General features: G+C 43.6%; 2 protein-coding genes across 3 annotated transcripts; one reads left to right on the top strand and one right to left on the bottom strand.

The window, feature by feature from the left end:
- Positions 1-75,710: 75,710 nt before the first annotated feature.
- Positions 75,711-105,246, top strand: klf5l (Kruppel like factor 5 like). Its single transcript, XM_080508619.1, has 4 exons — positions 75,711-75,949; positions 88,627-89,566; positions 90,955-91,014; positions 102,239-105,246. The coding sequence occupies exons 1-4, from the start codon at positions 75,806-75,808 to the stop codon at positions 102,415-102,417; spliced, it is 1,323 nt and encodes a 440-aa protein (XP_080364745.1). The 5' UTR covers positions 75,711-75,805; the 3' UTR covers positions 102,418-105,246.
- An 18,857-nt stretch (positions 105,247-124,103) lies between these two features.
- Positions 124,104-141,033, bottom strand: klf8 (Kruppel like factor 8). Of its 2 annotated transcripts, XR_013936911.1 has the most exons (6): positions 140,787-141,033; positions 140,469-140,703; positions 134,276-134,387; positions 131,025-131,164; positions 127,609-129,214; positions 124,104-127,548 (listed from the first exon to the last, which is right to left on the bottom strand). XR_013936911.1 is itself a non-coding variant. In XM_080508807.1 (5 exons), exons 1-5 carry the CDS (start codon positions 140,997-140,999, stop codon positions 129,033-129,035), a joined length of 882 nt encoding a protein of 293 aa, XP_080364933.1. In that variant the 5' UTR covers positions 141,000-141,033; the 3' UTR covers positions 124,104-129,032. The 2 variants fall into 2 exon arrangements, 1 of the variants encoding a protein (XP_080364933.1); XM_080508807.1 differs by having other exon boundaries at positions 124,104-129,214.
- Between the last annotated feature and the right edge of the window lie 3,146 nt (positions 141,034-144,179).

The following is a 144,179-nucleotide window of genomic DNA, read 5'->3' as shown; positions in this document are numbered from 1 at the left end:
AAGGCTGGACATTTTGCTGCCCTTCCAAAACTTCCCACAGCAAAAGGAACTGCAGACCTGCTGATGGCTGAGGTACTCCGGGTGCATGGGATATCCTCCAATATGGTGTCTGACTGTGGATCTCAGCTCACCTCCCAGGTTTGGCAAACTTGTTTCTTCTGCGCTGGGAGCCAAGGGGAGCTTGTCGTCTGGTTTTCACCCCCAGTCTAAAGGTCAAACAGAGAGGCTAAACCAGGAGATTGAGACCTTCCTCCACTGCGCAAACTCTGAGAACCCCTCTGCCTGGAGTGATCATCTACCCTGGGTTGAGTATGCCCACAATTCTCACACTAACTCATCTTCTGGCCTCTCCCCCTTTCAGTGTTCCATGGAGGATCAATTCCATGAACTTGAACATGCAGTCCCCTCCATTCAGGCATCTATGAAGAAGTGTGAAAAGGTCTTGAAGTGGGCCTGGTCAGCGCTACTCCAGCCATACAAAAGGATGGAGATCCAGGCCAACCGAAGATGGGTCGCGGCATCCATGTTGTCTCCTGGACAAAAGGTGTGGCTTAAAGCCAAGGACCTATCGAGTCCAGAAAGCTGGTGCCCTGCTCCGTGGGACCATTTGAAATCTAGAGAGTCATCAACCCTAGTGCAGTACACCTCAAGCTTCCCTCCTCTATGCACATTCACCCCACCTTTCACGTATCCCAGGTGAAACCAGTGGAGGATAGTGATCTGGCCCCCTTTGTCCATCCCCCTCCGCCACTCAGGATGTTGTATGGCGGCCTGGTCTATTAGGTGCGCTGGCTACTGGACATCCATCGCTGGGGATGAGGCCTCCAGTATCTGGTTGACTGGGAGGGCTATGGTCCCGAGGAACGCTCCTGGGTTCCCTGAGAGTGCATTGAAGAGCTAGACCTGATCCGTGAGTTCCACCAACAAAATCTGGGCCGGTTGGGTTGTGTGTGAGGTGACGCATGTAGTAAGGGGGGGTGCTGTCATTCCCCACTCCTCAGAGGCCTCAGAGGGGCGTGGTTGGGTTTTTCCCTCTCCTGTCTCTCCTCCCCTTTTGTTCCTGGCTGTGTTTGAGGAAGTGGAGATGCTAGGAGATTAATTACCTGATTCAACTCAGCTGTGATGACCGGGTGGAGCTTATTTTTTCCTGATCATCTGCACCTCTTAAACAGGTGCTCGATTCAGACTCAGTTTCTGTTCGCCGCTAACGCCACTTCGTTCTGCCTTCCCACTGAAGATGCGCCTGTCTCGGCTTCCGCTGCTTCTGGACCAACTGCGACCGGACCCCACCAGAGCCTTGTGGAAAGTCAAGCTCTGGAAACCTGCTCCTCATTTTCCACTCGGAAAACAACGGAAAACAACTCAAACCCAGCTAAGAGTGGCTCTCTCTGTTCATTCCTTTTTTCTTAATAATAAACTCCTAGTAGAGCATTTGTCTGTCTCCTGCTGGTTTAGCTGCACCTGAGCCTCCGAAGTGGCACCGTAACAGCAGCTCCTATGATCCAATATTGTCATGGAGGAAAATAAAGGAAAAGCTGGTGGAAATGTGTTCATGTAAAAGGTAAATGTGTAAATGTCTCAGACTGGCAGGGTTGGCAAGGTTATTTGAAAAACTTAGTACTAAAATAAAAAAGTAACGTACCAGAGTACTTTTAGTTACTTTTGGACTACTTCACCAGCAAACATAAAAAATAAAGTGTCACAACCCGTGCAGGTCTCCTACTGTGTTGTTGTTTTGTGTGTGTGTGGGCGTGTGTGAGTGTAGGCGGAGCGGACGGAGCAGGACACACCTGAAGTGAATGAGGGAAGCCAGTATTTAAGGACCGGGATCCCAGGCTCTCATCACAAGATCGCTACGTTTACTCTGCGGTACCTAGACTCTGCCCCTCGTGATTATTGTTTTGAGTTTGTTCACTTCTTGTGTGGAAGCTGCTGAGTATTCTGACCTCCGTGTGTTCTCTCGTACAGTCCCGGTGTGCGCCGCTCTGTCCTCCTGGGGAGACCCCGTCTCCGTGACGTCCGCCTCTGCTTCTCCGATCCCTCGCCACGGACTGCCGCCCCGTTGGAGCGACTCAAAATAAACTTTATTTTCAAATTACATCCCGGACTAGATGGCGTTTGAATCCTGTTCACCACCATTCCTGACATAAAGACAAGAAAGAATAGAATGTGTTGCCTGCTTAGTGTATTGCCACATCTTATATATAAATTGCAATGAACAAGTTTTGAAGTATCAGAGCTCATTAACCAATCAGGTGTCGAATACTGATTTCTTTTTTTTCTTTTTTTCTTTTTTTTTTATTGTTCCTATTTATTTTATTTATATGTGAAACCTTCGTAGAGTTTTAGGCCTTCATTTACATGACAACGGTGCTCAGAGTCACTGAAACACAACTTTTTGAAAATGCTCCAACTTCATGGAGACGCTCCGATGGCCTGTCCGTGGGAAAAGACACAAAATGCAACTTTTTCAAAATTCTCCGACACCATCTTCATAGAAACAACAGAAAATTTAACTTTTATGAAACACTTCCATTACGCACACGCACAATGGCCATAGTAAATAGCAGTGCCACTTTGTGGTCTGGTATGCTAACTACATTGTTTTCAGTGTTTCTGCTGTTAGTTAGGCAGCATAGCAAACCTATTGTGCATTTTGTGATACAAGCACCAAATTTGGCACAGATGTACATTGACATGTTGCAAACATTTTCAGATATTGGGCCACTTGAAATTCTCTCTTTATGTCGGCCATATTGGATTTCAAAATAGCCGCCACTTGAAATCTGCATTTGCTATTATCTCTGGCCATAATGCAGCTATTGACTTGATTTTGGTATCTAATGTATGTTTTTGGGGGCAAGGAATCCAATGGTACCAATTGCCACTTGGTATTGTTGGGTATTTGCCACCATATTGGATTTCAAAATGGCCGCCACTTGAAATCTACATTTGCTGTTATCTCTGGACATAATGCAGCTATTGACTTGATTCTGATATCTAAATGCCACACTACTACACTGATGTACCCCTTGTCACTAGCAGCATCAAGAAGTCGCCCATCCCAGCTGCTAGAGTGGCATCATTGACCAGAGGAGACTTCAAACAGCAGACTGATGAAGAATACCAATGGCTAAACAATGCTAAGCGAGTCCTGGAAGACAACAGTGGTACAGTGGACAATGAAAACACATCTTGGGCTGCATTTCATGCCAGCCGACAGCCACCAGAGGCTCGAGTCACCTGCCCCACGTCGCTGCTTCCACTCTTCCTGGAGAGTGCCCACACAGTGGCCATGATCAGGCACTCAATGGACGTCGTGAAGAATGCAGTGGAACACCTGAATCCTGGACAGACACCAGTGGTCACCTTTGATCAGCCACTGTTTGCTTTGGCCAAGCAGATACAGTGGAAGTGGCCAGAAAGCTACGGTGAAGACCAGATAGTGGTGATGTTTGGTGGCCTCCACATAGAGATGGCAGCACTGAAGACACTGGGGGACTGGCTGCAAGAGAGTGGTTGGGTGCAAGCAATTGTGCAAGCCGAGATCGCGACAGCAGGGACAGCAGACTCATTCCTGCGAGCATCCCATGTCTTGCGCACAAGAAGAGCACATCAAGTGACTGCAGCAGCACTGTACATCCTGCAACATCGTGCCTACAACCACTACTGTCTCGGAGAAACTAGGGATGCAGAGAACCTTCCGCAGTTTGAAGACTGGTGTTGCCAGAGAAAACAAGACATCCCCCAGTTTCACTACTGGGCAACCGTGCTAGAACTAGAACTGTTGGTTCTAGTGTATGTGCGTTCTCTCAGGCAGGGATCGTTCATGATGTACCTCGATGCTCTGACAGAGCTGGTTCCCTGGTTCCATGCACTGGATCACACCCACTATGCTAGGTGGATACCAGTGCACCTAAAGACATGGCCGAACTCACCACCAAACACCCAGATGTAGCCAGGAAATTCAGGGAAGGCCACTTCACCGTTCAGAAAACACAGAGGGTGTTCTCTTCAATCCCAATTGACCAGGCACATGAGCAAAATAATGCCTGCATCAAAGGAGACGGTGGAGCAGTTGGGCTCACTGACAACCCTAGTGCCCTACGTCGCTGGATGGTTTCGGGACCAGAAGTTGCCAGGGTGATTGAAGAATTCCAGGATGGGAACCATCACTGGAGATGGCAAACAGCAGACACACGTCATCATGATCAGACGCCAAGTGTACAGGCCTCATTTGTGAAAGATGTTCGCTCTCTCGTCGGTGTCATAGAGGAGATGGGCAACCCATTCGAGGAGGAGAGTCAGGATGTAGTCAAACTGGACACAAAGGAGATCGCAGGGCCTGCTGCTGTGGAGACCGTGATGAATGCCAAGAGGATTGGCCAAGAGCAGTTTGAGGCTTTCACCAGAGAGTGTCTGTTGGACAGAACAAAGGCAGTAGACAACCCAATTCCTCGTAACAAGCTGAAGGTGTTCAGCACTTTCACTCCAAGAAGCCAGAGCAAAGGTCAGCAACAGCTGTCCTCTGCACCACGTGACATACCAGACGATGCAATGAGCATCATCGAGAGGTTCGTGATCCTGTTGTATGATCGAACCAGCAAATGCACAGACATTGACAAGGCCAGGAGGAAACTCTTCACAAGGAAGAACAATGTGCAGCTCATCCCTCCAACAAAGGCAGCTCTAGAGGAACACGTCAAGAGGGCAGTATATCAAGGTGGACGTGTGTGGGGTCAGATACTGCTGCCAGCACCAGAGCTCCCTCCCCCAACCAACTGGGGTTGGTCAAGGACTAGAGAAGGACAGTACACACCTTACTGGACCAGGCTACCTGAGGCAGCTCACAGCTGCATTGAGCTGGTTTCATGCAAGTGCAAGAAAGGGTGTGTGAGGCGCTGCAAGTGCAAAAAGGCTGCCCTTCAGTGCACAGCTCTGTGTGAGTGTGAAGGGGACTGTACAGAACGATGAGTCAAAACATACATGTACTGACAATGCTGAACTTGTTTACATGATATTGTTTATGTACACATTATGTACACATTGTTTATCTAGCCTCAAATACAAGACCATTGTAGAATGTCAGTATACACCTAGGCTCAGATACTAGACCATGTAGCATGTCAGTATTATATGTTATATTTACATAACTAAGAAGTTCTTTTCAAAGTATTGTGTTGAATCCAATATAGATGATTTCCAAATAAAATTCTGTTTTCACTTATACACTTTTGTCGATTTAAATTTATATTATATTATATAACAGACTATGATAGCTAATATTAAGTTGAAATTGGTACCATTGGATTGCATTATGTCCAGAGATAATAGCAAATGTAGATTTCAAGTGGCGGCTATTTTGAAATCCAATATGGCCGACATAAAGACAGAATTTCAAGTGGCCCAATATCTGAAAATGTTTGCAACATGTTAATGTACATTTGTGCCAAATTTGGTGCTTGTATCACGAAATGCACAATTCTTTTGAATATTTGGGTTAAGCTGCTGCACTATGTGTCAATCTAAAGAGACATTGTTTTCAAAATGTTGCTGCATAAACACAAAACATTTTCTGAAACAAAAACGCCACAGTGATGCTTTCACTTGAAATATTGTCATGGAAACAGGTTCTCAGCATAAACAGCTGCTTCAGTGAAAGCGAGGTCAACAAGGAGGAAAATCCAATTAATTAAAGAGTGATGGTAACTCTGTGTGTGTGTGTGTGTGTGTGTGTGTGTGTGTGTGTGTGTGTGTGTGTGTGTGTGTGTGCGTGTGTGTGTGTGTGTGCGTGTGCACTGAAGCCTGCCGTAAGAGGTATGGACATGAGCGTATGGTAACATGGCGATCCCCCGCCGCTCTGACACTTGTAGAGCAGCGCCGGCCTGCAGGTCCTTTTGTCCTGCTGCCATCAGCCTCAGTGGGACGAGGCTCAAGGTCAAAGGTCAATGTGATTTTTAATAAAAGGAGACCTGATTTTCCAGATGACCCTTAATTACCCCCCCCCCCCCCCCCCACCCCTCCTATTTATGCCCCACTCTGTCTGACCTGATGGAACATGGGAAACGTCAATAGTTATTGTTTGAAGAAATTAATTAAAATGGTTACACATTTTTGTAAATCTTTGTTTACATTATTTTATTTGTTCACACTTTCCCAAACTTGCCCTGATTTTTGAACATACTGCATGAAGCATGCTGACTCACACACTCATGCAAACAGGTAGTGATTTGGTTTACAATCAACCAAGATTAAAACCTTGAATGATACCAGAAAGATTTTATCAAACATATCACAGTCTAACTGCAAATAAATCTGACACTAAATAGAAAAATAGCCTGGTGCAATATAAAAGTATCTGCAAAAAAATATAGTTGTTGGTTGCCAGTTAATAAAACCTCTCAGAGTGATCTTGTTTATGCTTCATGTTCTATTAACAACAATAATACACAATGCAAGCGTGTTGACAGATGAGACTGTCGTTGTGTGTTAAGCTGGTAGAGCTGTGTGTCAAGCCTTCTCAGGTCCAGTGAGGTTGGAGTCATGCAGTCGATCTCAGCTGGTCAACGGATGCTTCCGTCTCACACTGGTCACCAGCAACCAACCACAAATATATGTTTTTGGACTGTTTGAGGAAACTAATTTCCTTTTGATCAAAAGGAGGATCTGAGACATGACCAGTGAAATGTTTTTGCATTGTTGTTTCAGAAAGGTTTCTCATTTACATGGATGATTTAAAAACAATGTCCATTTCCACGGAAATGGCAGAACTGCTGAAAGCAATGTAGTTATTATGTTGGGCCACTAGTGGGCGTTGGTTTTTTTTCGTGATGAATGGCGTTGAGCACCATTGTCATGTAAACAGACACCTAAAACACATTTTCTCTTGAAAACATTGTCACGTAAACAGCCTGAATAGATTCCCACTTACTGTATGTTTTCTGTCTGTCTCGGTCCAAACATTCATTTGTTTTTCCGTTAACCTCTCATCTCCCATCTGTAATATCAGAATCACTTCTTCTGTCTGAATGAGAACAAGAGATTGACCTTTTCTTTCACTGTGGGGGGATTGTTTTCTTCTCCTTGTACATTATTGTCATGAAGACAAGAGAGATTCAAACCGACACACGCCTCTGATATCACACCAGCTTGTGTGTGTGTGTGTGTGTGTGTGTGTGTGTGTGTGTGTGTGTGTGTGTGTGTGTGTGTGTGTGTGTGTGTGTGTGTGTGTGTGTGTGTGTGTGTGTGTGTGTGTGTGTGTGTCTGTGTCTGTGTGTGTGTCCTGAGGCTCTATAGACAATGCAGTGTAGAACTATAGCCGCAGTCACATCTGTCTCCTGCCCACCGACTGCTGCTATGAGTATTTAGCCCTGTGTGTGTGTGTGTGTGTGTGTGTGTGTGTGTGTGTGTGTGTGTGTGTGTGTGTGTGTGTGTGTGTGTGTGTGTGTGTGTGTGTGTGTGTGTGTGTGTGTGTGTGTGTGTGTGTGTGTGTGTGTGTGTGTCCATACCCACCGCCTGTCGTTCTGCTCCGGGGTTCTGTCTCTGTTTGAGGAACAGCTGACCAGCTGAAGCCTGGCAGCCGTTCAGTGTGTCACCGCACGTTCAATCATTAACTGGGTTTTTATGGACGTAAAAAAACAGGAAGATCTGCTCAAGTAATAAAGGCCAACTTCAACACTCAAAGAAAGGTTAAAGTTACTCTACGAGAAAAACAAGATGCCTCGAGAAACTTGGGGAGTTTCCGTGACACTATTATGTCAATAAAACCAGGGATGTTTCACGAAATTTAAATGCTGTAAATACGTGTTTTTATTAGTGTATTGGTCAATTTCCTCATTGACAACGTGTTACAAATGTACATCAACAACTAAAACTGGGTCCTAAATGTTTACAGTTTTCCCATGTGGAATCTGAGGGACTTTGTACATATCAGAGCTTCACAGCAAATAAATCTGAATCTGCAAAAGGAAAGACGAATATAACTTAGGTGATGATCAATTAAAAAGTCAAAGCTTTGAGGTGGTTCACAGAAAAGATCCTCTGATTAAATCTGGACATAAAGATTCTGGAGGGCGACATGGAAGTTACATTTCACGTTCAATTCTCCAGCAACTTAAAGTAATCCAAGGGTTTTCTGGAATTCATCCCTGATATTATAATAGGATGGACGGATGGAGGGAGGGAAGGATGGATGGATGACACATGTATAATGGACAGATGGATTCTCTCATGCACTCTTCTCTTGCCGTAGCAGCCCTTCAGGCTCTGCACTTCCTGTCCCATTCAGTGTCTCTTTAAAAAACAACAACAGCAGAACATGTTCCGGACAATCAACATGATGAATCACAGCTTTCATCTGCGCGGCGTCGCCATGATGGATCATTAGAATCAGCGCAGGGTTTCTAATTATGGGTGACGTGGCCTGATCTCTCCCAACGTCAGCACCCATAATCAAATGCTGCATTTGAGGAGAATGCCAATAAGGAGGCCACACGCTAAAATGCCGGCTGCAGATTGCTTGCGACCGCTATTGAGCGGCCGGCAGTGGAACGTCTGCAGTGATTGTGAAGCGAAGCCACTGAAACACCCTGCAGATGGGATGAATAATGGGCTTTTAGTTTCAATCCAATCAGCCACAGAAGAACAACGCATTGGTGTTTCAGATAAAGAGAGCTCACCCAGTGTCTGCCCTGGATGGACTCCACCAACAACATGACCGCTCTGACCAGGGATGTTTACAATCACAATTACTAAAGCATCAGGAAATCTACAGGAAAAATTAGCAATTAAATTCTCGGACATCTCTCAGCCATGATGCTTTCTGAAGTTGCTCTATAATATAATGATGGATGTTAGTGAAGAAAGATGCTCTATAATCTGATGTTAGAGGAGGGAGATTATCTATAATCTGTATGTTATTGGAGGGAGATTATCTATAATCTGTATGTTATTGGAGGAAGATGCTCTATAATCTGATGTTACAGGAGGAATATGCTCTATAATCTGATGTTAGAGGAGGAAGATGCTCTATAATCTGATGTTAGAGGAGGAAGATGCTCTATAATCTGATGTTAGAGGGGGAGGATGCTCTATAATCTGATGTTAGAGGAGGAAGGTGCTCTATAATCTGATGTTAGAGGAGGAGGAAGCTCTATAATCTGATGTTAGAGAAGGAAGATGCTCTATAACATGATGTTAGAGGAGGAAGATGCTCTATAATCTGATGTTAGAGGAGGAAGATGCTCTATAATCTGGTTGTTGGAGAAGGAAGATGCTCTATAATCTGGTTGTTAGAGGAGGAAGACGCTCTATAATCTGGTTGTTAGAGGAGGAAGATGCTCTATAATCTGGTTGTTAGAGGAGGAAGAGGCTCTATAATCTGATGTTAGAGGAGGAGGAAGCTCTATAACATGATGTTAGAGGAGGGAGATGCTCTATAATCTGATGTTAGAGGAGGAAGACGCTCTATAATCTGATGTTACAGGAGGAATGTGCTCTATAATCTGATGTTAGAGGAGGAAGATGCTCTATAATCTGGTTGTTAGAGAAGGAAGATGCTCTATAATCTGATGTTAGAGGAGGAGGAAGCTCTTTAACATGATGTTAGAGGAGGAAGACGCTCTATAAGCTGATGTTAGAGGAGGAAGATGCTCTATAATCTATCTGGTCCTGAAGACTTTGAAAAGAACACCAAACACCAAACATGAAGACTTTGTCAGACGACCGGCTTCAAGCAGATTATTGAGCGAGTGATTGAGGAAGGAAGATCCTGCCATGCTGCCGGTGAGGCAGCGCTCTGCACTTAGTCTCTCAATAACTCTCCCGCTGTCATGCTGGGACCCCGGCGGTCCCAGTGGACTCTTGTCACCAGCTTGTCACAACCTGCCCGTGAACACGCAGCGCGGCGGCATCCCATCGATCAATAAACGGAGACGACTCCAACGAGGTCAGGGCGAGCCGGCAAGATGGATGGAGGGCGGTCGCCTCTCGTTTGTTGCCCCTCTCACTCTCTGCTCTGCATTACCTGGATCACAGAGCACACACTCCCTGTGGGGAACACAAACATACACACACACACACACACACACACACACACACACACTTGGGCATAACCATAGACAGGAAGGTGCACGACCACACACACACGTTTCCATTCATGGGGTACAGCAGGGCAATCAATTTACACCACTTAGTTGGTCATTTGGATTCATCATTTGGTTTTTATCTTTACTCTGTATTGATTGCACATTTAAAGCAAGACAGAGAGAGAATATGGAGGAAAAGCCTGTGGGGAAGAAACTAAATGGATCAGTGTTCATAACGAGAGCAACTCAGAGTTTCCTGTTCTTTATATTCTGGATCGTAAAAAAAAAATAATACTTTCATCAACAGTCTTTTTATGGACTTTTATCTCCTAAATATCTGTCCTTTCTCCTCCTATTTCAAGAGAGACCCGAGTGGGCACTTTGTGAAACATACTTCCTCTCTTAAAATACAACTGTTCAAGTGAAAATACCAACAACCAGCAGCGCCAATGAGTGGCCTGGAATGGTAACTACATCATTTTCAGTGTTTCTGATGTTTCCATCATAAATGGACATCGTTTTGGAAACAGTGCTGTGTAAACGCAAAACTGTGTGAAACAAAAAAAAACAATCGCTTGAAATGTTGTCGTGGAACCGGGGCCTCAGGAAGATATTTAAATTCACACCTCCTTTTCAACACGTTAAAAATAGACACAATCGTAAAGAACTCATCAAAATCTCGCTATTAGCAGAAATGCCTCCCAGTATGTTTCCCATATTGATGAAGACGAACACACTTCAGTTCAGATGCTATAAGCAGCAGAACTGGTTCCCAGTGTTTCAATTCCTTGGAATCGTTTGACAAATTGCCCAAATGATTCCCTTATTGATTGCAATGGATGCGAATGACTTCACAACATACAGAGCGTGTGCTACGTGCGTGGTGACGTCATTCGCTGGCGCAGCCGGCAGGAAACATGGCGGCCAAGCGGCACCGACGCTTGAAAGTTTTTTCACGAAGAGGAAGGATGAAAACATGACCGTTTGCAATACTTATGGAGGAAAACGGACCAATATCCAGACACATCTGCACACAGCAGCAAGAACCTTGAATGAATATGGCTACAGAGTGAAACTCAACCCACCAGCAGCGGCAACCATAGCAACACCCTCTACTGGTGATACTGGGGGACGTTGATAAACAACCAAGTCGTTAAGCAGAATCGAAAATGGAATCGGAATTGCAGAAACCTCTTCAATACCCATCCTTATGGTGAAATGTCAAAAAATAATGATCCTGGAGCTGTTGCATTCTGGGTATTTCTACAGCCTGTCAGCTACTATGATAGTATACCACTGGAAGCTTCACCACATCGCAGCTGAAGAATTAGTTTTTTTCAATAATCACTATTTTCTTTGTAATTTTTACCATTGACTTGTTGCTTTGGTATCGGAGCCTCCGGCCTGCTTTGGCCCACTTATGTTCGACCCCCACTCCCCCCCCCCCCCCGCACCGGTGCAAATAAAAAGTTCGGCTTTGTTTCCTTGGTGCTTCCTCCTGGAGATCAGCACCCCGCAACATCAAGTACGACGCATCTCGGAGAAGAATGAGGAACTAGTTTCTTTGGCTTCATCCGTGTCATAGAAAGAACAAGCAGCCAGTGACTCAGCTCTGCGCCGCCGCTGAACGATGGTGTGGCTGAACCAGTGTCTGATGCACACCGTAAAGCAATTTGTATAAAAGTGCAGTATAAATACATTATTGATAATAATAGCTGAAACACTCCGCTGGCCCCGGCCAGATGCTGGGTAAAGTTTGGGGTCTTAAGTTGTGTGTGTGTTTCCCAGCAGCTGGATCACACTGCTGTCTCCTCTACTTACACTCCTGCAGCTTGTAGAAACACGGGCGCTCTGCCTGCTTCGCCTCTAATGGACGTCGGGATGTCAGTGACAGCGAATCAGAAACCAGGACGGCGGCTGTCGGCGGTCCACCATGTTTCTTACCGCTCATCCTCCGTCAGGATTCCTCTGCGTCTGACAACTTCTCTCTCTGCCTGTTTGCAGAAAACATGTCAGGGGAGCTTCTCAGTCAGCTCTGTGTCACTTCAAAATAAAGCTTCAAACTGAAGATGCTCTATAATCTGGATGTTAGAGGAGGAAGATGCTCTATAATCTGGATTTTGGTTGAGGGAGCTACTTTATAATCTGGATTTTAAAGTTGCTCAAACTTGTTATTCTTATATCTTATTGAATGTTTCTTTCTGCAATCTCGTAAAAAGTGTGTGTAAAGAAGAAACAGACTCAAAGTAACTGAACAGAGCAGCATGTTTGTAATCCCACATAATCCTACTCTTATAATCTGTAAGTAACGTTCCTCCAGTGTTTGTGTGTGTGTGTGTGTGTGTGTGTGTGTGTGTGTGTGTGTGTGTGTGTGTGTGTGTGTGTGTGTGTGTGTGTGTGTGTGTGTGTGTGTGTGTGTGCAATGCATCATTCATGGCGCCATCTTTCTTTCATGCCGGAGGGAGTGTGAGTGGTTCTTCTGTGGGCTCCTGTTTGTTTGTTCATAAGGTCTCGGGGTTCCCCTCCTCCCCACGGCGCCACGCCTCCCTGCAGGCCGCCGACCCAACTGACCTCCGTTAATCTCCAGTGCTCCAGGCGCCTCTCACGCCCTTGACACTCTGCACCGGGACAAGCGGTGGCTGGAGCTGGGCTCGGCGGTGAGAAGCCGCTGCAGTGAAGCGCCTCGGGGCGGAGTGAGGATGGAGATGAGGAGCGGGACGGCCGGTCCCTCGGCCCGTCTTCCTCCTCTCGTATCCTGACCTCTGACCTCTGAAGGCCTGACCTCCCTCAGATCAGTACTCTGCACACACCGGGTCGGTCAAAAGAGAAGAACTTTAATATTTAATCTTTTTTCTTTTTTTTTCACTTTGTGTAATCCGCCTGCGCTCCTCCTGCTGGTGTTGCCCCAAAGCAATGAGTGACAGATTCACAGCTCCTGATGAAAATTTAAAATGGTACCAATGACCACCCCCCACCTCTGCTCCACTCACACACACTCACACACCCCATCACTGATGCTGATTGACTGCTTGACATTGTGCGCAGCTTAATAAGAATCCGCCTCCTCGCGCCATGAAATAGTGATGCTGTGATTCTGCTCTGATCGTCCACATCAGGACCCACTTCTTCACTCCATAATCCCACTTTCTCAATCTGAGGCCAAAGCTCTGTTTACACAGAAAACCATGATATTTCAATGCATTTGGGCTTTTTGTTTACAAGTAAACAAAGCTACGAGTTTGCATGTGGACTCGAGTCACTGTGCGATAGAAGTGTCATTGGCATCATATGTGTGTTTACAGTTACTGTTCTAAAAACTGAACCGCTATGTCTCTTAACCTTCATTGACATGATCCACAGACAACATTTACGAGGTTTTTGTTTTATTTTACCCTAATGCCTCATTTGTCAGGAGATCCACTTCTGTATTAGTCCGTACAAACGACCCTCGCACCGTGACGTCAGCCAGCTGCATGAAAAAATGGCTTGTTCTGCAGGACTGTTCACACTCCGACAAGAAGCTGCCGAACTCACAGCAGGCCACGCCCAATCGCAGCAGCCACACATCTTTTAAGCGGCGTTTTAATTTTTCAACTGCAGTTTAATTCTCGCCTCCTGTGCTTTCAGAAATACATTTCTCTGAACTGTTTCAGTAATAAAAGAGAGAGTTTTTGTCCGAGCGATGTTGTTGGTTTGGTTTCAACTGCAGGAACTGACAGTGTTTCGTGATGCGTTCAGGTGAACTCCGATATGTTTAAGAGCTCATGCAGTAGCAATGTCACAGGTAAGTATGATTAAAATATGACAGTCATTAGCGAGCTGTTACACGCATGTGCAGCACACAGTGCCCACATTTCGGCAGTGCAGCTCCGACACAGTTGGGCCAGGATGGTTGGCACTGCTGAAAAACAATTCTTCTGCCAGAAGGAAATTAGGTCATTTTGTTCGGCAGGATTCTTCTTCAGGATTCCTTCTTCTTGTTCTTATGAAGTATGAATCGGCCTTACGAAGTCATTCTACCATCATCCTTTTTTTTTTACAGGATTCTGATTGGTTCTTATGGCTTTATGCTTCTCGTGACACTGCCCCCTTGAGGTTTGGCTGCTCATGAACCAGGGTTTTCATGCAGGTTTGTGAAAATATTTTTGGAATATTTTTGAAAATGTAGATGGGGAAATATACGTTTTTGTAAATACCCGGCGATGTGTGGCCTTGGGCCCCGTTTACATGACAGTGTGTCTATTCTTGGCTTTGCATGCTAACTACATGATTTTCAGCATTTATGCCATTTTTGCGTAAACCAACATAGTGTAGGGATTTCTTACCTCATAAGGATCACTAGGTACCATTTAGTTGGTGCAGTCCCTCCTCACGCGGGGAACCATTTATGTTGTGTTTGGCTATCGATAATGATTCATAATTATCGACGATAGTTATTAATTATATTATTGAAATTTTGATCTGATCTGTATCAGAACCTCGGAGCTCCACCTGTCTTAACAGGAAATGATAGCCAATTCAGTTATATCAGTCTCATAAGATATACTAAACAGTTAATCAGGAATTTGAATTAATAGTCAATTTAATTACAATTACTTGAATTAATTCTTGACACAGAAGAGGTCGACATTTCATTCACCTTTGTGCACATTAATAAAACACTAAGTATGATTCTAAAAATTATATTTATATACAATGAAAAAAAAATAAAACACAGATTCTAACTACCTATATACAGCTGGGTGTGTGTAGGTGGGAGAGAGAAAGAAAGAGAGGGAGAGAGGTGGAGGGAGTGTACGTGTGATGGAACTACAAAACAAGATGGCAGGTCACAAGAAACTACATTCAAATGGAGGTTATCAGAGAGCAGGAGGTCTGTCCTGGGTCTCCACCATGTGCTGGAGAACAATGGAACATGGAAGCTAGTCTTTAGCGTCTGCTTCCTGTGTGTCTCTGCTAAAGGACCATTTCCAGAATTGAGTTGATGTGAATGAGACTTGTTTTGTAAAACGTCAGGAGTCATCAGATGGTGTTCGGTTACTGTGTGATGTTGTCTTTGGTGTGATATGTGTAGGATTGTGAGTTAACTAGTTAGTAAAGCAAAGATTAGCATGCAGACCCTGTGTCTGTGGCAGAGCTAACGGTGGTTTACAGGTTGATGACTGCTCCTAATATCATAATCAAAAGAACGCAATCACTGTAACAGAATCAACACATCTTCATAAAGTTAAACAGTTCTATCATAGCATCAAGTTTAACTAATCTCAGGTAAAGCCCAGTTGTTGTTCCCACTTCCTTGAAGGAGTTCAGTTGTTGTCCTGCTGGAGGGAAGCTGGTGTCTTCTCCTGTAGTTAGCACCTCCTGCTAACTGTGGTTGCTGGTTCTGCAGGCTGAGGAGAAGAAGATGAAGTTGATTATTCAGGAGTCTTTCTTTGCAGCCTCATCAGACTCTGGGTACTGGTCTCTGGATCAGGGGAAGGTCTGACCCTCATGGTCGAGTTAGCAGAGGAGTTGAGGAGTGAAGGCCCCTGGCTGAAGGCCTCTGGTGTTAGCTGAATGATTATTATGTGTTAGCTGGGTGAGCTGCCTCCAGCAATCCTCCTCCATCGTAGAACAGGAGCAAAAACCTTTTGTTGGGGGAACTGCTCGGACCCAGTTCCTCCCTGGTGTTCATGGGGGAAGGCTCACTTGAGGAGTGTCTTTCAAAGGCTTTTGGGATTTTAAGGTATCAAATGCTGAGAGCTTCACCCAATCAGTGACTGGCTGAGTGCATGGGGGACGTGTCTTTTGAACAGAAAGCAGGGGTCTGCAGTGGTAAAAGGTCCCCCCCCACTGGGTGTGATGGTCAACCACATTCCTGGGTCCAAATTCACATGTCATGACTGTGGATCATGAGAAATTAAAATTGTCTTTCGCGATAAATGAACAAACTTTCTGTGATCTTGTGAGATCCCAATGTAATTTTCAGAATGTTGCTGTGTAAACCCCCCAAAAATATTAGAAATTCAAAAATGATGATTTTCACTTTCAAATAGCATCTCAGCAGTGGTCTGAATTATTCAATAACTTTCCTACTTTCAACAGGGATGAGCTGATAAATGGTTACAATTATAAAATTACCATATTGTCCAGAGTATGTCACTTTTTTGTTGTTTGGCTGATCATATTAAGAAATGATTTGTAGAAGCAGCTTCTGGTCCAGGATTATCAACATGGAGAAAATCAGCTCTGACATACCAGGGGGCTTTATATGGAAAATACATTGGAGCAGTAACCTGGTTACTTTTTACTCTACAATGGCATTAGCTAAGAGCAACTGCTGAGGCGTGTTCACTTTTCAAAGGTTTTGCAGTTACACTTGTTGTCTCGTGAATGAGGCCTCCACCTGACTCACAGTAAAATGAAAATGAAAAATGTGTGAGTAGTAGTAGTAGTCCCTGTCATGAATAATTGACTTGTTAACTAGTAAAATATATCGAGATTGTAATCAGGTACTTAATCCACAAAACGGATCATGAGTAGGACAAAATGGAGAAGTGTGAATAAAAACAAATGAAGGAGAACCATATGAAGTGGGTCATGGAGCCTCAAGGTCAGGTCACAATGCAAGTATTTTTATATTTCATAATATTCGCTTTATGACAGTTCACATCTCATCATCAGTTCCAGGAGATCGGCTCGACATCAACGCTGCACTGTCGGAGCAGAGTCACTCACCTCGTGGTCACGTGGGAGTTTGAGGTTGAGGTGACGACAGACGGATCGTCGTTCAGACGCAGGAGGTTTAAAAAGATCAACGAAGTGAAACACAAGAAACTCTTTGTGTTACTCTGCCTGCTGCATTGTTGTACCTGCGCATGGTGTGTGTGTGTGTGTGTGTGTGTGTGTGTGTGTGTGTGTGTGTGTGTGTGTGTGTGTGTGTGTGTGTGTGTGTGTGTCTCAGAGGTGTAGTAAAGGCAGGGAGTGGTGGTCAGAGAGAAGCAGAGGCAGACTAATGGATATGATCCTAATGGGCAGCAGTAGGACTATTGGAGCAATTAGAGCAGGAAAGAGAGCGAGGATTGGTGATGATGGACCCGGAGTGACTGCTTCCACTCAGACCCCCGGACTAATGAACACTGCGCATAAAGACCGTCATCTGCCCTGCACGATAAAGTCGTTTTTTTCTCTCTAGAAGGTAAAAACAGATTCTGCCGCACCTTCAAACAGAAACTGATAGGGAAGGTTCTGCAGCTGGATAAAAACAGGTTTGAACCTGAACAGCTCAGATTGGAACCGGCGGACTTCCTGCATCCCTGACCTGGCGACCACTGCAGCCCACCACTGGTCTCTTTATAGGAAGAGATTGAAAACCAAATGTTAATGATGAACTATCACAAATGCATATTGGTTATTTTGGGGGGGTATGGTGTGTGTGTGTGTGGGGGGGGGGTGTCTCCCGGTCTGCTTGGCCCAGGGGCCCTGCATTCTCCCTCTCATGCTGTCTGAACTGGAGGCATGGCTCTGTGGGCTGGGGGCGGGGCTCGTGGGCGGGGCTACGTTGGATGGGGGCGTGGCTGTCTCTGAGTTGGCTGACTGGAGCCTTCCTGGGTCCCCGATGGCCTCGGGTGCCTGGGTGTTGCTGCAGGCCTCCAAGCAACAGTTCCAACCACACCCAGTGGACAAACCTCACACACACACACACACACACACACACACACACACACACACACACACACACACACACACACGAATTTCCACACCTCATGAATGAGATTTGTTGCTGATGTTGCTTGTTTTCTGCCACCCTATGTTCAACTATTAAAAGCATGTTCTTCTTCTCTTGTTACTTCTCTGTTCATTTATGTTCCTGCTTGAAAATCATGCTACTCATGTTACCCCCCCCCCCCCATTGTCTTCCTGTTGCAAGGCACTGAAATACATAACATTATAATAATATAAAGAAAATGGTCCAGGCGACCAAATAAAATTAGGAGCACATGTGTAGTGTAGCAAAGTCAAGTCAACATAACTCTAATCTACTGATTCAATAGTAACTATTGAATAGTTGATCAAAATACAAAAATCTGGAAAAAAAATACAGTACAGAAAACTAGCTGAAAAAAGTACAACTACATTCTTCATTTAAAGTGAGGACAATGTAAAACATGACACAGTGTGTTAGTTGCAAAAATCTTCCAGTGATCAGATGCTTGGCTTTGTATAAAATAACGTGATGCAACTTTGTGTATGACTCAATTTACTGAACAGTGCCAGGGTTATTGGGCAGCGGTCCGGCATCCAGACCACATGTTTTTGGTTTTTGGTTAACGGGAGAGGTTTTGACACGCACGCTGACTTTCATTACAGCCGCTGAACTGCTGGATGCAATTTTAATGAAGCCTTTTCATGAGTCTTTATCCTAATGAACCGCAGTCCGTTTGGTCAGGAGGCTCATTCAGAGGAAACATCATCTTCTCACTGTTGCTGTGGAGTTTTCTCTCATTGTTCTCAGCAGCAGGTCGTCTTGTTTCTTGTTCAATCATCGAACTTCAGAGCGTAATCCTCACTCACGTGTTTTGCTGTAAAACTGCATCAGTTTAAACTGTTTTTCTTATAATCACTGATCATGACGCAGAATGCGACGGCTGTTTTCAGTACAAAGGATCAACACAAATCAACATTTAAAATGTGGAATTAATTTTGATATTTTCAAATACTCTTGAAATGAATGAATGCATGAATGGATGAATGAACGAATGCATGAATGAATCCAATTTGGATTTGTTTTGTCAAATCAACATAATTTTGATATTTTTAAAGCCACAAAGCAGATTGATAAAAGTATTTATTCAACTTCTTTCCATCTTAGTGAAAGTGAAACACAGGTTTAATAAAGTTGTGTTCAAACAGAGAATCCATTTACACGACAACGTTTCTGAAACAATGTCTGTTTCCACGGAAACGGCAGGAATGCTGAAAGTGATGCAGTTAGCATGTTGGGCCACTAGTTGGTGCTGTTGTCCACTATAAACCTTAACAATTGGGAAGCGTTTCCCAAAGCTTATGTTTTCAGCACCGTCATCATGGAAACAGGCTCCTAAAAGAAGTTTGGCATGTTCCCTTGAAATCAGTTATGTAGAGGAAACCGGCCGGAGATAACATCTTCCTCTTCGTTAGTGCATTTAATCAAACAAGTTCACTGCCTGCTCTATCATCACAACCATGAAACGGGTCTGAAGTGGATTACGTGAAGGGAAAGTGCTGCAAAATGACAAATAACAAACAGATTTTTCCAGAAATCCCTCAAGGCTTTTCAGAGCGACGTTAATTTGCTTGATGATGTTTTGATTAGAAGAACAGGTTGTTTGAGCTCATTAGCGTGTGTGTGTGTGTGTGTGTGTGTGTGTGTGTGTGTGTGTGTGTGTGTGTGTGTGTGTGTGTGTGTGTGTGTGTGTGTGTGTGTGTGTGTGATTGCATGCTTCCATCTTAATTACTGAGTTGGTTTCATTTCTACATCATGTCAAGAGATTTGACACCATTGCCCCCCCCCCCCCCCCAGGCTGTCTCTGTCTTCATTAAGTGAACATCAGGTGCAAATTAGCCCTTGAATGACTTGTTCGTGATGTAAACGTGGCTCTGTGCCAAGTGAATGAAGGCCGTGCAGGCCAGCCCTCTCCTGCCACCTGCTGGCCGCCGTGCAGACGTGCAGCCCGGCGGCCCAGCTCTGCTCTCTGCTGGCTGCTGATCCACATTGAGGCTGAAGGCAGCCTGAGGTGATGCTCTGCTTCATCATGTCAGCGAGGTGAGAGCTTAAGAAAAAACAAAAAAAATCTCTGTTCAAATAGGAATCACACTTTTACCTGTTTCTTTAAATATTTGGCTGAAGTTGTAGCTCCTCAGTCGGGGAGAGACAGAGTACAAATGAAACATACACCTGTTGTCAAATTCACCTTCCTGACATGGAGGTGGAGGCTTCATCCAAACACTCGCCTTTCATCTGCATCAACACTCACTGACACACAAACCGACACACACACACACACTGACACGCACTGACGCACACACGCACTGACACATACACACACCAACACACCCACACACACACCGACACACACAAACACCGACACACACACACACCGGGAGCCAGGATGAAGAGGCGAAGCTGTGTGAAGATCAAAGACCAGGAATCATCCAGCAGAGTCTTTTCATCACAGATTTTCAGTTTGCATGAAGTGAACATGGGCAATCAGCCCAAACTTCCTCGTATATGTTATATTTACTCCAATTTTTCTCTGGTTCTTGGAATCTTTCATGTCAGACTTTATGTTATCTTTCTACATAGACTTAGTTTTTGATGGTGTAGAGCATGGCGGGCGACTAATAAGACCAAAGGGCCACATGAAAAATTAACACAACTATTGAGGGCTGGGACATCAGTTGTGTGGAGTTTTGTTCATTAATAAATGTCTTTTTTGTACATAATTATGAGCTATTGTTGTGCTACGTCACGTCTTTATCTTGAAATCTTGATTACTCAAGATTTGTCAAAATTTCAAATTCAGTAAATAAGTAAATAAAAGTTATATTGTTTCCTTAAACAGTCTTTTTAAACTCTTAAACATTAATTTGTAAGGTTATAATGACAGCCACATGTGACCTTCTGTTGTTCTGGTGCAGAGTGTCGAAGCGAGATAACAGTCAGAGGGTGTGTTATACATCAGAAATGTATAACTTTAGAGAATTTCGACTCCTGCAGTGCAACAGAAGTGTTTCTAGTAAGCTTATTATCAATGAGCAGAGGAAATAGGTATAGCTATAAAAAAGATTGTATTACAGAGCAGGGGTGTCAAACATCAGGACAAAGTCACACCCAGGAGGCTTCCACCTGGCCAAAACACCAAATTGTAAACATTTCCAAGAAAACATTGATTTTTGAAACTGGAGCTGAGGTTTTCAGTGACGCTGCCATGAAAGATAACCAACTAGCCTCAAAGACAAGAGTTTGTAAAATCATGCATAAAACATGCATGCAGCTGTTGTTTTGGACATGTCCTCTGTATTTTGCTCCAGAAGGTTTCCATGAAATTAGGAAAACACCAAAACGATGAACTTTCACCAGAAAGGTGGTTGTGTAACCAGTAATCATCAGTGACCGTGTTTGTAATCTGAAGCATTTGTTTTATTATCATCGTTTATGTATAATGAGGACACGGGACACGATGGACTCTTGCTGAGAAAACGTGTATTCTTCCGTAACCAGGAAACACTCAACTCCCCGAAGGGTGCGATGCATTGTGGGACACGTAGTCCAGTATACCTACTGTTACACCTCCTCCTTTTAGCTAAAGTCATGCTTCACAGAACTGGCATATTTGACAGCTCAACCATTAAAGTGCTGTATACTGAAAATGCAAACCAAACATTTGAACATTTCTTTGTGTTACTTTTTTTTTCTTCTTTTCTTTCAAACCACTTTCTGTTTCAACGAACACATGCAACACCAGAAAATTAAACATTCTTATTTCTTTTCAGCATTCAAATGAATATGTACATCATTTACAAGTCCAGTCTCTCAGGAGGTCTCACAACTCGACCAGACCTTGTGAAAGTCCCTGTTGGTCTGAGGTGACTCCTGTTTCTCCTTAGAAATTCCCTGTCAGTCTCTACCACATAGGATCTGGGAGTGTTGGCCGGTCTGGCGACTTCTCCTGTAGTACCTTCATTTGTAATCCAAACCTTCTGTCCAGGTGTTCATGTTGGAAGTGGTCTAGTACGGTGTCTGCGGTTGTAGTACTTCGCCTGCTCACGCCTCCTCTCCTCATCCTTTTTCTGAAAAGTTTGCAGGTCAGGCCACCTTGGAGCCAGCTTGGCCATGGTTTGAGGTAGAGCAGTGCGGAGGTTTCTACCCATGAGCAGCTGTGCTGGCGAGAACCCATGTTCCAGCGGGGTGGCTCTGTACACCAGCAATGCTCTGTTAAAGTCATTGTCCTTTTTCCACAGATCCTTGATGGTGCGAACAGCTCGTTCTGCCTCGTTGTTGGCCTGGGGGTACCTGGGGCTGCTCGTGACATGCGTGAACTGGTACTCTTTACCAAAGTGGTTGAACTGTTCCGAGGAAAACTGCGGCCCATTATCTGATACCACAGTCTCAGGAGTTCCATGCCTAGCAAAGGCCTCTTTCACAGCTTCAATAGTAACCTCTGCTGATGTGTGTTTCAGTTGTGTTACTTCTATGTATCTTGAGAAAAAATCAACAATCAAGATGTAATGTTTCTTTGACCACTCGAACAGGTCCATTCCAACCTTCTGCCATGGGCGATCTGGAAGTGGAGTGGAGAGAAGTGGTTCGCACCTTTGTAGTCTGTGTTTTTGACATGTTTCGCAACTTTCCACCATATGGCCTATCTGTGCAGAGATACCAGGCCACCAGACCGATTCTTTAGCTCTGGCCCTGCATTTGGAAATCCCTTGATGGCCTTGATGAAGACGTTGCAAAATGTCTGCTCTCAGAGTTGAGGGGATCAAAAGTCTTTCTCCTTTCATGAGAATGCCCTGAGCAACATGCAAGTCCATCTTGTATTGCCAGCATGCCTTGACCTCTGGATCGAGCTTACATTTATCTAGCCAACCTGTAAGACAATAGTCCTTCAGTTTTCTACACAGGTCGTCTTTGTCTTGTGCATGCTTTATCTCCTCCAGCCTTTTGTCCGTCGCAGGGAGACAGGATACAACCGAATCCACAAAAACCTCCACCTCTTTCTCCAGCTGAAGATCACTTGCAGAGGGCGGACCCGCAACTGGAGCGCGTGAGAGGGCGTCAGCTGTAACGAGGTTTTTTCCTGGAACATGGACAATTTGGAATGAGAAGCGAAGCAGCCTAAGCCTGAACCTTAGGATGCGCGGAGGAAGGTCATCCAAGCCTCTTGTGCTCAGAAGAGGAACCAGGGGTTTGTGGTCTGTTATCAGTGTGAATTGTAGACCCATAAGGTAGGATGAAAGTCTTTCACACGCCCACGTGACTGCTAGTGCTTCTTTTTCTATTTGTGCATAGCGCTTTTCAGTGTCGGTTAACCCTCTTGAAATGTACGTCACTGGTCGCCACAGGCCATCTGACTGCTTTTGCGTGAGTACAGCTCCGATACCGTATGGCGATGCATCTGCAGCGACTCTTGTGTCTGCTGTGTTGGAGTACTGAGCGAGAACTTCAGGAGAGCTAAGTATCTCTTTTAATTTCTGGAAAGCATCTTCCTGTGGTTCAGCCCATATCCACTCATTTCTCTCTTTCTGCAGCTCCTTCAGCGGCGTGGTTATGGTAGCAAGTTGTGGCATGAATTTGGCGAGATAGTTAGCCATGCCCATGAGACGCCGCACATCTTCCACGCACTTAGGCTGTGGCAGCTGCTGTATTGCTTTTACCTTGTTTGGGTCAGCTTCGATGCCTTTTGCTGAAACTTTGTGTCCAACAAACATGATCTCATTCTTGGCGAACTCACACTTTTCGTTAAGAGTGAGACCTTCTTTTTGGAATTTTCGGAGCACATGGTGCAGTCTCTGGTCGTGCTCCTGTCTGTCTCTGCCGTACACTAACACATCATCAGCATGACAAATTACTCCATCAAAGTCCTCTAACATCTGCGACATTCTCCTTTGAAAATGCTCGGGTGCTGATGCTATGCCAAATGGAAAGCGGTTGAATTGATACCTTCCAAAAGGCGGGATGAAGGTTGTGAAGGGCCGCGACTCTGGTGTGAGGGGGATTTGCCAAAATCCGGAACGAGCATCCAGCTTTGTGATCACTTTGGCATCTTTCATCATCGCGAGAGTTTGATCCACTGCTGGGAGGATATGTCGTTCTCTTTTCACTGCTGTGTTCAAGGGTGTGAGGTCCACACATATCCTGGGTGGCTTCTTGGCTGGTCTGGGAACGATAACAATACCTGAACACCACTCTGTAGGCTCAGTGACTTTCGAAATAACTCCTATTTCTTCCATTCTGTTTAACTCTTCTCTGACTGCATCTCTGAGGGGGAGAGGAACACGTCGTGGAGCAGAAAGAGCTACAGGCATGGCGCCCTGTTCTAACTCAATGTGGTAAGGCTCTTTCAATTGGCCCAAGCCTTTAAACACCTCTGGGTACACTGCTCTGAAATCTGTCTCAGTTTCTCTCACAGTTTCCACCCTGTATACCAACCCCAATGCTTCACATGCTGGTCTGCTTAACAGTGGCTGGACTAGGCCTGAGACTAGATAGATATTCTGCATTGTACAGCGCCCTTTCGCTTTCAAATGTGCCCCAAAGTAGCCTTTTACTTTGAGTGGGTAACTGCCTGGCCCTAAAAGTGTCTTTTTGGGTGCCGTTTGGGTGCAGTTTACCGTCTCTGTTTGGTTTGTACAGTCTCTCCGGAATAGACGTAACATCTGCTCCTGTGTCAAGTTTAAACTGAATGTTTTCACCATTTAGCTTGACCTTTTCAAGCCAAGGCTCTGACCTCTCTGTACCAATTTCTCCCAAAAACACACAATCCTCACTGTCTGTATCATTTTGTTTTTCTGTGACTTCTCTTAATCCTGCAGCCTCACTACTGCGACAAACTACAGCAAAATGTCCTTTTTTCTGACATTTCCTACATTGAACCTCTCTGGCTGGACAGTCTTTCCACGAGTGTTTGTTCTTTCGACCACAGCGGCCGCACTCCCTTTCGACCTGCTGTTGTGGCTTCTGCACGTTTTTTGACTGTTGCCATTTATGAGTTCCTCCTTTCTTCACATTTGTTTTTATTGCATCCATGTTGTGCGTCTTATCCTCTGCAGAGCTGCTGTGCAGTATTGCTTGCTGCTTCTTTACAGTTTCACTCTGTCTGACTTTTTGTATGGCTTTAGCAAGAGTTAATTCTGAGTCCATTTGTAGCTGTTCTGACAGTCTCTTGTCCTTTATCCCAACTACAATTCTGTCCCGAATCAGTTCCTCTTTAAGCACTCCAAATCCACAGTTTTGTGCAAGTTTATGTACAGTTGTGATGAATGATTCTGCACTCTCACCATCTTGTTGACATCTGGAGTTGAACTGTGCTCTCTCAAAAATGACATTGTGTTTTCCCACATAATGATGCTCAAATGCTGCTTTGACTGCATCATATTTCTTTTTGTCTTCAGCAGTTAATGGCAAAACTGCCAAAACGTCATCTGCAGCATCTCCCATCGCATACAGCAGTGAATTCACCTGATATTCATCTGCTTTATTGTCCAAAGCTGTTGCAATACGAAATCTTTCAAATCTTCTGATCCACTTTGGCCATTCTGCCGGGCTTGAAAAGTCAAATGACTCTGGGGGACTTAACTGCACAGTGGTCGCCATCTCCGTTGCTGAATCCCTGGCTTCTTCTTCACTTTCAGGATCCGAACTTGATGCGCCGGCTCTCTGCGCTTCTCCCTCTGCCGACATGTGCCGTGCGGGCCGTGCATTAGCAACCAGCTAGCGGCTAGCGCCGGAGCGATCTGTCCCGGTCATTTTCAGAAAAACTCTCGGAAAACTTCTTCCGCAAGTTTACTACACTGTAGCGCACCTGAAAATGCCGCGGAGACTTGCAGTTCGCCTCTTCTGACAGCATGTATAATGAGGACACGGGACACGATGGACTCTTGCTGAGAAAACGTGTATTCTTCCGTAACCAGGAAACACTCAACTCCCCGAAGGGTGCCATGCATTGTGGGACACGTAGTCCAGTATACCTACTGTTACAGTTTATCATTTTATTATCATCGCAGGGGGAGTCATGTTCAGGAGGCAGTGGAAAAATTCTTAATAGTTTCTTCTATAAAAATGATGTCCATCTAAAAATCAACCATTTCTCACTTCTAATAATGAAAAACAAACGGTAGGAAGTTCGTTCAGATAATTTCCATCCAGGGGATTAAAACAAGGAACTACATTAAACTGCACTCACAATTAAATCTTTGATTTAAACAAATAAAAACAAAGGTCTGGACACTGAATATTAGACTGAAAAGCTGTTTCTATTGATGAAATGTTATTTTATCTTCACGTCACCACAAGTTTTCCCGCTCCGCTGTTTGAACGGAGCCACGAGACATCACAGCTGATTCTGCAACCATAAGCTTCTGTTAAGCTTTAGCTTTTAGCTTTTAGCTTTTAGCTTTTAGCTTTAAGCTTTAGCTTTGAGTTTTTAGCTTTAGCTTTTAGCAAGGATGTTTGCATCACATGATGGAGGAATTTCACCAGATCACTGTATCTTCCTCACCAGTGCAGTTTGAAGCCATATTCTGAGCTTTACAAGGGAAATACAGTGAAACAAGGCCATTCAATGTTTTTATCTTCACAAATTAAAAAGCAAACTGACTCTTTAGAGGCCAATCTGCTGGTTTCATGGTCACCATAGGTTCTGTACTGAAAGGCCAAGGTGATGCAATTACAAATGAGTTGGAGGAAATCTACGAGAGAGAGAGAGAGAGAGAGAGGAAGAGGAAGAGAAAGAGAAAGAGAAAGAGAAAGAGAAAGAGAAAGAAAGAAAGTGTAATAATAAAATTAATTTAACCTAATTTTCAGTGTTTCCATGGTAACGGACATCAGTTTCAAAACATGGAGACGCCAAACTTTTCTGAAACTAAAGCACAATGACATTTCATATCCACTTGAAGCGTTGTCGTGTAAACAAGGCCTAAAATAACTTCAAGAGCACAAAAAGACAGGAGATTGAAGTGAAACAAAAAAACCCAATCTAAAATCTGATTGTAAAAGACAGAAAATGTACACACACACACACACACACACACACACACACACACACACACACACACACACACACACACACACACACACACACACCAGTGGATGCATCTGATCCATCCATGGGGAGCAGTTTGTGACACTGTGGCACACTTCAAATATAAAAGGTGTAAAACATCAAACTAAAATATTGAAGGTCAGGGGCGTGGCTAAGATGCACACGCAGTAGTTTGCCTCTGCACTAACTCCGGTGAAAACGGCAAGATTTAACTTAAATTCTGCTTTTTGTGAAATCAAAACTGACAAAGCTCGGTCAACTATATGCCAGCCTGTCACACTGGGTGAGTTACACTTTGTCAAAACACAGATAACAACGACTACGACCAAGACACGAAGAGCGAAGCAATCAGAGTCACCTGCTGCCACTAACGAGCTCGAGGCTGGCGCTGAGATGGCCTCGTCAACCATGGAGAAGATGCTGGACAAGGTACTGGACTCTATGAACAAACGCTTTGACATGCTTGATGAGAAACTTGAATCGCTTACAACCAAACAGGCGGCATTGACTAACCGGGTGGAGGACATTGAACAGCAAGGCTCTGATCACAAGCGCCGCATTGAAGCGCTCGAACAAAAACTGACTGAAACACAGAAGATCAACGAGAAACTGGCAGCAAAAATAGACGACCTGGAAGGGCGCTCAAGACGTAATAACATCAAAATAGTTGGGATACCAGAAAAAGAAGAAGAAGGAAGACCAACGGATTTCGTTATGGACCTGATGCCGAAGTTGTTTGGAGCGAGTAACTTTTCCAAGCCAGTGGTGGTGGACCGCACGCACCGTGTTCCGCTCGCCCGCAACGGTGACAACAAGCGCCCCAGGAACATCATCGCAAGGATTCACTTCTACCAGGACAAGGAGCTACTTCTTCGACTGAGCCGAGGCCAGGAGCTGATCTACAATGGCCTGCGCGTGTTCGTGTTTCCAGACTACACTGCCGAGGTGACAGCGCAAACACGTGCCTTTCGAGAGGTAATGAACATACTGCGGGAGGAGGAAATCAAGTTTACACTGCGGTTTCCAGCTCGCCTGCAATGTGGAGTACAACCAGGGCCGCCCCTGGCCAAGTGGGGGCCCTAAGCATGATTTTATTTTGGGGCCCCCCTTCCAATAACATAATAATAATAATAATAATAAATTACAATTACTAGCGAATCAAATGAACAGCCTCCATCAACAGTGGGACAATAACTTTACAGATGCACACGTCTGAAAACACTTTGTGGCATAAACAGTTTTTTCTTTTTTATTTCAACAACATCCCACCTTCAAGTGAAGCACGAGCCTCTGACTGTTTGGACTTTTTCTTTCTTTTGCTAGCTCCCCAATCGTATTGACGTCTGGAAGCCATCTCTCTCTCTCTCTCTCTCTCGCTCTCTCTCTACTCTCTACCTGGAAACAACTGCCTGCCGGCCCTTCTGACCGCTGATTGGTCAGATGGTGATGCTTCGTGCTTTCAATCATTGCGTCTCTTTTCTCTCTCTCTCTCTCTCTCTCTCTCTCTCTCTCTCTCTCCTGCCTCAGGCTGACTTGGTGGCGGTGTTCTACGCGCCTCTCAGCAAAATGCAGCGCATCCTTTGCGCATTTGCAGAGAATGATGATACTTTATTGATCCGGAGGGAAATTCAATTCACTTGCGCAAAATGGGGCCCCCCCATGGATCGTGGGGCCCTACGCACAGCGCGTGTTCTGCGTGTAGGGAGGGGCGGGCCTGAGTACAACGACCAGGTAAAGGTGTTTACCTCTCCTACGGACACTAAGACTTTCATTATCAAAGATCTAAGTGACTAACAAATCACTAATGCGCTAAGTCTGTTAGGCGAGGCTTATAATGAGCATAAAGCAGAATTACACTTTTCACCGAGGTTTATTTCACCGGAGGATGCAGGAGATTAAAAAACACTTTGCTGCCGAGCTACTGCTTGGATCAGTGAGCGCAGACTACTAGCATGCGCCCTGCGCCTGACTATGGGGGTGGTGGGGGGCTTTTGGACTGGGGAACATGGATGAACTTCGACCAACACAACATCTTAAGGAAAACATCACAATGGAGATCTCATTCTAAAAAATTGGCCTACACACATTGGGGATGGAGGGAGGGGGGGACAGTGGGGTGTGAGTGTTGTGTTTGTGTGAATGAGAGCATGAATGTGGAGGAGAGAGGTGCACAATCATATTTCAACTTACCAATGACAAAGGTTTTTCATGTAAAGATAAAATATCCTAAATCACTATAATGTCAACCTGTAAGAAAGAAATCACACTAGTTTCATGGAATGTCACGGGGTTAGCTAAAAACATTCAAGCGGGGAAGGTTTTTTCCCACTTAAATTCATTAAAATCAGACATTCTTTCTTTGCAAGAAACACATCTCTGTAAAGACAGTCAACACAAACTCAAAGCTAGCTGGATATCTCAGGTTTATCATGCACCTTTTACTTCACAAGCAAGGGGTGTAGCCATCTTATTTCATAAAAATGTGCCTTTCATACTTACATCGAAAATAATTGATCCTAATGGGAGATTTGTTTTATTAAATGGGCATATCACATCTTACCCAGTAACATTCTTGAATATCTATGGACCAAATACCGATGATTCAAACTTTTATCATAGAATCTTTGGTCTACTTCCTGATGATGGATCCTCTCACATCTACATTGGTGGTGATTTCAACTGCCTTTTAGATCCCACTTTAGATAGATTGTCATCTAAATCTCATGTAATTGCTAATTCAACTAAAACAATTAATAATCTTATGAGATCAAGAAATATCATAGACATATGGAGAACAAAATATCCTGATAAAAGGGAGTATTCTTTTTACTCCCCTGTACACAACTCTTACACTAGAATCGATTACCTTTTAGTGGAAGCATCCGCCCTCTCCAATATCAAAGTCAAAGTCAAAGTCAGCTTTATTTGTCAAATGTGCCGATATGCATGACATACAGCCCAGATGAAATTCCGGTCCTCTCAGACCCACAGTGCACAGCGTAATAATATATTAGGAACAATTATAAGACTTAAAAATCTATACATCTAAAATCTATACACCTTATAAACATATAAACAGTATAGTAAAGTGGCATGTACAACTGAGGTAGAATGTTCGTTCAGTGGGGGGGGGGGGGGCATAATGTCAGGTGCCGGAGGGGAGGGGGAGTGTAAGGGTGGCTGTGGCCGGGGGCAGAGGCAGAGGGGGGGGGGGGGGGGGGGGGGGGGGCAGAGCAGGGAGGGAGTTGAGTCTCCTGACTGCCTGGTGGCAGAAACTGTCTTTGAGCTGCTGGTTTTGGCTCGGAGACTCTGAAGTCTCCTCCCCGACGGCAGCAGGCTGAAGAGGCTGTGGGAGGGGTGGGGGGGTCACCTGCCATCCTGATGGCTCTGCGGGTGAGGCGGGTGTTGTATATGTCCTGCAGGGGGGGGCGACACCAATGATCCTCTCGGCTGCCCTCACGATGCGCTGCAGAGTCTTGCGGCAGGATACGGTGCAGGCGCCGTACCACACGGTGATGCAGCTGGAGAGGAGGCTCTCCATGGTGCCTCTGTAGAAGGTGTGCATGATGGGGGAGGGGCTCTTGCTCTCCATGGTGCCTCTGTAGAAGGTGTGCATGATGGGGGTCGGGGCTCTTGCTCTCCATGGTGCCTCTGTAAAAGGTGTGCATGATGGGGGTCGGGGCTCTTGCTCTCCTTAGCTTGCGGAGGAAGTCCAGGCGCTGGGGGGCTTTCTTGGCCAGTGATGCTGTGTTGTTGCTCCAGGACAGGTCTTCAGAGATGTGCACTCCCAGGAACTTGGTGCTGCTTACCTGCTCCACTGTAGCACCGTCGATGGTCAGTGGAGCATGCTGGGAGTGTCGTCGTCTGAAGTCCACAACAATCTCCTTCGTCTTCTCCACATTCAGGCGGAGATTGTTGTCCTTGCACCACATGGCCAGGTGCCTCACCTCGTCCCTGTAGGTGGTCTCCTCATCGTTGTGGATGAGACCCACTACAGTTGTGTCGTCCACAAACTTGATGAAGAGGTTGGAGCTGAATGATGGTGAGCAGTCGTGGGTCAGCAGAGTGAAGAGGAGGGGGCTCAGCACACACCCCTGGGGGGCCCCTGTGTTGAGCATGATGGTTCTGGAGGTGTTGCTGCCAACTGGAACTGCCTGTGGTCTCCCCGTCAGGAAGTCCAGCAGCCAGTTCCACAGGGAGGTGTTGAGCCCCCGCTGACTCAGTTTGTGGGTGAGCTGCTGAGGGGTGATGGTGTTGAATGCTGAGCTGAAGTCAATGAACAGCATTCTGACATAGGAGTCTCTGGTCTCCAGGTGGGGGGGGGGGGGGGGGGGGGGCTGAGTGGAGGGCAGTGGAGATGGCATCATCGGTCGAGCGGTTGGACCGACATGCAAACTGGAAAGGGTCCAGGGTGGGGGGGAGGGCAGACTTGATATGTTGCATGACTAGCCACTCGAAGCACTTCATGATGATGGGGGTGAGTGCGACCGGGCGGTAGTCATTGTGGCAGGTGGGGGACGACTTCTTCGGGACCGGGATGATGGTGGTGGCTTTGAGGCACGTGGGGACAACAACCTGGCTCAGTGAGGTGTTGAAGATGTCAGTGAAGACATCTGTGAGCTCCTCGGCACAGTCTCTCAGGACACGACCAGGAATGTTGTCGGGACCCGGGGCTTTGCGTGCGTTGGTCCCTCTGAGGGATCGCCTCACGCTGTCCGGGGGTAACGTCAGCACCTGGTCGCCAGGAGGTGGTGGGGTCTTCTGTGCCGGGGTGGTGTTGTCTGCCTCAAAGCGAGCGAAGAAGTGGTTCAGCTGGTCAGGCAGAGAGGAGGAGTTGTCACAGGTCTGTGGAGAGGGCTTGTAGTCTGTGATGGTCTGTATCCCCCGCCACAGGTTCCTGGTGTCTCTGCTGTCACTGAAGTGGTCGGCGATCCTCCTGGAGTACTGTCTCTTGGCTAGCCTGATGCCACGTGCCAGGTTGGCCCGGGCTAGCCTCAGGCAGCGTTCCGAGCCCTCAGGAGCCTGTGGACCTCTCCTGTAAACCATGGCTTCTGGTTGGCCCGGATGGAGATGGTTTTTTTGACCGTGACGTCTTCCATGCACTTCCTCATGTAGGAAGTGACGGTGTCTGTGTACTCCTGGAGGTCTGTGGTGTTGTTGTAGGTGGCTGCCTGTCTGAACATGCTCCAGTCCTTGAGTGCCTCTGACGACCCCTCCGGCCACACCTGAACCTGCTTTTTGACTGGTTTGATGACTTTAACCAGAGGCCGGTGAGCTGGCATTAGCATGACAGTGGAGTGGTCTGAGGCTCCGAGGTGGGGGAGGGGGAGGGCTTTGTAGGCCCCTCTGTGTGTGGTGTAGACATTGTCCAGGATATTGTTTCCCATTGTTGGAAACTTGATGTGTCCATGGAGTTGTGGAAACACGCTTTTGGGGTTGGCGTGGTTAAAATCCCCAGCCAGGATGAGGAAAGCATCTGGGTGGGCTGTCTGCTGCTCACTGATGTGCTGGTGGAGTTCATTCAGTGCCTCACTCCTGTTGTTATTGGAGCCAGGCGGGATGTAAATTGCCACCAGCAGTATGGCACTAAATTCCCTCGGCAGGTAGAATGGCCGGCATTTAATGACCATAAGCTCCACCAGTGATGAGCAATGTTTACAGACCACAGCAGCGTCACGGCACCAGGCATCACTGATGTAAACACAGAGTCCCCCGCCGCGAGTCTTCCCCCCCTCGACGAGCGCTCTGTCTGCCCGGTAGTATGTTAGCCGGGCTAGCTGGATAGCGCAGTCCGGTACGCCGTCATTCAGCCATGTTTCCACAAACACAAAAACGCAACAGTCACTCACGCTCTTGGAAGTTGTGCGGAGAAGTCTGATATAGTCCATTTTGTTGTCCAGAGAGCGAACGTTAGCCAGCGTGATGGTAGGGATGGTCGGCCGGTGAGGGCTAGCCGCTAGCCTAGCTCGGATACCTCCGCACTTCCCCCTCTTCTGCTTCCTCATGCACCGCCTGTGGCGCCTCCACTGTGGGCTGGATGCAGGAGTGGGGGTCGGTGGATGAGCCAGCTCCCGGAGCAGACCACGGTCGCGTATCTCTTCCGCGTCAGCTGGTTTAGGTTCTGTGAAAGTGGTCCTGCTGATGTTGAGCAGAACCTCACGGGAGTAGGTGCGTCTCCGGTGTCTCAGGTGTAGCGAGGACAACAGGGACGGGCATATGCACGTGTGTGCATAACACGAAAAACACAAAAATGCCGATTCGTCGGGAGAGAGAGGAGCCGCTGCGTGTTCACGCGCGTGTTCACGCGCCGCCATCTTAACTACAAACTACAATATCAGTAACTCTGAGTATCACAGTAGAGTCATCTCAGATCACAGCCCTGTAAGTCTACATATTCAAATTGATCTACCTCAAATCAGACAAAAATGGAGATTTAATCCACAATTATTACTAAATCAAGATTTTAAAGTGTATATGAATAAAATTATACAAGATTTTCTTGAGGTGAATGATAATGGAGAGGTCTCAGACTCCATTTTGTGGGAAGCTCTCAAGGCTACTGTGAGAGGATATATCATTTCATTCGAAAGCTCAAAACGAAGAGAAACAAGAAAAAGACAAAAATAATTAGAAAAAGAAATTAAACAGATGGAAGAAATTCATATAATTTCCCTTCTGCAGTCTGACTACAATAAGACGTTGAAACTGAAAAATGAATACAACTCTCTTCTCCACAAGGAAGTATCCAAACTTTTACTAAAAAAATAAACAAAAACACTTTGAAATATCTGATAAACCACAAAAACGTCTGTCTAGACAGCTCAAAGGAGATCAAGCCAAAGCTGCCATCTACAAAATATATTCCAAAACAGGGGAAATATGTACAGATTTACAGGATATCAACAATGTCTTCAAATAATTTTATTGAGAACTATATCAATCCAATCCAGCTACATCAGCTAATGATCTCAGTGATTTGTTTACTACATTAACTTTACCTCAATTGAGTCAAAATCATCAGAATTCTATAGACAATACTATTTCCATTGAAGAACTTGTAAGAGCATTGAGATCGTTCCCCGTGAACAAGAGTCCTGGTCCCGATGGATTTGGAGCAGAATTCTATCAAGCTTTTAGTGAATTACTGTCACCTATATTACTTAGAATGTTAAATGACTCTTTCTCAAACAACAAGCTTCCAGGCTCCTTGTATGAAGCCCATATATGTGTACTACCAAAAAAGGGGAAAAATCCACTTGATCCAGCCAATTATAGGCCCATCTCCCTGCTCAATCTAGATCATAAAGTTCTCACTAAGGTACTTGCAACAACATTAAGCAAGCACATAACAGAAATTATTCATCCGGACCAGGTCGGTTTCATTCCGGACAGGCCTTCTTTCGGTAATGTACGGAGATTACTAAATGTATTGTACTCAGACTGCACAGAAAACAAAAAGGCAGCCGTCTTGACTCTGGATGCTCACAAAGCTTTTGATTCAATGGAATGGGCTTATCTATTTCATGCTCTCAAATCATTTGGGTTTGGAGAAAACTTCATAAAATGGGTTAAAATAATTTATTTCACACCAAAATCATTTGTTTTAACCAACAATATGGTATCGGACAGCTTTGAACTGCATCGCGGAGTGAGACAGGGCGACTGCCTTTCTCCCTTACTTTTTAATTTAGTGCTAGAACCACTGGCTATTGGTTTAAGAATGAACCCCAATATTAAAGGACTTCCTGTGGGCTCCTCAGAGAGTCTCATCTCACTTTATGCAGATGATGTACTTGTTACACTTACTGACCCAGAAATTGCATTACCACTTATTTTAAAATATGTAGACTCTTTCGGCAAAATATCTGGTTATAAAATAAACTGGTCCAAAAGTGAGCTTAGGTTTTTAGGAGAAAATGTTAAAATCAGTCAAAACCCTGTTAAAGTCGCAGAAAACTATATATCTTATCTCGGTTTGAAAATATCTAAGAATTATGAATCATTGCTAAAATTGAACTTTACTGAAGGCTTTGAGAAACTGAAAAGGTCTATTGAGTATTGGAAGACCCTACCCCTCTCAATGCTAGGTAGAGCGAATGCTATCAAAATGATCACCCTGCCAAAATTTATTTATCTTTTTCAAAACTTACCAATTCTCATTCCAGCAGATTTTTTCCAAAAACTTGAATCTCTAGTTCTAGATTTTGTGTGGGGATATAAGAAACGCAGAATATCAAAGAAGCACTTATACCGATCTACAAAAGAGGGGGGACTGGGCCTTCCAATGTTCAAAAACTATTACTGGGCATCAAATCTGAAAGCGTTGACCTATTGGAAGATGGGGTTCCAAAACAATGAATCACTTTATTCTGCTCCCTTGTGGCTGAAATTGGAACTGCAGTCATTAATTAAACCCTACACGTCATTGTTATCTCTACTTTTTACTAAACCAGTCTCTTCTATTAAATTAACAAGCCACAGTATAGTGGTGAGAAATTCAATTAAAATAATTTCTCAAATCATAAAACTATTTAATATCCTCAATATAACTATGTATTCACCAACGTGCCACAATCATGCATTTATTCCATCTATAACAGACAGGACATTTCTTAATTGGCATTTAAATGGCATCAAATGCATAAAAGACATCTACCTAGAGGGAAGTCTTGCGTCATTTGAGCAATTGAGAATTAAACTCAATCTGTCCCAAACTAGCTGGTTTCAATATCTGCAGTTAAGGAAATTTATTAAAGATAACCTATCAAACTCTCAACTGTTAAATGAAAATCACCCTCTTTTAGAAATACTAAACTTACCACCTACAGGCAAAAAGCTTATTGCTAAATTTTCCAGTTGCTTTATGTTATCCATAACATCAGCAGACGGTGTTAAAAAGGCATGGGAAAAGGAACTAAGAACAACAATACCAAAACTGCAATGGGAATGGACACTCTCTCAAATTCACAATTGCTCAATTAACAGCAGACATAGGCTCATGCAGTTTAAAGTGACTCATCGTTTCTATTATTCCAAAGTTTCGTTACATAAATTTTATCCCGATGTATCTCCATTATGTGATAAATGTAAATCAGCTGAAGGATCACTGTCGCATTCGTTTTGGGAATGTCCTATTATTCAGCCATTTTGGTCTAGTGTCTTCTTCTTTTATTCAGGGGTGTATCAGAGAAACCTTGTCCCTGACAGAGATATGGTCTTGTTTGGGTGGTCCTCAGAAACACTAAATCTTCCACAGCATATTAGGGCCGCGTTGCTTCTTGGGACTGTTTTGGCGAAAAGACTCATTCTCAAAGAGTGGAAAACTTCATCTGCACCCAACTTCAGGAACTGGCTACATGAACTGGTGAACGTAAGAACTTTGGAAAAAATACGATTTATAAACTCTAAAAATATGAATAAATGGGAAATAACCTGGAATCCTTTACTGGAATATATTGAGTCATAACTTATAGGCAATTTCTTTCATTTTTCTCTACATATTATTATTTTTTTTTCTATTATTCTTATTTTTAAAAATGTTTTTCTGTATGATGGTTTCAAATGATAGTTAAGAAGGTAATTATATTTTTACTTATGGTTTTGTTTTTTCAGTGTGAACGGTGGAGGGGTCCTCAGGAAGTGATCCAATGATCGCTTCCTGGGAACCTTTGATGCCGAGCAACACTCATCCATCTGAGAAGCCGTCGGTGGGGAATCCACCGCCGCCATCTTGTTTGGCCATTTTGATCCGAATCACCACCCCAGCGCCACTGTTGGTGGGAGGCAGTACTACATGCAATATGTTTTGTTCCGACGCACAATTACAGCGTCACTGTCGGTGGGAGGCAAGAGTACATGATCCGCAATGCAACCGAGCTCCTCCAGAACTGAAACCTCGCCAGTGCGGTATAAAAATGGCGGTGTACGGCCGCTGACATGCTTGTTTGTGGACGCCGCCATTATTGCTCACGGTCAGCGCCATACTACTCTCAAAACGCAAACCTCGCCACTGCGGTATCACAGTGGTGGCTTATGGGCACCGACATACTCGTTTGTGGTTGCCGACATACTTGTTTGTGGCCGCTGCCATGCGTGTTTGTGGTCGCCGCCATATTTAAAAGGACAACTGACGTCACTGCTTCATTACGTCACGGTTTCATGGATCATGTTCAGTTTGAAGAAGCACAAGAACACTGGAGGAACATCCAGGTAGATATTATGTGAATAGAGCTCAGAGTATTTATAAGGTCCAGAGCCAAGTGGATTGAAGAGGGAGAATCCCCCCCCCCCCATCATATTCCATATTCAATATCTCTCTGAACCTATTTCAGCAAGACACTGCAGCTGGAACCACATCTGTAGAGTTCAGCTACTAAACTGATCTGCCTTCTTCATTCATGCAGTGACAATGTGTGGTGCATTAAGCAAAACTAACTACAAGAATGGAGAGTAACTGTAGTTACTTCAGAGTAAATGTCCATGACAAACCTTCAAATAGTACCTCTGACAACTTTAGAAGAATAAAACCATCCATGAATCATGTCATTGTTCTTTATTATATTTACAAGCACTTTTAAAGACAAAACCCAACAAATCCACATGAGCAAGCGTGAGCGACTGTGGAAAGGGAAAAAGTCCATCTAACAGGAAGAACTCTTTGCAGAAACCAGAGTCAGAGGTGGCGGCATTCTGCTGGCCGGTTGGGGTGAGAGGATAGAGGAGAGGACACACAGAGAGATAAAAGATACACTCTGAAAATTGGGACAGGAGACTTCAAACCACTATATTGATAGACATCCGGCAGGGAGGATGAGAGCACAGACGACAGGAGCTTGTTAGAACTTTCTCCCACTGGCTATGATGACCTCTGCTTGAAGCCTCGTGTGACCTTCAGCCATCAGGATGTTGATGATGATCTGAAAAAGATGGACAAGGTGCATGCAGATAGGTTTCAAAAGACACAAAATATTGACCACTACTTCTATGATGTCCTCCATTGATTGATCATCTTAATTCTGGAAGCAGAACATCAAAAATGTAACCGATGAGTCTCAGGTCCCCCTTCTTGATTTCCATGACCTCCTCCATCTCTTTCAGCATCTCGAAGATCTGTTGCAATACAGACGAATAAAAATAAACAAATTGAGCTTATGTTACATAAAAAAATCTCAAACTTGATTGATGAGTCATAGGAGTGTTCTGCATGCAGACATGGACACTCAATTCCTTTACGGTCTCTGGATCCGTGGTCAGCACAGATGCTGTGTGCATTGTTGGGTGTGCATATGAATGCTCCATGCCCACGCATTCGCTGCTACGATGACGTGACATTCTGATTGAACACTGCATCTGAAAAAATATTTAAATCAGAATCATTAGTATTTGTTCAAATGTACTGATCTCATTGATGAATGCAAACTGACAAGCATCCAAGTGATTCATTGCAGTATGTTATATATAAGATATTCAATCTCCCTCACAACCATTAAACTTTCTCTAATTTGGATGCACGGATAACACAGAAATCCCAGTCAGGTTGTAAAAATCCAGTAATGCAGTATGATAAAAAAAAATACCAGTACGGGTCTAAATAAACCAACACATGGAACAAAGATAAAAAAGAGCAACATAAACTTTGAGCTGATCTTACTTGAATTGCTCCCAACATAACTATACAACAACTCTTCCTCTCACTAATACTGATATAATGACACCTATCAACCATGTCCTACTTATTAGTGCAGGCTGATGCACACCGTTTTGAGGCTTTTCACCCACGTGACAAAATTCAGCCATTTTAGGACGTAAACGCAACTAAATGTTGTGATGAAACTGCAGTTAGCAGGAGTGATAAGTGAAGGCACACAGTCAACTGTGAGTTGTCTGGACGGAGAAATAAAGCAGCAGATATGTGGACAGACTGACACAGTAGGGGAGAGATGAACATATCTGTTCCCTCATGGAAGGTTGTGAAGCTGATCTGGCTCCGGTCTTCCAGTGCCAGTATAACCATAGTCTCTAAATACTGGTAGAACTCCACCTACCATTTCATTCTTATTAGTGCAGGCTGATACTTTACACATAGAAAAAAATGCAATAATTTACCTTAGCAGAAGACAATCCTTTACTCTGTTGAGCTTCCAGTACACGTGTGAAGAAAACAATGCAATGCAAACAAATGTGCGTTTGAACAGCGCGGCGCACAGTTTTTTTTCCGGCGAGCGGGTCCTCCTACGTCACTTCTGGTGGGGCGGCCCCCGAAAACGTAATTCCCGACGTTAGCGGTCCGACACGTCACTTCCTGTATGTCGCGTCTGTGAACGTCACTATTTCAAAATGGCGGCGACCGGTAAATAAGAATGGCGGCGCCCGCAACACCGCCATTTTTGATTCCCCACCGACATCTCTTGATCCATCTTGCTAAGGTCTGGATCGTCTGCTGATCCTGAGCCAGTGCAGGATGGATGAGTATAGATAATATCTGGGAACTTTTTCCAATAATGCCTGTACCCCAAAAACCTTGATTTGTGAAATCTTTAGTGCACCTCTCTCCTCAAGTGTGCATCTGTGTGTGCCTGAGTGGACGTGTGCGAGTGTGAATGCAGTAAGGGTGTGAGTGAGCAAAGTGTGAGTGATTTTATTTGTAAAATTGAATAAAAATATATTGGAGAAAAAAAAAAATATCGAAGGTCAAACAGAAAATAAAAAGTCAAAACCCGATGTCCAAATTTTAAGTTTGAGTAAATACTTCGACGGTTCAGTAGATGTAGTTAAGTTTCAGATTAAAACTGTTATTAATTGACATTTCAACTTTTGAAAACCCACAGTCCTGTTAACAAAACCTCTTTTCGGTCTCCGTGACTCTGCTACTTTGATGTGAACTGCTTTGATTTGTATGTTAAACATGTAGAAGCTTGAAGTTTGAGACGTTTCCCTGTCCACAGTTCATCTCAGTGGAGAACGTGGTCTTCTTTATTATTGGTGTGTGCCTCTTTAAGAGCCATCGCACAAATATTACTCTTAACGAGGAATTCAAGAATCTTTAAAAAATTTTCCGGCCACAGATATTTTGGCGCTATGTGCTTTTTGTGTACCTGCTCATTGTGTACCTGTACAATATACTTGTGTACCTGCTCCAAACGGTGCAGGACGCACTGTACTGTACATTGTACTATACACAGTACTATACACAGTACTATACTTGGTACTATACATAGTACTATACATAGTACTACACACTGTACTCTACACAGTACTATACACTGTAATATATACAGTAATATATATGGTACTATACATAGTACTACACACTGTACTCTAAACAGTACTATACACTGTAATATACACTGTACTATACATTGTACTACACACTGTAATATACACTGTACTATACATTGTACTACACACTGTACTATACACAGTAATGTACACTGTACTGTACACTGTACTATACACTGTAATTTACACTGTACTCTATATTGTACTATACACAGTACTATACACGGTACTCTACACTATACTGTACATTGTACTACACACTGTAATATACGCTGTACTCTATATTGTACTATACACAGTACTGTACATTGTACTATACATGGTACAATTCACTAATATACACACACAGCATGTACAGTATGTGACAAAAAAGGTACTATTTTACAATAATGTTCTAAAGTTTAGATCCTCATATAAAATGTCATGTATAAATCACCCACCTACTGAACCAGAGGCAACAGGGTCCTTCTCCTCCTCCTCCTCCTCCTCCTCCTCCTCCTCCTCCTCCTCCTCCTCACTCGTGCTCCTCAGCCTCAGGATCCATCATCCAGCCATGACAGCCACCGCTTCCAGTACGCTGTGTTCCAATTCTCCATTAACGTCGATGCGTCCTCGTAAATTTGCATTTCCACACTTCCGAGGACGCCTTGCAAGTTGTCACTCATGACATATGCAAGTACACACTTGTGCTCTAAGAATTGATTTTCAGGTGGATCGCAGATGTTAGCATAGCATGCTAATTAGCATGCTAAGAAGTTTGTTCAATTGAGCTGAAATTTGGAGGGTGGCCTAAATGGGGGGGCTATGATCAAGGATCGCTAGCTAATTAGCAGGTTCCCATGCAGTTTTAACCCCGCTCTAGGCTCGGGGATACAGGACCAACCCAATAGAAAGCTATGAGATCCAAGGCCATAGTTTGGCAGCAGGTGGTAGGCACAAAGACATTTCCTGCGGGAATTGTCTAGTTTACTTTATAATTCTAAATCTGACTCACGGAACCTTCAAGTGGCATATCCTTTAGGAGTAGTAAAATAAACTTTACCCATGAGAGATGAGAGATTTCTGAGAGGGCTTAAACAAACCAAAAATTCTCCATCAGATCAGATCGTGAATTAAACGAAAACTATTCGAATAATTTCCTCTAAAATGTGTTAAAAGAAGTTTTAAGTGTCTGTAAGAAGCACTGAGCAGAATTGAATTCACACATTTCCTTTAGAGACTGGAATGCTTTCACTGGAATCATTTTTTTTTTTAAACTCCAGCACAACATGAATGAAGCCACACGCACACACATACACACAAAGACTCTCTGACCTCAACCTGCCTCACCTGACAGGCCACAAACCAAACCCACCCACACAAGTGCGTGTGTGTGCGTGCGTGCATGTGTGTGTGTGTGTGAGGTCGGAGATAATCAGAGCTGCCTAATGACTGCTCCAGAGAGACCTCAGCTAATCCTCTGTACCACACACATGCACACGGGCACACATGAGCACACACACACACATCATCGTTTCTTCCTGTGTTCGTCCAGCAGAGGGCGATATTCCTCACCAGTTCATCGGGGAACTTCACTGCACAATGTGCTCAGTCCAGACATACAGTATTTGTCATCAATTCTGTTCCATATAGCTTTAAGATGATTGATGCAGAACTTGGACATCAACTTCTCATGAGACAACATGTATTTTTTTTACATTTTATTGGTTCCCGCTGAAGGCCCATCCTGGTCCATGAGCCAAACCATCAACTCCCACCTTCAATAAACTTCAAATGTAAGGCAAGAAGGTAGATTCATGTTTCTGTTATATGTTGGAAATCAGGATGCACTTTATCTACACATGGGGCTAATGAATGAGTACAATGCACACTGTATACATCAGCCTTTTACGTCACCTTTTCCCCAGAAAGAAACCAGTAACCCTCAACAGATCTTTAAAATCCATCAATCTCGCTTATCAGGCCACTCCCTTCAGACAGGATATGCAGGAAAGTAAGTTAGTCATCTCAGAAGATCAGTCCACCCACAGCCTGCTGAATATTTTCACTGTGAAAAGTCAGCAGGCTTCACTCTGTAATCAGTTATACAAGTAAACCGTTTTACTCAAACACTGATCCAGTCCCCACAGTGACAAACTATTCTTATATTCACAGAGATTAAGCTAAAAGTGAATTAGGATTCAAAGCAATCACTCTCGTACAGCATGACATCGTCTGTCAATAGTTTGATATCAGCCAGTGACCGAAAAAAGCTAATATATTCATTCGTCTGCCTGATTATTTATCAATGTAGGAGCTAAAGATGTACCACAAGGAGCTAACAGAATTGATGAAAATACACTTTTTAAATCTAAATACATGTGTTTGATCATCTACACCACAAACTATATTTAATTTTCCAATGTTTAAGGAATAATTATAATTGTTTGGGTGGACCATGTGGCCCGTTGTAAAGGGTTAGATCAGCAAGTGCAACACATCCGTACATACAAACATTATTATCTGCCCCAAACAGTGACAGAAATGTTCCTTTCACAAGGCTCCAACGATCAAATACAGCACATACTGAAAACACAAGCTCACAAGTACAGACATCTATCGGAAAGATTAAAAGGAAAAAGCAAAAAAAAAAAAAAAAGTAGTCTTATTTGGTTTTGTTATTGCAATGGGAATTAAAGATTTAAAGATTATATTTATTTAGACATGAATATGCACAGATGTGCCACAAACAACAAATCTCTGATCATTATTTAAATAAATAAATATCTGTAAAGTTCAACGTCTTATTGCATTGGGAATAAAGGATTTTAATTGTCTATAAATAAAATGAACATTAGTTTACAAATATTCCACAGATAGCAATTCTGTCAGACATGAGGGTGGGAAAACAGATGGGGAATCTTCATAGAGATATTTGTGATAAAAATGCTCATCTATGTGTAGCCCAGTGGAAAATATTAATACATATTAAAACATTGATAAATATATGTCCCTGGTAGTGGGAGAAATAGTTTAAAATATATTAAAAGGTGATTTAAATACCTTTATTTTGGTTTGTTAAAAAAGGTACAACATGTAAAAGTTTATTTGAATGTTTGATGTATTTCATTTTGTTTATTCAACTGTTTATTTGTGTACTTCATGTTGTGTATTTCTTAAATGTGATGTTTCTGGGTGGAGAGATGGTGTGGGCCTGGCTGCAGCCTGATGGCTGCTCATTGGTTAATAGGGAAGCTGAGGTGAGCAGAGGGGTGCAGGGAAACAGGTGTGAAGAGTGTGTGGGTGAACCAGCCTGAGAGAGAGCAGAGAAGGAGACACAGCAGCCAGAGGGAGAGAGTTTTGCTGACCAAGCAAAGTGTGGACTGAGTGAACTACGGCTCAAGTTTTAGCCCAGAACTTTATTGTAGATATACTTCCATCAGCCAAGTGAGCAGAGGGGGAACAGACGTCCACTCCTCGCAGCGTGTGTCCGAGCTCTCAACTGCACCTGAACTGTTTCCCTCCGAAGACGACCAGCCGTCACCAGATAGCGCTCTGAGTTCCTCTGGCCACGTGGGACCCCAGCCCCCCCCCGTCACCACCTCCTGCATCCTGCTCCTGCCCCCCCCTCGTCACCACCTCCTGCATCCTGCTCCTGCCCCCCCTCGTCACCACCTCCTGCATCCTGCTCTTGCCCCCCCCCTCGTCACCACCTCCTGCATCCTGCTCCTGCCCCCAGCTCCAACTTGCACCACCTCCTGCATCCTGCTCCTGCCCCCAACCGCCCCTCGTCACCACCTCCTGCATCCTGCTCCTGCCCCCAACCGCCCCTCGTCACCACCTCCTGCATCCTGCTCCTGCCCCCAACCGCCCCTCGTCACCACCTCCTGCATCCTGCTCCTGCCCCCAACCGCCCCTCGTCACCACCTCCTGCATCCTGCTCCTGCCCCCAGCCCCCCCCGTCACCACCTCCTGCATCCTGCTCTTGCCCCCCCCTCGTCACCACCTCCTGCATCCTGCTCCTGCCCCCCCCTCGTCACCACCTCCTGCATCCTGCTCCTGCCCCCAGCTCCAACTTGCACCACCTCCTGCATCCTGCTCCTGCCCCCAACCGCCCCTCGTCACCACCTCCTGCATCCTGCTCCTGCCCCCCCCTCGTCACCACCTCCTGCATCCTGCTCCTGCCCCCCCCTCGTCACCACCTCCTGCATCCTGCTCCTGCTCCCAGCCGCCCCTCGTCACCACCTCCTGCATCCTGCTCCTGCATCCTGCTCCTGCCCCCCCCTCGTCACCACCTCCTGCATCCTGCTCCTGCCCCAGCTCCAACTTGCACCACCTCCTCACCTCACCACCTCTAGAAGGTATTTCTTGGAATTTGATTCCACTTGTTCAGGAGAACGAGACTGAGTTTATTTTTCCCCATAAACTCCCACTTAACTGGCAACGGGTTATTTTGATTTGAAAGACTTTCATGCCGGCTTAGCCGAGGCTTCATGATTGTTTGTTTATTGTTGAAATGTATTTCTTTTTGGTTGTAATAAAGTATCATCTTATTTGTTAACTTTTACTAAGATTTCTTTGTCATATTGTTGGCTGTGAATTGTTTTGAGGTTCAAGGTGAAAAAACCAAACGGTGAACTCTACTTACCATCATCGGCTGCCATTGATTGTTTCCTGGTACTCTTAATTTTCAAATCCAAAACTAATATTATTCTGTTATTTTTATGCTAATGAGTTCAGGGCCCTATTTCTATCTGCTTTCAGGCAATAGACGGGTTACATATGTCTCCTTGATGATCTCTGAACGTCTGATCCAGTGAGAAGTAAAGCTGAATCAATGTCCAGAAATGTTAACAAAATGGACAAAAACATTAAATTTGGGCTTCAATTGTACGACAACGTTTCAAGTGACAACTGAACATTTTCGATGCGTTTTGGAAGTTGTCAGTGTTTACAATAAATTGTTTGTATTTCATTTAAAAAAAACAAACAGCACCCACTAGCGGCCTGGCATGCTAACTCCGCCATTTTAAGTGATACTGCCGAATCTGTGGAAATGTACATCATCTTCAAAACGTTGCTGCGTAAACGCAAAACCTTTCTGAAATGAAAAGGCCAAAATGAAGAGTTTTGGCTTGACGTGTGGAAATGGCAGAACGGTTCTGCTCGTCTGCGATCAAACGTTTGAACTGCGACAGTTGCAAATCAGGAGCTGTTCCTTTTATTACCCGATGCTTAAAATGTGATAATACACCAGGCGGGAAAGAAAATGTGACCAAATCCTTTAAACCCTGTAAATGTCAGGCAGGCTGCCGCATTGAATAAAGTGAGTCCTTTTCAGTCTTCATACCTTTACCTTTTTTCTTTTAGCTGATCTATAATTAGAGATGTTAAAATGTGAAGCAGCTCCAGGTGAGAGCACGGCAGCCGGGTGGGATTTACTGTTATCAACATGTGAGTAAAGTGTGTGGAGGCGGGGAGTGTGTGATTATGAGTTTATCCATCACCGTCTGTGACATGAAGCATAAGAAAGGAAAGCAGTTAAAGGTTGTATCATGTTGTAGGAAAACCTAACAATGCCCACAACCTCATGTCAGGCTGTACATATTCTCAATGTGAGGGGGGGGGGGAATACACTAATCTGGGTGAATAACTGAAATTTGCCATTAAACTTATGACCTCTTATGACATGCCGACTGCCTGTGTGTGTGTGTGAAACAAAAATGTTTAGTTTTCATCAAAAAGCAAAGTGTGTGATAGTTCCCATTCAGGGAGTTGATAACAAGTGAATCATGTTTGTCGTATTGTACACTTCCTGTTTAAAAGTAAAAAGTATTACCAAATAACTAAAAATTAGAGAGGAGAGGAAGAACTGAGCAGTTACTGTATTTTCCAGAATATGAAAATTGAGAAAAGAAAACACTTTCGTACACATGAGTTTAAGTCACATTTGTCAGAAAAGAAGAGTTAAAAAAAAACAAAAAAACAGTTCCAGAACCTTCTGTGAATTTGTTCCTCGGCTCTGGATGTCCTGATTTTATCCCGTGATTAGCCTTGGAAGTTTTATTGTAGTAGCATTGTGTTGCCATACAGTGACATCTAGTATAGATGTCATAGAGATAGTATAGAGCATAAATATATTATATGGCTAATGCATTTTTTACAAGGACGAGCATAATACGAGTTTACTCGTCAATATCTGTGCTTGTGCTAAAGGAAAATCCTCATTTGGTAAATGACTGTCTTCATGCGCTGTGATTGGCTAGTCACACACAGAGCCCGCCCCTCCCGACACATCACGCAGGCAGCTTGCACACGCACGTGTGACTGTTGCTGCTAAGGTGTTCTTCAGCTCGCCTCAATTTCGGTTTATTTGATATTTAAAGTTATTTGGTGAACTTTTTTTTGCAACGTACGTGGTGCATTTAATAAGACAGAACTGAAAACGGCTCGTGTCGCGTCGGTCACTGCCTCCACTCTGATCAGGTTTGTTTTGGGTTTTTTTTATTACCATCTGCTTGCTCTTAGTTTGGCTGGTGGTGTAAAGTCAGTTGGAAAACTTTGGAACATGGAAGCTAGTCTTTAGCATCTGCTTCCTGTGTGTCTCTGTTAAAGGATCATTTCTAGAATGAGTTGATGTGAATGAGACTTGCTTTGTAAAACGTCAGGAGTAGGGTGGTCCTTCCAGAGGGGTACATTTTCAAATTAATATTTTTTCAGCTCCAACCTCCTAAATTTGTTGGAATAGCTGGAAATACTCTCCTGGTAATTTTTTCCCCCAATTCCAACAACATTTACCCCTCCCTCAATGAGACTGAAGTTTAGCCTTATTAAGGTATGGATGTTCCGGAGCCAATACACACTCGCAGCAAGAGAGGAGAAGGGCCTGCGGCAAATTGCTGTCTTTGTATGTCTGCTGTATGCGAAAGCATGGACACTGGCACCAGATGCCACCGCCGCCCCAAGACATGACCTTCAGTTGCTGAAGAATTTGATGGCCTCCCCCTATACTCCATCCAGCCTGGACTTGGCTAAGGCAGCCCTGGACAAACTCAAAGGGCATCTGTGGTATCTCTCAGAGGAGCTTGTCGCTCTAGCACTTTTTGACCACCTTGTCACAGTGGAGGAAAAGAGGCAAATCCTCACCGCACTTCATGCCACAGTGGGAGAGGAATCACCAGAGAAGCGCCCAACACTCCCAACCCAAGCTATTTCTGAACTCCAGTTGAAAGACTTGACAGCAACCAACACACGACAATTCTTCCAGAAGCTGAGTTTGGAAGACGGCTTCCTTGACACTGATCCTGCTACTTGGCAGCAGCGCGAAGACTTCCAGCAGCAGATAGCGGTCATCAACGACCACGCCGAGCACAGCGTCGCCTTAATCCAGGAATACGATCGAAAGCTAACTCAGAATGAGGAGCAACTGCAGTTTCTCCTCCAAGTTGTTTCTCGTCATCGCACAGAATTTCCAGACTCCAGAGAAAAGAGCGTAGCTGCTGGTATGGTGCCTGAGCAGAAGACCGAGGAGAACTCAGCAGGGTGCCAATAGAGGGGCTGAGCAGCCTTAAAGGGAACATTAACAGATATTTGGGACAGAGACTGAAAGTTGGATAATGGATATGGAATATGAATATTGCTTTTTATTTAAGGATTTTGTTTTCACACTTAGATGCAAGCATACTTAGTCATACAATGTTTTGAACTTTTGAATGTTTAGAAATTCCATCACCATTATTTGTCCTTTTTCATACATGTAAAATTGTAGATTAAATTGCTTGATATCAGTTCTGATGTTAAAACTAAAATTTTCATTCCAATTTTAATTGTTATATGTTGTATTTATTCCCAGACGATGAGCGCCCCATGGGGCCAGAGGAAAAAAAAATTAAGGGTCACTGAGGGTAAAGGTTGTCCAATTGAGACAAAAATTCACAGGGAGAGTTTTCTCAGCTAATCCAACAAATTTCATGGGTTGGAGCTTGGAATTTCCAACTTCCATATTTAAGGACCACCCTAGTCAGGAGTCGTCAGATGGTGTTCAGTTACTGTGTTTAGTTGATGTGATATGTGTAGGATTGTGAGTTAACAAGTTCGTAAAGCAAATATTAGCATGCAGACCCTGTGTCTGTGGCAGAGCTAACGTTGGATTACAGGTTTATAACTGCTCCTAATATCATTATCTATAGAACTCAATCACTGTAATATAATCTAATATCATTATCTATAGAACTCAATCACTGTAATAGAATCAACACATCTTCATGAAGTTAAACAGTTCTATGCATAGCATCAGGTTTAACTAATCTCAGGTAAAGCCCAGTTGTTACCACTTCCTTGAAGGAGTTCGGTTGTTGTCCTGCTGGAGGGAAGCTGGTGTCTTCTCCTGTAGTTAGCACCTCCTGCTAACTGTGGTTGCTGGTTCTGCAGGCTGAGGAGAAGAATATGAAGTTGATGATTCAGGAGTCTTTCTTTGCAGCTCCTGGTTGTTCCTTCTGTCCAGACTGAGGAGCTGGTCGCTCAGGTCTGTGATGGTTTTCCTGCTGGTTGAGGAAAACACAAAGAAGTTCTGTGAGGTATCGTTTCCCTGGACCTGTTCTGGAGAAACTGGTTGGATTTCCCTGGTTGATGGGAGATCACTCTGGGTGATGGACTCTGGATCAGGGTCTGACCCTCGTGGTCGGGTCAGCAGAGGAGTTAAGGAGTGAAGGCCTTTGGTTGCAGGCCTCTGGTGTTAGCTGTACACTAACGCAGGGTGAGTTGCCTCCAGCAACCCACCCTCTGAGGAGTCTCTTCCAAAGGCTTTTAGTAAAGGTTGGGGATTCGAAGGTGTCAAATCCTGAGAGCCTCACCCAATTAGTGACTGGCTGAGTACATGGGGGAAGTGTCTTTTGATCAAAAAGCGGGGGAGGATTTGCATGGGTCTGCAATGGCAAAAGGTCCCCCCCACTGGGTGTGATGGTCAATCACATTCCTGGGTCCAACTTCATATGTCATGATGGTGTATCATGACAAATGAAAATTATCTTTCCGAAGAAATTAACAAACTTTCTGTAGTCTTGTGAGATCCCAACATGAGGTTATGTATAAGAGAAAAGGCCAGGTATAAGAGGTTAGGCATAAGAGGCCAGGTATGAGAGGTTCGGTATAAGAGGCCAGGTATGAGAGAAGAGTCCAGTTAGAAGAGAAGAGGCGTGGTATATGAGGCGTGCCTGTCAGGTTGTCAGGGTTTGTGAACTCAATTGCACGGCAGACAAGAAGCTCAGTTCAAAAGTGTTTTTTTTTTTCAAAAACACAGCAGAAGCAAAGTCAGGCAGTCCAAGATCAAAAACCAGAGCAGGCAATGGAGGAGGAAATCCAGGAGGCAAGGTCGGGCAGGCAGGCAGAAGGTTAAAAATACACGAAGGCAACACGATGGAAAAAAGGCGGGTACAAATGGTGTAAGAACTCGGACGAACTGGCAACTGGAGCTGGAAGAGAGGGAGCTAAATACACACTAATGACAATGACAAATAGCTGTGATCAGGAGGAGGAAGCAGGAGTGCACAGGGGGGGAGCTAAGGGGAACACAGGAGGGGAGGAGAGAAGGCAGGATCATGACACAGGTGTGGAGGGACTCAATGGCAAAACTCACTTCGCAGCAAAAACTTGTTCCTCTCCTGATCATGGCAGAACTGTGGGCAATCTCTTCAAACACGTGGATGAACAGCTCATTAGCGCCTTGCAACACTGGCATGTTTTCTCCACAATGAAATATATTTTAATATCTGCAGACAATTGTTGGTACATTCAAGAGTTCCTGGGATATTCAACTTTGGATGTTACGTTTGATGCATTTTGGTTGTAAAACCCAAACAACAGCTTGCAAAAAATTGATCTGATTTTCTCCAAGTATGGTCAATTTGAAAATCAACGAAGCATATTTTGGCAACTGTTAAAATAAATGGTTTAAAAGCATTTGATGGATTTCAGTGCTGTATTTTGGTTAAACTAACTTGGTTTGAAATATACAAATTAAATTAAATGTTTACTTTAATTTTCTTGTTGGATACTTGTTGTACCCACCTGCTGTTTCAATAAAGAAATGGAAATTGAAGGTCTCATTCTTGGAATAAAGTCCAGTTCAAACATCCCTTGAAGAGAAAGCTCTCATTCAAGTCCAGAACAGCACAACAACTACCGGGACTTGACACATATGAAGGTGCCTTGAGATTAGATTAGATCAGATTAGATTCAACTTTACTGTCATTGCAAGTGCAATGAAATGCAGTTTGGCATCTAATCAGAAGTGTAATATCACAAATATCAGATATTATATACTGTGAAGTTCCAAGGCGGACACCCCGACTTGGGATGTGGTCGGCGGGTGTTGGGAGAGAGGATGCAGCAAGGATGAGAGGGTTGACGGTGTTTTCAAAAAGAAACTTAAATTTATCTTGACTTTTCGTTTTAGAAATGTTCACAGGACTCTTTTACTTGCTGCCTCACAACAGGCCAGCAGACACAGACTCACATGCTCTCAGTCTCTCAGTTCCCTTGACACTGACAGCGAGCCTCTTTAAATAGGCCCAGCCCCACCCTGCGTTTAGCCAATCAGAACGTTCTGGGCTGACACAACCGTCTAACTGATGCTTAACTGATCCTAAATTAACCCACCCAAAGAAATGCATGAATAAAGTACACATACATCAAACAAGCATAATTATATACAAAATATATACATTATATTACCGTGATACATCACCCAGTCCCCACTATACATATTTACATCCAAAAATACAAACCGTGCACCCCTACACCCAGTGGACTGTTCCACCTGCCGTCTGCTCCCTGAAATAATACAGCTCCTTCAGCAGCGCGCGCTCCGCCGAGGACCCGGAAGTGCGTGAGGTGAGCTGTGTTCAACATGAGAAAGGGCTGTCACTTTCTCACATTTACACGTACACACTCACATATATAAATAATAAATAAATAAGGAACAGTGTGAGGTTGCTATTACTAGTATCTGCATTAATGACATTATATTACACTTAATGGACTAAGTGCCATCAACGTGCTTTAACGGGGTGAGAGTTCAGTAGAGTGACAGCTCTGAGGAAGAAAGTGTCTCGGAGCCTGCTGGTTCTGGCCCGGAGGCTCCTGTAGCGGCGGCCAGAAGGCTATGGGGTTCTATTTGTGCCAAAATTCTGAGCGAGCGATGGGAAAATTTGAGCGCAAAAAAATTAATTGTGCAAGCACACTAATAACATTTTGAGGAAATATTTAAATTGCGCAAAGACAAACTTGAGATTGCGCTCAAAAATCATTTCTGCGTTCAGATTCTTCCTCTGCGCTCAACCTCTCTCTCTATCGCTCGCTCAACCTCTCTCTCTCGCTCGCTCAACCTCTCTCTCTATCGCTCGCTCAACCTCTCTCTCTCGCTCGCTCAACCTCTCTCTCTATCGCTCGCTCAACCTCTCTCTCTCGCTCGCTCAACCTCTCTCTCTCGCGCTCAACCTCTCTCTCTCTCGCTCAAATCTCTCCTCCTCCGCTCAAGTCCTGCTGTGCGCTCGCTCAAAATGTGCAAAGCCCAAATGTGACAGACACGGTTGTCCACCAATCACAGAAATTCGGGGCGGGTGTTGAATTCTGATTGGTTGTTTCGGTTTCTGGCAGTGCCTCATAACCAACGAAGAAGAAGAGGGAAAAACAAACTGCGAAGGAAAACAGAAATAAGGAAAACTAAAGATAACGATCCTGGATTACAACATGTTTTCCCCCGCAGTTTGTTTTTCCCTCTTCTTCTTCTTTTTCTTCTTCGTTGGTTATGAGGCACTTCCAGAATCTGAAGTAACCAATCAGAGTTCAACACCCGCCCCAAATTTCTGTGATTGGTGGACAACTGTGTCTGTCACATTTGGGCTTTGGACATTTTGAGCGAGCGCACAGCAGGACTTGAGCGGAGGTGGAGAGATTTGAGCGAGCGAGAGAGAGAGAGGTTGAGCGCGAGAGAGAGAGAGGTTGAGCGCAGAGGAAGAATCTGAGCGCAGAAATGATTTTTGAGCAATCTCAAGTTTGTCTTTGCGCAATTTAAATATTTCCTCAAAATGTTATTAGTGTGCTGCACAATTAATTTTTTTGCGCTCAAATTTTCCCATCGCTCGCTCAGAATTTTGGCACAAATAGAACCCCATACTGCTGTAGTGACTCACGCTCCGCCACAGTAAAGTTCCCATACCAGGTTGTGATGCAGTTTGTTAGAATGCTTTCTATCGCAGAACAATAGAAGTGTAACATCTTTACGGTGAAAAGCAACAATTCCCCATGCACACTATCTGATCTGTTTAATAGACTCCCTTGTCTCACATGCCGACTTTCAGTTTTTGCTTTCTGCTATTTGGGTTCAGTCTTCCTCGTATGCAGGGGAAGCGTTATGGGCACTCCTCCGTCCTTAAAGACATTTCACTCTTGAATTCACATTCTTGTAATATTCACTGATGTCACTTTAACAGCCTTGATCTTAAAGTCGATATAGTGTCGGAGCGGAACTATTTCAGTTTGTGGTACAATTCTGTTGCTTCAGCACACTGTTACCCCCTCATGCTGGGATTTTTAAACGTTTTACCCCAATGTTTGTATGTGCTTTATTTATGTTTTTATACTTTGCTGCAACGCCAGTTGTCCTACGGGGACACAAATAAAACTGGTCAAGAAGACGAGACAGTGGAAAGGAAAAAGTCTCTTCACAGGAAGAAACCTGCAGGACCAGAATCAGATGTGGAGGGATGGAAAGAGAAAACTGATTCTTGCTGAGAACTGGTTCCCGGTGTTTCAATTCCCTGGAATCAGTCGAAAAGTGGGAATCTGTTGGAAATATTAAAATGCTGCATGAAATATGCCCTGAACTTTACTAGTGAATGTTGAGTGTTTGCATGGTTCCGTGGGACACATGGCCAGCAGACTGTGGGAGAGAAGGAAGAAAAGATCAATGAATAAGAAAGAATAAAAGCTCCAGAGCCACTCAGACTGAGGCCCCGTTTACACAACAAGGTTTTCAAGTGAAAAGTGTTTTGGGTGTACGTTTACACGGCAGCAGTGCCGAGTCACTGAAAACGCTTTTGAAAACATTCCGTCTCCGTGGAAATGAGCAAAAGTGCAACTTTTTGAAACCGCTCCGTCTCCTTGAAATAAGAGGAAAGTGTTGTTTTTCCCAAAACGCTTCCACGAGTCATGCGCACCTCGGGCATGGTAATGAGTCGTTCTGCACATGCTCAGTGGAGACAATCGAAACAATGTTTCCTCCGTGCTGTCATGACTCAGTCCATATTCTCCTGGACTTGGTACTTTTATTCTGGCAGTCACGGGAATACATTTTGAAAGGAAAGCAAGTCACTCCGCTCTCATTTCAGACTCCAAAAACTCTTTTATTTATTTGCTATAAAAAAACAAAAAGCAGCTTCCACAGATTTGCAAGGGAAAAAATCTGAGCTGAAAAAGGGACTTTACAGGAAATCTGAACCAAAGCCTTTTAAAGACACTTGTTTTCTCTTATTTATTTCTATTGTGTACAAACTGTTGTTTTCTCAGCAGCCACCTCATCACACAGCGATTATTTCTTCATGTGCTTTGGAAACGTTTCCTCTGTTCAGCTCTCGCCCACACCAGTATCAGCAGTTCTGACTTACCAAACCATCCCACGTGTGTAAATTCCTGTACAGACCAAGGTGATGGACTTTTAGGCATCACCACATGTACATACAACAGCTTTGTTTTGTTTTTTTTTAATGTTGTGTCTCTTCAGTTGTGCCAAAATGTGCTTTTCCTACTTCGGGTCACAAACTCTGGGTTCTTGTAAAAAGTCACAGTAGTAAATAAGAAAAACAAGGTTCAAACTAAACTTGAACTTGGTTGATTATTTAGTTGTTTTAACTACATTTTAACGAAGTTTGACACTTTTTAAAAGGGAAATAAACCATTTTCCCAACTGGATGGAATCTTATAAGACTGTTACGTCAAATAAATGATCTCCCAGACCCACATGTGGATCATTTCCAGCTGAATAGTCGACTTGTTCTTGCTCCAGTGCAGCTTGCCGTGTCAGCAAACTTTTTTTGTACTTATTTTTATTTCTGTGAACGTTTATTTATTTAAAATTTTTTAAGATTTGCCTTTCTGTTTTTCCGAGCTTTATCGCAGCATATCATGTCTGAGATAAGTTATAATTAAATATAGAATTCTTTGGATGAAATCACGCACACCAACACTTCTACAAGTGAGCTGCTGTTGGAAATGAAACGTTGGTTTCATTGTTTGTGTTTCCACAGCGATTAGAATCCAGCACCGGTCAATATTTTGGATCTTCAGTCTTGTCAGCTTGCTTTTGTTTTATTGTTAAAAGCGCACACACAAATATTATTCGTACTTTGTCCCTGAAGTCAGTCAGACTTCATCACAGCCACACCAAACCTTACATTCTGCCTTCTTTCTTTCTTGATTTTAAATTTTGAAGTCAGACTTTCAAGCAAACTGTCTTCCACCTGGAACATTATCTCCTCTACAAATAGTCACGACACAGACTGAAGTGTACTTTTAAGAGATGTTGGAAAACATTCTTCTCATTCAAAGCTTTATTCGGCATGGCTTTCAGTTTTGTGGAGCCGTGTACATCTTGTCCACTCATATTTACTATATATAGATATAAGTACTTAAAGGGTTCATATTATTCAGCTTTCACATGGTCACATTGGTCCAAAAATGTTACCTTCAAGATTTATTAGCCCGAATCCAGCTCCTCCTTGATTTTCCTGCATTACAATATTGGCTCCTAGGAGCCTCATTCAGAATCTGCTGTGTCTGTGTGAGCTGGACTGGCTCCGCCCACACACGCCCATCTATAGGAAGAGGAGGAAGTACTTCCTCTCGTGGTGCCATGTGCCAGAGCAGGGGTGCCTGATTGTGGGAGGAGTCGGAGAGGAGGGGCCTCCCCTGATTGTGATTGGCTAAGCCCCTGATGACACGATATAGGGTTTGATTTCTGATTGGCTGGTTGGAGCAACACACTTTTTAAAACCTGAAACAAGCCAGGAAGAGAGAGGACACACTTTCTTCACTTCTGGGGCGTCGTTCCAGGTATGGGGACGATTAGTACTGTGGGAAAACCTTAAGAAAGTGAATTTTGTATAATATGATTTAATGATAATAACATAATTAACTATTTGAAGTATTCTTTCTGAACAATCATGAAAACCAGGACGTTTCCCTAAATTTTAAAAATGTGGTCGAATTCCAGGATCACACTGCTTCCTCCCGCTTGTAACTGCAGCCAGAGTGGGATTATTTTTATTTTAAATATTCATAGTCCCATTGATTGATTTGGCCTCTGGCCGTCCTCCGCCCCCTCTCCTTGTCATTTCCTCCACATGCGTAATCGCTGGAGATCTCTCAGAGCGGCATTGTGTGCAGGCATGTGTGAGCGCATTGCTGAGCCTGAGTCAGCGCGGTGACGGAAGCCGGCCCACGTCAGCCCTGGAGTCACTACACACACACACACACACACAGAGGCAGCCCGAGTGGGAGCAAGGGTGAGTGGAAAACTCTGAGTGACAGCCGCTGGTTACCTGGCAGCTGGAGCTCAAAGCTTCAACGACAGACGACGTCTCACACAAGCGGAAACGTTTGAACTCCTCCACTCTGCTCCGCTGCATATCGCAGAAAAACACTGTTTTCCCACGTGAAGTAGTTCCCACGTTGACTTGAAGTACAAATGAAAGTTCCACCTCAGCAAACGGTTCTAAAGGAGAGTGTTGGAATTCGTACCCGTGTTCCCCTGAATTCCTGCGTGTTCGTTTGATCCGGGAGAGGCAGAAAGAGTTAATTTATTCAATAATGTATTTAATAATCACACAAAGAAGAGGTTACAAAAATGCATATCAGATTATACAATGCTACAAAATTCCATATTTCAGAGATTACATTATACGAGCTCGGACCGTTCTTCCTTGCAGACCCAAGTATATAGGCTGGGTCTACAGTGAAGAAGGGCCCCGTTGCAACGCGGGGTCCCTATTTATACATTTACATACGACACCTCAACCTCACATTGGTCAGTTCCTCGTGATGTATGCGTTGCTATGGTGACGTTGATATTCCTTTGTCTCCAAAACTGCTTCAAACTGGTTCTCCTCAGAGCTTGACGCTCCGTGAGACCAAAGTGACCTTGGACCTCTTATCTGTTCCAACTTTACCTTCAACCATACTTTTGCAACGTGGAGCGCTGAGGAGACGTCGCCAACCAACTAGGAAATCCTTGAACATTTGTTTCTCACAACTTGAGCAGTGGGAGGAATCCCAGATGAGTAGGAAGATGAGTGAATACAATGTGTTCAGTTGTCCCGCAGAAATCAAATGTGTAACTTGTATATTCCTTCAAGAGTCAACGATTCACCAGCGCTAACACCAGGTCCCGTTTCCATGACAACGCTTCAAGTAAAAAAAGCATCGTTATAGTGTTTTCATTTCTGAACATTTTATGTTTCCTTGGCAGCATTTTGAAAATGATGTCAGTTTGCATGGCAACTCCAAATGCATTTTCTTTTGGGCCACTGGTAGGCGCAGTAACGAAACTACACTCACACACACACACACACACACACACACGAACACGGACATTCTCATGGACAAAGCACCAAGTAAGATTGTTATTACGGTGACCTTCAAAATAAAACTACCAAGTTCAGAAGACTGTTGTGTGGTGGCCTTGGTGACCGCGACCAGTAGCAGTTCACCAAGTTTCCACATAGACTTCAAAAAGTTGTGTTTTCAGTGGCTCTGTACGGAAGCCCTAAAAGGACATGGTTAACCATTTTTTTACCCTCGCCTTTTTCAGTGATAATGAAATCATTTCCGTGGTTTTCTCAAGATCTTGAGTTTTTTTTTTGTTTGTTTTTTTACTTTCGAGTTAAATCACGTAAGTTAGGGTTAGCGCCAGAAAAAAATAACAACAGAAAAAAATAACAACAATTTAGTTGTAACTTTTTCTTGTTTTCTCGGGAAAAAGGGATTTGTTATCAATTCGTTTGTGCAAAATACAAAATACAATACAAAAATGTCAAGATACACGCATCCCTCTCTCTCTCAGCTTTGCTGCATTGAAAAGCTTCAAAAACATAGAAACTGCTGGGTTTTTATTTCTGAGGTATGTTATTGTGCAGTTCTGATCAAAAGATCAGTTAACCCTGTCAGGCACTGACTCGTGAAGTGGAAGCCTCCTCACCCCCGAGCCCTCAGAGTAGGGGGGGTGGATAAAATTAGAATTTGCATGTAACAGGTTTAAATTGACCTTATTTATATACAAATCACATATATAATATCATTTTTTGATTTTCAGGTTGCTACTGCCTGCTACTGGCCATATAAGGAAAACCGCGTTTTGGGCGAATTTCTCGAATTTTGCCACTTTTGACAAGTTTTGTGATTTAATGGCTCAACAGTAACGTATCATATATTACATTCACACATTTGTCATGCTAATCAATGTTTTATTTGTTTATTTTAGGTAGTCTGAGACAAGATGGCTGCCAGTAGTACCTCCACTATTGGTCTTAGAAGCCAGGCTGCTTCAACCCTGTGTTTGGCAACAACCTCAAGATAGTTTTGGGGAAAACAACTGACAGATCCACTGTTACCTTGACAGAATTCCGTGCCGCGATGGAAAGACTGTCTGTTCAGCCATTATAATCACTAATAATGTGCATGCTATTGATTTTTTTTTGGTGTGTTCTAGTATAAACCATACCTTTTAGTTCATAAATAAACAAAATAAAACAAGTAATCACTATATTTGTACACAATGTTGAGACAGAGTCATTGTCCATTATCATATATAGCTGAAAAAAGCGTGCAAAAGTGTGATATACGCAGTACATCAAAACATGCCAGTAGCAGGCAGTAGCAGAACCAAAATTGAAAATGCAGGTTACTTGTGTGTTTTATATATAAATAAGGTCAAAATAAACCTGTTACACGAAGGTTTTGGGAAAAAAGGTCATTTATCCACCCCCCCTACTCAGAGTCCTGAGAGAAAACGTCAGTTTGGAGGAAAGCTGGTGTGTGTTCATGCTGCTGTTTGTTTTATCTTAGTGACGCTGAACAGATTTTCACAGTTCAGCTGAACAGTTTTCTGGTCTCAGGTAGAGAATGAAGCAATTCTCATTTATTTCTAGTTTATTTCCCTCTTCATTTTTACTCAACTATCCTGACACACACAGAGACTTGAATAAATAAATAATAAATCAGTAAACAGCTTTCAGTTTCATTTTGGACCTTTGGATCTCCAGAGTTTACACATTCTTCTGTGGACTTTCTATTGTAAAGTTTCTTTCAATGTGACGATTGTATTAAAAACAGACATTAGAAAGTACTGATATGATCAACCGTGAACACATGTTTTAAAACTGTAGCAGGGAACCAGAGGGACAGCGTGCAAACTGCATAGATTGTGTGTTGAGAGCCAAACAGAGCGAACCACTGCTCCACCGTGCAGCCCTCACTGACGGAAAGAAGCTTGAAACAGAAGCAGACGTGATGTCTGGGACTTTCCAGGACATTTCATGGCTGTGATTTCACAATTTAGACTTTCTTTGCTGTGGCTCAGGCGGAGGAGCGGCTCGCCCCTCAATTGCCCCTTTGCAGGTTCGATTCCCATCCTCCCTTGTTATAAGTCAGACTGCTAAATGAGTGAAATCGTTTTACCATTTATGCATAAAAGAGACAAATTTATCAGTGTATACATGCAAATATGCTACCTTTTCTGAAACATTGCTGCTTCACATGTCCCCTGTATTTCTGGCGTTGTGAAGTTGAACATCATCAGTTTTAAATTGTTGCCACATAAATGTGACAATTGTTCTTAACTCAAATGTAAAAAACAACAGTTTTCACTTGAGCTCCAGGAAGTTTTGATAAAGTCATTGTACTGCTTCAGGAAGTCAGGCTTTTGATGTAGAAGTGTGTCGTGTCAGGAACCTTGGATCAAATCTTATTTAACCACATAGAAACCAGATTTATAGGCTATAAACAAAAACCATGGGAACATCTCACCATTGTGCGCCACACTGATAATTGCCTATAATTGAATAATTTCATGTAAATGCAGCTTGTGCCCTGGGGCAGGAACCGAAGCAGGTACAATGTGCTTGCATGTCCTGACAGAGAGATAATGAGGAGTTGGACCGGCGTCCACACGCACCGTCAGCAGCAACTCGTCCTGCCGCCTGCGTCATGCCGCATTCCTTCGCTGGAGGATCTTCACAGGACAAACTCGGATGATTCAACCAAACTACCCAAATGTTTCTTGTGTTTTGGCAACCACAGTGTGAGGAGGACAATGTCTGCAGATCAGCAGGTTAAATACCAGAACATCTAGGCTATGAGAACATTGTCTGTGGTCAATAATGCCAAGCATGTGTGGGCCAAAGCTGGTGAGGTAGCTTCACTGGATCACAAAAATAACAGCATAATGTATTAATATTCCATATTCAATCACAGCTGATCACGCATCACTTTAGCATTTTTTTTTTTAGAAAAACGCTGTCAGTTTTCATGGAAACAATGTTATTAGCATGTTGGACCACAAGTTAGTGCTGTTGTTTGTTTCTGTAATGAAACCACACACACACACACACACACACACACACACACACACACACACACACACACAGCAGAGAACAATGGGCTCTAAACATTAATGGGAGAACAGACATTCTAGTAGACAGACCACCAAGTTGGATGGTTATTACGGTGACTGTCAAAATAAAAGTGCCATGTCCAGGAGGATATGTACTGGGAGTCACGACACCATAGAGGAAACTTTGTTCTGATTGTCTCTCGTTTCAGTTTCATATGTTTCCACTAATTCACTAATACTCAGTGGTCTCATATTTCATTTTGAGCTGAAGGTCCCATCCAGTCACAACATGGGGAACAAGAACAGATCATTTATGCGTGAACAGCTCAATTCATTGATCAGTTATAGAGCATCTTCCTCCCACTAACTGATTCAAATGTTTCACTGTCAATGCAAAACATGAAGCACAAAAAAAAGGCTTCATGGATGATCACCTAGTGTCAGGTTTAGGCTATAGACATTTATTAAATCTGCAAGAAAGAAGAAGACAACAAGGATGAGCTTCAGTTACTCGCGAGGAGAATGGCTAGGAGCGTGTCCAAGTTCACTCTGGCTCCAGACCTTTTCTCCTGCGTCTTTATTTCATTTAACAAAGGGGAGGGTTCACAGGATATACATCATAGAAACAAACATTTTGTATGCTTAGCAGTATATCAACCATAAGTACAATCTCAGGACCTCCCGCGCTCATGGGACGCCGAGACGGCAGCTGTGTGGAAGATGCGGCTTTCCCTGTTTATCAGTCTCGGTCAGGGTTCCCTTATCAAGCTCAGAACACATGATTTAGAAAACAGCGCCTGAGTGACGCTGTTTAATAAGAACACAAGAAATAAGACTGAAATTAAGCATGGATATGGTAACTATATATAAAAACATTCTAACACCTGGAAATCACATTTTGAAAGAAAGAAAGAAAGAAAGGCCTGAAAATATGGAGTTTAAACGTGGCTGAGTTTTTTTTGTTTGGGTTCTTTGTTCAAACCAGAATCACCCATAAGGGGGCGCCATGCCAAGTTTACATTGTCGTCAACACAGAAGGTTAACATCATAATCTCACTTCACTTAAATGTAATCTTCTAGCTGTGAACCATGAACCCCATGTGATTTACAAATGGCCCTGTATTTCATTTTAAATCTCTGCGGTGCGTCGCTCTGCAGCCTGGATGTCTGAAGACGGCTCCACCGTTGTTTCCTTTTTTTTATTATTTTTTGCCGGGAGCCATTGAACAGTGCAAAGTTCAACGCAGCGCATGAACTTTGAACCCTATCGGCATGATGTAGATTTCCTGTGCCCAATCACACATACCTAACATCTGTAACATCTCGCGAGAGAAAGTTGTGGCATGAACAAGAGTCGGAAGGAGCATTATTTTTATATTTTTTCATAAGACATATTAAGAATTTATCCAAAGACCATTGAAGTGAGACTGGACACTTGAAAATACCAGATGACTCCTTTAAGGTTCCTTTTTATGCTTGATGTCACTCATTCTTTAACCTGAACGTATAATCTATTTTGTTTTTAAACCTTCTACTGATTTATTCATGTTATGAGCGCTTTTACATTGCAACATATATATTGAATATATGTATTTTATTTTGATGCTAAAGGGAGCAGCACCTGCCATTATATTATATACAGTATTAAGATAATGACAAAGAAAGCACTAATTGATTGATTGATTTTTTTTTTATTGTCCAAGTTAGCATGCTTGTAGCAGAATCTTACTAAGTAATGTAATTTCTTAACTATTGTGTGCACCTGAATTTAAGCTACACCAATTAAAAAAAAAAAGAAGAATATTCGGAGTTACGTGATGCACCTCAACGAATCACACATACTGTATATTGACATCATGAAGCCTTTTAACCTGTAAAAATCCATAAATTAGCTGCATCACTGTTTAAGCCACAGAATTCAAAAGGTCTTACAGTCCAGAAATGACAGTAAGTATCTTATTTTGACTGTGGAGAAGTTTTCTCAACAAATGATATGGATGATGGAGTCATGTAGTGTTCACTAAGTCAGAGTCAAAACATCCTGACAGTGCAGAAAGACCTCCCTTTAACACACACACACACACACACCGTCTCAGATCTCCGGGGGTTGGCCTGTCAGTGAATGAAGCTCCCGTTCGATGGCGCATCACTTTACGTTGCATTGTGGTCTGCGGTGCCGCTGCTGACACGCCGAGGGTGTCATGACAGGCTGAAGTTCCAGTGGTGTGACACGCTGGCACCCAACAGGTGAACCAAGGCCTGTCCTTTAAATAACTTTTCTCATAATGCTCCAGTTTCCTCAACATGTCTCATTTGGTTGTGTTGAATTTGTGTTTTGTTTGTGATCAATAAGAGATTTGCTCAGTTGATTCCATTGGAGTGGGAGACGTTGGGGTGTTGGAGGCCATACGGACTGTCAGGAATACTGGCGGGGATTAAGTGGCTCAAGGAGAACTTGAGGGACTGGTTAGAAGAGGCAGCTCAGTGTGAACAAAGAGGAAGACAAAAGAAGGACATTTTCCCTGTGTGTGTGTGTGTGAGGGTGTTTGCACGTTTAGTTTTTTTTACACACCAACAGTTAATAACAGCTCCGTCTCCTTTTCCTGCCTCACCTTTGCCGTTGGGTTTCTCCCTGTCGGACAGGTGGACAAGTAACCTGACACGGTGGGAGCTTTGTGGGTAAAATAACATCCTGCAATCTGCTGCTTAACCGACACGCTGTGGCTGTGGCACCACAGAAGAAGAGGACTAATCAGATTCATGGAGTGCAGCGACCACATGGCTGAGTGAGTGAGTGAGTGTGTGAGTGTGTGTGTGTGTGTGTGTGTGTGTGTGTGTGTGTGTGTGTGTGTGTGTGTGTGTGTGTGTGTGTGTGTGTGTGTGTGTGTGTGTGTGTGTGTGTGTGTGTGTGTGTGTGTGTGTGTGAGAGACATCATCCAGACGGCAGGTAGAGCAGGGAGCACACAAACACACACACACTCAGATCTCACCTGGAGGAATGCCAGAACTTCCTGGTGCCCAAATATGGTCGCACATCCTGCAGGACGATCAGCATTGTGGAGACTCCTTCCTGCTCTGTCTTCCTGCTCCAAGCGTTTGGCAGTCACATAGTTATGTCATAAAACGCATCTTAAATTGTGACTGGAGATCGTTTGTTTTAATGGTTTTTAATTCTAAACTCATGATTGCAAACCTTGCTCTTTGGTTTAAGTGATTTAAGCCCCTTCCTTTATACACACTGTTGTGCAAGTCCTTGTTGACATATACTTGTAGCTCCAGTAATGTAAAGCAATAAATTACTTTACTTCCTGTTCTAACAAGTGAGCCTGTTAGAAAAAGCTTCTTTGTCTGATCCTCATGGTCGAGCACGTTACCTCACAAAATGTACTTTCAAGTTGTTTTTTTTAAATAAATAAATAAAAGCTTTTTTCAAAACGTTTTCCATCTAAAACGTTGTCTTCAGTTCAACTCCACACACGTAAACTCCGCCTGGTGATAGGTTATAATAGAACATTGTTGATTGTGCTCCATTTCAGCTGGACTCATTATAGAATGTATGGATTAGTCTCACTGCTAATCAGGACCGATTTGGGTGTGGCCGCCTCTATCTACAGCTGTTAAGCCATAAACTGTGAATAATTACAGATTTAATGCCATTCCCTGCCTGCGGGTCGTCATGAAGAGATTTCTTCATGCTGTGTGACGTCCTGGACCACTGCCATGGAAGTTGTAAACTGTCTGTCTCCTTTCTGGAAACTCTCAGTGAAGTTATTGCATCACTGAGCACTGAGCTGCTGTGTCTGGACAGATAAGAGATTTTAAATGACAAATCGTCCACAGGAAATACAGTATCATCAGGGTATGTGATTGCAGAATTGGGCAGTTCTTTATCTGGATTGCCGGATGTCCGCAGTACTTTTTTGTACACACCGTGACACATAAGAGACACATACGGGACACATAAGGGACATATAGGGGACACATAAGGGACACATAGAAGACACATAAAGAACACATAGGGGGCACATACGAGACACATAATGGACACATAGGAGTTACATAGGGGACACATAGGGGACACATAGGGGACACATAAGGGACACATAAGAAACACATAGGGGGCACATACGAGACACATAGGGGGCACATACGAGACACATAATGGACACATAGGAGACACATAATGGACACATAGGAGACACATAATAGACACATAGGAGTTACATAGGGAACACATAGGGGAACACATAAGGGACACATAGGGGACACATAGGAGATACATAGGGGACACATAGGGAACACATTAGTGACACATAGGAGACACATAGGGGACACATATGGGACACATAAGGGACACATGGGAGACACATAAGGAACACATCTGGGGCACATACGAGACACATAATGGACACATAGGAGTTACATAGGGAACACATAGGGGACACATAGGGAACACATATGTGACACACAGGGCACACATAGGGGAACACAAAAGAGACACGTAGGGAACACATAGGGGACACATAAGAGACACAAGGGACACATAGGCACACATAAGAGAGGACTATCAAGTAGGGAAACATGTGAGTACTGAGAGAAAATGACTTTAAAACGTCAACCTTTGCTGATGAGAACCGATTTGTTTTCCAAACATTCAAGGGTCCTGGTCTGAGCCAGATGAACCTGGATCAACATCCAGAGCAAGGCTGATCCAAAGCATCTTTCATCCTCCGTTAACATCATGTCAGAACCCCTCCCCTCCCCCTCCAATGCGGGGCAAATATTGTACCCCACCTTTCCATGAAAACACAACTTTCTTGTCCCAAAAATAATCCTGTCATCATTTGAGTGACTGAGCTCTGAAACATACCCAATCATTTTCTACCTCTAGTCACCACAACAAGCTCTTCTTTGTTGATCCAGTATTACTGGTCAGGTCCACCTTCCTTTTTTATTAAAACACATCATTACTTGGCTTCAACAAGGATTAAACGTCACCCTTTTGAAAATCAAAAAGCATACAATATAGTATATGTCTTTATTTGACTATACGGTTTTATTGATCACAGAAACATGTCTTCTTAACCCACATCACATTCGAGGAAGTTTTTTCATGAGACAACCGGCTGACCTGTACCCGTCTATCCGATTGATGGAACCTCCAAACATCTTTAGCCGACTGCAGCTGCTATTGTGAAAATTGAAGAGAAAAGAGTCTGCATGCTTTGGCTGCAACCTTCTTTTATTCCTCCTCCCACTTCTTTTGAACTTGACGGAGTCTCACCTCTGCACACACTGCTGATAACCGACGTGATGAGGTTCAGCAGCTCTCGGATCAATTCTCGCTCTCTTTCCTTTAAGAAAAGCAAACAGGGTTCTATTGGAGACATCATTCCTGAGAACAATCGCAGGCTGTTCACGCGTTCCTCCCTCAGTCAATAAAAGGCCTCTGGGTCCAAACAGCCAATCAGAGTGGAGCTGCTCCTCCCACCCGCAGTTCACTGCTGGAATCACAGCATGTCACCTGGAGGCATTTCACAACTTGCAATACTAGAACCGTCCACATGATCATCCTTCATCATATTGATTATCACCATTTATTGATACCAATATTAACTCGCCCAACCGAGTCTCTGCATTTAGCTGTGGTAAATAGTTTTTACTCGATGAAACAGAAGAGACAAACATGCCTGCACTGTATAAATACGCCAACGCTAAAGGTTAGCAGTTTGTTCAGAATGAAATCCCTCTGGGATTAATAAAGTATGTCTTTTCTTTTCTTTTCTTTTCTTTTCTTTTCTTTTCTTTTCTTTTCTTTTCTTTTCTTTTCTTTTCTTTTCTTTTCTTTTGAGTTCAGTGGGCAGGAGGACAGATGGATGGATGGATGGATGGATGGATGGATGGATGGATGGATGGGCCATGGACATATTTTTGAGGGGTTGCCAGATAGTAGGGTGACATTTCTCATTTTTGTCAATTTTATTTCCAAATAAATTACATATAAAGATATTTTTATTGGTTTTATTTTCTTTGTTTTGATGTTATGTCGAGGTGTTGGGGAGTCACCAAATATCTGTGCTCGAGGTTCTCCGGCTTTGCTGCTAAAGCAACAACCTCTGCATCATCAACATCTGCATCGAGACACACGACAACACGACCTCCTGACAGGATGTCTTCCAGGTCTCAGCTACATCATTGAAAAGTGTAGTGTGTTGCTTTAAGCATGACTGGATGGACGGTAAGAATGGAAAAGAGTTCACTGGAACTTTAAAGAGTTTCATTCGGTAAACAAAGGCTTTAAATTTGAAATGATAACAGGAAACAGCTGTTTGGCCTATTAGATAAACAAGTGGTATATATATATATTTTTTAATGCATTTAAATAATATTTATATGGTTCATTTTTATTATTTTCACTTCAAAAATATAAATGGAATTACAACTTCTTCTGTCACTCACTGATGTAATGTTTGATTCTTAAAGCAAATTTGATTACATTTTTTGCATAGTGTTTAGTTTGATAAATTATAATCTCTATGTTTATTTATGTATTTGTTTGTTTGCAGTTATACATTTCTACCTCCAAATATAAGTACAGAACCAAATTACTCTTCTGTTACTCACTGAGGTAATATTGTGTCTTGATCCCAGAAGAATATTGTATTATTTTTTTGTAAGTTGTAATTTCATAAATTGTTTAACAGTGAAGATGAATTGTTTTCTTCAACTTGTGCTCCTATGTGAGAAAATAAATATATATTTATCTCGTAGCACTCTGTTCAAAGTTCTGAAATAACAATAAATTTATAAAACGGAGTTTGTTTTTTTCTTGGATTTGAATGTAAATATAAATGGAAAAGTTTATACCTGATTATGAAAGCACATTAAAAGTCTTTTGAGGACACATGTGAAGGGCGTCACCCAGCAGAGCGCGTCCTGGTTTAACCTCGGATGTACAACTCCATGCTGTCTCCAGAGACAGAAAACACAAAGAGGAATGCAGCGCATCCAGTTTCCCGTGTTCAGATGTGGTTTCCCTTTTGAGGAGGACATAAAACATATGAATTAAAAAAAGAGACATATTTTTCATGCGTTGTTCTCTTCTCCATTACGGACACACAAAACAAAGAGGGATAAACTCCAAAGTGGATGTTCAGGTTCAGTCACAAACTCCAGCCTGCGCTAGACGAGTGTTTTCATCTCCTGAACTCGTTTATTGGTATTCGCCGGCCGAAGAAAGTGCCTCAATCACAAATTACTTCCTTTGATGAAGAGATCATCTTCCCAGTGCGACTCAAAATGTCAATCATGTGAGTGAATTCCTCCAGCTCATCTTGTATTATTTCATGCACCGGTGGCCCTCCGGATCTTCTCTGATCTGTGTTGTGTGATAAACCAAGAAATGATGCAAGCAATCGGAGCGAATGTGCCTGGATGGCAAAAGCAACATGCTTGGAGCAAGAGTCTGCACGCACTGGTTCAGTCAGGGCAGGTTGGCGGTTCATTTCTCTCCATCGTACAACTACTTTCAAACACTCAATTGGCTTGTTGGATCAAATGGCTTCGTATTTTTTCTGGTGGCATCTGCTGCAGCATTTAGCCTTTTCTCAGTTCAACGTTTAAAACAACTGCGTTCATTGTATGGCTTCAGTTTGTCCCTTCATCCATCAATTGAATCAAGTTCTAAACGTAAAGACTGCAAGAATCAGAAGTTTACTCTATTGGCTCTCTGTCTGTCTGTCTGGAATGGACTTTATTCATCCCACAATTTACTTGTCACAGCAGCAGAGAGAGAAAAGGAAGCCAAATATACAACACACCTTATACAGAAAACAATAAACACTCTACTATAAAACATTTTAGCAATATACAATAACCAATGACTGAGTAAGTGTGCAAAAAATGTATATCTAATGTAATTGGGAATGTAATCTATCTATCTATCTATCTATCTATCTATCTATCTATCTATAATCTATCAATCAAAATGTAGTTTACAGTATCTCTGATGACATGCATTGCCCAGCAGTGACAGTTTATTATATAAAGTATGAATATACGATTGTAAAAACCTGCGGAGCGACACTTCAACAGGCAGGACGAACATGACAAACGTGAAAAAGACTGTGAGCGTGTTTAAAAGGGATGACATAAGGTTGTAGATTGCACTCTCATACGGACTTACAATGGACTAATGAATCATCCTGCAGGAGTGGCTTCACATTTTTTTATATTGATGATCAAACATGGAGTCTTAACGCTGCCTTTCAATGCTAAATGACAGATTGTTGAGATTCTGGGTGGAGCGTCAGTCCGGGTATCATGTCTTTGGAATGACTGGACCTGGATGCTCAATAGAAGCTTGTGTAGACTGACTTTAAAGGTTGTAATTAAATGGTAATGGTGTGTAATAGAGCAGACAAATCTGGTTCTTTGGCTCCAGCCTGTCGTCCAACTCAAAAACAGTCCAAAACACGAACTGCACGAGTGTAAATTTCTTACTTTCCACCTGTTTCACAAAGTTATTTGGTCTTTGAGGCTTGGGAAAATGAAATCTGCTTAGTGTCTTTACACCAAAGATGCTAATATAGACTTTTCATGATATATGACATTTATGGTCACCAGGATGATATTTCTGTTTTTAAAGAAGTTTACATTTGTTCTCCACAACCAAAAGTAGAGACATCTTGACTGTGGCAGTCTGTCTGTCTTCGATGCCATGGCGTTGTTGGTTTGAGCTGAAGAGTTTGCACATTGATGAACAACTCCGTGATGGAAATGCTGCAACTGTGCATGTGCACCACGGCAGTAGCAAACAGTGCTTCTGCACAGACACAAGCTGATGGACAATAACAACCATGGCGGCCTCCAAAACTTTTTAACTCGTTACTTTTGTCATACATGGATGCAGTTGTCAAAATTGCTTTTGCATTATCCAACTCTTGTTTCTGCAAAAAAAAATGTTTACATTGCAATTTCACTGAACTCCTGTTTACTGAAGGAGGAGCCAGAAATAGGTTACCTGGCAGTCTTGGGCCCCATTTACACAACATTTGCAGGTGAAAAGGTGAAACTTTAGACATGTGTTTGGGAGACACAACAACGGTGCTCCAAAGCAAATGAAAACACAACTTTGGTCAAAACAGCTCCGAAGTGGAACTTTTCAAAAAACACTCGGGGGGAAATGCTACTTTTTGAAAATGCTCGGGAGTGATGAATAGTCCTCCTGCACATGCTCAGTAGATTGACAATAACAAGAATGGTGGCCATCATAAGTGGCAACCCCACTTGTTGGTCTGTCCTCTGAATGTCCCTGTTCTTCCAATGTTTATGTTCAGAGCCTGTTGTTCTCTGCTGCAAGAGTGAGTAGATTCATTACAAAAACACACATCAGCACCAACTAGTGGCCAAGCATGCTAACTCCATCCTTTTCAGCATTTCTGTCGTTCCAATGGAAAACAGCAGAAATGCTGGACATTGTTTTAAAAATGTTGCAGTGGAAACGCAAAACTTTTCTGAAAAGGCCATTTAAAAGTGACACGTTTTCCTGAAGCGGCAAGGTAAAAACGATGCATAAAAACACAAAATCAACGCGTTTTCACTTGAAACATTGTCGTGTGAAATATTGTGCAATACCTTTGTGAAAAAGCCATCAGTGAGCTGGGGGCGTGACGGTTCCAGAGACTCTCCTGCTCTTTGCCTCGCCAGTGGATGTTCACTTTTCTGGTTATTGTTTGGGCTCCTTCGCTCGGCTCACTCTGTTCGACAGTTGAATAATTAGTGTCGCTAAGTATGCAGGCCAACCTGTGTGTCCAACTCCTCCAGATCTGAGATGTTTCTATCATTGTAATTAATTTGAATGTTCTCACGGTTTATATATATCACCGGTTTGACGGCACAGAACTGCCGTAATTAGACAGCACGACTGAGACGGTATGTTTTCTCTCCTGGTGAGGACGGGAAATAAACCTCAACTATTATCAAGGACAGTCGAACTGCATTTCTTTTCCATGCATGTGAAACATTTCAGAATCAGAAAAAACAACGTGCCCAGTGTGATAGTAGTTTCTTTTAGCAATCTGAACAAACGATTCTACAGTTTTGTTTAGATTCACGTTAGGGACTCCACACAGCTCAGTATTTTTATATCTGCCAAGGACATAATGAAATCATGGACGCATATTTATTGGTCTTTCTGTATGTTTCCTAGCAATATTATGTCAAAACTGCCTCACGGATTTTGACAGAACTTTCACAACAGATAGATATTAGGCCGTGGAAGATTCCATTCAGCTCAGAGGTGATCCAGAAACATTTTGGCAGATGTCAGATACTCAGTTTTCTCTTGTTAAGATCTGTTCAATGTTCATAAACATCCTGCCATGAAATAATCAACTAAGATTTTACCTCATGTAAACCTGATAAGTCGTCAAAACTTTACAGATCAATGTGCATTTTACACATCGTGATTCCAGTGTGTGTTTGATTTTGATAGAAATCATTTCACAGGTTGCAGAAACACAATCACTTGGACAAGGCTGACTACAAATGTACTTTACGAGTAATTGTGAGTAACTGATTACTATTATGAGATCTGTAATGCAGTTACAGTTCCTAAACTTTGTAACTCATTACTTTTGGAAGCAGTTAGAAAAATTGCTTAAGCATTAGCCAACAATTTGTTGCTTTTTCACTGAACTCCTGTTTACAGGAGGATGAGCCTGATTATTGTTGTTGTTGTTGTTGTTGTTGTTGTTGTTGTTGTAACATCAGCATTAGCTTGTCTCCACAGTACACATGATGCTTTAACAGCTCGAAGTGACTCTACACAACAATTAGCTTTCAGGTGAAAATGCAACTCTCTCCTTAGGTTTTGTGTTTCCATTTACACAACAACAATGCTCGAAAGCAAATAAAAATGCAACATTTGAAAAATCTGTTCCCAAGTTGGGAATGGGGGAAAGTACTTGGGCTCCGTCTCTGTGTAGAATATGTTACAATCACTGCTACTGGTCATGAGCACCTCGACTGTATTAAGTAGTTTTTCTGCACATGCACAGTAGATGGACGATAACAACAATGGCGGCCGCCAGAGTGTCATGACAAGACAATTCAATCCAATGCAACTTTATTAATATAGCACCAAACACAACATAGTCATTTTTCAGTGCTTTTAAAAGAGAAAAACCCAATAAATCAACATGACTGACTGTAGAAAGAAAAACTCCCTCAAACAGGAAGAAACCTTCGCAGAAACCAGACCCAGAGGTGGCGGCATTCTGCTGACCGGTTGGGGTGAGAGGATAGAGGAGAGGAAAGGATAGAATAGACAGAGAGATAGATTGGGGGGGATACAGACCCTGGTTCGGGTATGGGGTAAGAAACGGACCCTGGTTTGGATAGGGGGTAAGAAACGGGCCCTTGTTAGGTGGGGGGGGGGTAAGAAACAAACCCTGGTTTGGGTAGAGTGTAAGAAACGGACCCTGGTTTGGATAGGGGGTAAGAAACAGGCCCTGGCTTGGGTAGAGTGTAAGAAACGGACCCTGGTTTGGGTAGAGTGTAAGAAACAAACCCTGGTTTGGGTAGAGTGTAAGAACCAGACCCTGGTGTGGGTAGGGGATAAGAAACAGGCCCTGGCTTGGGTGGGGGGTAAGAAAGAGACCCTGCTTTGGGTAGGGGGTAAGAAACGGGTCCTTGTTAGGTGGGGGGGGGGGGGGGGGGGTAAGAAACGGACCCTGGTTTGGGTGGGGGGTAAGAAACGGGTCCTTGTTAGGTGGGGGGGGGGGGGGGGGGGGTAAGAAACGGACCCTGGTTTGGATAGGGGGTAAGAAACAGGCCCTGGCTTGGGTAGAGTGTAAGAAACGGACCCTGGTTTGGATAGGGGGTAAGAAACAGGCCCTGGCTTGGGTAGAGTGTAAGAAACGGACCCTGGTTTGGGTAGAGTGTAAGAACCAGACCCTGGTTTGGGTAGGGGATAAGAAACAGGCCCTGGCTTGGGTGGGGGGTAAGAAAGAGACCCTGCTTTGGGTAGGGGGTAAGAAACGGGTCCTTGTTAGGTGGGGGGGGGGGGGGGGGGGGGGGGGGTAAGAAACGGACCCTGGTTTGGGTGGGGGGTAAGAAACGGGTCCTTGTTAGGGGGGGGGGGGGGTAAGAAACGGACCCTGGTTTGGGTGGGGGGTAAGAAACAGACCCTGGTGTGGGTAGGGGATAAGAAACAGGCCCTGGCTTGGGTGGGGGGTAAGAAAGAGACCCTGCTTTGGGTAGGGGGTAAGAAACAGGCCTTGGATTGGGTGGGGGGTAAGAAAGAGACCCTGCTTTGGGTGGGGGGTAAGAAAGAGACCCTGCTTTGGGTAGGGGGTAAGAAACAGGCCTTGGATTGGGTGGGGGTAAAAAAACGGACCCTGGTATGGGGATGGGGGAGAGAGGCAGACCCTGGTTCATGGAAGGGGGAGGGAAACAGACCCTGGTTCGGGGAGGGGGGCCCTGGTTTGGGGTAGGGGGAGGGGGAGACAGACAGACCCTGGTTTGGGGGGGGGGGGGTTGACCCTGGTTCGGGGAAGGGCGAGGGAGACAGACCCTGGTTTGGGGAGGGGGCCCTTTATTCAGTCGCTGCAGACTGATCGTATTGTGAAGCTTCAGAATGCCAACTTCCATTTCTACTGTGACAGAGAGCGATAGAGAGAGAAAAAGAGAGGGGGGGCTAGAGGGGTGAGTAAAGAGGCTGACAGAATGGAGAAGGAGAGGTAGAGAAAGAGAAGCTGAGAGAGGGCAGAAGGGTAGAGGGAGAGGTGGAGAGAAAGAGAGAAGGGGAACAGGTGCAGGGGAGAAGGTAGAGAGGGAGGCAGAAAGAGTGGGTGGCATAGAGAGAGATTGGAAGAGAGCTAGAGAGAGAGGTAAAGGCAGAAAGATAGAGGTAGAAGTAGCGAGAGGCTGATGAGAGAGGGAGAAGAAGACAGGCTCAGAGGTAGAGAAAGAGGAATAGGGAGAGAGCAGGAGAGGGAGGTAGAGTTAGATAGAGGCAGAGAGGTAGAGACGGAGAGGAAGAGATAGGTAGAAGTAGAAAGAAGAGAGAGGGGTAGAGAGAGAGGTGGGGGGGGGGCATGGCAGTGTCTAGAAACAGCCCTCACTGTAGACTTTAGTAAATAGAAGAGTTAAAAACGGTGTTTTCACTAAAACTTTGTTGTGGAATCGGAGCCTAAATGTATTTCTGCATGTTGTAAATGTTTCTGCTGCTTTGCTTCTTCTTCTTCCATCACTAGTTCACAGACACCATTCTGAGATGATATAGAATCTTAATTAGGCCATAACTCATACCAACAGAAACACTAAAATAATACATCTATGGACACAATATCAGGACTCAAACTGGAAGCAGTGAAAAATGTCATTCAACAAGTAACTAGTTACCTTCCAGTAGTGGTTTGAAACTTCATTTTAATGTTTTACAATGGTAACTGCAATTAGGTTCGAGTGAGGACAGGGCCTGTTTATAGAAATAAGAACACTCATTTGCATATTTGTTCAGCTAAAAGGTGTGTTGCTTCATTATCTGACACGCTGGGAGAAATGGAAAGTGACACATTGATGTGGTTGATTTTTGCTCAGCTGGTTTCTTATAATCTTTCAGTTTTCTCTCTTTTAACCTTCAAACAACTATTTACGTTGCTGTTACTATTCCCCGTGGCGAGGCTTCACTCTTTCACCAGCCTGTTGTTTAATGGTCTAAATAATCTGTGTCATTTTAAAACAAATTTTAGTTCAGGCAATCCTGCCAAATAGAGCTTGACTGGATTCAGAGTGAGTGCAAATAATAAAATCAGATAAAAATAACACAAGAATAGGATTTTTTGACAATATTGTTCAGGTGCAAACTATTACAAAAAAAAATACATTACATTCCAGTAAATATTTCTTACAAAAACTTAACAAGTTGAAAATTTGGACCATAAATGATTGGAATGTCAATGTAATATTATTATTATTATTAATATTATTATTATTATTATTATGGTGAAGAAAATGTATTTATATGATCTACATAAATAAATAAATCTACATCGAATATACAGAGACCTATCGAGGCATACATATTTATTATATCCAGTACATGCACAGAGAAACACAAATATAACACACAAACAGTAAATGGATTTCATGGATTATTTTGCCGAGCCGCCCATAAATTACCTAATATAATATAATATTGCACAATTTTCAAGAATGTTTCCTGGTAGAAAATACAGTGACACGTCCAATCTTTCAAAAGAGGCATTGTTCACATTTTGACAAATCCTCTGGCAACGTGGCTTTGATTTGAATGCTTCTTCATTCCCACGAAGCCACAGCGTCACTGATCCGTCAGCTCAGGTGTTGCTCTTTTATTGCGTCCTATACTTATAATAAAACACCCCAATCCCCACTAAGTCAACAAAAAACTTCAAGTTGTTTATTTTTCCTTAAAACTGCAATGTCATCGGCCGGATTGAACCTTCCAATGTTCCTCTACCCAAAGGCTGCACATTTCAACAGCCCTGCTGTTTATATTATATTGCTGTACTTTAACTGTTTTATATAAAGGGATTGGATACACAGTAAGTACAAAACTGTATTTTATATTGTATTTATGAACTTTCAATTACAAGCAGATTCTAGCCGTTTCACCCTATTATTTGAGCATTTCTGTGACGATTTTTACATTTTAGCCGTTTTAACCATTTTGGCTTTTTTTGCAGCAGTTTTGTATATTTTTTGTTGATTTCTAAGTTTTGTTTTTTTTAGAAATTTTAGTCACTTACATTTTTTTAATTCTGTTTTACAGTTTTATCATTTCTTGTAGTTTTAACAATTTCCTTTAAGTTATTGAGTCTTTTTTAAGCCAGGAGTTAAGAGTTCTTATAAAAATGTCTTTCTTTCTTTTTTGGTTGGTTGGTTGGTCTGTTTGTTTGTTTAATTTTGCGCAGCAACATATTTTCAGTTTGATTGAGGAGCAAAATATATCCAAAATATTGTGGCAAAAAATTAAAACTTGATCAAAATGTTTATCGATGTATAATTTAGTGAAAGCTTCGGGGTCTCTTTTTTTCTTTTTTTTCAAAATAATTGCAACATCGTGGGCCGGATTGAACCTTGTGACGTTCCACAACTGGCCCACAGCCACATGTTTAACACCGCTGCTGTATATATTTTCTTGCTGTACTTTATCAATGTGACTCAGTTGTATTTTATTGTGACTGGAATGTACATGATTGCAAATGAACAGAGTGTGTAGTATTCTCAATAAGTTGCATTTTCCTCTGTTTCCATGGAGACATAGACGGAATGATTACAGAATTTTGTATTTTGATGACAAAAGATCTAACAGTTCATCTAAAACATCTGAAATGTAAGATTATGGGATTATTTCATTATTTCAGTGGCAAGGTGTCAGTTTGTAAAAAAAAAAAATATATATATATATATATATATATAAAAAATGTAAATCCAAGTATTTTTATTTATAACCACAACGCTACTGGACAAATGAACCTTCTGAAGGGCCACTGCTGGTCCACACACCACATGTTTAACACCCATGTCGTATATATTTTACTACTTATTTTATCAGTATGGCTCATTGTGTGACTGGAATGTACTCGATTACAAATATCATACTTAAAGGTCTGAATGTAAACGACATAAAAGGGCGTCCATTTAGGGTGAATAATACATTATTTTCCTGCAGTTGGAGGAGTAATAATACCTGGCATAATTCCCTCGGGTTGTTTTCCTTCTCTCTCAGGTGCGTCCCTCCCCCCCGCTCGCAGCTGATTGGACGGCCCCCCTGTGGCCGGCTCTGATTGGCTGAGCGCAGCGCGTCCGTCTCATCCAGGTGGCAGGTCGGTACTTGAGTTCAGGTAAACTCTACCTGTGGGCCGCGGATTACCGAGGTGTCAGTGGCGCTGCGGCGGGTACAAGTTGACGTTATTACCTCTGTGTGCACATTTTGGAGACGCTTGTAAAAGATAAAGACGCTTTGAATGGCAGCGAGTGTCGGCCTGGCCATGAATCCGCCGCAGACGCCCGAAGAACGGGCGGTTTTCACGCAGCTCAAGCCGGTGCGGATGTCCGGAGGGGCGGACGGAGCCGAGGACCCGTCCGTGTTCGAGGACGTCAAACCCACGGTAGGAAGCAGCGACCTCCCGCTGTGGAGGCTCGGGGCTCCGGGGACTCTCCTCGACATTCAAACTCTTACAATTAGGAAGTAGCTGTCTGTGCTGTGATTGGCTGGTTTTAATGTGACTTTACCTGCTGCTCACCTGGGGAAGGAGGAAAGGGAGGTTAAAGTCCTGGAGACACCTGACAGGTTGAGAAAACACTCACTTCTGGACCTGCAGGCCACAAGACGCATCCAACTTGATTTCATCTTGCAAGAAAGATTGATTTAATTACCTTCACACATGCATCATACTCTCTGCAGTCTTAATTTACTATGAGACCAGTTGTGATTCTTGATCTTGTTCCAGTTGGAGAGCAAAGGTCATGCTTTGTCTTCAAACTTAGATTATCACCTCTTACCTACACAATCACACATTCTGCTTTAATGCACAGTGCAAAAAGGTTTAGTTTTTCATGATGGTTATTGTCATATATACAGATAGACATTTACTTTGCTGGTTCCCAACCTACGAAGAACTAAAAGACCAACTAAAATAGCATCTAAAATATTAAATCCCATCTAAATTGAACATCTCTGCTTCCCTCAGCAACACAAACGTGTGACCAGTAGCATAGACACGACCGCTGCATTAAAGATAAATGGCAGAGGATTGTATGATGGTCCTGCATGATCTGGACACAGTGCAAACAGAAACCAAACACCTGTGGAAGGTGCTGGGTTTGATCTGCTGCCAGCTATTTGGTAAATAGGTGGCACATCAGGACACCCGCCACAAAAACAATCCACTGCTTCACAGGTGATCCTCCATCCTCTGTCTGCTTCTGTTTACACACATTAATGTGATGCGTGATCGCTGATGGAGTAGTTTGGGTTTATGATTTTGATCTATCCTCGGGATGGAAGCTGTCACATGCTCGAGCTGTTTTGAATTGGCTTCGTGGCCTTCCACCACCGACCCGTCAGCATCTTTCAGCAGCTCACAAACATTTCTGCGTGTTTGTGCGTCGTGGACATGGGGGGGAATGTTGGAGTTGCAGAGATTTGACTCAGCAGCCACAACATCCATCAGCATTGATATTTAATGTCCGATGAATGAATCTGAGGCCAGAAGGTTCCATCTCATCCATGTGACTCTTATTCACATTTTTCAAACCAAACATTGCTCAGAATGTTTTTTTGACAAAAAAGTGCATTGAATATGAACATTTTCAGTATTTACTAATGCCTCGCTTGACTAAAACTAGATTACAGGTATTCCTGCTATAATTTTACTGTTCCAGTGTAAGTGAGATCAAACAGGAATGATTGTGGCTCCTGAGAGGAAATCAGTTTGACTCATTTGTTCTTGTTGGTCTACGATGTGGAATAACTGTCATTTAAGGCTTTCAAGTTGATTTAAAATGCATACAAATTATTTTTTGACCTTTTGATGTACAGTATATTAAAACTTGATCTGGAGCATGGAAATGGACAAAACCTCAATTCTTTTAGAAACTAAAAACTAAAATATTAGACAATGCATTTCTTGCTGGATTGTTTTTGATGACTAACATCCAACAATTTCATCTCTTATTTGGAGAAAAAAATAAATGAAACCTATATTATGACCTACTATGTGCATATGTTAGCATTTTTCACATGAGAGTTATGTACTTAAATGAAGATTTATTCAGAAGTTGTAATGAGGAGGAATGAGGAAGTTACCATATATGGTCATTTACCAGATAAGGGGTTAAAAAAGATGTACAGTACTGGTCCTATATCACCTTGGTGAGTTAAGATCCAGGATTTGATCAATCCAGCGAAGCTGAAAGGATTTTCCTTGGGGAGCTGTTCTCATCTAGCTATTTAAATTCTTCAGTTTAACGTACAAGACGCTATGTACCAGATGAATGTGGGGCATAACGACGGTCATAAACACAAAGTATTTTATGGCCCAAGCTAGTTTGTGTGCATGCAGGATTCCATGAATCACTTTGTAACAGAGCTGAAGAGCTGAGCCGAGCGGCGTCACTTTTATGGCTGTCAATCATTGACGGCAGGCCAAATCTCGACGTGTTTGTCAGGTTTTAAATGTTCTCGATGCCGTACAGAAGCTTTCATCCTGCGATCTTGAACGCACCTGTGATGCCGTTTCACGTGAGCTTCCTTTATGTCACTTCTGCTGTGGGACCTGCAGTTTGGCTCCAGGTGAAATCGCCTGAATTCAGCCGCTTTCTTTCACTCGCGTCTCGCCGCTTTAACATCCCTGCTTTTATGCAAAACGTTAAGTTGTGAAGCACAAAGAAAGCAGGTTAAATGAAATAGTTACCCCCCTCAGGCAAATGAATGCCAGCTGCAGCTCGAGCAGGTCGACCTCAGCTGCTCTTTATTTTACCTCCAACTATCAGGCTGTCGGTTCCTCAAACACACAACCGCAGCTCCATTTGTGGGAGAAAAAAACAAACAGAAGGAGCTCATTTCAGTCTGTTCGCTCACTTATTTTCTCATAAAATGCTGATTTTTTTTCTTCTTTTTTTGCGTGGTTGAAAAGCTCCCTCACCTCTTGTTCTTTTTTCACTTTCTTTTTTCTTCCCAGACAGGTCTTTTTGTCATTGTGTTGGTGCTTTAAAGAGCGTTTGACTTAACTCTGCGGTGTCGTGACAGCCGCATGTGGCCCGACCTGTCTGAGCAGGGCCCGTATCTCCATTAACTGCCCCGAGGCAGGTAGGGGGAGGGAGCCAGCCAGGGAGTGAGAGAACAAGGGAGGGAGGATGATCATGGCTGAGCTCATGAGAAAAGCGCAGTACTTTATAGTTTTAGCAGGACTCCAGGCCTCACTGGACCAGTTGGAGCTTCTTTAGACTCGCGGTTGAACAAGAGGTTTGGTTTGCTGGAAGATTGTCCTGTAACATCTACCATATCTGTGTTTCCTCACAAACTTCAGGAAATGAACTTGAGCTCACGTTGTGAAACTGAACCCTGTGACGTGGTGTAAATGTACTTTCAGGCAATGACTCTGACTTTATTTGACAGTGACCCCGGTAAACTGCAGAGGTTTCTCTTGCATTCCTTCCGAGACACTGCATGAATTCCGCAGTCTTTAGAGGGGTCATATTCTACAACATTTCAAATCTTTCACGTGGGTCCCGTTGGTCCAGAAACCTTGTATTCAACGTTTATTGCTTTTCCTTGATTTTCCTCCATTAGAATATCAGATCATAGGAGTTGCATTCAGAATCTGCTGTGTCTGTGTGAGCTGGACTGGCTCCGCCCACACACGCCCATCTTGGGGAGAGGAGGAAGTACTTCCTCTCGTGGCGCCATGTGCCGGAGCAAAGCTGCCCGATTGTGGGAGGAGTCAAAGTGAGGGCCTACCTTGATTGTGATTGGCTAAACCCCTGATGACACTTTATAGGGTTTGGTTTCTGATTGGCTGGTAGGAGCAACAGACTTTTTAAGAACTGGAACAAGCCAGGGAGAGAGAGGAGTCATTCCAGGTATGGAGATGATTATTAGTGTTGGAAAACCTTTAGCAAGGGAATTTGCATAATGGGAGTCTTTATAGATGGAACACAAAGCCGTGCTGTCATCTTACTTGAGTTATTTCTATCATTTTACAGTCACTTGTTGAGAAACATTTGTGTCCAGAGGCGATCTGTCTGGGAAAAGGTCCTGTAGATGTTCTCAAATGAGTTACATGTACTCCCACTGTCACTAAATCTGGAAGGATATCTTTATTTACAACCAACCATGTGACTATTAATGAAATAATTTAGCATCTAACAAGGTTTTTGTGACTTGGATATAAAATCATAATAAGTGTAATTCAAATGTTATAAAGAAGTATAACTTCCTTTTCCCTACATCTCATGATCAGTATGAATGTAACTTTCTATCATTATTAAAACTTTTCTGTGGAATTCTTAAATTCACACATTTCTGTACACATTCAATTTAACCCTCTCTCTTTTCCTTTATTTTAATTTATTTATGGTTGAGTTATAATCAAGGGCTTGGTTCAGAAACTGAACATTAGTCAGCCAGGGAACCAAACATTGGAGTATTTAACAATATATGAGTGTTTGGGTAACACATGGCGAATGAACTGAAGACAAGTTTGATCATTTCCACTGTAAAACTTGCATTTAGATTTTGTTTACACAACATTTGAAGTGAGAACTAATAGTTTTTGCATTTTTTGTTCCAGAAAAGTTTCATGTTTACACAGCAACATTTTGTAAACCGGTGTCCATTTCGGCACAAACGCTGAAAATGATGTAGTTCACATGTTGATCCACTAGTTGGTGCTGTTGGTTGTTTTTTTTATGGAAACCACACACACACACATTTTACCCCATTTTTATGGAAACGGATTTGTGCATTTTCAAGAAGTAGCATTTCCTCTGTTTCCATGGAGACAAAGCATTTTCAAAAAGTCTTATCCCTTATTTGCAACAACAGCCGTTTACTATGGCCGTGGTACACATGTGCAGTAGCAACGTTCTGCTGTCTACTCGGAAACAGAAGTTGGAGCATTTTTAAAAGGTTCCACTTGGGGAGACATTCTCAAAACATTTCCCAGTGACTCTGGGTACTGTTGTGAATTTTAGGTGCCCAAGATGCAACAAAAGTTTTGTGTGTATTTTATTGTGTTCAGACGTGGTGAAGTGGACTTAGTTGCATCACTACTTTAAGATATGACCTTAACGGGCCACAGGGACTGAACGCTTTCATTACAGACCATTTTTGCCACATTGGATTTGTTATTTACTCTAAAAACACGTCTGAAAACAGTGAAGTGTTGCCAGTCAAAACGCCCGACACAATGCAAGGCTGCGGAACAACTTGTTTTGTGGAAACAAGTCCAGAAATCTCACTTTGACAGTCACAGTGTCGCAGCTGCAGATGAGCTGGGACACTCAACTTCAGAGTCATGCTTTACTTTTTATCAACAGAGAGCTGTTTTGACGACACGTCTCAGCCAATTGTTTTTCTTTGTTTCGTGTCACTGTTCTGACAAAAGAAATGCATTTCTTCTCCATCAGGAGTAATGATGGAATAAGTAACTCATATGAAACCGCTTGCCAGATTCTTGTGATATTATATCAGCGGTGAGTTTCCTGTCAGACGGAGAACAGACGACAGGTGAGGTTACAGAGTAACTCTGAGGCTTCACGCTTCATGTTTCCGGAAGATCGATACACAGATATGGATTTAAAGTTTATTGTTTCTTTTCTCACAAGCTGGGTTTTATTTGTCACGGGGTAGGGTTTTCCTCATGTGCTCATGTTTGACATCATGCTTTGGACCTTTTAATTCCACACGGTTCCTCTCGGAGGGCTTTAGGTTTGACTAATAATTTGACTTCCAGGACAACACATGCGGCTGATTTGCATGATTACAAATATCTTCGCTTGCCAGCCTTCCTCGTAAGACAAGGGAAGTAGGTTTCTTTGGATTTAAACCTGGGGTGTCAAATGTCAAACCACCCCAAGAGGCTCCATTCCAGCCAAACCACCAAGGAGATGATCAAATGTTCAAAGAAAACATTGATTGTTTTTAACTAATCATCCCTGCTTTGGCTCTGAAGAGCGCAGACGAATATCCCACTAAGAACTCTTGGTCTTGATGGAAATTGAGAATGGATGCACAGTTATGGGGGTTTTTTCAACCTAATTTCTTTTATTTTTACACTTCTGTCTCCAAATTCAGCTGATTGGCTTCGTGTGTGATGTACAGGTTGTGCAGACATTGATTGAGGCTTGTGCACATGCTCACAAGCTGGACAATTGGAACAATATTTCCTCTGTGGTGTCATGACTCGCATTCCAGATTCTCCTGGGATTTGGTACTTTTATTTTGACAGTCATGGTGATAACAATTTAACCTGGTCATCTGTCCACTTGGGTGTCGGTGTACAGGTTGTTAGTGTTTAGAGCCCATTGTGGTCCGCTGCATGTGTGTGTGGTTTCACTTCAAAAACAAAAATAGCACCAACTAGTGGCCTGGCATGCTAACTACATCGTTTTCAAAACTTTTCTGACACAAAAACGCCAAAAATGAAGCATTTTCCCTTGAAACATGGTCATGTAAACGGAGGCTTAATCTTAACTCTGGTTACGTTTGTTCATCAGTGTGTGCAACGAGCCAAACGCTCCCACATGTCCAGACAAGAAGCAAAATATCAAACATGTTGCACAGCTTCAGGATCATTATTGAGGAACGAGTGTGATGAAGGATTAGAGATTAGGTTTTAGAAGTGAAACAGATCGCTGGCTGATGCACAGGGATTTAATCTCCTGAATGTGATGTGCATTGAAGCTCACAGATTGACGTGATCCTCTGGCAGACAGATTCAAACCTGACTCAGCGCTGATGGCCTGCACCCGTCGTGCCCGCAGACAGTCACATTCTGCTCTTTCCCAATACCTGAGGTCTGCAAATCTCTTTAATAACCTCCACCGTTTACCCCCGGCTCGTCTGGGAAAACAGCCCAAATTGCTCCACCAAGTGAAAACAAAAGATGAAGTCACTTTGTGGTGAGACGAAGAAGCTTCCACGTCTTCCAACATGTAGTTTAGGACTATTTAACCCAATACTCAACCTTCAGCTAAACCCTTTCTGCTCAGTGTTGCAAGGACTAATAAATAGAAATAAGATTTTGCAGGTTAATGTGCGGCTGAAGTTTGAACAGGGATGAACAATACTGGAGTAGGACTTTACTTTTTGTTTACTGTTGTTTTCACAACAGTCGGATGAAATACATGCTGATGTTGCACTTTGTTACGAGTCACTTATTCACTGTATTATTCACCGTAACCCCACAGATACTGCAAACAATGAACACAGTTTGTGAAATTTCTCCTGCATCATGTTTATATTGTGTTCATGTGCACATCAAGCTTTTTAGCCAAAAAACATCAATACGACAAAAAAACAAAACGTCCTGCAGTTTGCTTGACTGTGTGCATGAACATTTGTACCCCTTTATATTTAATATATCTGATATGATTAAAACATTCTTACATGCAACATGTTGATTTTGTACCAACATTGAACATATGCAGCATTTGCAGTCACACTATTGACTTCCTGCCTGGTTAATTGTAATTATTGTGCATCTAAACATTTAGTTTTTCAGTATATGTTGACTGAAATTGAATGCTTTTCCAACTGCAGGATGTCTGTTTGCACCTACATGGAGGATATGCATCACTCAGAGTCCTGCTATGTCCAGCAGACCAGTGATTTCCAACATTTTTCTGAAAGGACCCAGATGTTTACCATTATGACCCTCGTCAACCCCCGACTACATCCTGCAGTACAAAAAGAAACAGTTGAAAGAACATCATGACACACTTTGTTATATTCTCTAATGATGAGTTTCTTTAAACTTTTTCCACCACAAAAGATTAATTTGGCTCTATTTTCATCCATTGACTCCATTGGTATATTCTTTTTTTTTGTCTTTTTGACAGATTCATTTTTGTCTCCAAGCTAACATGCCGCCATGTTTTCTCTCACCGCAGACCATTTTTAATGGTTCTATATCATAGTTTTTTCAATGATGTCACATCAGTGTCAGTCTAAAAGTCCCTCCAGTGAGCTCCACTGACAACAAGCCGTTTCTGTGGCTGTACTTTTAAATGCTAATAAGCTGTGTCTGTGTACACTTGCTACATGTCTGTTTTCTAGTAGCGTTTGCGAGGATAAAAAATGTATGGTAATTTTATTAAAACTGATAGAAAACTATTATAAAGTGGATTTTCCATAATATGGGACCTTTTAATGTAAAAGCTTAAACTTAATACCTATTTTGTTGGGAATCACTCCTTTTGAGGCTTGGTTGCATCTAATTTCAGAGGAGAAAAGTTCTGACATGTTCCACATAACACAGCTTATCAGGCAGTTTAGTGCAAATGTTACGCTCACATGCAAAGACAAGAATACTCATGTCATTACATGCATGTCAGCACACATTAAGCCAGCGTTTTCTGTTTGATGTGTGCACATTTCGGAGTTTTTAACAAGTTGTTGAATGTTTATGCTGCTTCACATATGTGGATTTAATGAATGTGCATGAAAACATTCAAACAGTCATAATTAGACATGCGTCGACTTTCACATGACCACCCGTTTAAATGAAGTGTGTTATTTAATCAGCCTCCATCTTAATAACTCCTTCTCTTTTCCTTCTCAAGACAGTCAAATCAGATCTCCAGCTAAAAAGTTCTGGACACTTTTTCTTAATTCGTCACTGTCCTTAGAAGCCAAAACAAAGCTCCACTATCTCCCCGTTCATCGGCAGCCATAAAACTTCAGCAATGTCGCAAAGGTTTTGTTTTCACTGCAGTGACCCTTCATAATTCCCGCTGTGTTGATTCACAGCCCACAGACAAGAGGCCCCGTCCAAGTCCAGGGTGTGTTTTAGTGGAAATCCCAATGGTCACCACGGCTCTGCATTCCTCGAGGCCATAAAGGAAGCGCAGCAGCAGGTCTGATGGACACGGTGTCGGGATTTAACGGCCTGTTGTGGTTTTCAAGAGATTTCTATCCATCCTGGTTTTTATAGATCTCTCACAGTTGGAAGTCTCTGTGTTTTTACTCAGGCCCGTTGAAAAATTGTGTAGTTTTCATGTTTGGCCACTAGTAGGTGCTGTTTGTTTGTTTTAGTAATGAAACCACACACATGCAGCAGAGATCAATGGGCTAGAAACACTAACAACAGGAGAACACGGACATTCTAGAGCAGGGGTGGGGAACCCTGGTCCTCGAGAGCCGCAGCCCTGCAGGTTTTAGATGTTTCCCTGCTCAAACACACCTGTTATCATGATGAGGCTCTGCAGGAAGCTGGACAAGGAGCCACTAATTGCTGTCAGCTGTATTGATGTGAGGAGACGTCTAAAACGTGCAGGACTGCGGCTCTCGAGGACCAGGGTTGGCCACCCCTGTTCTAGAGGATAGACCACCAAGTTGGATTGTTATTATGGTGACTGTCAAAATAAAAGTGCCAAGTCCAGCAGAATATGGACTGGGAGTCATGACACCACGGAGGAAACCTCGTTCAGAGCAAGTGCAGAAGTCGTGTTTCCACTGTCTTCAATGACGTGGGCCCTGAGCATTTCTGATGTTCCACCTTGGGAGAATCTTCAGAAAGTTGTTTTCTGAGTACTGTTGCCGTGTAAACAATCCCTCAGTGTGTCGAGTGAGAAACGGTTCTGGGGATTAAAACCCTCAAGCTGTCTTTTCAAAGTTGTGTCAGCTGCATCCAACAACTCTGTCAGCAAATGCTGGCCTCACGTTGAGAGTTGTGGCTCAGTCACACGCAGTTTTTACAATCTCTGCAGGCTGGTTTTCATACAGTCAGCACACTAAATGGAAAATACCAGTCACAGCAGATATGATGACTTCATGTTTTTCACATTATAGGATCTGATTGTTAAAGCTGTTATGATCCGTCGGCAATATGGAGCAGAACGTTTCTCCTGCTAGTTAAACACTTAAAACCAACAGTGTCTGGTAAAGCTTCATTCATAGTCTGTTGTTGTTGTTTATAACTGTGGCTTGATTTTTATACCGTCAGCACACTGAAAGAGAAACCCTCGTTCCTCTGGCTGGGATGGATCAGAAGTAAGTACCTGCCTTGTAAGTGTCGTTGCAGTTATGTAAAGAATGAGCCGCAGCCTGGACCCGGGGCCAGAGCTGACAAAGGTCCTTTAAGGATGGATGTCGGACCGGCCGGAAGTGTGGAAACTCCCCCTGGATCCTGTAAACCCGAAGGCAGCTGATAAGAAACGTCGTTATCGGGCCAAAGTGTTCATAGCACAGCAGTTGTACCTGTTCTCCAATTATTAACCGACTCCGTCTCTTTCTTTCTTCTCCTCCATCGACACACAATACTCAAACTGTAGTTCATCAACCAGGCCGCTTTGAGGCCGCCAGGTCTGTTTAATGGATCCAACTCACACCAACCGCCCTCTTTCATAAAAACACTTTATCCCTCGCCTTGTGCAAGAGGAAAAAGTTTTCTTTGTTTACGTAGAGCTGAAGGTGCCGCTGCTCTTAAAGCCATCAAGTCCTAATCAAAAAGGCATTTGAAACGGGAGGAACGGCTCGTGTGATTTACGGGTTGGCGTGTTTCCATCGTGAGGTTCGCTGAGCCTCAGTGTCGCTCTGAAAATATGCAAAACGGGAGCGTTTCAGTATTTTTCTGTCTAATGATTTCTAGAGCACTTCTCAAACACGTAGTTTAAAATGTATAAACCAAGACAGCTCAGTGACGAGAGCTGGAGATCAGGTGGGTGAAATACACAAAGAATGAAAAAACAAATGATAAAACCCTCAAATGAGCTATTAAGATCCATTAGTGTGTATATATAGCCAAACATTGGTAAAAATATCCATGTGACTCGGCTAAATTGTTGAATACGTGTGTGAGTCTTAGTGTCTCTGTCCGTCCCACCAAACACTGACATGAGTTTTTAGGGCTTAACCTGGTCGCTCCATCAAAGCCTAGTTTCAATGACTATATTGGGGCTGAATGGAGGCTGTGATTGGACCGTCTAATGTGGTCCAAACATAGTCGCTGAAATTGGGTTGTTGTAGGACCGCCATTGGAGGGTCTAATAACAACCTAGTTGAATGCGGACTGCACAATGTCTGACTTATTTGTTTCTTTGGTTGCCAAGCATTGAACCTCTGAAGCCTACACAGTGAAACTCGCCGCAATTCTAAGTTTTGATTTAGTGAATACAACTATGTACATAATTAAATGTTTTATCAGCACCTTTATGTCAATTATCTCATTCAGAGTCAAAGCTTAACATCTACAGCAGAAATTGATGACAGTCCTTTCATTATCCTGAAACAGATAAGCAAGATAGATGCATAAAAAACATGTTGGATCACTTTTTCACCAGAAAAACACGACTTAATGGAGACGTCCTGTCAACGAGCTGAAAAAGATGGCTCCCTCACATCAACACCTCATCAGTCCAGTTCAGGAGGTGTCTGCCAGTTATTGAGTTCATGAGTTTTGCTTTCAGGGCGAACAAAATATGAATCTAAGCTGTAAAAACACTTGAATGGATCGCTTTCAGAAACAACTGCTGAGATTAGACTTTACGTTGCTTGTAGTACTTCCAGCCTGTGTTGGAATAGAAGAGCTGGATGGAGGAGGGAGGTGTGTGTGCGTGTGCGTGTGTGTGTGTGTGTGTGTCACATTCATCTGGCAGCTCTATTTTTACCTGCCTGTGTTTAGGTTTCACTGCGTTGTTCTCATGCCTTCAGCCTTTGTTGTGGTTTGATGAAGTGAGTTTCTTTTTTTTTCTCCTCCTCTTCATGCGTCGGACTGTCACCACGCCCACCGAGGGAACTCTCCACCTGTGTCTGTGTGCACGTGCACACATACAAAATGTTTGCAATTCTGTGTGTGTGTGTGTGTGTGTGTGTGTGTGTGTGTGTGTGTGTGTGTGTGGTCTCGACCTCGTGGATTCTTTCCAGCTCGTGCACCTCTGAAGGAGTCACTGTCTGCTTCATAGCCTCTGAATAGCAGCCACACAAACACGCTGATGCTCAGCATTTAATCAGGGATGAAGATCACATAATTCCTGGACTTAAACACAGGGGGGGGGTACCTGTAGTTTAGTTCTCTCTGTGCTCTGCCTGTCCGGTCCTGTCACTTCTCAAAAGTCCAGATTTCAGCACACATTGTCTTTGTTTTCTTCAATTATATCGTGTGTCTTTTCTCAAAACAAGATTTAAGACCCGGACGTGTTTGTTGGTTTTTCAAGTCGCGGCTGCTGTTTGTCAATTCAGCTGCTGCTTTTGTTACAGACGTTCTCCTCCTGACCCAGGCCAGCCACACAACGTTGAATGTACTCCCATTACTTTTAAATTGTACTGTGTATTACTGGCAGAAAGGTTGTGTTTCCAAATAACTATTTGAGGCTTTTTCAAGTGAAAACACAAAAGTTTCATAGCGTTATGGGTGTCTGTTTACAAGACAAGACAGAGCTTGGAGCCACTGAAAATGCAACTTTTTGAAAACCTGCTCCCAAGGTTGAAATTTCTCAATGATATTTAAGCTGGTTCACAATCGATTTCTTAAAACGTTGCAAGAAATACAAACAATTTCAGGATGGATTGAAGCCGGCGGGTTTATTATCCTAGTCCTGTGTGTGTGTGTGTGTGGTTTCATTACCAAAACAACCAACAGCACCAACATGCACCTACATTGTTTTCAATGTTTCTACCATTTCCTGTGTAAACGGATAACATTTTCAAAACTTTTCCAAAATGCAAAATCGATGTTTTGAAACATTGTGCAAATGGAGGCTAAAGCTTTGATGTGTATGTGATTATACTTGAGCTCCATCGTTATCACGCTGAAATCTAAAAAACACATACTGTCTTTAATCGCCGATTGACACGCCTTCAAACACTGCAGATATGAAAACACGCAGCAACACTGTCATGAAGCTTGGCGGAGGTGAAGTCCCTCATCTGGTGTCTCTTGCTAATCCTCCTCTTGGCGGTCCATCCAGGCGCTGCCACAGAAACATGAGCTGGGAGGAAAGGCAGGGTGATGGAAACAAGATTTTCATACGAGATTCCAAAGGAGACAGTGTCAGATAATACACCATGACGGTTTCTCTTGTCACCTCTGTAACGCACCTCCTCTCGTTTGTGTCTTTCCAGACTCGACTAGAACTGGACAAATACCTTCCTCAGATCCACAGTCCACTCCTCCATCCTTCCATTGACCTGAACGACAAGAAGTACCGCCGTGAGAGCGCCTCGGTGGTGGACGAGTACTTCTCCGATGACAAACCCAACACTCCCTACAGCCTCAACATCAACGTCATCCTTCCAAGCACCACTCACCTGCGCACAGGCCTGTACCGGTCCAACGCCAAAACCCTCACCCCGCAGCAGATCAAGACTGAGCCGGGCCTGGAGGTGCCCTGCTCGCACTCCAGCAGCACCCAGGCCCTGCCGGACTTCACTTCCGTCTTCAGCATGCCTCCGGTCGTCAATAATGTCTTCATCAAGCCAGACATGAGCTCAGCAGGAGTGGTGAGCGTCTCTACGGCATCCCAGCAGCAGCAGCAGCAGCAGCAGCAGAGTCTGGACACGGACCTCCACATTGGCCCGCAGCCTCCACAGCCTCAGGTCTACCACATGCCCATCAGCAGCTGCGGCGATCTCACCATGACACTATCGCACAGCAGCCCGTCGGCGCACGGTTCCTCCGGCAGCAGGACCATGCTCAACTTGGGCGGCATCGCCCTGCCCACGTCCAACGGCGGCTACATGCTGCCGGAGCACCAGCTACAGCCGCACCACAGCTACTACCAGGCCTCGCCCAACGGCGCCCCACACCACACCGCACCCCACAGCCTGCCGCCCTCGCCACCCAACTCCCAGCCAGGCAGCCCGGAAGGCCAGGCGGAGCTGCACGGCTTGGCGCAGCAGCCGCCGCCCTACCAGCACACGCTGGGAGGGATCAAGCTCAGCGGGCTGTCGCCTCACGCTCTGCTGATGACGCACGGCCAGGGCGTCCTGACCGGACCCAAATACAACCGGCGGAACAACCCCGAGCTGGAGAAGAGGAGGATCCACTTCTGTGACTACCCAGGTCTGTAGAGAGAAAACCCTCAACGTCCACTGTGGTTAACATGGACGGACTCGCAGCGTGTAGCACCATGTTACAGCAGGGGCCGCTACTCACTAGAAGGCAACATTCACACGACAACAGCTACTTTTTGAAAATGACCCATATCGATCATTGAAATGCTGCTTCTGCACATGAGCACAACAGCTGAAGTAAATAGTTCTTCTGCATATGCTCAGTAGCTTGAAAATCTGAACAAAGTTTCCACCGTGGTGTCATGACACCATGGAGGAAACCTGTACCAAGTCCATACCCTCCTGGACTTGGTACTTTTATTTTGACAGTCACCGTAATAACAATTCATCTTGGAGCCCGTTTAGAGCCTGTTGTTCTCTGCTGCATGTGTGTGAGTGGATTCATTACAAAAACAAACATCAGCACCAACTAGTGGCCAAGCATGGCTAAATCGTTTTCAGCATTTCTGTCATTCCCATGGAAAACAGCAGAAATGCTGGACATTGTTTTAAAAATGTTGCAGTGGAAACGCAAAACTTTTCTGAAACGGCAATTTAAAAGTGACGCGTTTCTCTGAAATTACAAGGTAAAAACGATGAATAAAAGCACAAAATCAATGCATTTTTACTTGAAATATCACCCACAACAGCACCCACTAGTGGTCCAACATGAAAACTACATTATATTCAAATTGCTTCCACATAAACGTGAAACTTCATTGTTTTCACCTGAAATGCCATGTACAAATTAATAGATCAATAATAGAGCAGCTGTCCATGACAAATCCTCTTTATGTACTTTTCATTCAATCAAAACTGAAAGTTAAAAAAGATTTACTGTAGTTTCCAGTTACACAGAAGGCTTTAATGTGGAGCAGCAGAGACGACACATGAGTCTTTAAACTGTTTCCAGACTGTTTCAGAATCCCAAGCGGTTTCACACACACAGACACACATATAGTCCTACACACCACAAATCTAATCCAACAAAATCTCCAGCAATAACACTCTGGAAATTCTGGAAAGATTGAATAGGTTGATTAATGCATAGATATTTAAAACTGGTTTCGTCAAAACCAATCGAACAAGTTAGTCCATTCTGCTGTCAGTGTCGTTCTTTTGTAATCCCAAAGAAGAAACACACACCGCATGCAAATTTATATTTTAATTTATGACAAAGTTGCTCTGCCTGAAGCCAGACTACAGCAAAAACCTCATGAAGAATTTACTTTATCGTCTTTATTTCTAGTGTGTTGAAATGTTTAAAACTCTTCAACCAACATGTTTGTTAAATATAATTATAGAAAAGTAAGACCTGTGTTTATCCAGGAATCTGAATACTTTTCTATTTGAATTGCCTCTTCCTTGTCTCATCGTCCTCCTCTGGTTCCCTCTCAGGCTGCACCAAGGTTTACACAAAGAGCTCTCATCTGAAGGCACACCAACGGACACACACAGGTAAGAAAACTGACCTTTTGAACTCCAGTCGTCGGCCACAACATTAGAATCACCTTCAGTTGAAGTGTTGTTGTGGTGGGGAGGGAAGAATCAGGGCAAATGCAGAACTTTTGGTGTGTTTTGGACGCCGCTGCTCGGAGACACTGAAAAAACAATTGTGTGGAAACTGCCCACAAGGTGGAACTTTTCAAAATTGCTTTGACTCCGTCTCTTTATTTGACGGACAAGATGGACAATAACAAACATGGCGGCTTTCAGAGTAGGGGGGGTGGATAAATGACCTTTTTTCCCAAAACCTTCGTGTAACAGGTTTATTTTGACCTTATTTATATATAAAACACACAAGTAACCTGCATTTTCAATTTTGGTTCTGCTACTGCCTGCTACTGGCATGTTTTGATGTACTGCGTATATCACACTTTTGCACACTTTTTTCAGCTATATATGATAATGGACAATGACTCTGTCTCAACATTGTGTACAAATATAGTGATTACTTGTTTTATTTTGTTCATTTATGAACTAAAAGGTATGGTTTATACTAGAACACACCAAAAAAAAATCAATAGCATGCACATTATTAATGATTATAATGGCTGAACAGACAGTCTTTCCATCGCGGCACGGAATTCTGTCAAGGTAACAGTGGATCTGTCAGTTGTTTTCCCCAAAACTATCTTGAGGTTGTTGCCAAATTGTTCTGGTGTTAGCATTGTTCTCTTTCGTCCCACAGTGGCAAATATTCTGAAAACTTGGCTACTTCTGGGAAGCGAAACGGATGTGTCCCTGGCATAAGTCACCTCCTCGCGCATTCTCTTTGTCTTGGCTTGCTCATTGTCCGTGTCTGAAGCAGCCTGGCTTCTAAGACCAATAGTGGAGGTACTACTGGCAGCCATCTTGTCTCAGACTACCTAAAATAAACAAATAAAACATTGATTAGCATGACAAATGTGTGAATGTAATATATGATACGTTACTGTTGAGCCATTAAATCACAAAACTTGTCAAAAGTGGCAAAATTCGAGAAATTCGCCCAAAACGCGGTTTTCCTTATATGGCCAGTAGCAGGCAGTAGCAACCTGAAAATCAAAAAATGATATTATATATGTGATTTGTATATAAATAAGGTCAATTTAAACCTGTTACATGCAAATTCTAATTTTATCCACCCCCCCTATTCAGAGCATCATGACTCCTGCTATGATGCTAACTCCATTGTTTTTTTTATTCCTGTCATTTTCCTGGAAATGGACATAGTTTTTCCTGAAACGAAATGCACAAACGTTGCAATTTCATTTGAAACATAATGAAAACTTGACCTTGAAGCACACAAGACCCTCATTTTAATGCTCTTGTTTCTCCACCATTTTTATGAGCTACTGTTGCTTCGAATCATGATTCCGTTTATCTAAATTTGTAATTCAGTAAATTGGTTGGGAAACATTTTTTTTTTTTCTATTAACCTCTTTTTTTCAACACATTTTGTGAACTAACGATATCTAGCTTGGCTCACTGAGATGTTTGACCCAACCAATATTGTGACGGCCAATAACATAAAAAATTGACAATTTTATTTATTTATTTTTTAACCCATGTCCTGTTGGGCAGCTTGGGCAGACAATATGATGTGATTGAGAGGCTTCTGATGTCAGAACAGTTTTTACTCTTGCAACAGGCAGAGACTAAGAGTCTCCCCATGTTGCTGCTTTATTAGAAGTTTGCATGGCTGCTGTACACAACCGGGAGGGAACACTCAAAGAGCGAGAGGAGAGAGAAGATTGAGAAGATCCCACCCACCCCAATTTCGATGGGTATACACCCGTGCCCATATCCCCCCCAACACACACACACATACACCTACTTGGGGGGAGGGGGATGCTTCCCTCTCCCAAGGCCACGAAGGCCGCAAGTCACGTCCTCCACCAGGCCACTACAAGATCCTATCCTCCACCAATCCAACCGCGAATAGGCAGGGATTGATACTTACCATTTTAGATGGAAGCTAGAAGAGGCACTCGGTAGAGCGCACACCTTTGCCGACGCCACATTTGTCACAATGGAAACCAGTGGATTACAAGGTTATTTGATCCACCACACCACTCCTTCCATCATTTGTCATGGTGGTTTGAATTACTTCATGTCGTCACTGATTTACACACATTTTACCATTTCAGTGTGACCCCTCCCTCTGACCTTTGACACCCAACTGCTAACCAGGGTAACAGCGTTACTGCATCATGTGGTGTATCAGTGGATAGGGAATTGAAACTTAATATTTCAGCCTTGGTTTCACATCAATGGGATTAAAACCTGTTATGACGAAAATACTATTTTGACCTTTTCGTGACCTTTGAATTGCGCTCAATATTTAATGAGACCAACCTTGGGTGAAGACAAATCATCCCTGAATATTTAATGCAATTTGGGTGAATAGTTTTTGCGAAAGCTACGTCCACATCATCAGACGCTGATCTCCTTTAAACCCCTACATGAGGTGCCTCTCCCATCCGCTTTGTCTGGTACGATGTTTCGCAGGTTTTTGGGATTTATTCGTGAGCGGTTAGCTATTAACATCCCCAAAGCTAATCGATTGATCCTTGGATGGTGACAAATTATCCATTAATGCAATTCGGCTGAGTAGTTTTTTTGGTCAAATACATAAATACATCCAGACCAATCAATAAATACAAGCAACCTTCGCTCCAATGTTCTTTGGCGAAGGTAAAAAGCCGATAATAAAAGTAGTTTTCCCAGAGACACCCTGAGGACCGGTCAAGTCAGCTGAAGGGCCACATCTGGGCCCCGGGCCTCATGTTGCCTACGTCTGCTCAAACTATTTCGACAACTCCAGCTTAGTGGGCGTATCGACTTCCTGTTAGCAGTCCAGGCAGCTCAATTTCCTAGTTTTATATGAACTTTTTTTTCCCAGACCCTGGCAGGCTTTGCTCATGCCTCCTCTCTTTCTGTCAAATTGTTTTGATTAATCCGGGATTTAAACCTGCAAACAGCCTCTATAATGCAGTCGTTTTAAGCTCATTTATTTATACATACTTTGTCACTTTGCCAGTTTCGCTACACCCACTAACAATAATACAGACCAAGAAGAGAAAAAAACAGCAGTGACTTTAGTCCGATTCATAGTTTTTGTTTTTTTTGCCTCTGCTGCATTTCTGCGTGCCTGTACCTGTCTTCAGAGAGGGAGGGAGGGAGGGAGGGAGGGAGGAGATTGGACGAAGAAAAGAGGAAAGACACTGTTAAATTGAGGCCAAACCAGTTACTCCTGCTTTTCAGTTCCTCCTGGAGGATGAAGGAGGGTTTCTGAATGGGGAGAGATACTGGTTTCAATGTGTTTCCCTCCTGTAAGGTGAAACCGGAGGAGTCCCGGCAGCCCGACCTCGATTTTGGACATTTACTCATGCGATTTATTAAAAAAAAAAAAAAAAAAAAAAGCTGCAGAGCTGGTGAACACGTGAATCCACGAGCCAAAAGGGATAGCTCTGTGTCCGCGCTCATAAATGAGATGATAAGATAAAGGTTTATGGATCAATGTGGGGAAGTTGGTTTGTTGCAGCAGAAGACAAACAGGCCCTAAAATGTGCAGTGGGAATAGTGAACACGATGATCGAAAGTGGAGGAGCGACACAAAAATCCCATCAATGAAAACTGTATGTAGAAAAAATAGTGTAGGAGACTGAATAATTCAATCTGCAGTAACTTTCCATCTCGAATCTTCTCATTAGGAATTTATAGAAGATTTGAGTACCGTATTTTCTGCCCTATAAGGTGCACCAGACTATAAGGCGCACCTACATTAATTGACATAATTTACAACTTTGTTCATATATAAGGCGCACCACCCTATAAGGCGCATGGAACAGACCAGTGGTCGGCAACCTTTACAGCTCAAAGCCATTAAGTTACATTTTCCACTGATTCTAACACCCAGAGAGGTGCACATGCCTTATTTTGTTAGTCCTACCTGCAGCCTATGCCAGGAGGACACTACACACAAAACCTGCTTCACTGCTGGTTGACAACTTACAACTACCAGTAATAATAATGATAATAAACTAAACTACGTGAAGTAAGCAACAAAAACACAACACAACACAATTATTACCGACACCACAAACCAAATAGAACCCCCAATAATTGCATTTAAAACACCACAAACAGCTGCAATGAATTATGGGAGTTTCTATCGGCTGCACTGAGGAGCTCAGGATGTCCCATCATGCCTTGCAGCGACAAATTTTGTGTTGTTGGAGGTTATTGTGGGTTTTTGTTGGGCTTGTGTGTGTGTTGATTGTGTTTATGCTGTGTTTTTGTTCCCCAGTTTAGGGAGTCATTATTTCATCTAGTTTATTTTGGTTTGTTAGAACGTTGGTGTGCAACCATGAGAGATGAAGGTGTTGTGTGGAGTGTCGTACGCTCTGAAGCTCCGGTAGCGAAGTTAGAGTTGTCAAAATAAAAGCTTCTGGGTGTTCAGCTGGCAAATAGCAGTCTCAAGTAGAGCAATTCTTCCATATATAAGGTGCACCGGGTGATAAGGTGCACTGGCAGCTTTGGAGAAAATTTGAGGTATTTAGGTGCGCCTTATAGGGCGGAAAATACGGTAATACCACATTGGAGCACAGGGTAGCAGTATTGAGTCAATCTGGAGGTTTCCTAAATTGGTTGTAAGCTCGTAGCTCCTGAGAACTTCAGGTTTTGTTTTTAATCCACAAGCCCTCTCTTTAATGCGACTCACTTCACCATCTTGGGGTTCAAAACGGTACAACACACCGCAAGCTTTTACCTTTGGTAGAAATCGCCGTAGATGCATAGATGTTCTTGAGAGTGATGGTTATTATTTCAATACTCCAGAATACATAATATCACTTGATTAAAAACATACATATTGTATTTTTTTTTTTCAATGATGAAAAGAAAGAGGATGTTTTTTTTTGCAGGTAGAGATTTAAGAGTTAACTGAATTTGTTTATCTTTTAAGGTGCAGTACGTAAAATTTCAGTACCGTTACCTTCATCCATAAGGTGGCAGAAGTGAGTCTCTCGCGTTTATTCTTCATACAGTAGAACATGAATAGAACAGCAACCAGAGTTATTATTTTATAGAGTACCGAAACATTCGCTGAAATACTTTTTTCTACTCTGCACTTTATAAAGTGACATAAATACCTAATTTACATCACAATGTGCCATTTAGCCATCATATATTCTGTAAGAATATTAAAAACACAGGCCTCAATTGAACATGTTTTTTTGATTTATAGTATAACATTGTGTTTAAATTCTCACTGTGTCGGTTAACCTATGATGAGCGTTGGGCATTTGCCCAATATAGGGTTAAAGTTCTGCTTCATTAGCTGAGTTAGCCAGCTAGCTTACATGCTTTTCGGTTTGTCTGTCTTTTCTTTTTTTTACTGTGGTGGTGGTGACTGAACCTCCTGTCAGATCCTCTCCGGCCGGTCGCACCGGGCCTGTCTCGTCTTGCTCAGCGTTCAGTTAGAAATGACTCACGACTTCATCCTGTTTGGAAACATTTCGCTAAACTGCAAGAAATGTCAAAGGCAAATCAAGACTGGATTATCAGAGTCCCTCCCACAGGCTGACGTGTATTGACACAAGTCTTTTCTGCCATAAAACATCATGTTTGCATGGAATACATCTTCAATACGTACCATAAGAAGTGACAATGTGTTCACAGTCCTTTTGAGTGGCGTACCTCTGGGTTCTGTTGTGGGCTCCCTATTTTTTAACTGCTCTTTGTAAAAGGCGTCGCATCCCAAACTGTGATGACGCCAGGCTTTCTGAAACAAGATTTCTCTGTTAGAAATGTGAAACTCCCAATTGGGGGTAAAAGCTTTGCCACAGACATAAAATAATCCACTAATCATGTAAGAATATCCTGTTACACATCAAATTGAACTGAATATAGAAGATATTTTTACAATTCCATCAATGCCATGATCCATGACGTTTCCACTTTTGAACACGCACACAGAGGTCCAGATGTAGTTATTCATATTATGATTAAACTCCTCACACATTTATCTTCTGTGCTCCGCGGGAGATGCAATCGCCATACAGAAAGAACAAGACGACACATTGACCACAGCAGGATACACTTGCATCAACATCACACTCTTTCTACACATGAATCCACTCATTCGCAGATTCAGTCCAAACTTGACACCGCTGTCCTCAATCACCAGCTGGTGTTTGACTCCAGGGTCGCTTTCTGAATGTTTCTCAATCTTTATCTTCTCCTCGGTGATGAATGCGAGGCTGCGTTGGTTTGCTTTAGTCTTAAACTCCGCTCACACCTTCAATCCCAACAGGACGCTGCAGTTGGTTTCTTATCCAGAACAAACACCATACGATAACCTGACCCATATTATAGCCACTTTACCTCCCATTTTATTTTCCACCTCGCTCCAGACGCCATCATTATTTTATTAATAGTCTAATCATTGCCAACCTGAACACTGAAGGACTCGCTGATAACGTCTGTTTCACTCTTTGGACTCATTTAGAACAAAATCCAGATTCAGACTCCTACACCCACAACAACCCGTTTTCAGGATTAAACTGCTGGATTATGAAGTTTATTCTAGTTCACCTCAGATTTGATCTGTGTGGGTGTGTTTGTAGGATACGATAAGACTTTGTGTCTGTTAGTCACCTTGCAGTAAAGATCCAAATCCTGTTACTGAATCTTTTAACATCATTTTCAAAACGGGCTCCGACGCAACACATAATAATCAACTTTCAAATTGAGGTTTTCTTTGCAGGGTTGAGTCAATCAGTGTTGAGTTTCAGAAGTGCAACGATGAATTTACATTCAATACATTAACTGCACAGTTTCTGTGAATTAATCTGATTGATTTAATTTCTCCCTCATTTTGAATTTGCAGCGCATGAACATCACACGCACATTTAAGCTTACAGGCAGTTTCAGAATCACTAGTGAACCCATGCATGCACAGAGAATGTCTAATATCCAAGACAGACTCAAACCAGAGTCTGTAACATTGTGAGATGGGACTGTTTTCCACTACACCACAGTGACGCCACAATGTTTGAAATTATGTCATTTTTAACAAATTAAAGAAAGCCTTGAATATCAAGAGGTAGTTGTTGTTTTTTAATCTTTTAAAATAGTAAGTATTTAGTTAAAATGTGTGAATCCCTTCAAGTCAATTTCATAAAACTCTTGTTTTCCACAAGTGCTTCACATCTAGAATGGGAAAGATCAATAATGATGATTAAATAAATGGAAAAGCTTAAGAAAAGTCAGTCCAATAAATATAATTCAGTTTATAAAAGATATTGACCTAATATTAAAGGAGTCATATTATGCAGATCCTCTCTCTCCCTGGCTTGTTTCAGGTTTTAAAAAGTGTGTTGCTCCAACCAGCCAATCAGAAATCAAACCCTATAAAGTGTCATCGGGGGTTTAGCTAATCACGATCAAGGTAGGCTCCTCCCTTTGACTCCTTCCACAATTAGGCAGCTCTGCTCCGGCACATGGCACCACGAGAGGAAGTACTTCCTCCTCTTCCCAAGATGAGCATGTGTGGGCGGAGCCTGTCCAGCTCACACAGACACAGCAGATTCTGAATGCAGCTCCTAGGATCCAATATTGTAATGGAGGAAAATCAAGAAAAATAAATAAACTTTGAATACAAGGTTTTTGGACCAATGAGGCCTTGAGAATGTCTTCAGAAGCTGTATAATATGACCCCTTTAAAAAACGGGCACGGGTTGATCGGGCACCGGAGATCACGGAGGGTTCCGAGGATTCTCCTGCTCTGTGGGTTCTGGAGCAGCTGGGAGTGTTTGTCCTCACTGTGATGTTCCAATGAGTTCAAGTTCAAAAACATCTATAAATGAGAAGTTTCCAGGAATGGGTGTTGTTGATGTGCATGTTGATAAAGACCCTCACTATCTGCCCCTTGAGCAGGATAATCTGACTGTCCTGGGTAGTGGAGGCAACCTTGACCATGAGGAGCCACTTCAGTGTGTGTGTGTGTGTGTGTGTGTGTGTGTGTGTGTGTGTGTGTGTGTGTGTGTGTGTGTGTGTGTGTGTGTGTGTGTGTGTGTGTGTTGCCCTCTTCACAAACACTCATGGAGCTGATAAAGTAAAATAAAGTGTTGAGGTTCTCTCAGACGTTTATGAGCCTCCAAGTGTTTGTTCTTTGACTCAGATGGTTATAAAACTGTTCGTGTGTGTGTGTGTGTGTGTGTGTGTGTGTGTGTGTGTGTGTGTGTGTGTGTGTGTGTGTGTGTGTGTGTGTGTGTGTGTGTGTGTGTGTGTGTGTGTGTGTGTGTGTGTGTGTGTGTGTGTGTGTGTGTGTGTGTGTGTGTGTGAGACAGACAGACAGACAGACAGACAGACAGACAGACAGACAGACAGACAGACAGACAGACAGACAGACAGACAGACAGACAGACAGACAGACAGACGGTGTTCCACTGAAGAAACAGAAATGAAGGAACTTGTCTTGTTGGAAGGGATTATATCTTGCATTTTGTACAAAAACTAGCTGTAAAATGAAATATTCCCTGAGTGACGTGTTCCCGTATAAAGCAGCCGTTACAAAAGCCTCTTTGTTTCCAGTGATTGATGCACTGTAGCTGGACGCTGTCCTCTGTGTGTTTTGTTGTGATTGTGTACAGCTCCATTGTGGTTCATAGTACGAGCACACATTAATGGATGTGTGTGTGTTTGAGGTGGGGGGAGATAATACTTCAGTTTTCCACCTGATCAAACAGCTTTGCTTTCAACAGCATTCAGACTATAGGTTCTGTCAAAACTAAAGACCTGATTAAAGTTGCTTGTATAGTTTTTTTTTTCCTCAGGAAAAGAGAAAATAATAAGAAGTATAAATAGAGGCGAAATAAAAAGGAGGGGGGGGGGGGGGGGTGGCGCAGTCGTTAGCCCCATCTCCTCACAGTGACAATGTTGTGGGTCCAAAAAACATGTACCAGTCGTCCCTGTGGGTCCTTGAATTTCTGAATGGAACATCGGCACTGGAGTAAAGACTCTTTAGTTAGAGTGGATATCATTTATATATTCAGTGGCTCTTAACACCTAGTTTGGCCTGAAACCTTGTTCTTCAGATGTTCAACCTCGATCGGTGTTTTAGATGACTTTATTGGTAAAAACCTGACGAATGTCTCTGGTACCTGAGCGCCGCCCTTTGTACCACAGCGAACTGGCAGCTCGGGACGGATGGATGCAGTGGAGCTTCTCAGCCGACCTCCTGGCAGCTTGTTCAGGAGTTGATGCACCAGTCAAGTGTGTTTGCTCTGTGCGCATGTGTCGTATTTCACTGGCCTGTTTGCAGCCCTCGGAGACAATGGCGAGGGAGGCGGCTGCGCTTTTGACCTCGGCAGCGCCGCCAAAGAGCAGAAACCAAACACACCTGTGGATCTGAACCTGCTGCACGCTCTCCTGGAGCCTTTAGAAACTACCACATTGGATTGTTTATTGTGTATACACTCCATAAAAAGACCTTTCACCCTCTCAATGTACTCTGCTCCTATTAGACTGGAGAGGATGTGATATTTTAGAAGCGTGTCGTTACGAGATACGTCTTCTTCTCAGAGGAAAACTGCACTCGGTCAATCAAAAAGCTTTGGAAATGTGCCCTCGTTGCTCTTTGGACTGGTGCTAATGGCCGTCACTCCCAGATTGATGGTCAATAGCAGAAGCTATCTAATCAGCGCTAACGGGGCCCGCGCTGGTAATGAGCCCTTGATGACCCTCACAGGTAAAGAGAGTCATGCTCACCTTCACGGCACCTGAGCGGAATCTGCTTGTTTTTCTTTTGTCTTCTGCGGTCCCAGTTTTTGATGAAGATGAAATATCAGACGATGACGTGGTAAGAAAGAAAAAAAAAAAAGAGAAAGTTATGCTTGTTTTGGTAATAAAATAGTACGCAATAGGGTTTCACAGGAATTTCATGCTTGAAATTTGACTTAAATTTTTAAAATGCATCTTTGTCTTTTTTTGACATCGAAACATATCAAAGGTAAAAAAAACAAAAAAGAATTACTTGCCTGAAAAGAAGAAATCAACATGCTGATGATCAGGATTATCCATCTCGTGAGCATGTGCACGACAACTAGTTACTACGACCGTGGTGTGCACGAGCGGTGACAGCGTTTCAGAGAAGTTGCATCTTCCCCGTCCCCACGAAGATGGAGTTGGAGCATTTTCGAAAACTTCCTCTTTGAGTTGCCATTTTCCAAAAAAAAAAAGATTTCAGTGTCTCTAAGCACCATTGTCACTCAGACGGCCCAAAAATGACCAAAGTTTTCACTTTGAAAAACATTGCTGAATGAACGGGACCAAAAAGCCTCATGAGCTTTAATTGAACTGTTGACCTTAAGAGTCGGTCCAGGATTAATAAAAAGGATTAAAATCCATATTTAAAAAAAATTACAAAACCTTTTTTGAAAACATGTTGAAATATTGTTAAGAAACAATAGAAAATGTGTTTCTCAGGTTTTCTCTTCAGTAAAAGATTATTTTCTGACTGCTGTACTGTTCTCGGCGTTACTTTACGACCTCCAGTCTCACTGTCACCTACTGGACAAATTAGGAAATGCATTTAATTATTTCCGAATAGATCCAGATTCTTCTATCTCTCATTGATTCCCTCCTCGGCCCTGAAAGGACAACCTTTCTCTCCTGGTTGTGGAGACCGGCTTGTCGGGCAGAAAGGTCAGCGTTTGGGTGTGGTGAGAAGAGCGTAGCACCGATTGTCATCAAGCTTTGTGTCTCTGCTCTGTGTGCCAGACTGCAAAGCTCCTGGGAGAAGTTGATATTCACCCTTTCATCCATTCTTCTTTTTTTTTTTTTTTAAGAAAAAGCAACACGTCCCATCGTGATTCTAACCAAATCAGTCGCGTGCGTCCTTGAAGCTCCAACTAATGAAGCAGATCTATTTCCCTCCTCTTCAGAACTGCAAGGCATCAAAACAAATATTTGCATGTTTGAATCTTTTTGAATATTTCAAATCACAGCATGTGACGGAAACAAATCCAGCGAATAAGACGAGAGAAGCCTGAAACGGTAGAAGCGCCGAGGGAGTTGCAGGAAATAATGGACGAGCCGTTTTCGTCCTGATTTGACAAAGTTTCCTCTGGAAACGGTCCAGCTCCCTTCTGAAGCGTGCCTGATGTGTCTATCCTATGGTTCTGTGTTCCAGGAGAGAAACCGTACCGCTGCACCTGGGAGAGCTGCGACTGGCGCTTCGCCCGATCGGACGAACTCACCCGACACTATCGGAAACACACCGGCGCCAAACCCTTCAAGTGTGTGGCCTGCAGCCGCTGCTTCTCCCGCTCCGACCACCTGGCCCTGCACATGAAGCGCCACCAGAACTGACACACACACACACACACCCACACACACCCCAGTAGAAGAGTCAGTGGACCCAATCCCCCGGACCCCGCTCACCGGGCCGAGGCAAGGGTACTGTATATCCTGGAATACAAATCAAATGGCAGCTCCCAGAACCTTCCTCAGGTTCCTTGTTAGCGTTCTGTCATGTTGTTCTGTTGTCCCACAGAGACTCCTAGTGGTTCCACATGGTATGGCCAAACAAACAACAAAACAAAGTTTGACTTGTAGTCCAGAAAATACAGTACACCTCGAGCTACAAACACTAAATCCTTCCTGTGCGCTGGTGGTTTTTGTCCAGGGAAACAAAAGACGTCAACAGATTAATAAATGACCATCACAGGAGCCCAAGTGAATGACCATCGTCCCCACGATTGACCCGAGACTCCAAACGTTCGTGTCCTCCTCAGAGAACTCTCTTCGCTGTTCACGTCTCCCGTCCACAGCTGTTTGCTCAGATTTCCGCCAGAAATAGTCCACAGATGGTTTTGGTGTTTGTTCTGGTTGAAAAAGGTTCATCGCAATTCTCTCTCTCACGCACACACACACACACACACACACTTCTTTCTTCCACTTTTAAGATGTCCTGCCAGCTGTGTTTTTTTTTTTAAGGTACGAACATTGAAGGTGCCGTCAACCCCCCCCCCCCCCCCCCTCCCCCCGCCTGCCCTGTAAATACTGTATATATATCTGTACGTATGCGTGTGTTTATGTTAGTACAACGAATGTATTGAAATGTATACTTGACACCTTTGTTTTTCTTCCCGTCTTTCGTTTGAATGTTTAATATTCCACACTGAAACTTTACTCCGAGGGCCTGAACTCAGTTAAAAAAAAAAAAAGAAAAAAAGAAGAGTAATACTGACGATCAACTGACACAATCAGACAAACGCTGTCATGGAAAAGTTGAGCACGGCCTCGTTCTGCCTGTTCCAGCACAGGTAATACCTGTCGGGCTCCGCCAGCGCAGCCGTGTGCCAATGATTGTGTTGGTGACAATCACCCGTTTCCACGGCGACCGAGCTCCTTCTACAACAGCCTGTGGTTTTATTGGCTTCACACACACTTTTCTTCTGCTTGTCTAGTCCTCTTAAAAAATGCATTTTTAAGCAGGATCCATGTGCAGCAGGCCTCGCGGAGCCATTGTCAAGAACAAAGTTCATTTTCCTGACTGAATGATGGACTTGTTTCGACTTGTTTATTTAGTAAAGAGAATTCAAATGAATGTAGAGGAGTAAAGCTGCATCTCATTCCAGATCAAACTTGCTAAACACGATTTTTCCCCCCGAGTTTTTGTTTCTCCTGCTGCTTCTCCATAAAGGGCAGCAGTTCAGTTTTTATTGCTGAATCTGTTCCTCCACCTACTGGAAAAGATGGAAACTGCAGCTTTTACGTACCTGGAAACATTTCATGTCTCTTAACCGGAAAGACAAAGTCAGAACCGGCTCACAGATGATGCACGTTGCAGCAAACTTACATGCTTACATGTGGTTTTAATATAGGAATAGCTGCTGTGTGTAAAAAAATATATATTTAAAAGGGGAAAAAAGCAGCAGGTTTTAGATGATGCGTTATTGTTAAAAACTGATTAAATAGCTTTTGTTAATTCACAACTTGTGATACATGCAGGGAGCTTTCAGTTTTCATCACTTGACATTTAAAATTCCAATTTTTAAAGATTTTTCAAAATGAATTTGACTCGCAAACAGCTAAACTTTACCTAAAGTCACTCTTTTATAGATTAATAATTTTAGCTGTAAAATGCATTCTGGATTAAAAAAAAATGTGCGGTTTTATTACAGATTAGTTTTATGAGACAATAGCTACACGTGTATATATATGTGTATGTGTATATGTATATGTATGTATATATATATATATATGTATATGTATATATATATATATATATATATGTCATGTTTTTCAAACACCAAAAATGTCAAATGTTTACTTCCAGTTGCTCCTCGAAGCTCTAACTCTTGTTAAAGCTCAGGTTTTGTCATCTGCACCTAAAAATGACAACATAATTTCAATCTTTTGTGCATTATAAGAAAATTAAAACCATTCCCAGCACCTGAACATGAAGTTTTGGATCAATCTACAGATTTCTAACATTTAAAAACTCAAACCAAAGCGTTATCTGTTGTTTCTTCATTTTTAATTCAGTTATTTTCAAATAAAGCGTGGACTAATTGTATAGCACTACCTGCGGTCAATTTGCAGTAAAATGTCTAAACACAGATGAGAATCATGATTTGTATTCTCTCTAAAAAATTTTGATATTTTTTTTTAATACTTTTGAAACCAAGACGTCTCGCCCTCTGGTAACGGGTTATTTTCATTTGGGTTTTGTAGCTTTGGCTGTTTTTAAAACTGCAGACTTGAAGCTGATGGCTTGTGGAAGTGAACAGGAGTTTCGGCCGTTTCCATGCAGTGTGTGTCTGAATCCTCGTATTTCAACCCTGATTGAGTCTGTTTTTGTTCAGTTTGTGTCCCGAGGAAACAAGTTCTCCGTCTCTCTGCGACCTCCCGCGCTGTACATACCTGGAGCTTCACCACAACACTGTAAATATGTGTTTTATTCTCCGTTGTAATATGTATTTTTTTCTTTTTTCTTTTTTTCTTTTTAACTAATGGGATTTTAGATCGGTTGTAACTGAGTTTGTTGAAATTTTTTTTTTTTTTTGATACTTCATGTGTGTGAGAGAATATCAGATTGTTATGTAAACGTTAATGAGAACAATGGTTTATTTTTTTGTTTGTTTTTTGTACAGAAATGACAATAATGAAAAGAATAAAAATATTCATAAATCAGAAAAATGGCTTGTTTGGTTTTGGTTGAGACAAGCGCTCTATGTTGAGCTTTAATTATTGTGTGAAAATAACAATTTAATAATCACTTCATCGAAGTATAGTTCTTTTTCCCCCTTTTCGGGCAGGGGGGGTTCTTCAATGTATTTTCTTCTTCTTTCCTGTTTTTTTTTATCTTTTTCCAGTTGTTTTCTTTTTTTTTTTATAAACTTCCTTTTTTCTTTAGTACCTTTTTCTTTTTTCCAGTTTTAAACTACTTTTTTCTTCTTCTGGGTTTTTTTTTTTAATGAATGAGTGGGATTCTGACAATTTATTGACAGTTTTTACCCACTTCAATAGTAAAAGAACTTTACACTATTACAACTATATATACTAGAGCTCATACTTAAACTTTAATATAAACTTAAACCCTGGTTTCCACTGCGTCAGCCAAGGAGTTTTCCTCTGGTTGCATTTCCCACTCCCTCCTTGTTCAGGGATTGACTTCACCTCCCTGAAGTCTTTAAAAACTTCATGAATGGAAGAAGCCATTTTTGTCCACGGTTGAGTTGTTGGCGAGGGTTTGAGAGAAGGTTGTGTTTTGCAGTCAGTTCCATCTCATGTCAGGCAGGGTCTCGTTAATGAAAGATTTGATTTAGATTTCAGAACAGGAACAGATTGACCCAGTTCAGGAACTTCTTCTGCAGACGCATTCGATCCCTCTCCTTCTGCTTGGTGCTCTTGGGGGAGTGTCTGCATGTTGAACTGGGTCAGGTTCCTGCGGTCCTTGTCACGGCGCAGGTTCCTCTGAGCAAACCTCATGCGGTTCCTCTGGTAGGCCGTCTTCTGAGTCTTGGCCGTGTCGACCAGCTGGAAGCTCGTCTCGTCCTCCTCGTGGAAGTACGCATACTGACTGCCGCCGCCGAACTGGGAGGAGTATTTATTGGTGTATCTCTTGTCTTGATACTTTGCCCTGGAGGCTGGCAAGCATCGCAAATTCTTCAAGTCCGGTGATGTTGCTATTGTCGTGACTGGCTGGCGCCCAGGCTCTGGTTACACCAACACCATGAGAGTTGTGCTGGTGCCTTGAACCTGAAAGGAAATTAGTAGTCTCCCCCCCGCCCCGCTATAACTTCCTCTATTAACGACTTTCAGAACCGCAATTCAAAGCTGGGCCACGCCTTCAAAAGACTTTTGATGGTGTCGTCCACAAACAGTAACTCCATGATTCCGAACAGTTGTATGTCCAATTTAAACGAGCAGTGATGGAAATTTCCTTGAGCAGAAGCTAAGGAGATGATGCTGTATATATGACGATGTATTATTAAGGATTAAGAGCCAAGATGCTTCAGTCATTCTTTACTAAGTTCGGGGAGAAGTAGACTTAGCCGTTACGCTCAAGTTAAAGTTCTGTTGTAAAAGTGTATAAGTCGTTCCAGAAGCAGAGTCCAGTGCTCTGCAGCCACATGTCTTGTGGCTGCAGAGCCTTCAGCTCTTCAGCCTTCAGCTCTCCCTCATTCAAAGAAAATGATTTGAAAATAATAATTTTGTGTATTTTTACAGGTTATTTTTAATGGTTTGTATGTATATGTACATTTTGCCAACTTTTCACAAAGACTATTCACCTGAAATGGATGAAATTTTCAGGGATGATTTATCATCATCCAAGAACCAACAGATTGTTTAACATGTAACCGTTTCTGAACAAATCCCCCAAAATGTGCAAATAAATGTTACATACAAAGCAGATGAGAGAGGACACTCATGTAAGGCTTTTCCACCAGAAAGAACCAGGTTCTAATTCAGGACCAGTTCTTAAATGAGCACCGCCAAAGAACTGGTTCTTTTCCCACCGTTAAATGAGTCAAGTGAGAGCCACGTCATTACATCACTCCAAAACATGATACGTCACTGATCTCACCAATCAGCAAACGAGGAGATGAACTGTACTCGTGGTTTGGTCCAGGTCACTGCATCTAGTCTGTCCTGAACCTCGGATTCAGACCAAAGAGACAGAAAACATTGAGTCTCCTCGTCGCTCTATTGGTATTTTTTCACGTCTGTCTTGTTTCAGTCCGGAGCCCCGGAGTGGCCCGAGAGAAAATAAAACTCGTGAATGAGCTCGGGGCTTATTTTTCAACATTTGCGCATTACATAGTGAATTTCTGCTCCTTTCACTTTATTTCTGGATCAAATGCTTCAACATCAGGAGGAATGGAGGTGTAGAACGATAGAACGCAGCTCTACAGCCGTTTATAATGGAAACTTACGTAAAAGCACTCTGATTAAAGTTCTCTTTCACATGAAGCCATTAAAAGGCTCGTTTTATGGTTAAAAACTTTCATTTACAGTGGTATGTAGTTTGTTTTTTAGTTACTGATGAACCAAAAGTATCACTTCATTATAATTTCTGTTAGAAAATATTAATGGAGCGTCTCATATCGGAGCAATGCAGCCTCATGCAGACCTCAGCCTGCAGTCATAATGCGAAACAAGACCTGGAGGTCAAGTTAGTTACAAAGATGTTCCGGTGAAAAGCGTGAAAACAATGGAAAACGGCTTCTAAATTCTATATCTCACGCAGCTGAGAGCGCAGTGGAGAAGCTCTGCACTTTCAAGAGCTGCGGCGCTGCGATCAAAGATTAAATTATTACATTCCTTCCTGAAGTTAATAATAATTAACTTCAGGGAGCGACTGATTACATCGTTCCAACACTTAATTTTTTTCTCTATTACCACTCTGGGGCTCCGTGTTCATTGTAGATTTCAGAAAGCCGGTTCAGCGACTCTTCTGCCTTGCATGTAGCAAGGTGGAATTAACTTCAGCGGTAATTCCTCCCCGACCTGATGGCGCGTCTGGTCCCGGCCTGTTTCTTCACTAGCCCAACACCGGCTTTGGCGGTGGAAAGACAAAGAACTGGTGCTAACTCTGGCCCTGGCTCTGAACTCGCCCCTGGTTCTTTCCGGGGGAGAAGCCCCCATGGAGATTCAATTCAACTTTATTTATACAGCACCAAATACAACTCAGTCAGTCCTAGGTGCTTTTAACAGAGAAAAGAGAAAAACCCAACATATCCACATGAGCAGCAGGTTTATTTGCGACTGTGGAAAGAAAAACTCCCTCTAACAGGAAGAAACCTTTGTAGAAACCAAACTCAGAGGTGGAGGAATTCTGCTGACTGGTTGGGGTGAAAGGATAGAGGAGAGGAGAGGACAGGGTGGACAGAGAGATAGATTGGGTGGGGAGATACAAACCTTAATTTGGGTAATCGGCAAGAAACAGACCCTGGTCCGGGTAGAGAGGGGGAGAGAGAGAGGTAAAGAGAGAGGTAGAGAGAGAGAGAGAGAGGTAGAGAGACAGGCGGGGAGGGGGTGTTTTGAAACAGCCCTAACTGTAAGCTTTAGTAAATAGAAAAGTTTTAAGTCTGGCCTTAAAAGTAGAGACTGTTTCAGCCCCCCTAACTGAAACTGGGATCTGGTTCCACAAGACGGGAGCTTGAGAGCTGAAGGCTCTGCCTCCATTCTACTTTTAGAAAACCTAGGAACCTCCAGTAAGCAGCACTCTGAGAACCAAGTGTTCTTCTTGGGAGATACAGGACTAACAGATCTTTAAGACATGATGGGGCCTGGTTGTTAAGAGCTTTATAGGTTAGAAGAAGGATTTTAAATTCTATTCTAGATTTAACAGGGAGCCAATGAAGAGAGGTTAGTATTGGAGTGATGTGATCTCTTATGCTGGTCCTTGTCAGGACTCTCGCTGCAGCATTTTGAATTAATTGAAGACTTTTTATGCAGTTATTTGGACACCCTGATAATAAGGAGTTACAATAGTCTACTCTTGAAGTAACAAATGCATGGATTAGTTTTTTGGCATCACTCTGAGTCAGCATGTTTCTAATTTTGGAAATATTGCGTAGGTGAAAGAAGGCAGTCCTGCAGATTTGTTTAATGTGTGAGTTAAAGGATAAATCCTGGTCAAAAATAACTCCCAGGTTCCTCACAGTGGTACTGGAGGTCAAAGTAATACCATCCAGTGTGACTATATCTTTAGATCATTTATCTCGCAGATATTTTGGCCCACATGTATGAATGTCAGTTTTATCTGAGTTCAGGAGCAGGAAATTACAGCTCATCCAATCCTTTATATCTTTAAGACAAGCTTCTAGTTTAGAAGGTTGGTTATTATCATCAGGTTTCATAGTGTGTCATCTGCATAACAATGGAAGTTAATGGAGTGTTTTTTAATAATATTCCCTACAGGAAGCATGTATAAAGTAAAAAGTAGAGGACCTAAGACAGAACCCTGCGGAACTCCATGTTTAACCTCAGTCTGGACTGAGGCGTTGTCGTGAACATGATCAAAGGAGATCAGCACCTGTTGCCATGGAGATATAAGCCATATAAGCTAACAGCTAACATGCTAGTGGTGCTAACTCAGTTCTGCAACCATATATGTCGTTAGTGAAGGTCTGCATTCTACGGCATTTAGTTCTAGTACTAAACTAATTAAAGCTGCTGGAATGGCAGAAATATAAATTTTTTGATTGATAAAATATCTAAAACATACTCAATATTATGCAAAAGAAAATTGAAAATGGTGACACTAAAGTGACTTTTTTCAGGAAAATGAAAAAAAAGGAAGAAAAAGAAAAAGCAAGTCGAAAGAAAGAAGATTCCACAGAATCTGAGTGTTTGTAAAAAGTTGTATAAAATCTTTATTTCAACATTTCAAGTGAAAATACATATTTTTTGACTTGTTTTTAATAAAATAAAATGAAATAAAAAAGAAACCACTGAAAATGATGGAGTTTTCCGGTCGGACTACTAGTGGGTGCTGGTGTTAGTTTTTGTAATGAAACCACACACATGCAGCAGAGAACAACAGGCTCTAAACACCAACAACAGGAGAACAGGGACATTCTAGAGGACAGACAACCAAGTGAGATTGTTATTATGGACTGTCAAAATAAAAGTCATCTCGTCTGATCTGAGGTTGTAGGTCGAAGTGAGTGGCTCGCCCGGCCGGGCCCCTCGTCCCCGAGTTAGGGGGGGTTAGGCGCCGGTCGGGACGGACCCGGTCGTGGCTCCGCGCTGACGTACGGCCGACACCCAAGGTTGGCGGGTGAACACTGAGGCTCACGGACCTCAGTGTTTCAAGGGGAGCGCCCCCGTTGGCGAGCTACCAGCAGTAACCCGCCGGCCGTCCACGCATCCACATCACCACAAAGAGAGCCGAGGTACACGCATAACGCGGGAAGTGTAGAGAGCTGGAGTAACACCATCCGCGGTTTAAACTCAAATGTATGTCTACGTCGCGTATTACGGTAAAGCAGCTAGAAGCCGATGGGAGCTTCATGGCGCGTTCAAGTACACCTCAGTTAAATGCAGATATCACAACAACACTACTGTACAGGTGTATTGTAACAAAAAATTCATAGAAAATCAAATTGTTTTCAGCAAACTCCACCAGATTCTTGTTCTACAGACCCACAGGTACCTTTGTTTGTCATTGTCATCCTTTCATTTGGAAGAATTTGGTCTATTATTCATTTTTGTTTGTCCTCCATTCATGGGAGTCAAACTCACCTGAGGTCCGTTTCACAAAGCAGGTTTATCGATTACCCCCAGGTCAATTAACCCCTTACCCAGACCCTGAACCAGGCCCCCAACAGAACTTCAACCGGGCTCACTGCAGGACAAGAGCCCAGGTGGAGAGGACCATAGGCCTGCTGAAAGCCCGTTTCCAGTGCCTATGTCACATCAGGGTGACCCTGAGAGGGCCTGTGATATTATAGTGGCATGTGTTGTCCTTCATAACACCCTGCCCTACATAGAGAGGACCCTGCCCTACATAGAGAGGACCCTGATGATGATGATGATGATGATGATGATGATGATGATGAGCCCATTGACTAGTCAGCTATGCAGGATGGCAGAGCTGTCAGAGACACCATAGGCCATCATCACTTCGGGGTCTGATCACCACCACCACCACCAAATAAAGACATGATGCACAATTCATTTGGTCTTTTTTATTTCCTACAAATACAAGAGCTAGTTTAGTTAATGTAGTTAGCATAATTCTCCTGGGACTGTACACCCACCCTTAACTTGTGCTCCAGTAGTTCGATTTCCAGATCTGCCTTTCTAATCTGGTGGTCCAAGTACTGCATTTCCTTAGCAGTTTTTTCCATCTTCTGGAGCAGGTGGAGTCTATAGATCTATTTTACAGATAACTGGGAAGACATAAGGAGGACATTCAATTATTACAGTGTTGGGATTTCACAGGACCACAGAAAGTTTGTTCATTTCTGGGGAGAGACAATATTCATTTGTCATGAGACGCAGTCATGACATGAATCCTGACCCAGGAAGGTGATTGACCATCACACCCAGTAGGGGTGGAGGGCCTTCTGCAGGACCTTCCTCCCCCCTTTCTGCTCACAAGACTCTTCCCCCATGCAATCAGCCAGTCACTGATTGGTTGAAGCTCTCAGGCTTTGACACCTCTGAATCCACACGTGGAACAAAGAGCCTGCGAAGCCAGGCTTCTTGCTCTCTCTGGCAAGACTACTTTCCGAGTAGATGAGTTGCTAGAGGAGCAGCTCATCCAGCGTTAGCACACAGCTAACACCAGAGGCCTGCAAACCAGGGGCCTCCACTCCTCAACTCATCTGCTGACCCACCATGAGGGTCAGACCTTCCCCTGATCCAGAGACCAGCACCCAGAGTCTGCTCTCCAGGGAAACCAACCGGTTTCTCCAGGACGGGACCAGGGACCCTCACAGAACTTCTTTGTGTTTTTCCTGAACAAGCAGGAAAACCATCACAGACCTGAGCGACCAGCTCCTCAGTCTGAACAAAGGGACAACCAGGAGCTGTAAAGAATGACAGCTCCTGAAACATCAACTTCATCTTCTTCTCCTCAGCCTGCAGAACCAGCAACCACAGTTAGCAGGAGGTGCTAACTACAGGAGAAGACACCAGCTTCCCTCCAGCAGGACAACAACTGAACTCCTTCAAGGAAGTGGTAACAACTGGGCATTACTCGAGATTAGTTAAACCTGATGCTATGATAGAACTGTTTAACTTTATGAAGATGTGTTGATTCTGTTACAGTGATTGTGTTCTTTTGATTATGATATTAGGAGCCGTTATCAACTTGTAAACCACTGTTAGCTCTGCCACAGACACAGGGTCTGCATGCTAATCTGCTTTACTAACTTGTTAACTCGCAATCCTACACATATCACATCAAAGACAACATCACACAGTAACCGAACACCATCTGACGACTCCTGATGTAACCGGCGTGGATTTTCTTCTCTGCGTTGTGATTTTATTTTTGAATGAAGAGATCTCAGAACAAGGCCTATCTTCTGGATTACTTTTATTCCATCCCTGTTCAAATGAAAACATGACATGAGCTGGTGTGCTTCGGCAACAACTCTCCTCTTCGTCTCCGACAGTGCACATTCAGCTCTGCTTATAATCATATATGTACAAAAATAACTAATGTCTTTTACAAAAAAACACAATTATAAAACAATGATCAATATAAATTAAGACAGATATCAATGCAAATAAATTAAATATATGAATGACAAAATAAATGAAAACATCCAGAAAACATATATGTTGTACCATAGAACAAAACAAATAACATAACCAGCCATTCTCATACCTGTTCAAATGAAAACATGACATGAGCTGGTGTGCTTCGGCAACAACTCTCCTCTTCGTCTGTAAGCAAACAACACGTGTCTGAACTGATGGAGGAAGCCGACTGCTAAGCTAACATAGCAGTTAGCTTTTCACCTCCCACTGCCGTATAAGTACATTTTTAATACACAGAACGTGACTAAACTCTAGGAACATAACTTTCACATTGGACACAATCACCCACAACACTCAACACAGCTTTGAAGACATGAATTTTAACCTATAAACTTAAACAAAGAGGAGCGCGCTCAAGCTCCGACATACCTCCGACAGTGCACATTCAGCTCTGACCGGAGTGCGCATGCTCGGAGCACCTTGCCGTGGCAACACGCATGAAAAAAACTTAAAGGGACAGGCACGAGAACAGCACACATGAGCATGAAACAACACTAACAACTTATTTTAGTGAAATACACCCATTATTTGTGACAATCTGTTACATTCACCCCTCCTGAATTTCACTAAAATCATCACACACAACAATGTACAAAGGGTCTACTGTAATGCTAAGTTACAGTTACTGTACTGGACCAATCAACGTTGAAATCTCATCACACGAAATCAGTTAGAAACTATCTGCAAAACAGATCAAAAGAAGTTAAGAGGTTGATCAGGCCTCCAACCCTTTAGGAACAAAGAGGCGCAGCCTACACCTCAAAAAAACTGGTCCCCCAGACACTTATTGAGCACCGTCTCACAGACCCCATATACATACAGAACACACAGAAAACATCACTGAATTAACAACAAACTATATCACAGAATAAGCCTCAAGTGGCTGACCCCAAACAACAGGCCTATGAACCATACTCTCAATCAGTCTGTTAACAGACATGACCACCCTGCCTGCTCTGGTAATGACCTTACCCTGAACTGCAGCGACATCAGGAACATGTGCAGGTGAGTCTCGCCGTGGGTCAACATTTTGGTCAGTGGAAGCCTGGGGTAAGTTCAAGTCAAGAGCTGGGGTGGGCTGCATGTCAACGGGAGGACAGTCTAGAACAGGGGCTGTGTCAGTCTGAACCTCGCAGTCGAAAGGAGAACTGGCTGGAACAGGAGCCGTCACAAACTGTGTCTCAACAAAGTCAACAGGAGAATCAGCAGCAACAGCGGCTGACATGGTCTGTGTCTCAGCAGTGTCAGGCGAGTCAGGGGCAAGTCCATTGTCCATCCCATCCACATGACAAGGTTGTCCATCAATCACCTCTGTTAGCTGAGAACCAAGATCTTCAACTCTCGTAGCTTCACCAACCCTATCAGAATCAGACAGGACCCACTGAGATTTCGCACCGAAGAAGACTCCATCGTCAGATTAGTGAGCCCCTCAGTCTCTCCGTTGGTGCTGGAACAATCAGTATCGTCATCAGAAAGGCTATCCAAAGGTTGATCCTCCAGGGTATCACATACAGGGAGAAAATTGACATCCAAGAGGAGATTCCTGTGCACAACCTTGGACCGGCCTGAGACATCGCTGACCTTGTAGATGTGGTTTTTGGGGTTCCTTTCAACAACAGTGTACACCACAGGTTCCCACTTGTCAGCCAGTTTCTTCTTTCCCCGCTCCCCTTTGTTAGCGAGCAGAACCCGGTCACCAACATTTAATGAGATGCCCTTAACCTTCTTGTTGTATTGGCAGGCCTGGTGTGTCTGCTCTTTGGTGGCATGTTGCTGTGCAATTCTGGTGGCCTCAGACAAGTAGGACAGGAGAGTCCTTGAGTAACTGCTGAAATCAACAACAACTGGATCGTGCAGGACAGACTGGAACATAATGTCAACTGGGAGCCTTGGAACACGGCCAAACATCAGGTAGAATGGAGCGTAACCTGTGGTTTCATGGACAGTGGCATTGTAGGCAAATGTCAATGTCTGGATCTGTTGAGGCCATTCTTGCTTAGTTCTCATTGGGAGGGCACGAAGCATATTGCCGAGAGTATGGTTAAACCTTTCTGTGCCCCCATTGCCCATGGGATGATAAGCGGTGGTGTGGGATTTGGCAACACCAGACAACTGGAGCAGCTCAAACAGTAACTCACTCTCAAAGCTGGGACCCTGGTCCGAATGAATGCGTTCTGGGAACCCATACACACAAAAAACACAGTCCCACAACTTCCTGGCGACCTGCTTTGCAGTCTGGTTCCTACAAGGGAATGCAAATGCCATTTTTGTGAAGTGATCAGTTGCCACTAGGACGTCAACAGACTTCTTGTTTTTGTCTTCCGCCGACCAGAAGTCAATGCAGACTAGCTCCATGGGTGCTGTGGTCTTGATGCTCTCCAATGGTGCTCGTGCTGAAGGCTCTGGGGTCTTGGCGAGTACACACCTCTCACAACAGCGTACATGCTCCCTTACATCCCTCTGAATAGTAGGCCAGAAGAAGCGTTGTCTCGCCAGGTAAAGGGTTCTAGCTTGACCCTGGTGACCTGCTAAATCATGAACACCTTCCAATGCCTTGGCTCTTAAACTTGCCGGCAACACCAACTGAAGCCTCTTTATCTTGCACACAGGGTCCTTTGACGCCCTATACAGAACCCCATCATGAAACTTAAGTCTCTCCCAATGTTTCAAAAGAGTCAATGCCCCGGCACACATCGCATGTCTCTCCCGTCTCGAAGGACGTCTTTTACGGGTGATGAAAGGCAGAACACAGGAGATGACGGGATCTTTGAGTTGTTCAGCCTCCAACTCATGTAAAGAGACTGCAGGTAGAGTATCCTGACCAACTGGCTGCAGCCGCTGAATGTACTGGGCCAGATGGGCAGCCCTATGTTTGACATTGCTCTCCCAATCACTGTGGTATAGTAGGGCGGCTTTGACCTCCACGGAACTGCAGGAACCCCTTACATCTGGAGCATGCGAAGACTGCAGGAACACCTGAACACCCTGGGCACCAACTCTCAGAGCATCCTGTACCTTATCAACCTCTGCAGTAGTCGCTGCCTGCACTAAGTCGTGATAAGGCTCACGAATAAGGCGCATACTGATCGACGAGGTAAATGGGACACGACTAAGTGCATCGGCCACAACATTTTTTGATCCTTGGATGTACTTCAGGTCAAAGTTGTGTGACGACAGTTTGGACACCCATCTTTGCTCATAAGCATCAAGTTTAGGCTTGGTTAGTATATGTGTTAGCGGGTTATTGTCTGTCCACACTGTGAAATCATGCCCTTTGAGCCAGTGGCTGAACTTCTCCGAGATACACCACTTCAGAGCCATAAACTCAAGGCGATATGCTGGGTATCTCTGCTGGGACTTACTGAGGGCTTTACTGGCGAATGCGATGGGGCGAGCTCTGTCCTCCCCAATAGGCAGTTGGGACAACACAGCACCCAAGCCGTCGAGGGAAGCATCCACGGACAGAATGAAAGGTCTTGAGAAATCCGGATGAGCCAAGACAACACAGTTGAGGAGTTCACTCTTCAATCTGTGGAAGGCTGTCTCACATGCGGGGGTCCAATCAGTGGCAGTCAACCTTCTGAACATGCCAGCACCTTTATTGGCACGGCCAGCCTTTCCATTCCTTTTCTGGCCAGCTGTCAGAGCAAATAGAGGCTTGGCAATAGCTGAACACCCAGGGATGAAACTCTGGTAGAAGAAAATCATGCCCAGAAAGGACTTGAGTTTCTTCACCGAAGGGGTGCAGCCATCCTCTTCCATCACCGCTTCCGTCGGCATAGCAGAAATCACCTCTACCTTTGCAGGATCCACAGCAACACCGCTCTGATCAATGACATGGCCAAGGAATTTGACAGACTTGCGCAACAGGTGACATTTCTTGGGGCTGAGCTTAAGGTTATTGTCGCGCAGCTTCTGAAACACGACTCTAAGCCGGCTCAGTGCCTCCTCTTCAGTTGGCGCAAAGACGAGAAGATCATCCAAATAACAGAGCAAACTGGTAGAGTTGAGGTCCCCAAAGATGTTCAACATCATACGCATGAATGACGCTGGACTATTACATAGCCCTTGTGGCATCCTATTGTACTCGTACAAGCCAATGGGTGTTGTGAAGGCGGTGTACCTCTTGTCCTCCTCGCACATGGGGATGTTATAAAACCCGGAGGTTAGATCCATAGTGCTGAAGAAGACATTGCCACCCAGAGCTGCAAGACAATCTGCTTGATGAGGGAGTGGATGGGCGTCTTTCAGAGTCCGGGCGTTCAGCCACCTAAAATCTGTGCAGATCCTAAGACTGCCATCTTTCTTCCACACCATGACGAGAGGAGAAGCATAATCGCTGATGGATTTGCGAATAATGCCTTGCTCCTCCATATTGGTTAGAACTTGTCGAAGTTGCTGGTAATGAGCAGGTGGCACTCTCCTGTAGGGCATGCGGAATGGACGGTCGTCTGTCAGACGAACGCGGTGGACAAATCCAGCAGCCTCTCCACAATCAAGCGGGTGTCTTGAGAAAATGTCTTCAAACTCTTCAATGAGCTCCGCGAGTTGTATTTTGGACTGATGACTGGCATGGCATGCGTCAATGTCAAGGTCAGACAACCCCTGATTGGAGAGCCTCTGTTTGAGACCAGTTGCATCGGCAGATGGTTCACTCACATCTTCCGGCTTCTTGTCATCCAACCTACTGGAGCTCTGCTGTATGAGCAAATCCTCTACTGCAATACAGGGTGAAACATCAGCGACCTTGGCATTACGTTTCAAAGTGACTGGTTTGGGCGATAGATTGGTGATCTTCATGGGTACCCATCGGTCACCCCACATGGGCGTGATGACTCGGCCAACAAGAATATCTCTTGGTCTGGACTTGGAAGAGCAAGGTTCCACCATGATCGTGCTGCCTGGGGATACTGGAACGTTGCCGGGCAGCCTGCCCCACACCAAGTATTCACGCTGAGGGAGTAGCGTAACAGCCTTTGGTAGACTCACAGTGCCTATCTTATCTGGAACGTCAGGGCCCCTCCATCTTGTGGTGCATGACATCATATCCAAGAAATGCTCATAGTCAGGAAGTGAATGTTTACTACCTACAGACATGAGCTTCCAATAATCGTCATTTCCTTTCATGCAGCTCATAAGGTGCTTAAGAACATTAGAGCCAATAATAAGCTCATCACGCTGGCCTGAAACCACCAAAACAGGAGCAATACACTTCACGCCATAGATGGTCAATGTCAGATCATATATACACTTGGGGCGAGACTGCATTCCTCCACAGCCGACCAGCACTATCTTTTCTGCTGACTGTGATTCTCCTGTAAGGGCTCCAACATCTCTGAGTAGACTCTCAGCCTCCTCACTAAGAGTGCAAGCCATAGACCCGGAATCAATCATACCCGTTAGTGTAACCTTGTCATTCACTGCCACCTGAGTGTAGAATAACTCACTAAAAACTGGCACCTCTGCTGGTCCCTGGACCACTACCTGGTATCCTTCTGGCATGACTGAATATGTGTTGACGTAAAGAAGCTCAAGATCTGACTCATCACTGTGGAGGGTTTAAGATTCACCTCCCACACTGCCCCTCTTCAAGTGTGGGTGTGCTAGTTTTCCGGGGGCTGGCTCCGGCCGGCTGTAGCTTGGTCCTTGGGTTTTCGATTATACTTAGTGCAGTCTTTCTTCCAATGCCCACGGGCGAAGCATGAGAGGCACAGATTCTCCTTTCTGCAGTGCATGAGGGTAGAATGCCTGGCATCACCACAAACTTGACAATTCCGTCCTCGAAATGGACCTGGGGCTAGTTGTTGAGGTAGTGCTGGTGCAGGAGCTGCAACCTGAACATTCTGATGTGCCATTAGCCTGTCCAAAAGGCTAATCAGTGAATGCATACTATTCACATCAAGGGCCGGCATGGGAGTCGGGGCTGGGATGAACTGGGCTGCTGTGGGTGAGAGTTGAGATGAGGAGACTGGATTTTGCATCGGGACTGATTCTGCGCCAAAAGTTGCTGTCGACACGGCCCGCGAATGTGAAGGGTGGCCTGGTGTAGAAGCAGGATGTGAGGTGGGACTAACCCGTAGTGGTTGTGATGGCGCCAATCCCGGCACTGCAGCTGTCTGGATGTGGCAGTCAACACGTCTCTGTGGAGTCTGCGTGCGGGACCTAAGCTCACGCTGGAAGCTGTCAATGCGTTCTTGGACCTCACTCGTCGTCCACTCCTCAGCTCCTTTAAAGTTGAGTCTGTTACAGAGGACTGGGTCTGGACAGTATTTGATGAACATCATAGTCACTTCACGCCCTGGGTCTTCAATACTTCGGCCCTGCCTCTGTAAACACTCCTCAGCAATGTCAATGGCATTGTTCAGTCTGATCCAATAGTCCATAACGCCCTCTTCATGCAGTGGCTTGGTGTTATAAAAGTCGGCCATCGGCATAGAGGAGTAAGCTAGGTCACTAAAGTGTTGTTTTAAGATGTCAAAGACCAGTTCAGGAGTCTGGATATGATCAATGGAGGGGTTATGTCGTAAAGTAACCTTCACTACATCTTTCGCCTTCCCCATTAGCCTAGCCAAAATCTCACGTGACTGAAGGTTTTTTGGTGTATTCCTTTTCAGCAGATAAAGCTCCACCATTTTTACCCACTCACGCACAGAGTATTTATCACTACTGTCACCTCTAAAAACTGGAGGCTCCTTCACATCAGAATGCATAACAAGCCTAACACCAGATAAGTTTAACTCAGGAGGTGTCTGCTCTGGCTTAGGGATGTCAGCTGGGACAGACTCACTGCAATTCCTGTCACCCCTCAGTTGCTCAACAATAGACTGGCCAATCTGTTTGGCCAACTCAGAAATGAGCGTGCCTAACTCATTTTGTGCTGATGTCTGTGGAGTATCCATCTCACAAACAGGGGCCTGGAGACGTGTGGAACAAAACTCAGGTGTCCTCAACCCACCCACCTTAGGTGTCTGAGCATCTTCCTTATTAAACCACCCTCTCCCGAATCCCACATTTGAGTGAACCTCTCCTTCAGAAGCATCAAACCCCCCTGCACCAGATGCCGGGTGCATAATGAATTAACACAGGAATATTAACACTAAAAGTAAAAAAACAATTATCCTTCTGAACACTGAATAACAAAAATGTACACCCAAATCAATGTTCAAAATTTGGGAGCTCTCTAAGATTTAAACTGAGGAAGGTAACTAAACATGCACATAAAATACCCCACAAGGTTGGAGATAACAAACGTTGAAACGAAGAGGCTCTCCCGGCGATCGAGATGGCGTCGATCCTTGTAGAATCCTGAAGGGTCACGGCACCAATGTGACCGGCGTGGATTTTCTTCTCTGCGTTGTGATTTTATTTTTGAATGAAGAGATCTCAGAACAAGGCCTATCTTCTGGATTACTTTTATTCCATCCCTGTTCAAATGAAAACATGACATGAGCTGGTGCGCTTCGGCAACAACTCTCCTCTTCGTCTCCGACAGTGCACATTCAGCTCTGCTTATAATCATATATGTACAAAAATAACTAATGTCTTTTACAAAAAAACACAATTATAAAACAATGATCAATATAAATTAAGACAGATATCAATGCAAATAAATTAAATATATGAATGACAAAATAAATGAAAACATCCAGAAAACATATATGTTGCACCATAGAACAAAACAAATAACATAACCAGCCATTCTCATACCTGTTCAAATGAAAACATGACATGAGCTGGTGTGCTTCGGCAACAACTCTCCTCTTCGTCTGTAAGCAAACAACACGTGTCTGAACTGATGGAGGAAGCCGACTGCTAAGCTACCATAGCAGTTAGCTTTTCACCTCCCACTGCCGTATAAGTACATTTTTAATACACAGAACGTGACTAAACTCTAGGAACATAACTTTCACATTGGACACAATCACCCACAACACTCAACACAGCTTTGAAGACATGAATTTTAACCTATAAACTTAAACAAAGAGGAGCGCGCTCAAGCTCCGACATACCTCCGACAGTGCACATTCAGCTCTGACCGGAGTGCGCATGCTCGGAGCACCTTGCCGTGGCAACACTCATGAAAAAAACTTAAAGGGACAGGCACGAGAACAGCACACATGAGCATGAAACAACACTAACAACTTATTTTAGTGAAATACACCCATTATTTGTGACAATCTGTTACACTGACGTTTTACAAAACAAGTCTCATTCACATCAAGTCATTCTAGAAATGGTCCTTTAGCAGAGACACACCAGAAGCAGATGCTACGGCTAGCTTCTATTGTTCCATTGCAATCAGCACATGGCCGAGACCCAGGACAGACCTCCTGTTCTCTGACAACCTCCATTTGGAATGTAGTTTCTTGTGATCCACCATTTTGTTTTGTAGTTCCATCACACGTCTCTCTCACACACACACTCCCTCCAACTCTTTCTCTCTCTTTCTCCACACACACACATGCACCTACACACACACAGCTGATTGCATGGGGGAAGAGTCTTGTGAGCAGAAAGGGGGGGAGGAAGGTCCTGCAGAAGGCCCTCCACCCCCACTGGGTGTGATGGTCAATCACATTCCTGGGTCAGAATTCATGTCATGACTGTGTCTCATGACAAATGAATATTGTCTCTAACCAAAAAATGAACAAACTTTCTGTGGTCCTGCAGATCCCAACAAGAGCGTTGTCCAGACAAATAGTAAAAGTCGTTGTGGTTCCGTGACCGGACAAACATACGCTTGAAAAACCTAAATGAGCATTGTATTGAACATTTTGAGTGTACAACGCTGAAGGAGGTGTGTCACACGAAACGTGTTTAACAGCCAATTACTAGTGTGTCTCTGCACCACACAGCCTCCACTGTACCTCACTGGGACTGACAGCGCCTGTCACTGGGATATGATGAAACCAAGCGGTAAGAATGAATATGATTTATATATCACCCTTGTCATTATGGCATGACTCATCAAGTCAAGTCCAAGAGTCACTGAGCCTGGAGTCCAAGCAAGTCTGAGTCTTTTTTTGATTTCATCAAGGCGAGTGAAAAAGTCATAAAATCGTGACTCGAGTCCAAGTCTAGTCCAAGCTTCCCATCTCTGAATCCTGCTTTGTTTTAATAATTGGCAAAAAGAATCTAATCTTTTTAAAATCTTATAGTTTCATGAAGTATAGAAGGCAGCACTTATATTTCTAAATCAGTAAGAGATTTTCATTGCATGATCATAGAAGTCTGAAATACACAGTTTCCTCACCATTCAGTGTGTGTGTGTGTGTGTGTGTGTGTGTGTGTGTGTGTGTGTGTGTGTGTGTGTGTGTGTGTGTGTGTGTGTGTGTGTTCAAATCAGAAAATCTGGAGAGATTAACAGCCCTGTGTACAGTAGCGGCGCCAGTATTTTGATTGTGGGTGGGCCTCAAGAAAACTGGATGGGCCAGTAAAATAATCCCCAAAAAACAACGGGTTCCCCCTTAATTCTGCAGCACTGAGGACAGCGACTCAGTAGAGTTGTAACAACAGCATACCTGAGTGTCTTCACATGCTCTCCACAAGGCTCGTCTGTGGACCTTGTGCAGGTCGCGGTGGTACATGATCGTATTCATGCTCCACTCTGGGCTCACTGCCGTAACGTAATGTAACGACAGCAAAAATATCTCCATTCCTGCTGCCTGGCGTTCCCCATCTTTCCTAAAGTAGTTTAGGTTTGATTTCAGAAGTTCTGAGCCATGTGTTTATCTTTATTTGCTTCTAATTTGTGGTTGTTCAGACCGGGAGACAAGGATCTCAAGCACTAGAACCAGTGGGGCCACAGCGGGCCCTCCGGCGGATGACGATCTTGACATTACCGCGCACTGCGCGTGGGGAGCCACATGTGGGGAAGAAGCTGCTGATTGGCTGAGAAGCTTTCACTCAAAGCTTTCCTCAGGTTGCTTATTGGATGAACTGCAAGAATGAAAATCACTTACTACTCACTATCGGCCTGGGTCAAAAGCATGGTCACAATAGTTGGGCCCGGACTTACAATGGGCAGCCCGGGCCCAACAGGGCCCAACAGGGCCCAACAGGGCCCAATAGTAGTGCCATGGGTGCCTGTGTATTCCTGCAGCCGGTACTTATCCGCCCTCGAGCGGCTCCTCCGGTCACTGCATGAACCTGAAACTGTCACACAGTTTAAGGTTCAGCATTGTGGTCGTTTTCATGCTCGTTCAGAGGAAGTTCAATGACGGGTTCTTCTTGTTGAACATTTGTTGTTAAAATCCTGGAGATACGTAATGTCACAGTACAGAGATGGTTACTATTCTTTGTGCACTTAAACTTTAGTAACCACAAAAATCTTTACAAATACGTGAAGCATATTGTATATCATGTTGAAGCATACACAATTAGTCATGCAGATATAATGACTGAAGGTTCTGTTACTTGTCTTTATTTACATCCAGATTATAGAGCATCTTCCTCCACTAACATCAGATTATAGAGCATTTTCCTCCTCTAACATCAGATTATAGAGCATCTTCCTCCTCTAACATCAGATTATAGAGCATCTTCCTCCTCTAACATCAGATTATAGAGCATCTTCCTCCTCTAACATCAGATTATAGAGCATCTTCCTCCTCTAACATCAGATTATTGAGCATCTTCCTCCTCTAACATCCAGATTATAGAGCATCTTCCTCCTCTAACATCAGATTATAGAACATCTTCCTCCTCTAACATCAGATTATAGAGCATCTTCCTCCTCTAACATCAGATTATTGAGCATCTTCCTCCTCTAACATCCAGATTATAGAGCATCTTCCTCCTCTAACATCAGATTATAGAGCATCTCCCTCCTCTAACATCAGATTATAGAGCATCTTCCTCCTCTAACATCAGATTATAGAGCATCTTCCTCCTCTAACATCAGATTATTGAGCATCTTCCTCCTCTAACATCCAGATTATAGAGCATCTTCCTCCTCTAACATCAGATTATAGAGCATCTTCCTCCACTAACATCCAGATTATAGAACATCTTCCTCAGACTCTGATGTAACTTCAACTGACATCCAGATTACGACCTTTGTGGCCACTAGATGTCACTGTATGTTCAGGGAAAGCTCCTACAGAAAAAAACCTCCATTAAATCTTGACATGGCGAAAAACACAATTCATGTATTTTTTTCTCTGCCACTTTCACTTTCACTGTCCAGAAACGACGGCAATTTTTCTCTCATTTCAAATTGAGGATCTGAGGATTGAGAAGCAAAACACAGGAAACAACAGCCGTTAAACTGCACCAAAAACATTTTATTCTATAAAAGAAGAGAGAACGGAGGGGGAAATAATCACAACTGTACAGGGAGAAACTGACTTTTGAACACCATGAGTCACAGTATCAAAAAGCTCACGTTTTCCTCGCTGACCTTTACACATTTGTTCTGTACAAATACAAAAAAGAAACAAAAACCAAAATATTATTAATCGTATTATAATGATAACTGCATTGCACTGAGTAAATATAGTACTGGCCCATAAGTTACTGCATTCAATAGAAAGTAGTGAAAGTGGTGGGTTGGTGGTGAGCAGGTGTGAGCTCTCGTCCTGGAGAGCGCTTCATCATCGGCATAGAGGGAGCATTCCCACTTCCCACCGCCTGCCTCGCTGTGCAGACAGGAGGAACACTGAGGAACACGAGAAGAACGAAAGAAGAAAAACTACAGTGCACACATGCACGAGTCTCCTGCAGTGTCTCGGAAGGAGGAAAGATTTCGTCTGCGTTAGCGTCAATAAGTGTTATTTTGTGTGTGTGTGTGTGTGTGTGTGTGTGTGTGTGTGTGTGTGTGTGTGTGTGTGTGTGTGTGTGTGTGTGTGTGTGTGTGTGTGTGTGTGTGTGTGATCCAATCATATCAGTGTGCTTGTAAAGTAAAGCGATGCTGTGGTGTCAAATTACGCATATAATAGATATACAAAAGCTCTGGAGGGGGAAATAAGGGCTAATTAGGGCTCCTTCTGGGAACTGGGAACATTTCAGAGTTAGAAGTGAAAATTTGCCGATGGAAGCAACTGACGCTGCACTAATTTCACCTTAAGTGTTGTAACTTCATGAGAAACGTTTTTCTAATATAATAAAACAAATCATTCAGCAACATCCCGCTGTATTTCTCCATTTTCCCAGTTGCTCCTGAATGCACCACTATTTATAATATATATATATAACTACTTTAAAGGGTCATTTTGCATTTGTGTTTCAATATAATTGTCTTAGCATGTTTTCTTTGTGTTTTTTTTAATGTATTTATTTCTTAGATATCTCTCAGTTAACAGCTAACATCTATAATCGTTTTAAAATCAAGCAACAAAACCTTTGTTTCTGTTTGTTTTTTGCCATCTCGGATCACCATTGCTGTAAATGTGATTAGTTAAAGTCCATCACCAGGAATTTCTATTAAATGTAGCACCTGAGTCCGTTACTATCACTTTATGTGACTTTTTGTTTTTCCCTGTGAAAATTAAATCCAGAATTAAAAAAGGTTGAAAATACATGAGCATATTTTGATAATTAATGATAAAAATTTTTTCCTTTCTTTTTTAAAATGCTTTCTCGGAACACCAGCTCGGTTTGAGCCTCCATACTCTGGCGTGTCTATTTTAAATCGGTGGCGGTGAAAGTGCTTCCTTGTCGAATGTGATTTTTGCCTCCCACGGTTTCACACACACACCGACATGCTCACCAACGTCACTACAGGAAACAAGGATACTCTCCATGCAACACCAGTGTGTACAACACAAGTGGGACCTTTTTTTTTTCTTTAAGAAACTACAAAACAAATGTATTGGATTAAAAGAGGGAGAAAAAAACACGTTTCATCGAACCAACAGAGCAAAAAAAAAACAAAAAACAGAAAGAAGAAAAGAAGATTTTTTTTCACATTATCTAGTCAGTGTTAAAAATAGAAATTCACCCGTTACATTTACTCTGCACTTTTTGATTATATACAGTTATGTACATGGATTTCTCTTTAATTATTTGTCATTGTCCTTAATGTCTTTATCAACAGTTTACAAAAAAAGAAAAATTGCAATCAAATGCATATACTCTTCTAGAAAGATGTGCTTAGTAACTTTTTTGTTTTCTTGTTTGTTTTAACTTGAAGCAGAGGGGAAGTTAAGAGAAATGGGAACGTTGCATTAATCTGAACTGCAAAAAAAAAAAAGAGACAAAATCCTTCAAAATGATAAGTTGTGTAAATGTTGATGCAGGAATACGTTTTTTTGGTTGTTGTTTTTTTAAACAATCCAGACTCTGCTGACATGGATTTTGTTTTTTTGTTTTTTGCAGTTTTGTGGACTAAGACAGCTTGGTTCCCCACTCAAGGCCTGCAGGCCGCTCACAGAAAGGTCTGCATGTCCACCACCGGGAAAAGTGGATGTCTTCAATTTGCTCCTGGTGACGAGCTTCTGCTTTTCTTTTGTTTTTGTGTCACAAACACGCTCGTCCTCCCGTCGAGCTCATTTCGCCATCTCTCTGTGTTTTGTTGCATAATGATCGATTAGAGTCCAGCCCGGGAGTGTTGAAGAGCTGAACGCCCCGGGAGGAGAAACGCCAGTGAGCAGAGCACTTGAGTTCCCCGTGGTTTGAATCCCAGGCGTTAGCGGACCCTGGTGGACCCTGGCAGACCCTAGCGGACCCTGGTGGACCGACACAGTGCCTGGTGTCTCCCAGAACCGCCCACAGACGAGCCACACTCCGATTGGATTGATCCTGCTCCAGACCGTTGTTCACGCTCGCAAGTACGGCTTTATGGCACTCAGAATTATGACCACATTCCAGAGAAAAGCTCAAGAAAAATCTGAATTTTCTGTCTAAATTGTCAAATTGAAGGTAATGACAATCTTGTGCATCAGGTGGCGATGCTGAGTCACAACATCTTCCAGTCTGATCTCAGCCCAGATCACAAAGATGGGATTTTTCTTTAATAGCAATAGTTACAAGTTTCCGTCATTTCTATTAGATTGAAGAGAAACGCCTTGTTTAATTGATGCGCCACCTTCTAGCACAAAGTGGAATTACAAAGCTGTTTGGTTCGTAGAGATTTCTGACCGCCCACAGATTACCAGGTTCACCTGTTCATGTGCTCAAACTTAACTGACAATCACCATTAGATTGTTTGTCAAATGTGTTGTAATACCAATATTGTGCATTAGGTGACGACACTGAACCATGATAACATCCAGTCTGATGGACTGAAGGTGGATTTTGTCATTAAGGACAATTGTTGCTTCTTCACTTGTTAGATTGAGAACAGACTGGATGGTAGACTAATGCATGCGCCCCCACGTGGTGACAAGTGGTATTAAAGACAATCCAGGACTGGTTTGTTAGTCTATGAAACAAAGTTGAGTTCTCGTTCACCTTTGATAGCTTTAAATAAACAGTTTGAATGTTATGCCCATAAATGACAATATTTATATCTGAGGCAAAAACTATGCTTGTTTTTTTTTTTTTTTAAAGATAGAAGATAAAACAAAAGTGGATTTCAGTGGATTGTTTTCTGAAAGACATTAAACAACGATGTCTGAAGGAGGATTTGCAATGACGTCGTCTCTCGGCGGTTCTGGTTTCGCCCTCACAGATTGACTTCAGTTATTAAGGCTCAACGGGCAAGAGGTAAAAGAACAAGTGCCCGGAACACACACTCGTACAAACCTTAAATTCTGATTATGTGTTTGTCTCAAAACATGCACACACACACACACACACACACACACACACACACACACACACACACACACACACACACACACACACACACACACACACACACACACACACACACACACACACACACACACACACACACACACACACACACACTAACTCCTCTGCTCCCTGTGCGAGAGGTCACACTTACTCTCAGGATATTTGTGTCTCTTCTATTTTTTCACAGCCTCAGAGAACAACTAAACCACCTGAAACAGGTTTTTTTTTTTTTTTGTCAAGGCGTAATTCTGTTTTCAGAGCTAAATCTGGCAAAAACAACAACAAAAAAGGCGGGGGAGGGGAATAGATGAACCGAAGGCCTTATTCTGAACAAAACAGCAACACGTTTAAAAGCAAATACTGAACCAGGGGAGTTGTGTGCAGGAGGCAGGGAGGAAACACAACCAGGCCATCGATACGATAAAAACAAACTTGTCTGTAGAAAGTTCACAGTCTTGTAGCCTCCAGTACCAAGGCGTGATGGGAGGAGGCGTGATGGAGGAGGCGTGATGGACGTCACCTCAGCTGCTCTGAAGACCATGCCATTTTACTTTGTGTGCACTTTTTAATTTCGGAGCAACTCGCTAACTGTAATTTAAACGTAATTATTTTCAGCCATAGATGAGCCCGCTTGTACTGAATCACACAAAACGTGATTTTTAAAGTCAAACTAAAAAGATAACCTTTAAAACTGCACTATGTAGGACTGCCTGTCCTCTGGGGGGCAGCGGTGAGCAACAACTCCAACTTTGTTTAATAGTCGCTGATCAACAAGTGTTGGGAAGCGCTGCTTCTTCATCCTCGTGACCCACGACACCATCTGCTGGTAGAAAGCGGTACTACATGAACGGGTGACCTGGGGCTAGTTGGTACAGAGTAAAAGGTTGCTCTTTTCTAATACTAACCTGAGATTTCATATTGTCTTATTTATTAGATGTTTTATAATATTGCTCCTGAATTCTGTTGCCAGGTTTCCCAATAGTCTGGTTCGGATCTTTGGAGTTCAGCTCTGCTTCCAGAAATCCATCTTCTTTTAACATCCGAACCCCCGATATGTACCCAGCTTTAATGTGTTATCAAAAAAGAGCAGCTGAAGTGATGTCTGGTTGGCGATACTACGTAGAAATTAAAATGTTAGTCCTCGTAGCTCCTCCTCTTCCTCCTCTTCGTCTCCGTCGGATGGATGCATTTGGTGGATGGATGAACTGCTGGATTTCACCCTTCGCTCCTCCATTTCGCGAGTCTTTTCAGGGGTGGACGGTGTTACTTTGAAGACCAGGAAGTTTACATCCCAACCTGTGGGCGTGACTTAAATCCAGAGGGGGGGGGGGGGGGGGGGGGGGGGGGGGGGGTGTCCTTCCAGTACAGGATGTGCTGTGAGGGAACTCAAAGGGGTCAATGGTAGTTTTTCAACATGGGGGCTGGGGGCCGTCCTGCCTGTCGGGGGTGAGGGTTCACATCATTACGTGGCGGCGGCGGTGCAGCGACAGGTGGTCAGACCGCGAGAAGGAGCGGTCGCACTCGGTGCAGCGGAACGGTTTGATCCCTGTGTGCTTACGGAAGTGCCGAGTCAGCTCGTCAGAGCGGGCGAAGCGCCAAGTGCAGCCTTCCCAGGTACAGTGGTAAGGTTTCTCTCCTGCAGGAGGAGGAGGAGGAGGAGTTAGACAATGTTTTCAAGTGAAAATTCCCATTGTGAGTTGTGTTTGAGGTTTCCCGTTACACTACAATGATATTCGGAGCAACTGGAAACACAACTTTTTGAAAATGGCCCCCAAGATGGAAGCAGTTGGAAGTTCAGGGGTGTCAAACATCTGCAAGAGGCTCCAAATCCCGCTAAACCACCAAGTAAATTGAAAATAAAAATTTGTTAAACTTATATTTTTTTAAAAGCCTCAGAGCCATGCTGTTAGATGGAGTTTATACAAACACCCAGAATACAACAGTTTTTGTATTTTCACAAAACCAATGAAACATTTTAAAGTTTATATTTAAAGACTATCATGGCTCTATTTTACCATTCAAAATGAAACTGGGCTGTTTGTGGCCGTTGATCTGAAATGAGTATCACACCCCGTAATAGTTGATGATTAATCTGCATTTCCTTCTCAGTCATTGTATTAAAAGTCTCAAGGCTCTGATGTATAAACACAAAAGTCTTACCCAGTTTCTATGTAACAACAATAATATATGCTTTTTTAAAAACCATTAAGCAGTTTGGAAAGTTCAAAACTGGCGAGAATCCTTCGTTTTTCCAACATTTATAACTTCCAAACATTTCTGAACAGGACAGATTCCTCATTTGGTTTCAAGACAAAGTTCTAACGTCCAGAGTTCTGTATAAAGCCCCGTCTCCACCGCACAGAAAGTACTAGCCTAGACGGGTCTAAACCGCTCCGGCTCGCGTCTCACGACATGTAAAGCAGTCTAAACCGCTCCAGACCGCTCCAAAGGCGACCGCTTTTCCACTCCCCTTCCGTTGGGGTACCAGGACCATGGAACGGGTCTGAGGTTGAGCTGCTGTCTGCTGATTGGTCAGTGATTCACGACACGCCCTCAACATGTTAATGTGCTGGATGAATCCTCTGCTGTCAGTGTGGTCAGCTGTGCTCTGGTTGTTTTTATTTTCATTTTCTTTTCTTTGCTGCTCAACTTTAGTGTTTGTTGTGAAAGAGTGACTTGAGGCAGGGGGAGACCGGGGGGAGGGACTTTGCATCGCGTTGGAGCTTCCTGTTTGCAGCATAGCGCTGGCCGTGGCGCTGATGCGCGTCCGGGACACCGGAGTCTGGAGCTCTCGTCTCCGGCGCTGACCGCGCTCCGGCAGCTCCGCTTTCCAGAGGCGGTCAGCGTTCTGTTCAGCCGCGGTCAGTGGCGCTTTATCGCGGGGACGGACCGCGGAAGCCATGAAAAGTAGCTTGGAGCTCGGCGCCTCCGTGTTCCGGCGCTGTGCTGCCGGACCGCGATCAGCGCCGGAGTGGAGAACCTCCTGCGTTTTGAGCAGAAAGCTCAGACTCCCGTGTCTGTGCCTCAGCCAACCGGGGGGAACGCTCCGGCCACTTGACCCGCACCCGAGCTCTCGAGTGCGAGGCGAGTCGCCCGGCAAGTGGCCGAGCGACTCGCTCTCTCACAACAAACACGGAAGTTGCGCTGCAGCTCTCCACTGCAAAAAATGACTGCTGCAAAAAATAACTTTTTTTTTTTTCCGCTGCAAAAAATTAAAGTGCAAAGTGGAGAATTTAAACAACAGAGGATTCATAAGATCTACATCTGACCACGTTCTTTTCTGTTATAATGTCACATTTCTGCGGAGCTCATAAGCCCCGCCCACTTTTCACACTCCTCTCTGCAGTGGGGACGCCACCCAAAATTTCGGTCGGGGTTGTGCTTCCGAACCGCTCCGCTTCGCCCCGGCACTTGTGTGCGGTGGAGACGGGGCTTAACAAACCCACCTGTGTGTATCCTCCGGTGGGCTTTGAGGTGGGAACTCTTGGTGTAAACTTTTTTACAGCCTTCATAGTCACACATGTGGATCCGCCGCCTCTTGATGTCCGGAGAGTCCGGATCGACCGGCTCCAAGTCCATCACCGACCTGAAACCCAGAGGACGCAGCTTGTTTTGACCACAATCCTTTCTCTTTCCTCCGACGTCACAAATAAAACCAAACACAACATTATCCTCGGCTCACTATGAAGGAGATAGTACACTGACTATATCGTGGTTCATGGGGATGATCTACATTACATCAACATTACATCAACACTACATCTCCTTCATCACTACATCAGAACATTTGGACTTTTTCTCAACATTCAAGCTTCATTTTTTATATATATATTTTCTCAAAACTGATTTTTTTCTCAACTTTGAAAAATATTCTTCCTTCAGCTAAAAAAAAAAAAATCTTCCTTCTTTCTTTCTTGGACTAAACTATTGAGAACGTGTTTTTGTCTCCTTGGGTTAATGTAAAGCCTCCTTCTTGCCACTAGGGGGCGTCAGAAAGTCACTGCTCACAGCAGCTCCATCAGAGCATTCACTCTCACGTTTTCATCTTTCCTCGCAGAGTGTGATCATGCGCTCATTCCTTCATCCTCCTTACTCTGTTTCTATTCAACGTCAGGCTGTTTTTGCTGGAACATCCCAATGTAGTAACATCTTTTCAACGATTATCAGAGTGTGAATAAAGTCTGGGGAAAAATAATCTGATCTTCAGAGCTATTTTACAAGGAGGTGTGACGGCAAGCTGCATTACGTAAGCTTGTTTACACCCCAGTTCTGGGACAGCCCTGCCCAGCAACACACACACACACACACACACACACACACACACACACACACACACACACACACACACACACACACACACACACACACACACACACACACACACACACACACACACACACACACACACACACACACACACAGAAAGACTGTGTCTATTAGACATCGTCTCTCTCTCTGAGTGTCTCTGTCACAAACCAGATTACAGCACTAAAGCAACTGTCCTAGCCCACGCCCTGATCTGCGCCTCCAGCCGGGCGGCTGCGGCCTCGCCCTCTGGGTGTGGCAGCAGCTGGAATCGCTGCTGGAATCGCTGGCAGCGAACGCTCTGGACCTTCACACACACACACACACACACACACACACACACACACACACACACACACACACACACACCGTGGGAGACACACTGACCATCACAGGTAGAAACTACCTTGTGAAAAAAACCTTCTCAGTTTCCTTAAGAGAACCAAATATTCGCACGCACGCACGCACGCACGCACGCACGCACGCACGCACGCACGCACGCACGCACGCACGCACGCACACACACACACACACACACACACACTTGTCTTCCTGCGTTACAGCCCGGGAGTCTCCAGTGTGCACTGCTGTATGGAGGGTTATATAAGGTTATATAAGCATCCAGTCATGGCGGAGCTGCAGTAATGTAATTAGTCAGGAGGCTGCAGGCGAGGGAGGTGACCCACACAACACCAAATTTCCCATAAAACCCTGCTGCGCATTAGCGTCTCTCTCTGTCTCTCTCTCTCTCTGGCCCTGCTCATTATGGACTCTGCAGTCCACTGACATCACGAGAGGATCCTGGATTTTCTGTTCTGTCAACCGTTTCAGAAACATCTGATTTAAGTTTGACGCATGCCGTGCGATTTTCGGCGGTCGCAGAGGAAAGACAACAACAGTGAGAAAATCAAGTAATTTCTTCTGTCTTTTGCTCTTAATGGGCGGTGACCTGTTCAACGGCGGCCGACAATCAACGACAACCTGCTAGTTCCTAATAGACTGAGGAGTGGAACTTAACATTTATACTGTATCTGACATGCCTGAGTGGTGGGCGGGGGGGGGGGGGGGGGGGGGGGGGGTTATCTCATCTTAGTATAAGGCTATTTTGGCTTCACTGTTTGTTTGTCTTTTGTTTTGTTGAATTATATTTACTAGTTATCACAATGACCAATTTTACCTACTGTCGTTACTATTCCGTACATTTCTGTTTGTATTTTTCCTTTTTCTTACCTATTTTCTGTATCTTATAGAGTTAATATAATCTTGTTTCACTGTATTTTACATTTCTATGTTATGGATTTATATGAGGAAACTCCGGAAGAGTATTAGGGCCACTGAAGAAAAAAATATTCGGAGGCTTAGAAAAAACAAAACTTCATGGCAATTCAGAAAAAGTCAAAAATCAAAGTCGAGATTTTTTTTTTTTTTTCATAGAGAGACGTCAGTCCATCCCTCCTCCTCTGCCCATGGATGTGAAATCACATTAAATGACTTAATTCAGACTATCTTGGGTTGCTTACTGCTTATGGACATGTGATTTTACACCGGATTTCCTTGATTAATATTAACACATTTAATAAGCACCTGGGATTCATGCCTTTGTCCTTCGTACTGGACAAACTTCCGCGACAGAACAACGCTGCAGTGAAAAAGCTGCACTCATTGGGCCGTTGGAACGGCTCAGAGGTTCGACTGAAGGCAGGTTAGAGTTTGACCATGTGATCATGTTCTTATCAGGATGAGGAATGTTGTCACACTTCCTGTCGGATCAATGGCCGAGCCAACAAGCACTGGACTTTAACATCACAGCTGATGTCTTAAAGTGCAACGAGAACGTTTATGGCTCTCCGAGTCACAACAAGGTGGTGCAGAGTTTCGCACCGTCACCTCGCAGCGAGGAGGCTCAGGGTCCAAATCCAGGCTGAGGTCTCAGTGAGTGAAGTGTGTACGTTGTTACTGTGTGTCTCAGGCTTCTTTGAACAATATGGATGGACAGATGGACGGTATTTCAGTAAATCATACCTATTGTGGACTTCTTTCAGCTGGTATTGAAGCTGAGGAAAGTGTGACTGACGATGGCTTGTTTTTAATGACCCAATAGTTTTTTAATTTGTCCGTAAACTCAACTGCTATTGTGATGCTAACATGCTGCTAACATGCTGCTCTGGTTTGAAATGTAACACAAAATAAATACATAAAGAAAGAAATACATAAAGAAAGAAAGAAAGAAAGAAAGATAAAATAATGAAAAAAATCAATAAAAAAATAACATTTGAAATGTTATAAACAATGCATTAATGAGTCTTTGTCATCCTCTGTTGTGCAGGATTTTATAGATGTTGAATGATTGTGAAAGGATTGGTGTGTGACACTCCGGGTGTTTCTGACTCACCCTGCGTCGATGCTCTGGGCGCTGAGCGACGCCGACCCGGACTCCGTCCCGCTCTCTGCATCGCTGTCACTCTGATACTCCACCGGAGACGTCGAACCTGGCTTGATGCGAACTGCAGAGGGAGGAAAGACGGGGGAAGATGGACAAGAGGTGGGAAACAGGGGAGATGAGGAGGGGTCGGAGGGACAGAGGCACAAAGTGGCACAAAGCAGGGGGTTAACAACTTTACTTTATTGTGGGATTCCAACAATTTAACAAGACAAAGACCTTCAGTGCGCGTGCGCATGCGTGTGTGTGTGGTGAGGTGTGGTCTGCCAGTCTGCAGAATTAATGGATCAAATTCAGGCTGAATTTCTCTGCATGACTAATTCTTTCTTCATCTTCGTCCAGAATGTCTCAACAAGTCTCCAGTTCCTTTCTTTGCTTCCCTCCAACCTTTTTCACAAAGTGGGAGCAGGCGGACAGCGACGTGAACAGATGTTAACGCTAACTATTCCAAACTTGCAGACAATGCTAATTAGCAATTACGTGGAAGACAAATCTCTGGAGGCGACCGTTGGTTGTTCTCACGGCTTGGCAAGCTGGTACGACTCCACCCTGTCCTGATTCCTCAAAAGGAAGAAGAAAACTTTCAACCAAAGCATTTGTATTCATAATGCTCTACGTGGAAACATGCCTTTCCCTGGATGTAGGACTTCATGTTCACTTCAGCCACCTTTGGTTTGTAAGGTCATTAAAAATGACCAGACAATCACGCCACTGGTTCAGTTTCATTAAAGCAATATTTGTTGCAAGCAGCCGAACAGGTTCAGGAGACTTTAGAAGTTGTCAGTAAATTTGGGCGCTTCGGTGTTTTATAGCTGATTTATTTCTATCTGTGCGGCTCATATCGTTTAATTAATACTAATTAATCGATGAATCGTTTAAAAAAACATACAATTCTAGGACCAGTTGATATTGAACGAACCAAACACCAAACACGTTATGATTATTTAAAAGTACATAACTGAACCAATAAAAGATGTATACAATATAAATACATATATACACATGTATATAAGATGTATACAAAAATAAGATTTAATGTACTTCAGGGACTACATACAGTTTAGTTTCATTCTGAGTGACCAGACTGGTCAAATATTACTATAATAACCTTTAACTTTACACTTCAATGTTTGTCTTTGATGTGGTCACAGTGTATGTAATGAAATTGTCTATATTTTTACAAGATCAGTTTGTACTGAAAATGATTACAATCTCAACATAAAGTCAATTTTAATGAAACATTCTGGTGCAAAATACAATGAAATGTCAAAATAAAACTTCCTCCTTGCTTGTTGGGACCAGATTGGAGCCACTTGGTGGGATTTTGCCCACGGGCCTTATGTTCTCTGCTGTTAAGGGAAAGTGAACGTGATGGAGAAGAGCTTCACAGAGCAGCACTGCACTGCAGGAGACGGCCATAATTCACATTTCAAAACTAATCTCCTCACACCACAACGTCTGAATATTCCAATAATCAGTATTTGGCCATTTTCATGTCGCTCAGCTTGAAATGTTCCAGGAAAACCGGTCTGTTGTCCTCGTCAGGCAGGTTGTCCTCATTAAGGTGTGCCAACAGTATAATATGTGTTGGTGCACAGTGACGTGTCCAGTACAGGGTGTCGCTGTCACTGGGTTCCCTCCTCACAGGTTCTATTGTACCGCCTCCGCTCTACTTCCGCCTCGTTCCGTTCAACGCGGTCTGCAGGTTGACACTTTTTTTTTTAAACATTATTTCAGTCAGCCAGCGTTGACGAAGCTCCGAAGGTGAAGTAGACGGCTCCGCAACATGGCAAGTGGCGCATTAATCGCACGACACAACGAAGAGATAATGAAATTCGTTGCCAACACTAATAATAATAATTTAAGAAATTAATCGATTCATTGTTGCAGCCCTAACACACACACACACACACACACACACACACACACACACACACACACACCTCACCAGCCTTCTTCTTCCTCCTCCGAAAAGTGACATTACCATATTTCTTGGTACGCTCATGAGTATTTGACCAAGTTTGCAATTGTCATCATTGTCATGTACTATCCACACTATGGAATCTACTTCAAATTAACCATCGAGCCTTCAAACTATCACTCTCTACTGCCACCCAATGCATGGAAGTGGTATGACATAAAACTGCACACTGCAGCTTTAATATATGCAAACAAATCCCTCCAAAGAGAGTAAAACAAAAGAAAGAAGTTCAGGTGAGTTGAGGACACTGGGCCTGTTCATACTGGCTCTTCTGGTTTCTTCTTTCATTTTCAATGGAAAATGACGGCAATTCCAACAATAACAAAGCCTCCTTAGTAAAGAGAAAGTGAAGTCTGGCTTGTTGTTCCTGCAGAGCATGTGCAGAGTGACGTAGCTGAAGCGTCACTGCGAGGTGTGGAGTAAAAACCAGCTGCTCCTCAGAGCTCCTCGGACATCGCCGCCACCAGCCGCCGCTTCATTCCCAGACACTGAAATGAGCAAAGCTGGTACCCGCTGCTCCGAAAGCTCCGCTAAACACTGGCTTAATGTGACGTGATTCAACGTGAAACATGAAGTTTAGGCTGCACGTTGGCCAGAGAGGAATCTAAACATGAAGCAACAGGCGACATGAAGTGTCTGTAACTTCCTGTTGGACCAAATAAGGAAACTAGAAGAAATGTTTTGTGGAGTCCAACTAATCACAGCAGGTTCAAGTCATTCAGAAAAATGCATGTGGCCATGTAACCTGTGTGTGTGTGTGTGTGTGTGTGTGTGTGTGTGTGTGTGTGTGTGTGTGTGTGTGTGTGTGTGTGTGTGTGTGTGTGTGTGTGTGTGTGTGTGTGTGTGTGTGTGTGTGTGTGTGTGTGTGTGTGTGTGTGTGTGTGTGTGTGTGTGTGTGTGTGTGTGTGTGTGTGTGTGTGTGTGTGTGTGTGTGTGTGTGTGTGTAAAAGCTGGGACCTTGTTAGAACACCTCACATAACTCCACCAGCTCCAGTTTTTCCTGAAGGATTCAGTTAAAATGTGTTAGTTTCTGTGAAACGTTCCTTCGGACCAAAAAGAAAACGTAGAGCACTCTTGAAATCTTATACAAAGGACTCACAGCCCAACGCAGCAGGTTTAACCCTTTCACAAATCTTCCAAAAAGGACATCATAAACACGGGATGACACGACAACTTCTGGCGTGTACTGAAACGTCACAGACGGTTAAGGTCAAACCGTCCGTGAGCGTCTTCGGGCCACTTTGTAACGGCGAGTGAGGCCGTGCAGGGTCGACTCCCGGACCGGCTTCACCTCACAGCGGTTTGTCCAACGGGCGGAGGCCTGCTTTCACAAACGTGCAGCTTCCCCTTGTGTTTGCTCAGGGAAGGATTACACCTCCTCTAACCTCTTCATTCACCGTGGGTTTAATGGAAATCACTGAGTGTTAGAGCAGTTCAGGCACAGTGACAGCTTGGAGGAAACCTGACTTCTGACAGCAAGAAAACACTTCCTCACTCAAAAGGTGCAAAAGTACTTTGTATTTAGTTCTGAAATGTACTCAACTACAGAGGGACTTTAAGTGGGTCGTAATATGAAAGATTTAGTTCCGAAAGGTTTTCCAATAGTAATAATCGTCCTGGAACGACGCCCCAGAAGTGAAGAAAGTGTGTCCTCTCTCTTCCTGGCTTGTTTCAAGTTTTAAAAAGTGTGTTGCTCCAACCAGCCAATCAGAAATCAAACCCTATATCGTGTCATCAGGGGTTTAGCCAATCACAATCAAGGTAGGCTCCTCCCCTTTGACTCCTCCCACATTCAGGCAGCTTTGCTCTGGCACATGGCACCACGAGAGGAAGTACTCCCTTCTCTTCCCATAGATGGGCATGTGTGGGCGGAGCCAGTCCAGCTCACACAGACACAGCAGATTCTGAATGCAGTTTTTATGATCCAATGTTCTAATGGAGAAAAATCAAGGAAAAGCAATAAACTTTGAATACTTTATTTTGACCAACAAGACCCAAAGCTGGACAATATGACCTATTTTTACTGTATAAAAAACTAAGAAAAGAAAGAAAAACACTCCAGAAGATGATGTGAAAAATCAGATCAAGAAAAGACATTCAGACCTGAACATCCCAGAAAGTATTTCATAATAAAGTGTATATTAAGACACACGTTATAATGATAAATTATCATCTATGCAGTAACCAATGTGTAACGATATCCACCCAGTGCAACAGCTGCACCTTGCTCTTTAAGACTCTACCTCATCAAATAAGTTTAAAAAAATCAACCAACAACATTTGGAGCATTTCTTTCCCAGAGTCTCTGTTGGACAGGGATATCAATCATCAGGCACATATGGGGAGCTTCCAGACTGACAGAGATGGACGGAGAGCAGACAGGCGGTTAAGCGCAACATCCCACAGCAGCTCCCTGAGGACACACTGATCTCCTGAGAGACACAACGAGACGCGAGCAGTCACCACCGCCGAGCCAGGACCGAACAACCGAGGGTGTGACAGTGACAGACTGACAGGGCAGACGAGCCTCCGCTAATCCAACACCCGTCTCCCAAAGCTTCTCCAAACAAGCTGCTCTGCAGAGAAGGTTTAAAGAAACCACCGCCAGTGTCCCGATTTAACCCGACTCAGTAGACTCAGCGACAGAATGAAGTGGTGAATGAGTCATAGCTCCCTAGAGATCACCTGCTTAGTGTCAGAGTCTAGGTGGGATTGTTGACGCACTGATTTGAGCTCATTTTAGGCCCCGTTCAGACGACAGCGTCTTCAAGTGAAAACACAAAAGTTTCATTGCAGTTTGGCGTCCGTTCAGACCACAATGGTGCTTGAAGCCAGTGAAAACACAACTTTTTGAAAATGCTCCGACTCCACCTCCATGGAAACAGGGGACAATGCAATCTTTCTGAAACGCCGCTAATGGTCCTGCTCACCACCGCAGTGGTAACTAGTAGTCATGCACATGCTCAGCAGAGCCAATCAGAACAATGTTTCCTCCATGATGTCATGACTCCCAGTTCATATTCTCCTGGGACTTGGTGCTTTTATTTTGACAGTCACTGTAATAACAATCCAACTTGGTGGTCTGTCCACTAGAATGTCAGTGTTCTTCTGTTGTTAATGTTTAGAGCTTGTTGTTCTCTGCTGCATGTGTGTGTGGTTTCATTGCAAAAGTAACCAACAGCACCAACTAGTGGTCCAACAAACTCGGGACATAATTGACATAGCGATATATTTGAACCCTAAACCTTGTCGCTGTGAAGCAAGCGCTGGAACCACTGCGCCACCATGTGGCCCCCAGTGATTGTTTCCTGACCATTGGAGTATAAACTTTTCTCAAACAAAAAGACAAAAAAGATGCGTTACACCTAAACTCTGGCCTGAGGAAATTAGCTTAAATGGTGGGGAAAGTGATTTAAAACCTCAAAAGCATAGTATTTTCTTTTTTTGCTGTTGAGTTTCCCTTGTGATGCTATTATTGGCTTAACGTCTCTGCTCACCTAACGAGGCAATATGAGTCTGTGGATCAGCTCCTCACCAGAGTGCCCTGCTATTGCTGGTTGATCGTGTTCATATTGAAACGCTTCCACGGTTTTATACATCAAACTGTCAATCTCATCAAACCTCTCTTGTGGTTAGTGAGAAAACTCTTTGGAAACGGAGTTGAATTCACTAAATCAATGGAGTGGTTCGGAGGAAGACCAGAATCTTCATCAATACTTTAATGTGGGATGACATTAACAAAATTTAAGCTTTTAAGCCTTCAAGATATTGAATCCCTAGTAGATGTTGACTAGGATTCTTTTTTGTTTCCTGGCTCTATGAAAAGCAGTTTCCTCATGAAGATACAGGGAGTCGACGAGCAGCAAGTCCTTGCAACCTTCAGTGTGAACTTGGCTAGTTTATATGAAAGACACTCTTCATGATGCAACTGGATTTGAACCAGGTCCCCCACTGAAGGGCAGGACTAAACTCAGCGGTTAGCATTAGCATCAGCAGAACCAGTTGTGGATTAAAGTAACAACGACTGAAGAGTGGTGCCAGAAGCTGACACACGGCCCTTAACCTGCCACTGCTCATGATCGGCATTCTGGGAGACATGCTGGTGACACACCCAGCCAAAATCCACTGCAGTAACTTGATTACTTTTCAAAGCCCCGCCCTCACCTGATCCCTCCGAGCGTCCGTCGCTGCCTATGAGCGGCACTGTGATGGCGGCCGTTGCGACGCCGTCAGTGGGCATGGTGGTGTAGACCACCGGCAGGGACTGCACCACCACCGGGATGGTCTGCAGCTGGCCCACCTTGCTGGGCATGCTGACCGAAGGGATGGTGTGAATGACGTGGAGGATCTGCTGGCCGCCGGCACCCTGCGTGGCCAAGATGGACCCCGGCGAGAGGACCTGGAAGGGCGAGAGGTAGACGGGTGAGGACTGCCCAAGAAGGTTCGACCTGTAAAAAGAAAGATGGCGGCACTGGGAATTACCATGGAGCCTATGGATTGCACCGCGGAGGTGACGGGTGTGGCGGAGAGGCTGGGCTGGATCACCGTGCCGCCGGACACCAGGTTCACTGTGGTGCTTGTGGCAGAAATAGAGCGCGGTTTGTTGAGCGACAGGTCGACGGGTTCCGTCTGGTCCTCAGTGGGACCGGACCGAGGCGACGAGGGCTCAGACTTGCACTCTAGCTTGACCTTCATATCTGCCGGCTGTGAGCAGTCATCACCTACGTGCACCTGCTGGAGACAAGAGGAGCACAGCGACACACCAGATTTAAAAAGGTCATCCACATCACCACCAAAAAGATAGTTGTATTAACATGACCAATACTACAACTTCACTCTTTGTCCCTTCAAATTAAATAAACAGTGATATTTGGTTTACGCTGCAACGATTTCAAGTGAAAACACAAAACTTTCGTTCTGGACGATGCACGTTTTGAAAACTTTTTACGGAACCTTTTAAAAATGCTCTGTTTCCATGGAAACGGCCAAAAACCACACTGTCTGGAAATGCTCAGGCTGAATCTCAGTGGAAACGGGGGGAAAACATCAATTTTTTGAAACACTGCTAACTTGGAGCTGTGCACATGCTCAGTCGAGCCAATCAGAACAATGTTTCCTCTGTGGTGTCATGTCTCCCAGTCCATACTTATTTTGACAGTCACTGTTACAACAATCCAACTTGGTGGTCTGTCCACTGGAATGTCTGTGTTCTCCTGTTGTTAATGTTTAGAGCCTGTTGTTGTCTGTTGTGTGTGTGGTTTCCTTACAAAAACAAACAACAGCGTCCAACATGCTAACTACCGTATTTCCCGCACTATAAGGCGCACCTAAATACCTCAAAGTTTCTCACAAGCTGCCAGTGCGCCTTATAACCCGGTGAGTCTTATATATGGAAGAATTGCGCTACTTGAGACTGTTATTTGACAGCTGAACAACCAGAAGCTTTTATTTTGACAACTCTAACTTCTCAACTGGATCTTCAGAGCGGACGACACTCCACACAACACATTCATCACTCATGGTTGCACACCAACATTCTAACAAACCAAAATAAACTAGATGAAATAATGACTCCCTAAACTGGGGAACAAAAACACATAAACACAATCAACACAACACCAAGCCCAACAACAACCCACAATAACCTCCAACAACACAAAACATGAATTCCCATCATGCCTTGCATCCTGAGCTCCTCAGTGCAGCCGGTAGCTGCAATGCATTATGGGAGTTTCTGTTTGTGGTTTTTTTAAATGCAATTATTGGGGGTTCTATTTGGTTTGTGGTGTCGGTAATAATTGTGTTGTGTTGTGTTTGTGTTGCTTAGTTCATGTAGTTTAGTTTATTACCGGTAGTTGTAAGTTGTCAACCAGCAGTGAAGAAGGTTTCGTGTGTAGTGTCCTCCTGGCATAGGCTGCAGGTAGGACTATCAAAATAAAGTGTGTGCACCTCTCTGGGTGTTAGAATCAGTGGAAAATGTAACCAAATGGCTTTGAGCTATAAAGGTTGCTGACTACTGGTCTATTCCGTGCGCCTTATAATCCAGTGTGCCTTATAGTGCGGAAAATACGGTACATTGTTTTTCATTCTTTCTGGCATTTCTGGGTAAACAGACATCAATGCGAAACGCCTTAAACTTCATTTCAAATGCGAACACACAATATCACACTGATGACAGGAAGTGAATAGAATCTTGTAAAGTAACCTGCTACAGTAGATCTAAGAGTGTTGATCGTAAAAGATTAGGATCTGATAGATTGTTTAAAAATAATAATTCTATGAACTATGTCACAGTGACACTAGCATTAGCATTTATCCACAGCTCACTCAAATTCTTGCCCCTTTGGTGTGTCAATAGTCTGACAATATGATACAGAAAAATGCGGAAGATGTTGGCCAATGGTTAAAAAAAGTACGAGAACAAACTTGAACCTCATACGTGGAGCTCGTACTCACTGTAAAACACCGATATTGTTTTGTACGATGTCAGACACACAAATCATTTCAAAGATTTTTAAACGAAGTAACCAGACATCTCCATATTGAAGAAAAATCTAATATCTGCTAAACACCCAGGGTGCATTCTCAAGCACTCGCTAACTTTAGTGGCGCGTGCCACTAACAGGCGGGAAATCAAAGAGCGCTTTGATCAAACATTCATCGAAATAAAACAATTCACTCTCCGACTCCAACAGCACGTCAGGACGGATTCAGAAACTTTTAGTGGGATGATTTTTCTCAAAAACAAGAACAAAGCTTGTTCCATTTACTGCAGCTTTGCTTCTTTCTCCAGAACAAATGCTACAAATGCTCAGGGGTGTTTCAGAATCTGGAACCAGCAGGAGGAAGAAAAAAGCTTTAATGTGAAGCAGCCACATCCGAAAAGCGTCCTGAAGGCTTGTCGTGCACCTTCGATGGCGTGTGACCTCGATCTGAATTGAATTGGCTTTGCCTAAAGTTTTGGGCTCTGGGGAAAAGCTTCATATGCCTCCCTACAACCTCCGTCAGGCTGTTTGACGCTACGCCCTAGTTTTCCAGCCTCCTCGGAGGAACGCAGCACCTCTTCGCCTCTGCAGCCACCCAGGGCTCAGCTGCCTCAGCTCCGGGAACAATGGCTGCTGTGTGGTACTCCGTGGGGGGACTGGTACAGAGAGAGAGAGAGAGAGAGAGAGAGAGAGAGAGAGGAGGAATGAGCCCCCGGTCCAGGATCTGGCCTCGGTCCAGTTCAGCTCAGTTTGTCGGAGGGTGCAGAGGAGACGAGGGCGGAGACGGAGCTACGCCCTGTTATCAGGTCACACAGTTCAGCTGGAGGCGGGGCTGGACAACACACACACTGACACACAACAGACAAACCCCAACTTACAACAGACACACACTGACACCACTGACACGCAACAGACAGAAAGATGCACAAGGAAACAGCGGTGTGTCAATTGTTAGTCACTTTGTCTGTTGGTATGTCAGTTTCTGACACACTGGACACGCAACAGACACAAAAGCCAAAACGCAAATTGACACGACAGATACACGACAGAGACACAGTTTGTGCGTGTCAGTCTGCACACAAACTAACACACAACCCAACACACTGACGTGAGTCAATCTGCTGCAGTCGCTCCACATCACACACAAATCAGAGGAGACCACCGTCCTGTGAGTTTCACTACTCTACAGTTTTCTGCATGTCTCACAAACAATTCCTACCTCATTCCTATTTAGTTATATTTAACCTTTATTTAACCAGGAACGTCCAGTTGAGATTAAAAATCTCCTTTTCAAGGGAGTCTTGGATTCCTCAACCATCAGCAGAAACTGTGAACTGAAAATATAAAATGTGATAATATAACATAGAACCAGCTCAATTCTCCTCATTAC

This window comes from Blennius ocellaris (genome assembly GCF_963422515.1).
Source record: "Blennius ocellaris genome assembly, chromosome: 14".
In the NCBI taxonomy this organism is placed as follows: domain Eukaryota; kingdom Metazoa; phylum Chordata; class Actinopteri; order Blenniiformes; family Blenniidae; genus Blennius; species Blennius ocellaris.
The sequence above is the reverse complement of the archived record's forward strand: the minus strand, read 5'-3'. Positions and strand labels throughout refer to the sequence as shown.

What these genes read in the sequence shown, in the direction of transcription:
- klf5l (XM_080508619.1), top strand. Translation starts at nt 75,806, where the DNA reads ATGGCAGCGAGTGTCGGCCTGGCCATGAATCCGCCGCAGACGCCCGAA. An exon ending in CCACTTCTGTGACTACCCAG is followed by an intron (nt 89,567 to 90,954) that starts GTCTGTAGAGAG and finishes GTTCCCTCTCAG; the next exon opens with GCTGCACCAAGGTTTACACA. An exon ending in ACACCAACGGACACACACAG is followed by an intron (nt 91,015 to 102,238) that starts GTAAGAAAACTG and finishes TCTGTGTTCCAG; the next exon opens with GAGAGAAACCGTACCGCTGC.
- klf8 (XM_080508807.1), bottom strand. Translation starts at nt 140,999, where the DNA reads ATGAAGGTCAAGCTAGAGTGCAAGTCTGAGCCCTCGTCGCCTCGGTCC. An exon ending in CGGACGCTCGGAGGGATCAG is followed by an intron (nt 134,388 to 140,468) that starts GTGAGGGCGGGG and finishes CTCCCTCTGCAG; the next exon opens with TTCGCATCAAGCCAGGTTCG. An exon ending in GCCCAGAGCATCGACGCAGG is followed by an intron (nt 131,165 to 134,275) that starts GTGAGTCAGAAA and finishes TCTGGGTTTCAG; the next exon opens with GTCGGTGATGGACTTGGAGC.